General features: G+C 39.3%; 3 protein-coding genes across 4 annotated transcripts; 1 reads left to right on the forward strand and 2 right to left on the reverse strand.

The window, feature by feature from the left end:
* The first annotated feature begins 19509 nt into the window (after positions 1-19509).
* Positions 19510-30635, forward strand: LOC135471217 (thyrotropin-releasing hormone receptor-like). The gene is made up of 6 exons (XM_064750341.1): positions 19510-19697; positions 20797-20929; positions 23531-23649; positions 28266-28331; positions 28657-28681; positions 29727-30635. The coding sequence occupies exons 1-6, from the start codon at positions 19628-19630 to the stop codon at positions 29770-29772; spliced, it is 459 nt and encodes a 152-aa protein (XP_064606411.1). The 5' UTR covers positions 19510-19627; the 3' UTR covers positions 29773-30635.
* Positions 30636-40648: 10013 nt separating this feature from the next.
* On the reverse strand, positions 40649-56151 carry LOC135471759 (uridine phosphorylase 1-like). Its single transcript, XM_064751087.1, has 8 exons — positions 55769-56151; positions 51608-51722; positions 49853-50014; positions 49109-49223; positions 45447-45517; positions 42611-42752; positions 41522-41668; positions 40649-40868 (listed from the first exon to the last, which is right to left on the reverse strand). The coding sequence occupies exons 1-8, from the start codon at positions 55807-55809 to the stop codon at positions 40732-40734; spliced, it is 930 nt and encodes a 309-aa protein (XP_064607157.1). The 5' UTR covers positions 55810-56151; the 3' UTR covers positions 40649-40731.
* A 14251-nt stretch (positions 56152-70402) lies between these two features.
* On the reverse strand, positions 70403-107101 carry LOC135471611 (orexin/Hypocretin receptor type 1-like). 2 transcript variants are annotated; one of them, XM_064750902.1, is made up of 6 exons: positions 106792-107101; positions 82207-82567; positions 80918-81050; positions 77751-77869; positions 74927-74992; positions 70403-72290 (listed from the first exon to the last, which is right to left on the reverse strand). In XM_064750902.1, exons 1-6 carry the CDS (start codon positions 106972-106974, stop codon positions 72238-72240), a joined length of 915 nt encoding a protein of 304 aa, XP_064606972.1. In that variant the 5' UTR covers positions 106975-107101; the 3' UTR covers positions 70403-72237. The 2 variants fall into 2 exon arrangements, with proteins under 2 accessions (XP_064606972.1, XP_064606971.1); XM_064750901.1 differs by lacking the exon at positions 70403-72290 and having other exon boundaries at positions 74817-74992.
* Between the last annotated feature and the right edge of the window lie 37078 nt (positions 107102-144179).

The raw sequence follows: 144179 nt of genomic DNA on the forward strand, positions 1-144179 counted from the left end.
AAGGTGTATAACCTTCAAGGGTGCTGAATGGATTTACTTCACATCGCACGTTCTTGACTTTGTTCATCCATACATGGCCACAAATCTGAGGTGTTGGAATAAATGATATGGTGATAAGTTCGTAAGAGCTTGATGGCTATCAAAATAATCCCGACCAACATACTTTGTGTAGATATTTCAGGATGCTGGTGAAATTGACAATCCAGATTTCCTATAACACGGCTGAGTGCGGTGGTAATACGGGCAATTGTCGCTTAGAGCCCGTGCGACTGTTTGTGTGCCAGTCCCTTTGATTTCAGCAGTGGTGTGGACAGCAGTTAAGCACCTAATCTGAGGGAAACAACTGATTATCATCGTCGTAAACTAGGACTAACAAAGAGATGCCGAGGACTGATATATGTTGCTGGTGCGATGGCTAAATGATAATCTTAATTGCTGTACCTGACCACAGGCTATATGTGCGTGGAAGATTGGGATATGTATGGAGTAATTAGGCTAATAACTATCATACCAGCCAGCCGATGAACAGGGCAGCAGCATACTAGTGAGCTGTGGGAGTCGTAAACTGTCCTGGGCAGACACATTCGGCCATACACTGATGATGGGTTCTAACCATTATTAAGAACGTCACAAGAGATACAATATGGAAGGTTTGAATAACGGTATATAGTATACGATAAGGATACAACTTGGAAAACATTACATATAACGGCATTCTTGTCCTTTTTTGTCATTCAGGTCCATCTGAATTAATGGCTCTATGGAATCCGTGCTGGCATTTTGTATTAATAGAACCATTCGAGTTGATATGCATCATGTTTGTGGCGTTCTTAAAGAAAACCAGGCCGTATTCAAAAGCCAGTTTGTTTCCCACCATATTGTAAGATTAATGTTTTAATAAACTTTCGGTTTGTAAGTCTTGTCAAAGCAGTGACCGTCTTTTGCACAACCTCAAATAATCCTTACCAGAATTCAACGCACCCTCAACTCTGCCGAATTTTTGCGTCGAATTCTTGCAAACTAAAGGCCTATTAAAACTCGGTGCTGTGGTTTAAAATGGTGCCTTAACATGTAAGTTTGGGGGTTGATACAAGTGTTTTTTAAAACACATCATAGATGCCTGTGTTCACATTGCGCGGGAAAAAAAGCTGTGCTATTTTGCCGCAAATGTGTCATAAGAAGCCGTCAAAGAACCTGCTACCTGTGTTAGCATTGGCTGAAATGCGCACAAGCGAGCCCAACTTAAGCGAGCGTAGTATTAATTGTTATCAAATGGCAACTTCCAGTGCTCTCTGCTACACAGGGCTTGCTGTGATTGGTATATAGGGTGCTCACGGCGGTAATTCGGATGGAATGGTAATATTTAGTCTTGTGACTGGCAAGACTGGTGAGTCGGTCCAGTATATGCATATTGATGGAGGAGTCATTAACTAATCCCATAAGTGCTCTTCTCGCCGACGAAGAGATATTCCTGTCGTAAAATCCTTCGTGTTAGTTAGTATCCCTTAGAGATCACACACATATGCTTTTTCCAACGCTATCGTATTTCTGTGAACCTACCCAATGCTAATACGTTCCACCACGAGGAGCATCAACTCCTTCTAGTGACCAACTATCACAAGCTGTCCAGCATAAGAATCCCCTGATACTTTGATCAGGGTTAATTTAATTCCGTTCTGTATGCACCTCAGAGATCGTTTGGCCATTTTCCTTGTAGGGCAACGAGCCCAATCAATAAAGACCGAAAGATTAATTTCTTCGTTATTCTTTTCATTAACATGGCATTTCGTGTGTCTTCTGAAACTTCACATTATATTTATTTCCCAACAGCCCTTCGTTAAACCAGGATAGCAATACATTAAACTTGTCACCCACATGTATCATCTGTTCATCTGCAAAGGTGTCGGCAGTTCCTGAAAATAACCATTGCCTTCTACCCTTAGCACATTGCAGCCGCCTGAGCCGAGCGGATAAAATCCACTTTGAAATTGGCAGATCTGCCATCTGTCTGCCAGTGCCCAGAAATGCCTTATATACCATGCTGTGCATCATGCCATACATGCCAAAACTGTGACCTGGCGTGAAGTGCTTCAATGGGACAACCCCTAGTGCTAAATTTTATTGCGTTACAGATGGCAATATTTTGCTATAAAGGGCCAAAAGACTGAAATATTTGAGACCGATGTTTCAGCTTCAAGGCTGAATTAACAATTAACATGAAACATTTTCCATTCGGTATGATATTGCACTATGAAGTTCTCCAGTGGAATGCAGTTGAACCAAGCAGTCAAGCGACCAGTAGATAACTGGCGCACAGTAGACATCGTTGTGTTTCATGAACCTTTGCTCAAACATCGCGCACAGAGCATCTTTGTACAGACATACGTGTAATTAACATGCCAAAGCTAGTGCGCTAACCGAAATGGATGATAGAATCCTGAGCACAGATATGCATGTTCCCAGGAACGGTAAAAATTCATAGACGCTCTCCGTGAGAAAAATTCCAGTTTAAGCGCACCTTGAAAAGATGACTTCATAATGCTTTCTACGAAATGATGTAATATTAAAGATCACTTGCTAATCCTTTACACGAAACGATATCATATTTCTGTGAACTTTATATGATATTGATAAGTTCATGAACGAATCAAACATATAATTTTCTTCAAGTTCGCACATTAACGAGTCCTTATCACCCTTACACGCATTTGCATACCCTGGAGCTTTCCAAAGGTTAATTTAATTCTGTTCTGTCCGTATCAGTGCGATTGTTTTACGGCTGTCGTGTTAAGGTGACGGTAAATAGCTGTACGGACCAAACAGATTGATTACCCTCTTGTTGATCCGTCACTGGAACTTCCCTTTTTGGGAGTTCTCAGCAAAGAACTGGAGGAATTTTCTTTCCTAAATAGCCCTTGGCTACACTCTGATACCAATACGGATATTACGAAAGCCCCCAAAGAAGAAAAAAAGAAAGAAAAAAAAAACATCGGGCTTGTCACTCAACAGTAGTTTTTTCCACTACCGTCAAACTGTCAAAGCTTCTTGTGTTAATAAAGTCCTCTTTTAGAGAGGGTTCTCTATATTTACCTTAAACAAGAAGGCCTCGACGACAAGTATTCACCAGCTGTGCTCATATAATGTAACGGACGTAACCACTCGAGCAACATCGCAAACTGCCATTTTCTAATCATGTGACTCCATTTTTTACAGGGTGGACTGGACGGTTTTTCCCAAAAGTCACTATTAACAATAGTTGCTAATAGTTACTTACGTTTAGTTAAAACAATAATTAAAACTAAGACTGTCAGACACGCTGTCTATAGCCCTTTTAAGCTACATATCTATTATTTTCAGTCCAAACAATCAGAGTTCATTTTTTCATGGACTATGTCTAATCCGGTGGAGTTGATTCGAAAATGGCAGTTACGAAAACTCCGAAGGGTGTTAATACGCCAATCACATCCGTACTAACTATACACACACCGTGGTCTTAAGCATTTACGAGTAACTAAGTGATGGAAAGTCAGAATTACCTCAGGATTAAATGAAATTAAAGGAAGTTTTTGTAACATAAAGTTATAACATGTTGTGATCGGCATGCACAGTGCAAAAAACAGACCGATGTCCAGGTATGTGAAGTGAAAAAAACAAAAAACAAAAAAAAAACAAAACAAAAAACAGATGTGTTTCTCGCAAAGCTTAACTTGAAGAGAAACGGATTTCAGATGAGTACGAGTATGACATGTTCTGTCTTGCTTACTCTATACGCCTTACTTGTCTATGTGCCCCACGTTATATTTATTAGGCGTTCATAGGCGCGAGCCAGACCTGTCCAATGGTATACTGGCGGGATTTCTTCCCACAACGGGGGATAATCTGAACTGGGACTCGCACGTCACAAGTGTTTTATTGCGCGACGCCAAACATGTTGCGTGCTGTGGTTTCATCTGTGACGTATTTGGTCTACCCATTGTGGCATTGCGCTGTTGACGCTGCAGTGGAATGTCCAGCGTCATTGAAATGACGTAATACGTCCCAAATCGGTCTTCTGCCGGTATCCCATTGCAACAAGCTACTTATCGGTTCCATCCAGTATGGTGCATGGTGGTATCATAAGGCTTGACGAGTTCCGGTATGACAGATCCGACTGTGATGTAAATGGATGCCATACGTTTGCCATGGTATAGCATGTGTTGTGCTATTTCTGTGTGGCTGCATGTTGCTCGTAACACACATTTTATATCCGTAACTCTGAGCAGCAATGTTATTGTAACTCTACTTCTAAATACTACACTAAGGCGTAATTTATCACCTTGTACAAGTAACAGATTGTAACATTTGGCACCTGATGAGAGCATGTGAAGGAGATGGATCTCATCACTAATTTTTTTTAAAATGCAAAGGCTTTCTGAACAGAAATAAAATGGCACCTGTTGAGGGAACACATTTTTGTCTGCTTGGCTTGAGAAGCGCAACTTTGATCTGCTTTAGAAACACGGTTGATTTTGCTGTATAAGCTTCCCGTTTTATAGACAGAAGCCTTAGGCTATCGGAAGAGTGATTATCATTACGTCGCGATAAATCTTGGTATAATGCAACAGTTTTTTTTATTTATTTGTTTATTTTATTCGTGTTTTACGCTGTACTAAAAAGTATTTCACTTTTGCAACGGCGGCCAGCATTATGGTGGTAGGGAACCGGGCAGATCTCTTGTCAAACAGACAGAGTTAAATGCTGTCCAGTGTTTTGATTCTGTGTTGCCTTTATGGAATATATAAATAATATGTGTCGTCTATAATGAATCAACAAAATTTTTTGGCCCTAAAACATTTATTTAATATCAGATTTCCCCTTCCATTGACAGACACACATTAATTGAGTACACGTAGCCTGTAGTTTGTTCTAAACTGATCGTATAGATGTTGATAAAGTTTGCGTGAAACCAGAATAATCCCAGGTATGTACAGTTTTTTCTACGTGATCTTACATTTTCTTTAATATAAGGGATTCTATTACAGCATCAGAGCAGCAATGGCAGTGTGACAGGAGGCAAACGGAAACGCGTAACGTTGAATAAATAAATAACGTGTAACCGGTGAAATCCGGACTCATGTCAACTTACATCGCGGCTAATGTTTGAATTTTAACTGTTCCTGCTAAGCCGTATCAGCTTACAACCTCCCTCTAGCACCATCTGGGTTAAGCAGACTTATGTTAAAATATGCATTGATGTTAATAGCAATGTATAACAAGCATTAATAATAGTACTAATCAAAATGGTAAGGCTGAAGATTCTATAAATGATACGCCCATATTTGTGGACAAGTTGAGAATACATTCCTTAACGTGTGGAGGAGAAAACCATGGAATCCAGAGAAAAATTAAATCCTCAGCAAATTGATTCCTATAACCGCGGAAAGTAAGATCTGGTAAAACTAACGTGGTTATTCTGTTCTAAACTTGATTTTTACTAGCATTTTAATACAGTTTTGAACCTTGACCGGAACTTGCGTCACTTGGATGATAACGGTAAATGCCGAGAGAAACTGACGCTTGTGATATGATGTTATTACTGACTGAGCCTATGTTGCCTTTTTTATCATTATTGACTTTCTGACTTTTTCATTGTGTATAACTTAGATGAAAATGACAACGCATTTAAGTAATTTGAATTTTTGATTAATTTTAATTAATTTATCTGTGCGTTTCTTTTTGTTGGCGCGCTATATGTATATTCATATCAAACAAAAGCATTATGTAAAAAAATTGTGAACGTCGTTTTTAAATCTTGTTACTCATTGTTTGTCCTGTTGCTGTGTAAGTAGCCTATAGCCAATTTTTAACAAGCCGTAACCAATCAACAATATATATGTTTCGTGGAAGTTTTAGTTTGAAGTTACGGGTTGAACCTTTAACTTTTAGTTTAAAGTGTCTAATAATAATTTAAAAAAGCTTTGAGCAACTAAAGTTCTCTAGAAAAGTGTGTACACTAATAAAGCTAAGGAATAATGAATCAGCCTTAGTATGCTTTACTACTGATCTATAGTTTCTTAATTCGCTTTTCACATATTGCAATATAACTCCTTTATAACCTCTGTTTCTCTTTTAAGTTTATTGGCCGAAAACATTTATACATAAATTAGAAATTAGTTTCTTTTCTTTGTTGCAATTTCGAATACAGAACTTTGTGCGATGCATACACTTGTACCACGTGCATTACCGAACATTACGATTCCCCATCATCAGCAAGCTGTCATGCATGAAGTCCTTGCCAGCAACACTATCAACCGAGCACTAAACAGCTGGATACAGGCTGCATTAAACATTGCGTAAAACACGGAAATAGAATGTTGTCTGTGTCAAAGCGATGTCTTGTGTCTACTTTCCGTGATTATTGCAAGGTTTCCTTCATCTTTAACAATAAACGGGCTCTCCTTAGGTGGCTGATCAACTTCAAAAAGGCAAGATAATAGTACGATGCCCTGCACGTAGACCAATCAACCTCAAGGGACGACTACCGGTAAAACCGTTAAAAAGTTTCAAAGACACAAATGGTGGTTTAAAACGATTGAGTAGGATCTGTATGGCTGATTGCTGCAGACACGCGACTAGCCTAGTTTACCCTGGAACACATCAGTGCGCAGGTCATGTCTGTGATGTATGTTGTTGTATTGAGAGATTACTGTTCCCTTATAATAGGACTGTGCTCTTGACAAAAGGTAGCTTATGATAAATGTAATACGAAGGTTTGCAGGACTTCCCAGGTTATCTTTTTTCTTTTCATACATACCTACAAATTATATATGAAACACCAGAAATGATAAAACAATCAAGTTTAATACGCTGACTGCAAAAAACCTGGTGGCATAGGACCTGGTACGGTAAGGTGGGGAATCAATCCGAGTAAGGTACGATAAGAAACTCAAAATACCAGCACAATTGTGTACATTTCCCAATCAGAAGAAAACAATTTGGTCGAAGCGCACAGAAAAGTTACATGGCTGTGAAAGAAATGGTGGCTTAGTATCCCGAAACAAATGCATTTTTGAACAAAAACGCAACATTTTGGCTCACACGAGGCACTGTGTTGTAATGTACTGTGAATTTTTGATTGGTGTTTTACGCCGCTGTGAAGATAAACATTAATCAGACATATATTTTTATGAAACTTTCTCAAATTAATTTTTGAGTGCTTTCGATGTTTTGTTTTGGGTTAACGTTTTCTCTTTATATGTAAATATAAGCGTCATGTCCGACATTCATATACAATTCGTAGTCCGTAAAGGGCGTTCCAATTTGATAATCACAAGATCCATTTCCAAAATAACGTTTAACACTAGCTCCCAAAGACAAAGGTATGTAAGAAATTATACAAATAGGAAATAAAGCCGGTAACACACAAGAGAGAAGCGGTCATCAATTTTCAATGATGCCGGGCAGACAGTGGATATTCCAGGCATGAATTCCATATCAAAGTTCAAATTCGTAGTCCATGAATGAGTTCCAGGTCAAATAAAAATTAAACAAGGTATCTCAGTAGCGCTTTGATTGCAACTGTTCATAAAGGCATCATGCAGATGTAATGAGCATGGCTGCCTTTAACGCCCCTCGCCCCAGGTTAAGAGGTATTAGATACACTTCGAAAAAAAACGAGCGTTACAATTTATTTATTGATTTATTTGATTGGTGTTTTACACCGTACTCAAGAATATTTCACTTATACGACGGCGAGCCACGGAGGTTTGCGCCATCTATGTTGTTACATACCATGTACGCGATAGATATGTACATAAGGATAACAGCGCCGTCTATTGATTACAATGCAGACCACCAGAAATTCTGAACGCTCTGCCATACCTGCCAACGAGAGTGTTATACTCATTGTAAAATTTGAGAAACTTGGAATGAAGGCGTTTGATGGAGTATCCTTGACAAACTAGTTTTGAAACTAAGAACTTGTAACGCAGATTGAAGTCATGACAATTTACGCAAGATCTGACAAATGCTACAAGGCGAGACATGTATACACCATATGCAGGACCCTTTGGTATATTGCTATCCAAATGAGGATAATTTACAATATCAAAATTGAAATTATCCCTTTTGTCGTAAAGGCGGCGTGAAAGGAGACCTTGTTCGTCTTTGTACAGATAGAGATCCAAATAAGATGTACCACCAGGGCTATCTGTTGTCTCTAAATCCAATGAAGGCGGATAGATTTCCTTCACCGCTTCAGCAATATGGGGGTTATTTAACGCCAGTAGATCGTCAATATACCGCTTGGTAAATGAAAAGGATCGAGCTCTAAAGATATTACTTTTAAGTAATTTCTGCATATAGTCGTATTCATATGAAAACAGGTATAGGTCTGCCAAAGGAGGCGCACAATTGGTACCCATTGGAATACCTATGCACTGTTAGTAAACGGTATCCCCGAATTTCACAGGGATGTTATTAATGAGAAATTCAAGTAATTCAATAAATAATGTAACATCTCATGAGTGGTAACCTTTATAAATAGTAGAACTAAAGAAAGCCTTAATGCATCTGACGTTAATGTAACAGTGACCTGTTTTAGTAAATACCGAGACAATTAACGACGATATTCCTTCAATAAGATCTTTGTGAGGAATTGTAGTATAGAGAGTAGAGAAATCCCACGTGGATACGTCTTTGTACGGTATATGCATATGAACATCCAGTTCTTCTGTAAGACGTTTGGAATTGTTAAGAATCCACATGCACCCGAATTTTTTGTTATGGCACAACAATACTTATTCCAAAATGACTTTACTTCTTGTAACGCTCTCGTAAGTAAGGTTGACAAGAGTTTGGTGGTACAACTTCTTGAACCCGCAATAAATCAAACCGTGTATGGGGATTTATGCATTATATGACTCCAGTAAAGTAGTGGTATTTCTGTATGACGGGTAGGTATATTTAGGCGCCTTTCTTTAAGAAAGGTTTTTGTTTATTAAATAGTTCCTCCAGAGTACATGTAGTAGCAGAATACGTGGATGTTGTTGTAAATGTACATAGCTCTTGAACAAGGATTCGATAATAATAATTCTTGCAAATAAAGATGACATTATTAGGAACCTTGTCTGCTACAGTGATGACAAATTCACTGTGACGGTCAGCGAGTGTTTTTTGCAGACTGAGATCCTTCAGAACCTGTTTAACTTTAGGTAGAGCATCAATGTCAATACGGTGTATAGCTAAACTAACCTTCTATTTGACAATCTCAAGCCAATCATTAAGTACCGAAGAGTCCACTTTCTCCAGCTTTGACCATTTTTTAACATATTTAAAACATAAATTTTGTAAGATGATCAGGTTTGTTATGGTTTGACAAGTTTAAAATCCGTATTTCTGTAAGGCATAATTCATAGTACAGTGAACAAAGCAAATTAAAGTGGTGAATAGGTATCACCCGGAGAAAGAGTTCAAGTTTTTGCTTAAAAAACATAATGTTGTGTGAGCAAAGATGTGATCTACCTTGCATTAAATAACTGTTAAAATGAATTAAAATCGATAATAGTTCAGGTATGGTTGTAACACATGACAACTATACCCGAAGCATGCGTGAATTCTGCTTGATATCAAAATGCCCACGTCTGTCATTAACTTATCATGCTACATGCAGTATGTATCTGAATTATAAGGCTGAAAGTTCCATTTGTTACATAGTATTTATATAATTTATTGGTGTTTAACGTCGTGCTGAAATTTATTTTAGAAAATGACTTTGGTGATCAGTGATTTTATCTGGTCTGCTTTTTCTTTTCTGGAATAAAGGATGACTACAGTTATCTGCATCCAGATTACGCTTATTGGTGAATATAAAGAAAAATAAGAAGAAGTGTTTCTTAAACACCTGAAATATAGTCCATAGATTTAGACGTCAAAATAGACATGCATAAACCAAACCAGATGTTCAAGAACAACCAAGAAGCACCAGTTTCTAACACAACGTTAAACAAAATCAACAAAGAACTAAGAAAGTTTATAAGGCAAGAAATTAAGACGGAATGCAAACAGTTTTCACCCACGATGGAAAGACGCCAGGAATGCTCTGAGCGAAAGAATTAAATCAGTATCGTAGTCGTGCACCATGCAAGATTATAAGTTGAAGACAATCCGTATGATCTAATTCAACACGATGAATATGGAGCACCTTATTGACGGGTTAACCGGAATTCGACACAATTTTAAAACAGGGTGGGAGAGATCCTGAACACTCCATTCACATCTACTCACAAGACTTCTGCACTCTGCTCACAAGACTTCTGCACTCGGTGTAAAATTAAGAGCGAAGGCGTTTGATGGAATATCCTTGACAGACTAGTTTTTGCAGTGATGATTTGTGATGTTGATTGAAATAGTAAAACCGTAACACAACATGACCGAACAAACGCTAAAAGTCGATATATGCAGGATATGTAAGGATAATCTACAAGGTCAAAACTGAAACTATCCCTCTTGTCGTAAAGTCTGCTTAACAGAAAACTGTGATAGTACATACGCACAGCCCATGTAAGATATTATACACCTGAAAAATCTGAAAAATTTCCCATAAATCCTTAAATACCGTTTTGTGAATGAGACAGCAAGCCTGAAAGCCGGGCCAATACGCATACACTGTTGATAAACTGCTCCCAAAACTGCTCCCAAAATTGCAAAAATTTGAAGGCATTTAAATCCCTTAAAGAGTAGAAAATTATATAAAAGTATTTTACATATAACTGTAGTGAACATCTGTACGCCCCATGAACCATACATACAATTCTTTGCCTGATATTTGTTTTTAACATACAACAAATTCACTGATAAGTTTCAGGTAATATAGAAGTAGTGAAAGTTCGGAAAATGAAAGCTTCATTGCGACTCGATATATTATCATTTTATGATGTATTCTCACTCTTATTGTTGGAGTTTTACTTTAACAGTATCGTCTTTGTCTTCCTTTTCGAGAAAAGGACTTTGAGATAAACTCATAAATAAAGCCGAGTGACGTACAGCCAAAACTTGTGAGTCTGTAAGAAAGTAATACCAAGCTGAGATTGTACTAGAGAGGCCAACTGCCTTATTCAATTCAACGTGATGCACTCAATAGGAGCTCTCGAGCTGTCACTTTGAGCGAGTCCCCCTCCCCTCCCCCCACAGGTAACCTCATAGCGAACACCACGTGGTTTATAACTGTTAGCTGTTATTTGAGTCTAAGTGGACCATTAACTAAATGCTTTAAACATTTAGCGGTCGCGTGCCATCTGCTGAGCCGGGTATACGCTGGGATAGATTTAGCTCTTTGTAAAAGGCATTGGTGATGTTGTGTCTACGCGTAGAAGGTTATAATGGTCGAATGTCTGTGTGTTTTCAAACACCAAAAACTTTTACCAGTAGCCATTACATTAATCTTTCTACGGAACATTAGTTTTTTTTTGCCAACAGCTTTAAACACTCCATTGTTGGCTATTTCCACCGTAGCAAACAACATTTAAAAGATAGTACGTCCATATTTCTAACCAGTCCGTCGGGGAATGTAAATGTTCTTAACGAGCTCATCCTCATTTGTTGTTAACAGGTAATGTGATCTTAATACAAATGTTTACAGCAACATTTTATCTCCAAATCTCTCTTTCACCGTTAAGCCATTCAGGGTTGTCAATATTCGCTTTACCCACCCTGTAACATTTTTATGTAGGTATAAGAGCTTTCCTCTTTTTGCACTAATTTTCCCCTCTTATATGGTATGTTAAGTGTTACAAAATTATGAGATGTGTGCAATTTTTACCTCTGTTTTCATTCCGTTGTCTTTCAAACAACCGTTTATGCGTTTATTCAGGGAATGAGTGTGTTTATCCCAAACTCCCTCTACCACACATAGTTTCAACCTTCGTGGTGACAATGCAACATTTTGAATACAGATAAATTTGTCCAAGAGATTCAAGCAGAAAATAGCCATGGCCGTGACTAAAGGCTTGTTCATTTAGAGCTACTCATTCTGCACGGGGTCGGTTGGTACGCATCACAGGAATTATCTAATATCTAAATTGTGCATTCTCTAAGATTCAGGTTTTTTTTTGGGGGGGGGGGGGCGGTATTTGTTTATTTATTTCGTTTAACGTCGCCTATTACATCAGAAGTAGTGGAACGCTGTGTAAGCAGTTGGCTTATTAGAGGCGCATTATTCTTTAGTTCTGCTGAATGTTTACTGCTTCATTTAGCACAAAGAAGTTTTTGAAAGTGAAATTCCAGGTTCTCAGCAGACTGGAAGTACGATATAACATATACAGACTGTGAATGGTGTGCCTGTTCATCACTTGATGCCAGCTTGGCGATGCCCAGATGTCTTATCGTAGCAATTTACCTGTTGGGTTAACGAGGTTTCCGTAAACCCGCGCTCTGAAGTTTCCAGTGGTTGTCTTTCTTTCTCAAAACCTGTAATAAAATCTGCACACAGCGCAACAAAAGAACGCTGTTCTGCATGGACCAAGTAAACTTTACACGTGTTTTAGCTATTTGTTGACCCAAAAATGTCTATATGCTCAAGTGCTTATAAAGGTCATATAGTAAATTGGCTCTGTGTTTAATATAAGAAGTCAGTTGTTTGGCAACTCATCTGAGCAACCGTCTTGAAAACGGAGTTATGAATTCCAGAATATTATGTTCATGAGATCACAGGCGTGAACCGTTTGCAGTCACTGTTGATAATACTTCAGCGTGATGGCTATTTCCCTGATACAGATATTTGCACCGTTATAGATGAATTGCCAGAAAACTTTTCCGGTACAGACTGCTTACTTTTGTGAAGCTTGCTTATTACAGACCCTGGTCACATTCCTTGAGCTCACATTCCATACCAGGAACGCAACTCTGGATTTGTTATCACCAAGTGAAAGATACAAGATTCCGGAACAAATGGTTTCTTCCATTAACTGGGCATGTATATTGCGGCCGTCAATGTCTGAAAATGTTTCTTGGCCAAATAAAGAGACAACAGGTGTGGTTGACAAATTGTGTTGCTTTTTAATTGCACCTGGTCTATAGCTTTATGCCTCATTACCAGTCGTTTACCTAGAAGGATAAAACGGTCCGTTACGCCGATTTCACGATTATTTCAGGTCCGTTGATATTGAACGTGTCCCGACTGGGCCTGTTTTGTTTCTTCTCCAGGGATCATGTTAGACCTAGTAAATAAACCGCAGTTCGTAGAGACACAGATTTCAAGATGTTTATCTAGGGGAATGGCCACTACAGTTAGTCTTAGTGGTAAACTAGATACAAGTCAAAAGCCACAGACTTACTTCATCATAGGGGTTTTGATTGAAAGCTCTGTGTGTTCTGCTTACCAATGATTACTCACATAAGTGCATCTGTATCCTTATAATACGCAATATAATCATCCACCGACATGATAAGCACTTCGTATATAGAAATCAGTGTAGGTAGTAAAATTGATTGTGCATGTCTGGAAAGACATGCAGCAAGAATTGAATTATGTAGAAACGAATATTTACACAAATACGTCGCAGATATACTGAATATTATGAAAAATTGGGTAAAGATAGCACAATTGCTGTCCTATGACCTTTACTGGCTTATCCACCCCAGCGGTAGTCGCTTTAAGTGACTGTTTCCATATTATTGTTTTAAACACTTGCTGACAACACAACATTTTCCTTACATAAGTACATCTGTATTCAGGAGTTCTAGATCTAAAAGTTGCTCTTTACATTATTGAACTTTCTGAACCTACTTCTGTTTACGTTGAGCCGTCAGGAAGCGTAAGCTGCCAAAAATGTAGTCTGTTTTCCATTTTTACATGTAGTCCAATTTGACAAATTTCCTGGTCATAGTCTAACGAATGAATGGAGTAAAATGTTTATTATTTTGTCATTTTCTGTACTACTGTATGTATGAACATACACCTTTAGGCCCAGTTATTGTGGTGGAGGTAAAAATTTCGGCATCTGGTAATAAGCTTATTCTAATAATAGGAATAATTTTTCAGGTGTCGTAAAATCTCTGTTTTTGGACTCCTGAAAAATCCAATATCCTAAAGTGCTAGGCATAAAAACTGTATAATAACCTTAGCTTCCGGCGTGTATACACCCTGAAGACGAAAGGTTCCTCTCGTGGGCGAATGGGCTATTATCCAAAAGAAGGAATGATTCGAAAATGATCAGAGTCAAGTAGATCTGCGAAACACCTACCATCATGGTGGCTCTCACGCTATCGACAGGAGAGGGATCTTGCAAATATAGCTAAGTGGAAGTTTGCGGCTGTTAGGTCCTCGAGGATCTCATCAAAGGAAAGTAAGACTCGACATTTTAGTTCCTGGCGACGTTCTGACGTGCAAGGTTTTTCGAAATGACTCTTCCTGCCTTGAAGAAATTCGAAGACTAAAGATGTCAACAGATAGTCTGTAGGCGATGCTGTACTTGTAATTTAGTTTAAGCGCTGTGGTATTTCCATTGTACCATCTCCCCACAGCACACCGCCCCAACCCCACGCACAGGAAAAGTCATTAGATGAATAAATTCCCAAAGCAAAGCTAATATTCAGACACAGTGAATAGTTATACGTCTGTTGTACGTTGTTTTAAATGTCTGATGTGGAATGTAGCCTTATCTTGCCTAGTTGCTCTTGGCAGGGCGTGTAAGTCACTAACATGAACGATTATAACCTACACCCATAGAACGTTGCTATTAAACCTTCTTGGCCCAGGCCATACAATCAATCGCCTCTGCTGAAAATTTCTAAAATGGTTCCAAACTAACCAGCCATTTATGACAACCTACAACAAAAGCATAGGGAATCTAAGGCGTTATGTGCTCTGTAAGAATAGTCTAACTCCGCTTAACCCGTGTCGTGGGGCTTTATAATCATGACCCAGTTTTAATATCACCGCTGTATTTATGGAAACTGTTGGAAAAAAGCATAACTTAGAAGTCTTTGTGCCCTTTACAGGATAGCATTGTGTATGATGACCCTTTCAATGTTTAAAGATTTGTGAGCTGTATTTGAAGTTGGAAGCTGTTGTCCATTTCTGCTTCCAGGTAACTATTTTCCATCAGTATCCCATATTTTAAAAGATGGTAAGTGTGTTAATAAAATTTTTTTGGAAATTTCACTTTGGCTATAGTTAACATCGGTTGAAAACTTGAATTTTGATGTAGACACTACACCTACTGTTGTAAATCATTGACTCATGACACCACCGGTGTCAAAGTTCCAGGTTTTCACAGGACTGCGGGTCCGTCAGTTAAGAATTTAAGCTGACCGGACAGCACGATGTGAAGATTTGGGATCGGACGGATAGTGATTATATCGTTTTCTTGTCGCGAAATGACGATAGAATATCCGTGGTCGGTGAAATGGAATGGTAGCTTGTATGAAGGAGGCAATTTTTTAAATCATACAGCCATATCCCACAATGCAGCACCAATCAGTGAAATGAACAATGGCCTTTCAGATCACTGATCACGAGCCATAATGTATAAACACTCATAAACCTGGGACATGTAACATGGAAAAGCGAGCACTGATTAGTTTTCAGTAATGTGAAGAGCTAGTGAAACCTCACTATTAGTCCAGAAAAAATCGTAAATGATTAGGAGAATATACTTACGGCCGTACGGGACCTGTTCGTCGTCCATTACCAGAACTGAGCTCGTGCCTTGTAATTACCAGAGCTTGATACTAGGCCACCACCTACAGAGCTTGGAATGCATACTTTTAGGTGACTGACCAAAAAATATGCATTCCAAGTTCTTTAACATTTTTACCACCAGTTTGACTCTGCTGGAAGTACACATGTAGAACGTTCAAAATATATAGCCATTTTTTTTAAATAACTGACGCTTATAGCACTTATTAGACACGCTGTGGGGTCTTTATCAGGGTCAATGTTTTCACAGTAATAAGTCAAATTGTTGTTTGGAGAGAGAAGGAGACTTCCAGATGCTCCTATCCTGAAGAATTCTAGCAGTAGCCTGTCACACCCAATTCAGCAAAGTTTGTGCAGTTCAAGCGAGTTACCGTGGCACCATAAACTTTAAGATGGAATGGGTCAGTTTCAAGCAAATAAATAACAACAGAAACAAGAACAACAAGAACTGACGACAAAACATGTACTATTGCAGCATAAGTAAAAAGGACCACGTGCTTTTGCTTGTCCACTGTAACACCGACAGTTTGGCTTATTCGTTATTTAAAACGTGATGGTTGATATCATCACGTAATTCATAATCTGTTAAAGACAACTAGGTCTCCACACTTTGTTCGATCTGTTGCTGTCTAACTTAATTTCTATGACAAAGCTGAAAACATCTGAGTTATACTTTCGTTCCACTTCAGCAAAGCTGAGTAAAGGTCCTTTGTCTTCACGGCAATGAAGATATGTTTATTTATTTATTTGATTTTTTGTTTCACGCCGTGCTCAATGGCAAATGAATATAATATTCGGAGCCCTCAGCTGGTAATGCCGTAAGATCAGCGAATATAGAGGAATCTGTTAGATCGTGCTTAGGCCTAGACAGGTTAATCGTGTCTTTCCAGTCTGCCACAGTGTTGTCCAGTACGACAAAACTTTATATGCTTTCCTTTTCCCTAAAGGGTACTCCAGAGTGAATTACCCTGGTAGTTACTTCATAAATTCATTTGGGACAGCATCTTCAAGTTAAAGTCTAAGTATATAACAAATAAACTGAAATCCCCCAGATGCGTGTACTCATTCAAGTCTACAAAAAGCCACTATAGCTAACGTAATGACGACATGTCGGCTGTTCATGAATTTTCTTGTCAGAATATGTAGCTACAGTTTACGAAGAAGTATTTTTTCTTCAGGTCCAGGATACTGAAAAAAAAATTTCTTACCCAATCTCGGGCGTTCGAACATTGTGTGCTTAACATACACTCAGACATTTGTTAAGCACACGTGGCTTACGTGAAAGGAACTATAAGATACATTCATCGTTCACTGAACCAAAACTGTTCCACCAGGACACATTATTTTGCGAAATGCTTAGGAAGTTCCCATATTTTATTGCCTTTCACTTTTATCACAGCATTGTTTTATGAGGCGTCTTCGTGGGTTGTCTAGTATTGAACACACTGGGGTTACTACCGACAAGACTTGTTTAATGGGCTTCTGGGAATTACGAGGACTGAAATACAGTGGACTCCACTAACCAAATTGATCTTAGTGTCAAGAAGTTGTGAATTGAGGGAATGGCTTCCGGCCATTAAACATTGATCACTACCGTCCCTATATTACACCAGTAAATTAGGCTATGCGGAATACCAAACAAACATTCTACAAGCAGTCCCATAGCCTGTCCCGAATAGTCAAATATCGATGCTTTGGCATTTCATTTCCAATTCCGAGATAAGAAGCTGTGAACGTCGTTTAACCTTGGCGCCATGTGGTAAAAAGTCAATTTTTCTGGATCCTGTTGTCTAATGGATATTGTTTCATCTCACCGCGCATTTCACATTTATTTCAGTGTAGAAGAGCTTTTTGCGTTGCTAGTACTGCACAGTACAGAGAGACAAATTGTTTACATCTTTTAACAGATTGTTAACCCAGGTCGTGCCATAAATTGTGAATTTCTTAGAATGTTGACCTCTTAATTCTCTGAATCGGGATCAGTTTCAAGTCTGGCCAGTTCTAACACTTTGTGTTTGTACTGACAACCCAGCATGAGAGGGCTTTCAAATTGGTAGTATACTGTGAGTGAGTTGGAAGTGGTGTTTAGCAGATTCGACATGGTGCCCCAGTGAGATAGCAATATGTAGATAACTATGCCATATCACCACAAGCGGCATGCCTAATTCTCTTTAAACCATGGGGCCAGGGGGCGTGTGAATTGCTACTATTTATGCACTTACATGAACAGTTAGAATAAAACCCTGACTGAGGTAAATTAACAAGAGGCCGTATTTCAGCGGTGACGAGTGACGATTTGCTGGCTATCACACTGTCGTCGCTGCGCTGGTCTTGCTCTCTATGCTGTGTGCCTTTAATTATAATCTTTCTATACATATATAAAATAAAATAATCATCCCAACAAGATCACCAAAATTTTTTAATGTTGCCGTTGAAAATTTATTTAAAATTTAAAATTTCTGTTACCATGGTGAATCACAAAGCTGAAGGTTGTGGAGGGAGGTATAGGTAGTAACCTTCGACCAAAAAAAAAAAAAAGAAATAGCCTTTTCAGCCATATCTAAATGTGATGTATTATAATGAAGACATAATCAAGCTTTATACTCAGAGACAACGCACAATGTTATGTATTAATGTGAGTTATATAAATTGGATCTTCACTCAGTTCCAAATTAGCATAATATATCTTAATGCTTTTTGGTCTCTACTCTTATTCATTCCACTAAGTGAAAACATCGCCGCTTATTTATTCTAATAAATGAAAACTTGGCTTTCATATATACATTTTGTGAAATAGCAGTATTTTTAGCACAGAGGACATTGTTGAATTTCAATATATTGAAGAGGTGAAATCTGGCTGACCCTAATTTTGATTTATTTACTTGATTGGTGTTTTACGCCTTACTCAAGAATATTTCACTTATACGACGGCGGCCAACACTATGGTGAGAAGAAACCGGGCAGAGCCTGGCGGAATCCCACGACCATCCGCAGGTTACTGCAGACCTTCCCACGTACCCTAAATTTGAAGAGGTGGGAGGTACCTGTAGATATCTGGTGTTCCCTAAATTGTTTCCTCATCCAAATCACTTACATGGTGAAAAAAAAATGTGGGAAGACAAAATCTTTTTCTTTAAGCCTCCGACTTAATTAGTCAACTAGAGGCTGTGTTGCCTCAAACAGCCAATACGGCAGCCATAGAAGAGCATCTCTCACTGATAGCTACAGGTTTTGAAAAGGGTCTTACCCTGAGATAAATGACTTGTATTTTAAATTAAGAACAAGGGATACAATGGGCAATCTGTTTAAAAACACATAATCTCAGCTCGCCACGCTGAAGTGCTTTTGAACTTCATGTACATGTACGACTTTGATTGACGGGCACAACTAGGTCTGCGCAGAAACAGTGACATACTGAAATAATAAAAGAGTAGGCCTATACCGCTTTAGACTGATTTGTTTTAAGCGCGCAATGCATTTCCCTATACGAACAAGGCAGCTGATTAATAAACAGATGTCAAAGGGACATATATGAAGTAAATAAAAATAAAATATAAAATGCAGCGTGCAGCCCCACCCTTATATAGCCTAGTGAAATTATTTCTCGTCAATATGGTTTAAATCCTGTGAAATATATTATTTATCTTTTATGTTTTTCAGAGGATATCCCCCATGGTGTCCATTCTGACGCTCACGTCTATATCTATTGAGAGACTATACGCTGTCTGTGACCCGCTAAAGTTCGAAGCCACCAAGAAGCGCGCATGTGCTATGATTCTGGCCATCTGGATTATTTCCCTCGCATCCTCGATTCCTGACATAATTTACTCTGAGGTCATACGCTATTTCCCGGCAAACATAACGCAACTGCTGTCAAACTGCACAGCAAACCATTCAAATGCGTTTTACTATTTTTATACCTTTACGTTTTTCGTTTTGCCTTGTTTGATTATGGGTGTGGCTTACTTCAAGATTGCTCGCTGTCTTTGGATGAATCCCATAGATAAGCTGTCTTCAGGAGGTAAGTTTGCCTCTTTACCGAACTCGACTATGTAACAAAATTTAAATCGTGGGTAAATACTTTATTCCATTGGCTAATTGCTGAAGCGTTAAAAAACAACTATTGGCGTCTCAAATTAGGAACATTTATCTGAATTTGGGAACGAAACATCCCAGGCATGCTGCGGTCTGCTTTGGCTATAACAGTCACTAAACATTGCATCAACTATTAGTCAGTGACTAAAATGGCCCTCCTCGAATAACGCATCGACCATCTTCTTCCCGATCCACGTCAAGATTTGGACCGGTGGAGCCAGGTGATTGATTGGTTTGGCACGGTGTTAAATTAGGAGATTTATCTTTACCCTAGTGGAGAAAAGTTGATTTACTAGGTCAGAAAAACAAGCAACTGGAACCTAATGCACAAGACGCATATTTTCGCGAGAGCAAAGATTGGTCTTCTACCATTTAAATGTTAGACATCTTATAGAATAGAAGTACAATAAGTGGAAAAATTATAATTTCTAATTTAATTTATAATTTCAAGCCAGTTTTTACAGTGAATGTTCTTGAAGAATCTATTGCTTTTGAAACCGATTGGTCCCTACCTAATTACCTCCCTTCACCTGACTCTACAATTTAGATGGCGCTTTGATAGGAGGAAACTGTGGTTCCTATGTGTGGCGTTTGAAAATCTAGCTCAATGCCTTCCTTCAAAATAGATACCCATTTTTTAAACTGATTTGAAAAGGCCAGGATAAAGGTTATGTATTATGATATATATGTAAATATGAGAATAAATGCTAATGTAGAGACAGCTTCTATGAGCTGTTTTTACTTAGAGGGAATAATACTGGCTGCTTTCTAGAATTCTCTGCATGCATTTCTGACACTCTTTATTAATGATTTTGTACATTATCTTGCCTTTAAAATAACTGACATTGTCGTGACATACAACCGACATTTACATGCTGCATACTTCCATAGACTTCCATAGAGATCCGATTTCTGGTAGTTTCACGCTCCAAAAACTAACCTGGCGTTACGTCATAGCAAGGGAATTATTTCAGAGGAGGCCTCTTCGGCTTATATGTCACGTTACTATGGTTTTGTTGTTTCAGAATCCAGCGGACTGACGGCAGGTGGCGTTGAAGCTCAGCTTGTCCAGAGACGGAAGATCGCTAAGATGTTATTCGCTGTTGTTGTTTGCTTCTTCTGCTGTTTTTCTGTGCACCACATAATCTTGATTTTGCAGTAAGTATTTTAAAATCCCGCCTTGAATTCATAAGATGACGTAGAAGCCTCTTTCCAAAGCGAACGCTTTTAAGCCCAGTACATGCCGGCTTTCTCCGTGAGAAGATCTGTTGGTTTTCCAGAACTGACTGCGTTTAAGTAAGTTTATGCTGTTTCTGGAAATGTAATGAAGTATAGTGGGTTAGGGACTGCTTCCAACAAAGATGGATATTACTTAGGTGAGAATTTGAAATCGGAACCAGATTTTCAACCCCCTATTAAATATTATGCCTAGCAAATGAAAGACAACGTCTTTGAATTTTCAGATATGATGAAAATGGTGTTTTGTGAAGACTTCAAAGTCAAACAAAAAAGGAAATAATCTTGTGATTTCTCAACTGTAACATGAAAATCTCCATGAACAAATAAAATCCTGCTCAAAATCGTTCGGTAAAAAAAGCAGAAGAAAACAAAACACCACCTTTTTAATTAACCCCGTTAAGATAACTTGTTGGAAGAAGATCACTGACAATTGATGGGGTGTTACTTCATAACAGAACACAAGACGTAGAGCTGACAAACGGCTAGTGGAGCTGAAAGGTATTTATTATTAACGGAAAACCGATTTATCAGAAGAATGTTGTCTTCACCACTCATAAGTATTATGATTGTCTCCATATTTTTGTTTTTGTCTTAGTCATATAAAACTGTCATATACGTTTGTCGTTAAAGTATATACGCGTTATCGTTGTAGCAGCCAAAACTGCTACAATCTGGGAACATTGTCGAGTAGAATAGACCTTCTCTTTGTGCAAAAGCCACGTATTAGGTGGGCAAATAAATATTCATGTGTCAAATAACGTAAGAATACATGAGCATAACCATTGCTGGTTCCCACGCAAAATAGGCCTTTTTTAAAAATTTAAAAAACAATGTCTTTGATCCCAGGCATTTTTATGGCGATTTGTGACCAATCAATCAGGCTATACTGGGGCTGCAGATAGAATAATGGAACTAGCTAGTCTCACCATTAATTGTCGTTTACTAGCGTTGTATGCCGATGCTTTTAGTTCTAGCACTACAGTATTTTCTTTTGCTAATGTAATATGATATGGCGTATGTTTGGAATACCACGATTGTATATTTGAAAGGCAAAGAAAACACGAAAGTAAGGTGTATGGCAGATGAAAGACAATTCAGTACAAGTCTAGCCCACGTTTGCTTTCTCTTCGGCCGTAAGTAACAAGCGGATGGTAATGGGATTCGAGCACGGTTTTGTCTCACCATAATGCTGTCGTATAAATAAAATACTTTTGAGTATGGCGTAAAACAGCAATGATATAAATAAATAGATAATTCAATACCGTCCAGAAAAATAGTTTGATTGCTGTTTTTTAAGCTTTTGCAACCGATTAACATGGTTTTAAAATTTCAGACTGAATAGTAATCTGTTAGCATTCATTAACTACGATGACATCACTTTCGTTTTTTTGTGTGCCACAAATAGTTCCTTAATGATCCATTCGGCAACAGCACCTTGATTTGTTTACATATAAACTGACGGCCAAAACAAACTTTTTTCATTGAGTTGAAAGAGTTCAACTCAGTTTATTTTGCCAAAGCAACAAAGTAGTTGTTGACAGCCGAACATCGTCGCCAGCGGCTGCGCTGGGCTCGAATTGTACGCTGTTGGCAGCAACGTGATTGGCAACGTGTTGTTTTCACGGATGAAAGTCGCTTCTGCCTGTGCCGAGCCGATGGCAGACGACGAGTTTAAAGTCGAAGAGGCGAACAAACGGCTGCATCATGCGTCCAGGAGGTGGTACCATTTGGTGGCGGGAGTGGGATGATATGGGGTGGGATTTGTGGAGAGGAACGGACGTAGAACTGCCCTCTGAATGGTCGAAAGGCCCTAACTCCGTGAGCCATGAGTCTCCTGGACACGATCTGCCGACTGACCCGGTGACCTAAGGCATTGATTGACGATGACGTCACTGTCAGGAAGTGGTTCCTCAGGTGTAAGCTGCGCAGGTGCCCGCCTTCTCTGCGCGTAGTTACCCTGTCCGATGTCTGCCCTGCCTATATGTAACGTGGCATCAAGTTTAACAGTTACATGGCAGCAGCTTAATACAAATTCGTGTGGGCGTATATGACGCTTGTTTTCCTACAATAATTTGGTATTAATTCGCTGAAAAGGCTGGTTAAATTTAACTCACGGAGTTGTAAAGTATCTTTTTGGCTGTCAGTTTTATATACATGCATTTTGAAAGTCTAGAAGCCTGCACTGTGTTAAGGGGCAAAAACCTGATGTGAAGTCACTGGTCATAATGTGGCCAGAAAAGCACTGTATAATGTTTCAACAAATTTTACTTGCTGGCTGTCTCTTTAGTTCTACATATAAAAGCCTTCCAGCAATCTGCGGATGATCGTAGGTTTCCACCGGGCATTGTTCATAATGCTGTACATCGTCGTATGAATATTCTTGGAATATTCTTAAGTACAGCGTAAATCAAAAAATAAATAAATAAATAAATAAATCTCATTGTTATTTGGTTTTTGCTGTACATTTCCCACACTTGTTATTATGTTTTGCAAGAATAGTACATTGGTATTTCTTTACAGCTTGCATTTACCAAGAGAAAACTGGAATGTCAAAGCCAAGATTACCCTCGTCATAATTGGTCACCTTCTGGTTTATGTCAATAGTGCTCTCAACCCTATAATATACAACTTTATGAGTGGTAAGTATCCCAGCATACAATTCTGCCGCCATCAATTTCAACATACAACAGCATATAAGTTTAAGTTTAATATATAGTTGAAAAGAGACACAGTGTTCACGTTTAAGGTAACAAGGGACTAATATATATGTGCAGAAGGATCCAAACATTTTTGTACTTACATTTAAGTGAATTTATTCATGCGGGCCCACTTACACGAAAGCGTCCTTAGTTAAGTGCATTTAACTACTGTGGCAACCAACACTATAGGCGTTGCTTCATCATTGCAGTTACGAGCTGATACGTAATACATTCTGAAAGTTAGCGCCAGTGTCAGCATTTCTGTCTGTGCTGTGCTTCGCATATCCAGATGTTATTTTTTGACTCGCGCATGCACAGCTTTCCCACTGAGATCAACCTTCTTTCTGTAACGACCTGTTTTGCGTTCTGGTCTCATCTATTGAATAAGCTGGTACAGTATGCTTCGTGAAAGTTGGCCTTAGTATCAGCATTTCGGTCTGCTGTGCACGGCATTTTTTATGGACAGATCTTACGTTTTTTGACTCTTGCATATACAGTTTTGAAGATCTGTCTCCTTTCTTGTCACCGCTGATGAACCAGCTGTTACTACATGTCTACATACCATTACTTTCCTCACCTTTGATGTTTTGTTATACACTATAAAGGGACATGGCACTTTTACTACTTTTGTCGCGTTAGTATTACGTGGATGTGCTTCCGGTGTGATGGTTTGAATTACTTTCACTCATTCAGAACCTCGCGTGGCGCTAGTTGATATTTCTAATCCCCTCTCGTATTCTCCAACCGCGGTTTATTAAAAGAACTCTAGCGGCCACACCCTTCTTCTGTTTTTGACCGAACCACAGTTACTCTGGTCGCTGCTTGACTAGCAGGGTTGTGGATGCGACTTGATGGTTTGTAGCGGTTATGTACAAGTGCTAGAAGTGTTACCAAGGCTATGGGTTTGGTCCGATATTTGCTCTCTGTTGGTATTGCTTTAATTGAACCATGACTGGTGTAGTTGATACTTGCTATTCCCAGGGCTGTGGGTCTGTCTGATAGTTTGTATTCGCTCTTGTTGTCTTTGATTGATTTATTTCATTTAATTTATTTGAGTGTGTTTTACTCAGACGTAATTATTTCGCCTGGGGAAGGAATGGTATTCGACCTTGCTTGCCTAACAAGCTTCTAATCACAGAATGGTCTAGAGGATATACCAGGAAAGAAGAAAATAGAGAATTCCCTTCACCATAGACCAATTTTCCACCCGCTTTTCTGGTGGCTCAACAAAGTTTTCCGCGGTAAGACTAATAAAATGGCCTTCACTTGTCAGACTGAAGTCATTTAGCAACGAAATACAAGGCGTGTAACTGACAAGCCTATTGTTATGCTGTCTCGGCACGACAGACGGGTGACAGTAAATTACTGACCTGTCACAGTGTTGCCAAGCTAGGCAGTTTAACGAATCCGAAATTTCCCACAATTGAGTGTGCCATATCTGTGGAAAACCAAGTTCGAGTTTTCAGCTGTTTCTTTCATTGTTGACAAAATTAAGACCTTTTGTTATGTCGTTGACTGTGATTTTACTTTTTTTCTAAAGTTTCAAGTCAGTAAGTCCAGGACGGACATGGACGAAATTTGTTGTCTAACACAAAATCCTCGAAATGTACTCCTGTGCGGGAATATCAAAACATCAAAAATTCTGAAAAGTCTTCCAAAGATGAGTCGAATGGTTTAGTTTGTTTGTTTTATCGGATGAAAAAATCCAGAAACATGTGAGGCTGGCATATTCGAAATGTCTTCCAGCAACGTGCGGATGGTTGTGGTTTCCTCTCGGGCTCTGCCCAGTTTCCTCCCACCATTGTGCAGTCCACCGTCGTACAAGTGAAATATTCTTGAGTACTCCGTAAAACACCAATCAAGCAAATAAATAACATCCAAAGTGGCCAGGGGTGAGTCAGACAGTGGAGATTGAATTGTAGTTGTGAAATCCTGATTCGGCACCCAGAATTATGCTCTCTGCAGTGGCTTAATGAGTACTACTTAGGCTTCTTCCTTTTCAGAATTAAGTATATCTTCTTGTTTACTCATCACAAAAGATTCATCACTTTTGAACCATTGTTTCAATGAATCAAGCAACCTCTTACACGAAATCTTTTTAACCCGATGTCTTGGGCGAGATGAACCATGCCACTTAATCTGTTTTGTCGTTAAGTTGAAGGTGTAAACAACTTGCAGCACCCGGTTTTATTTAGAATGAACCGTCACGTTACAAAATCGCGATATAATAAGATGATGATAAGTTCATTTTGTGCTCCTGAGTGAAGGTGATCAGCGCAGTCATAAAACTTGATAAATATCCTGTGGTGCATGTCTAATCAACTGGGAGAGGGAGGCTGCGTGGACTGGTATTGAGAGGTTGTGAAGATAGTGTCACTACTATCTGTCGTGACTGTCCAATCAAAAGGAGGAGCTGCGTGGACTGATATTGAGAGATGGTGAAGATAGTGTCACTACTATCTGTCGTGACTGTCTAATCAAAACGAGGAGCTGCGTGGACTGATATTGACAGATTGTGAAAATAGTGTCACTACAATCTGTCGTGAAAAAGTATAGCGTGATCTCCTGGCGTGAATGCGTATTGAGGTTATGACCATAGTTATTGTCTGTATTAGCTTAGCAATGACAGGTCTCCAACGTCCTTTGGGCGACAGGTAGGTTTCAACTGAAATTGTCACTTTACCCGTCGGTAGCTTGGATTCAGTTACGGCTCTTCCTGTGTATTCTTCTAATCTCGATCCCATCACAGAAAAGCGTGAGATATATAATCATAGCAGGAACACCAGAGTGCACCAAATGTCGTTCAAATACAGCTCGTTCCATTCCCTTTTCAGGTCATTTTCTAATCAGGGTGGATATTCGTTGTGAGGCGCCAGATTCTACCAAGAGAATGCACATGCGCTATGCCTTTTTTCCCTTTATAAGTGAAGTATTTCTGAGCAAGAAACCAACCAGACTTGCCGGCGGTTTCACGATTCCCAAACAGACCTCATGAATGGGCAGGCTAAGCAAAGCTCACATTCCCAGTATGTTCATCGATATCGCCATTTCCGAATATTGCCGGTCATTGGCCCAAACTATGCAAAGATATTAAGAAATATAAAATAAAAAAATGATTTCTTTTGGGGGGGGGGGGGAGGGAATATCTTTATTTTTCCTAAAACCATACTCTTTACTATATAGTATATGTACCTATTCATATATCCCTTAAACAATTGTAGCGAGAAAACTGCTGATCACAGCTTAACTTGGCTCAATCCCCACGAAAATAACATGTTTTGAGTTGCATTTCGGTATAAATTACAAATGTGTTAGCCTTCATGCATAGTTGCTTTAAAGACTCTTAAACTTATGTAGCGAGAATAATTTTTTTATTACATCTCAAACCTAATAAATACACCGTTTCTAGAGAAAAGACAAAAACATTGCACGAAAAGAATGACCAACAAAATTTTAATCAAAAACAGCAGGAATGGTTTGCAATAACAGAATATGACGGTAACTCTTAAAACAAATTCCACTTGTGTGTTGGATTTATTTGCTCCGGCTAGCTGAGAAAAACCTGGTCAAATGACTGGCTGACACGCGTCAATAAATGGATTAGCGTTCCACATTTAACGTTCATGCGTTTTTATGCTGTCAAGTTTCGAACACACCGGATATTAATTAAAGGAAAAAGATAAAGGTGGGCTGTGTATAACAAATACACAAATGAAGCTTTTAGATATGGACAGTAATTTGAAATAAATTGCAGTATTGCTGATCTTCCATCATCAGCACTGCCAGAATGCTTGTTTACATTGATGTTTAAGGCCGCACTGAATTGTTTTAGTGTTCCAGTCATTCGGGATTATGTAGCAGACTGACACAGTCTGAAGCATACTTTCTTATCGACAACTGATATGATAACATATTTTGATCACATAATATGATAACATATTTTGTTATCGACAACTGATGTTTTAGCATGGTGTTGGTGCATGGTACACAATTTATATACTAAGTTCACTTAGTCGCCCAGAACATACCTTGCCTCTTTCCTACACCATTGAAAACTGTTGACTGCATTTCTTTGCTGCATGATTCCATCCCATTTTCGTACTTTATACACTTTCTTAGTTCTTTGGCGGTTTGTGTTATACGTCGTTTTTGGGAATTGGCCTTGTGATTATTGACATGGAACGTCCTTATTGGTTGACGTCTGGTATACGAATGTCTATTTCGGCGAAAAGATTCCCTTCTAATGTCATGACGTTATGCTAATGAAATATTAAGTTATGACCATTCAAAGTGGAATAATATGTGCGAATTACATTCTTAATGATGCTACAAATTAAGGTACTAGTTTTGCTCTCAAACTTGAAAGTCTTGGCTCACGCCAGTCCTTACTTACAACATCTGTGACATTAAAGGGCATCTTTTTCCTTAAGAAAACAATTTGTCCATTGTCGTTGTGAAGGAATTATGCAACGCGCAGACCGTTCGTTGCGTTCTAATCAATGGCTTGCTTTACATTGTATTTTGCCTAAAAGCTTTGTTTTACTTCGTGTTTTCAGAGAAATTTAGAATGTCATTTCTTCAAACGTGTAAATGTTGCATCAGAAGAGGGAGTTCTCCGTCTGGTGAGTGTTTACCTGAGTAGTCAATTGTCCTGTTCATGACTACATGTACGAAAGACAACCAAATTATTGGAACTTAATAACTCATACCAATTTAGAGCATATACAATAGGGTCATCGCTGGCCTAGCGGTGGTTGCACCATGACCAGGCTGACTCGCTTGTGTTACGCAAAATCTGGGCGGCATTTGTGTTTGATTGTTGTTATTCTATCACCTCTTGAAAAGCCTAACCCTACTTTTATTTCGTTTATATTCATCATTCTAAAACTGTGCCACAGGTAATGTTTGTCTCTTTTACAACTCACTATTTGTTTTGTTCGTTTTCAGAACAAATTAAATTGAGGTCATCAAAGTACGTATAGTTATTAATTGTTTTTGCCTTTTCTTGTCATGTGGACAAACAGGGACATTTGGCCTGTTTCAAAAGAATATTTTCTAGAACAGCGGCTTTGATGAAAATGTCAGACAAAGTACTTCGATACTTCGTCAGTCTGAATTCGTATTGTGTTCCGCATGATGATTTTTGATAAATTTGTTGCACTTATGTGGTAAGGTTTGCTTGGTATAATTTTACTTTTAAATGAGAGATGGTGGAGGAAGATACCAGATAGGAGCTGTGCCCGTCTGCCTGCTTATTTCGCCCCATGGCTTTCTCTCCGCCTGTCTGTTTGCTTACCTGTCCGCCTGTCTCTCTGTACATCTGTCCAATACCTGTCTGTCCGCCTGTCTGTATGCCTATCTGTCCGTCTGTCAGTCTGCCTATATGTGCACATGTCTACCTGCCCATCCGACTCTCTACCTGTCTGTCAACATGTCTGTCTCTCTGGTTATCTATCCACATCTCTGCCACTCCACCTGTCTGTCCGCCTGTCTGGCAACATAGCTGTATGTGGATCTGTCGCCTGTTTGCCTGCTTGCTTTTCTGTCTCTACGCCTGTCTGTTCACGTCTGTATGGACTAAAATAACAATATCCGTTTTTTCTTGTCATCACTGTACTAGTAATTCTAATTGTTACGAGGACGTGCACATAGCGTCACTTTTATCAAACGACATCTGAAGTTTTACGATTAAGACGAAAACTTTTGGCTAAAATGTATTCCACAAGTATCAATTATTTCTCCCAGGTAGGTTTTACCAACCAAATACGTTAAAAACAAAGAATAAATGTTATAAGAGTCCTAGGAATTAAACATTGATAAACACAGGTTCGAGATCTGATTACTTGCTTTACAAAACAACTTTAAGGTAAAGTACATTAACTTACATTTTCCATTTCCTTTGTAGCTAAATGCTTTCAATCGTAGTAAAAGGATAGTTTAACTTGATGTGATCTGATGTTTAAATACCTATGTGTTCATAATCTTTATTTAACGTTTCTTTATTTCTTTGTTTACAGAAATAGTCAGAGCTATCAGGATGAGACTAAAGTTTCTGAAATATGATAACTGACGGAAAGAATGTCCTTCAATCGTCCAAAGATATCCAAATGATGACCGCGTGCATAACGCGATCAAATGACTCGAGATAAAAACTAGTGACAAAATGACGGAATCTGAGAACACCTAAGATGCATCGTTTGTGAAGGGATGTTCGTTTCCGGATTCAGAAAGAAAAAAAACTAGTTCGTTTTAATGCACACTCTGGACTACATATGAAAATTCAGCTTGATTCGAAAGTTTGTTTGAACCAAGTGTCCTCTAGGAAGACCCTTGTGCTAACAGCTCGGGTGTTCTTCATACTCATATATGATGTTCTAGTTCATGTGCTGCACGCTAAGCATGTCCTTCTCAAAAACAAACAAAAAAAAATGTTCTCTTACTGGAATTAAGAGCTCGTCATTCATTTGTTCCATCGCTATTATCATACTTTAACCCACTTCATTCATAAAAGGGCATATTCAATCTTTTGGTCACACCAGTTCGCTGTCCTTTTGTTCAGTACACTGGCGTTACATTTGTTTCGTACGATCCTTGTGCAGTGAAGTAAAACTTGAAATAGTGTCCCTTTGTTCTGTCTACGTGTACGAGAGCTTCAGTAGATGTTCAAACGACACACTCTGCATACATGAACCATACTCCTTACAGCGCATGCGTCGGTCTCCACCTTTTCTTTACTTGACTGCCACCACTAATAAATTTATGTGCAGAAATCTTGAACAACGCCGAGCTCATTGAGGTCACGGTGATTGAGGCATGAAATAATGTCAGAAAACACAAACAATATGTCTCAACCTTTGACTCCATGTAAGACCGGCCCCGATAGCACAATCGGTAGAGCGTCCGCTTCGGGAGCCGTGGATCCATGATCAGTCACTGGGTCACACTAAGACCTTATATCTTGTTGTAAGTTGTAACTTACTGGCTTGACGTGCAGCATGAAGGTAATAGTGCAACGACTGGCTGACTCGTATCAGTATATTGGCTCGGGCGGTGCGGCTTACTTTACCTTTGGTAAGGCGTCTCAATAAAGCAGCACTAGATAAAAGAGCGGTGGATATCCGTCCTGCATCAAGAAGGCACAATACATGCACTCTAAGAATTCCTTCGTCGTCATATGACTGAAGTACGACGTTAAATCCAAGCGCTCACTCACTGACTTACTAAAGCATGTAAAACATGATTCTAACCAAGACCTAATACAATTTTATTAATGAATGTTGATTATATTGTTCTGCGGGAGGACACGCGTGATGTGGTTAAGTCTAAACAAGCCTACGCGCTCCAAAGGTCCAGCTTGAGGCAGTGATGTAAAGGGAGAGGCAGACAGCGACGCATACGCTGTAAGGAGTATGTGCGTGAACATGTATTACATGCGGAAATATAACGTCAAGTTTGAGGACTTTAAGTCTACTGAAAAAAGCACGATGTACTTATACTTAACTTTTGTACTGATACATTATTACATAATTATGTATGCGACTTATAGATTTTAAAGACCTTATAATTCTAGTAGAGTCACGTTCATTGTGGATGTGTGTTAAAACCACCATGCTTTTGACCAGTTCCTAGGCTTCAATTGACCTAAATATCAAAGAAGGGAACTAGTCTTAGCTCTGCTAACTCAATGGCTCACCTGATTTCTGCAGTTTACAACACAAATATCTGATACCTTCGGTTTACACCTAGTTTAGGACACCTAATTACAATGTTTAATATGAATGAAAGTAGTAATAGCATTTAGTGTATTTTCGTCATCGTTATACGCTTTTGGTGTACCCTCCTTCAGCTTTGAAAAAATAACTATTTCGTACAGTCTTTTGCAACGATACATTCATTATACATCCATGTATGATAAATTGCTGGTATTATACTTTTATTGTTTTGGGGTTACTGATGTTACAAGTGGTAAAATGGGCCAAAGTCTTAGATCAAAGAATTTATTGTGATATTTTTGTTAATGTTGTTGTTGATGTGATTACAATGACACTGCTATTGCTCTTTATTGACCTTCATCAGACAAACGTCAATAAGCGCCTAATACCATGGATAAATGGCGAAAGCTTGATTTATTTATTTATTTGATTGGTGTTTTATGCCGTACTCAAGAATATTTCACTTATACGACGGCGGCCAGCATTATGGTGGGAGGAAACCGGGCAGAGCCCAGGGGAAACCCACGACCATCCGCAGGCTGCTGTCAGACCCTCACGAATGCTTAAAACTAGCGAAAAGTTGTGCAGAATGGCCTGATCATATGAAAACTGTACACGAAAGGATTAATATTTTGAAGTATAATTCTTCCCAGTGAAAGATGCAAGTTTCAGCCTACAACACTTTATGTCGCTTTAATCCCACAATAACCTGCATGGGTTCCAAATCGCTGTTATCTCACAATGAAGTTATTGCCTGAGTGTCCACGTATTTATTATCTCACAATGACCTCTGTCAGCTCGTGACAATGAGATCGCAGGTTCCAGTCGACATGGTGGTGGTCATTTTGGCAATGTGTGATCAGTGTGCTGCTTGAACCTTCTTATAGAAGTGAAATTATCATTTCACCTATATCATTTTGCATAAAGAAAACAAGAAATAAAGAACACAGAGCTGCGTGTTGCTAGCATCCAAGCTGAGCGTATTTATATGATGACTGCTCTTGGCGAATCCTTACAAAGCATAAGGTTTCAGATTTATGCTTGTTTATTATATAGTTTCATTGTTCAGAAATATCTGCGTCCCTTACTCGTGATATATTACGTTACTATAACATCAATACTGAAAGGCCAAAGGGAGCCCCAATGGAACTTGCTACATTGCAGTGTATAAGTATAAAATATGATTTTCATGAAGTTTTGGGAAGCGGGAAAATGTATTTTGCACATGGAAACAGTACTTAGTCCATTGTTACCACGTCATCTAAATGAGTACAGCCATTAAATAACAGGGATATCTAGATACTGGAAATCAGTTGCATACCTAATGTTCTAAGCAAGGGATTCTATATTATATGCAGTTGAATTTCCTGTGAAGAGGCAAGGTGGCTGAAATATGACTCTGGATCGATTCATCCCGTGCTTTTATACGATTAAATGTTAAATTTAATGAGTAATAAATTCATAGTGTCATGCAATGTTCAGAATAAAGCTGAAAACGCTGCTATTGTGATGTGTTAAAGATTTACTTTTAAAGCTTACAAGAGTATACGTGTATAGTGATGTCTTGACGGAAGTTGATTTTAAAAGGAAGAATGTGTTACGATGCAACAAATGTCAGTATAATCATTTGTAAGTATTGTTTTTTTTGGTAAATAAAGCAAAAAAATATCCGAGTACTTCATCAAATCTTGTTCGTTTATAGTCCAGATTTGTTTGCAGTATGTTAACCATGTGAACATACTGTATGTTAACCATGTGAACATACTGTATGTTAACCATGTGAACATACTGTATGTTAACCATACTCTTCATTATTTAATCACAGTAATAGAAAGGTATTTTGCTGGGGTATGAGCTACGAACACGTTACGTGTATGTGTGTTATAAATTAAGCGATCAAAAAAAAACAAAAAAAAAAACAAGGGGTGAGACGACGCAGTGAATGATGCCACAAACTACATGTACACGGACAACACACATATGTGTGTCTTACAAATTTCGAACATTAGTTCTTTCATGAATTAATAAATATTTTATGCCATTTGATTCGTGATTAACCTAACTCTCAAGATTTTTTCACTTTTACAATGGCGGTCAGTTTTGTGAGTGCAAGAACCAGATTGTCCTGCGTAAACTACCGATCTTTGGTAAGTCACTGAGCAATCCTACGTGCGACGTACATATATACACACTTATCTTGGTGATAGTGAAACTGGTCTTCAATGAATGTTAGACTGTGCCTGCGGCCAAACCAGCGTCGTGGATCGCGTAATATCACCAAGGCCCCACGTGCAATGATTGCAATGACACTTCCCAAAGAAGAAAAATGAACTGATCTGCGGATCTCTTCTTTTCAAGTTTCGGGTCCTAATCCAGCCTTCCTTTATGGTTTCTTGTAGTCGCGATAAGGCACCTTTAATGGTCTGATCCAACAATGATCATAACATAAAAGGTTTTGGCGAGGTTTTTATTTTGTAATTCGCATTATATGATGTGTCCTGACACATAAAGCTAAAGAAAGCTTATAAACTTTCTTCTTGGGGCGTAAAATGGCGTGAATGGCGTTTTGGTAAGGTTGTGATGAGCCAACTTCGATGGGGAGTGAGAATTCGGGGCACTGGTCCGGCGTGTTCTCAGAATGTTCATCGATGACGTGATTTCCGAATATTTCCGTCCACTGACGGAAAATAGAGGGCTTATTAAGAAATTTAAAATGTGCCTCAAACAAAGACAATTTGTCCTGATTTTTGTCATATCTTTTCCTAGTGTCACTTGAAGTTATTGTCCTCGTTTATAATGCATTTTTATGTATCCATTAATGCTAAAGCGTAGAGATTGAATGAAGGTGTGTGGGTGAGGGGCCGATCTGGATTACAATATGAGACCCTCCCCCACCCCCCCCTTTTTTATCACGGGTTGGGTAACTCCTATAAAGCCATTAACCCTGTTGATCAGCATTCTGTCGATGACATAAACTATGTTATTGTACATGATGTGTCCTGGCTGATGGGTTAGCGCGGCTGACGTATAGACAAGACCATAAACGCTGTGTGGGCCTACATATGTATGGGCCAAAAGGCTTCATCCGCATTGGATTTTCCCAGTGGAAATGCTGGTTTACATGTACCTCGCCCTCTGACGGTCACAGCGCTATTGAGGACGTATTTACATTACCTATAGCCCTAATCTGGCATTATACCAATCAGGTGTACACACTCATGTGAAGCAAATGAGACACACGTTGATCATTAAGAGATATACCGTGTTGCAATACAACATATGTCTCATCCGTTTTCCGTGTAACAATATATTTATTGCAATTAAAGTAGGGGTTACTGTACGGAGGAATTATTGTTTTGTGGTAAATGAGAATTTACAGTTGGTGTCTCACAATGGTTTCTGAGTTGTTTATCCGATTCACAAGACCTATTCGGTTAGATATTGTGTTTTCCGATCATTAATTGCGTTTTATGATGTTATTTGAGGAAACCGGGTATCATATAACACAAAACTGATGGTCAGGTTTCGTTATGTTAAAAGAAGGCAAAAATGGACTAGCCAACTCATTTTAAATGAATTTCATGGAATACCTAGTAATGAATAGATTACCTACCACAATGTTCATTTTCAGCTGTGCAGGGTACAATCAATTAAATTTATATAAGAATTTGTTTTGTTTTTGTTTCATATAGGTTTGAGGTTGCTTTCAACATTACTTATTGCTTGTCGGACGCAATGCCGACTTAATTATTTAGATATTTGTTTGACTGGTATTTTACGCCACACTTTGGAATATTTCACTTATACGACGTTGGCCAACATTATGGTGGAAAGAAACCCGGTAGAGCCCGAGGGAAACCCACGATCAACCGCAGGTTTTTGACTGACCTTCCCCCGTGGGCCTGGAGAGGAAGCCAGCATGAGCTACACTTGAACTCACATCGTCCGCATTCGTGAGAGGTTTCTGAGTCATTGCATCGCGCTGGTACGTTAACGTAACCCGACATAATTACTGTGTTGCTTCACTGAAACACCATGTTAGAGACACCAGACACGACATTCAAGTCCCAGTTTACTGACACTGGGCCATCCTGTACTTGAGTGATTCCTTTTATGCTAAGTGCAAGCAAGACATTAGAAAAAATTACTAATTTTAAACAACAGAGGATTGAACCCCGGATCTATCGTATGCCATGTAGAAGTTTCTAGCAGTTCGACTCTGTCGATGACATATTCGTACGGGGAACACAACCTATCTAAAGGGGTTGATACTATTGGCCTAGTATTGTGTTCATTTCTGTAATACGTAATTTCATTTCGTAAACCTCCGTAGATATAATAATGCATTCTCCTCGCTCCGAGCCTACAATCAAGCCATTTCAAAGCCTCGCGATATCTTACGAGATTCGCCCTTCTCCAAAATGGCTCCATGAATACCAATAAGAAATAATGAGGATTACATACCGATTAGTTAGTGTATTTAGCAAGGACATCCAGGATACATATTCGCCTTATGGATGCGGTGGTGGGCGAGACGAGTGTTTAAAACCGTGAGGCAGGCGTAACTAAAGCCAACACGCCGTCAACAGCATGTCTTGGGGCCGCAGATATAGCATGCACGGCCGAGAACAGAGTGTAAGCCGAGAGGCTCAGAGTCGACGTAAGTCAAGGGATAAAAGTAGAAGTAGCAGGAAATCCAGTCGAAGGAGTAAATTTATATGTCTGGACAGTGAATCAGACATCCATGATGAGCAGAGCAACTCGGACGGCTCGTCCGGACTGTGTAGCAGTAATAGCTCTAGCTCAAATTCCTCTACCTCCAGTTCGGGTCATGATCGACCTAGAAAACTTAACAGGAAGCGAAAGCACACAAGATCTAGTTCAAGTGCAAGCTCATCTTGAGATTCTGAGATTGGGGACAACAACAATTCCTTTCTATAGAAAACTGGATAGATAGAAAAAGTTCAAAAGACAAGCAGAGGCTTTCTTTGTTTTTTTTTTTTAGCTCAGAGACGACAATGCAACAGGTATAAACAGCAGCCCTTTCCACAGAGGCCCTTGGAATGAGGCAGCGTTGGACGAACCAGATAAACCTTCATATTAAGACGAGGCGGCAGGGGTCAAAGATTTATTTATTTATGTGATTGGTGTTTTAAGCCTTACTCAAGAATATTTCCTTATACGACGGCGGCCAACATTATGGTGGGAGGAAACCGCGCAGAGCCCGGGGAATACCCCGACCATCCGCAGGCTGCTGGCAGACCTTCCCACGTACTGCCAGAGAGGAAGCCAGCATGAGCTGGACTTGAACTCACAGCGACCGCATTGGCGAGCGGCTTCTGTCTATCCAACTAGCGCGCCACCATCTGAGCGACGAAGGCCCCAGGGGTCAAAGAAGGCCTAGTTATGACAAACAATGGTATGTATGTAAACAAAGTAGAAAGAGATGGGGCCCATAAAACTCACACATCACTGCCTGCAAATCCCCAGTATATTATGGAGGAAAATGGGGAGGTAACTCAGGTGCACACTCTAAGCCAAATCGATGCAGAGATCAAAAGCTCGCTTTTTGTAAAAGGAAAGACGAATCTTCGAATAGCCGGAAGATTAAGGTTTTTTCGGGAAAACTGTGAAAAGGTTACCAAATACCAAAAATTCGGACAACCATAAGCGGACTCCCTTTAGAATTCATCCCTGTTCAAACTCAAAACATTTGTCCTCATCCACTAAAGCTGTCGCCGCAAGAAGCAAAGTTTGTAGACGAAGAAATAGAGAAAATGATAACAAAAGATGCCATAGCAGAAGTTCAGCTAGTGAGGGGTCGGTTTTTGAGCCAAATCTTTTTGAGGGCCAAAAAGGTGGAACAAACCGTCCGGTTTTCGATTTAAAGAAACTGAATCAGTATGTTCCATATCAGCATTTCAAGATGGAAGGGATACAGATGCTATCCAGTGTTCTTCAAAGAACGGCTGGATGATAAAAATAGACATCAAGGATCCATATTTTTGCATTCCGATTCAGAAAGACCACCAGAAATTCTTAAGATTTCCAGTGAAACACAAGGCTGTTCCAGTTCCAATGTCTACCGTTCGGGTATAGACCCGGACAGAGAGAATTCACGTCATTAATGAAACGATTGACTCTTGTGAGACGAATAAGCATAAGGGTCATTATTTATCTGTAAGATATAATGTTAATGAACCAGAATCCCAAATCTTTAGAGACAGATCAAAACACACTGCTTCATCTGTCTTTTGTTCGTAGTGAATCTAGAGAAGTCAGTTTTAATACCAACCCAGAGTGGCTGGTGTAAGCCAAGGCAAATCAATCCGTTTCAGGCCACTCTGGCAAATGTAGTAGACTTTCTTGCTGATATGCATAGGGAAACGTATCAGTGTAATACTAATAATGGATTCAGGTCTGCTATTTCAGATGGACATCCTAGAATTCAGGGTGTCAGAGTAGGACAGCATGACATCGTGAAGCAGATTATGTCAGCTACTTTTAACGAGAGACCTCCTGTACCCTGGGAAGAAGATAAAATTCTACGATATATTGAGAACAAGGGGGATAACTCTATGTTTTCACTGAAGGACTTGTGACGTAAGCTGGCAATGCTCTTGGCATTAACAAGCACAGGCAGAGCGTCGGAAATACAAAAGTTAAACATCGAATATGTGAAGGATTATAGCAATAGAATCGAGTTCCAAATTACAGACTAAACAGACTAAACAATTGCTGATAAGATATCAAATTGGTTAAAATGTGTCATGAAAAAGTCTGGTGTGGACATTACAACATTTAAGGCACATTCAACAAGAAGTGCAGCCACATCGAAGACAAAACTTCAGGATCTATCAGTTCGTGACATTATTGAGAGAGAGCTAATAGGTAGGTCAAGGGCAGCTACTTTTAGTAGTTCCAAACTTAGGTTATTATTTAGGCTGTTTAGGTGAGATATTCCAACTGGAATCTCACTGGAAGACCATAGCCATCTGTCAAGAAGAGTGAATACTATCAGAATACTAACCAATCTACCGGGCTTAGGGCGGGAAAGCACAAAATACGAAGCATACAGAGGGAATGTCCTCCATTAACTAGTCAAATTGTTCAGTGCCTCATGAAAATGTGTTTACAAATGCATTTCAAAAAAGCAGTTACATTTTATAAAAGGTTTTAATCAGGAAAGCTGTCGGACACAACTCCATTAAATGTGTCAGCTTGAATACATGGCAATAGTTCACACCACTATCCTTTCTTGGCTTTTATGTGCGTATGTATTTTAGTGTCTTAAAATAATGGTGGGGGAAGTAGAAGATGGCGTAGGGTGTATGCCATCTCTGGGGTCTTTACCAGATTACAAAAGCGTTGATAGCAACTTTCCAAGGCGTGGAGAGCTTCACCATGCTATGCTATCAATTGCGCGGTACGAGTATTTCCCCCTGATAGTGCTCTGATTGTTTGAATCGTAGCTCTAACCTCAAACACAGAGGACTGGGAGTGTTGTGGGACACTTTTTATATCATTCAACACGACAAGAGAAGACTGGTTTGTCGAATGGGGCCTCGTTGGGGGAGGTGGGGGATTATTACTTCACTTTTGACTTGTATGCACTCTTTCTACGCAATGTGTTGTAAAGAAAGAAAAAAAAAAAGGACCCCAAAAGCTAGATTTCAATCAAAGTGATCCAGTAAAAAAGTCACATCTGGCCGCATAAACGTTGTATCAGTTTCTTCCGCTGAAGACCTAATTTTATATGACATTCTTAGTTCAAATAAGGATATTGCTGATCTTTCCCCAGCACCAAGGTTGATCGTTTTAAAGGACACACACACAAGTTGGTCTACAAAGGAGCTGAGGCTAAACATCAAAGGGGGTAAGTCACTTAATGAGTGACTCTCATTTTGAGACAAATACGTACTTCACAGGACAATGTTACCCAATGGGGAAAGTTTCCCTCCCCACATATAAAGCCGTGTCTTTAGCTGTGCAAAATACACCTTCCTCTGTTGCTGCGCTTCATTGTCTATCTGACCTGCTTTACAGGCGCAACTCTACAGAAACTGTAGCATTACAGAATAGAACGAACGAGTTCGAGGGCATGTATCAGAATGCCCTACATTCTCTATGAAACATTTTTGTTAAGATCAAAAAATTTAAAGTATATGCAAAACTTACTTAAATTTGATACCATAGTGTGGCTATGGCAGCCTATGGACTTCCATAACGATTCTCCTTAATAAAAAGATCGCTTCGGTGGCCTGGTGATTATAGCGGGAAGTCGATAAACCACGGATCAAACCCGGGTGGGGGCATACTAAAGACTTTAAAAATGGCACTTGCTGCTGCCTCGCTTGAGGCTCAGCGCTGAGAAGTTAGAGCAAGGAAGCCTGACTGACTGGCCCGTTGACAGTATAATTCGACTCTGGTGTCTGGTGTCTTTGGCATAATACTTCAGTGGCGGCACCACTTTGGTGGCATGGACTCGACCTGACACAAGAACACACGCCTAATGACTCCTAGTCGTCATATGACTGGAAAATTGTTAAGAACGATGGTAAACCCCACGCATATATACATATTCTTTTATCAAACTGAAATGGTTTTTGACAAGTTTTATGTTATTTCATCCTGATGCATGGATATTTCTAATTTTAGACCCCAAAGCTGTCCTCCAAACGAAGTTCATAACAGTTACATTTTTCCAGACTAAAGTCTTAATTACAGACAACCGTGGTAATAAATAACTGCGAAGTGATAAATCTTTAATGAGTTTTTCATATTATTTTGTTCTTTAGTTCTTTACATATCATTTTTAACATATGCGAATATAGATGTATTTTCTTTGTATTATAAGCAGCATCTTTAAGTCATCTGTAGATGATACCAGTACATGTAAAAAGCACATTCAGCCCTGTGGGAGTAAGATTTGATAGAGTATTTTCTTTGGTTAAAACCAGTCTAGATTATTCAACCAATAGAAGCCTGTTACATGTTGCTATTTAAGAAGTAAAGAACTTTAACAAACATTAACAAAGCAGTCTAAACAATTTTGCTAAAATACAATTTATTCACATTCATTTGACCCACAGCTTTTCCTCTGCTGTACACACAGTAAGTAATGACATACTATATATCACAATATACTATCACGGTGATGATATGAATGAATGGTCGGTTCTTTGACTCTCCAGTGCTGTTTAACAATTCTATATCCAGTAGTACTGTATAAGGTAGATTTAGTATTGATGGGTTTCACACCTGTAAATCTTGAAGATGCGTCATTAGATCGTGAGTAACGGACATACCGTCACAGACCGAGTTTGTGTTTAATGTAACCGGTCACGAGTGTTAAGGGCCTGGACTGCCATTCCACCATGGTTTCTCGTGAATTTGTAAGCTGGTCTTCTTCTAGGCGATCCACGAGGGTAACACAAACTGTGGCACCTGAAACACACGATTGCGCTTGGAAATCACCATTTCAGTAACTGAGTTAACGTGTTGTCTGTATACCGTAGTAGACAATTAGCCTAAGGTATATATGTTTTTAGCAGACACTTAATGACTTTTGAAGCTGACAACTAAAATCATGCTTTGAGTGCACCATGAAGGGATAAAACGCAGAATTGGCCGTTTTGGCCACGGCTTTCTGAAGAATGATCAGGAACTGCTTCAGTAGTTTACTCCCGGAATATTATTTCACTCTCAAACCTTGCCACCGCCATGAAGTGAAGCATTCTTAACGACGGTAGAAGACTTCAATCACAAGAATAAAAAGCCCAAATGGTTGTGTATACCCAACTACATGTTTATACGCCACCCATCGGAGTGAACCCCACAAGCGAAAGGCGTTGAAAATTGCTTATGTTGGAGGATAGCCTATTTCGTTTGACAATTTCTCTGCACTGGAATAGCAAACCTTACTGAGGAAGAATTGCGATAGAAAAGATGAAGAAAGTAAAGAATACACTTTGACACAGATCGCACTGGGGCCGAGACGAGTAGGCTCAGCAAAGCGCACCTGTACTCAAAATTTTGACTACAAAGCAGAAACTCCCGACACAACTGGAGCACTCAGCGAATTCATCGCCCAGACTTACAACTTATTCCAGCTTTGTGACACAATGCAGTCAGCAGAAGAGATTCCATCTCTATATTAACCACTCCGATCCCACTGAGTCGCTTCAGGAAAGCCGTCTTCTCGTCTTGTGTGTAATCACAAATAGCGCCGTCCAGACGACCTTGACCTTGATAAAAGGTGCATAAGTATGTAAACGAGCGAAAAGCCTGAATTCATGATTTTGCATGCCTTTATTTTACTTTTTCCGGATAGCGCAAATACATTTATTAATTTACTCGATTTAATCTGACATGTAGAAGCCAAATGTGATAGAGGATAGCCCAAAATGACTAACCTGAGATTGCTGCTGTAATTTTACTGCTATATATTTTAGTACCGGTGATAAAGTGCAATTTTTGTTTAATTATACTGAAGCATTGATGATTGGTTGCGGGTAGATTGCTGGTATTGAAAAATTTACACGAACCTATCATATTGTCGTAGTTGCTCTGATTTTACTTTCAATGCTGTACTCATTAAACTTACATTAAATTTCAGTAGTCTTTCTTGTCACACTTACTTTATGTTCCCAAGTTTTGACTCTATGCTTTCTCTACACCAAATCATTTATCTTTGTTTTTGTTTTATTAAAATCGTGACACAATGGCCTACTCTCATTTTCTTCACGTTTTAACTATAAAAATACATTCAAAGTATAATTCACACGATGGGTGACCACATCAAGTGTTTACTTGACCGGCCCGGATAGCACAGTTTGTAGAGCGTCCGCTTCGCCACCGGTAGATCCAGGATCAATCCTTGATCGAGTCACACCTAAGACCTTAAAAGAGGAAGTTGTAACTTCCTCGCTTGGCGTTCAGCATGAAGGGGATAGTGCGACGACTGGTTGACCGGTATCAGTATAATGGCTCGGGCGGGGCGGCTTACTTACCTTCGGTAAGTCGTCTCAGTGAAGCAACACTAAATAAAAGAGAGGTGGAAATCCGTCCTGCAACAAGGAGGCAGTTTACACGTACATGCACCCTAAGGATTTCTTCGTCGTCATATGACTGAAAAATTGTTGAGTACGTTAAACCTCAAGCACTCACTCACTCACTCAAGTGTTTACCTTCGTAGAAATCTTCAACTGATAAAGTTTTGCCTGTGACGGTTGGAAAACTGCAGCACATTTTGTCTGCAAACCTCTTCAGATCGTTCACAAAATCGACGTCAGGTACAGCTTGTCGTCGCACGAGCTTCCCCAAGACAGGCTGAGCAAACAGAGAAATAAATCAATATGTTAGCTGGAAGACACTTCCAGAGACCTGAAGCCACCACCCTAAATTAAGGTAGAAATTCACCCGCTACACATAGAAAGACACAGTACTCAAAGATGTGTCCAAATGTGCTTTTGTATCCAAAATGTATCTCACAATGGTGATGAATTGGATTCTTTGATCCCGTTGGAGATTGCCAGACATCATTGCAGAAATTAATGGATTGGCGGTAAGTTTTCCATACAAATTGCTGATAGGCACACAGAGGGCAAAAGGTAAGAAATAAGAGCGTTTGGATCCATGCAATGCACTGCGACAATGGCTATACAAGGTCATGTGTGTAAAACGCCACGGGTGGACTAAGCATGCATGAGGCCTGGTCCCTTTGCATTGTTTAAATGTGATTGCATGTTAAATGTGATGACGACATATCATTTCAAGTAATTCTAGACCAATGACGTCTTATAAATTGTAATTAACATGACTGTAATTTTTTTTTACCTAATTAAGCCATGGCGCTAGGGGGCGAGTAATTTCCTACCATTTACGCATTTAAATGAACAGTTAGAAGAAATCCATAAATGTGGTAGGCCTAAATTGACAACGGTCTGTATTTCATCGAATAAGTAAAACCATTTTCCAGCTATCACACTGTGGTCCCTGCTCTGGTTTTACTCTCTATGCTGTACGTCTTATATTTACAGAAATACGAACAATAACAGAAGAAAATATATACATATATACCTTATATACTAGTATCAAAGAAAACTCAAAACGTTATGAAAGACGAAAGTCTGATTGAAAAAAGCGTGTTTTAAGTATTTTAACAACATTGGTTAATTTATATTGGATTCATGTACTCACATGTTACTCAGGTTTCCTGTACACCATAAACCTTAAATACATTTGTCTAAATAAGGAGAGTGTATAAACTGTTGGTGTCAGCGGCGCCACCGATTACATGATTTTAATTTGTGTGCTATACTTATACACAAAAATATGTGGATGTGCATTTTTGACACAACATTTAGTAACCCTTGCTCTCCTCGGATCGTGTCCGGTTTCCTCCCACCATAATGCTGGCCGCCATCGTATAAGTGAAATATTCTTGAGTACGGCGTAAAACACCAATCAAATAAATAAATAAATAGTAGCCCTTGCACAATTAAAGTAGCTCATAAAGAATACTTGGCCATAAATGCCAGTAAATTCATCAACAAATGACTGTATACAATGACAATGAATACCAGTATAGATAGTTTTATGTCAAGATGTAAGTTATAGTCGATATGTGAAATGTAGGTCTAATATACGTTGACCTGCACATGTCTTTAATATATACCATTATTTTGTCAGGAAAAATATTTCTTTATTAGTAAGATACTGAAGGAACCTGTTGAAGTCCCCTAAACTTAAACATACGCCTATACTGCTCAATAAACATACTCCTGGTTAGCACCGTCAATACGTGTAGGCCTACTTTGCCTGTCTGTGTACAGAGCACTAAAATGCGGATTGACAAAAATTGACAAACATTACATTAAATACATTTTAAATTTAAACATGAACCAGAGGACTTAAGTATTCCGTGTTACAAGGTAAATTTCAACAATACACTCTCATATGACGCTACTGATTAATATTTCAGTTATAAACACAGGGTATAGGCTTATATGGTTACGTATGAGTAGTATTAATGCGCATAGTATAATATACTTAACTCTCTTTCTCGTCTTAGCTAATATATTTATCTTACAGATTGATAAATTGTTCAGCTTCTACGTATTTCCCAAAAGCCCTATAGTATATAAACTGCAGAAATTCGAGGAATTTGATTGTGTAACACAAGCAACATTGTTTACAACTTCCAATCGTATAACTTGTAACGGGTTTAAATAAGGTGTATGACATGTTAACTCATACAAGCAGAATTGTATCAGCATACAATCATAACCGGAGTATAAATAGTTTAGGGGCTTACTACAGACTCTATATATAATTATCACTAGGATGACCCTGGAATAGATAGCATAGATTTATATGAAGGCCTACGTCCGTCAACTTTTGTAAAATAGGTCAGGGTCTTTCATCACTAATAAAGCCACAGTTTGACACCAGTGCGCCATCAAAACGCTCAGCTGCAGCACACAAATGCATGGAAACCTCCCCCTGCAAACCCCCCCTCCCCCGCCCTCCAAGTCCATAAAGTATTTTAAATATGCCACAATTAAGATTCACCTCAACAGTGAGTAATACACTCTTATGAAATGAATTATATATTTTACGGTACCTAGTACGAACAGAGGAAATCAGCTACGGGACATTCCGCTCGTACCATTGTCGTACACGAATTTAAAACGTGAGCTCATTACATGTAGCACATTTTTAGACACCGCACTTAACATTCACCTTAACATTGAATAGAACAGGATAATGAAGATTCATTGTTGTATTACTGTTCTGCTTTATTAAGCAAACATAGCAAAATACATTTATACTTTAATCACTGGATTTATCTGTTAACGAGCATCGCCTTGTGAAATACAATGCACGGTGGAGACCGTTATATTGGGACATGTGTGCTATAAGTTCTACTTGTGTCAACTGGAAGGCGTCATCATCGATGGTTTGTTCATGCTTCAGGGTGTTTCTTATACGTACATCGTATACAGACAGCGATATACTCACCATTTCGTAATAATTGTTCAACATCCCATTGACGCACTCCTTCGTGATCACCACAGTCCCTGGCTTTATACCTGGAATTAAGAAGGATATCGTAACACCACTATAATTAGACTTCGATTCCGCGAAGTAGTTCCCGTCCAAAGCATTATGACGTCGCTTGTTGACATCCAGCCTTTCCGAGAATTCGCACAAAGAAATTTAACACCAGTCAAATAAACAATCAATACATTTTATGCTGAGTGTAGAGACAAAAGAGATCAATCGTTTTCTGTGCATCGTTTAATGTCTCAGAAAACGGTACATAACTAAAAATATGTCCTCACTAAAACCAATCTCTTCAGCAAGTCCTTCGTACATGCAATAGATTCTCCCGATACTAATGTCTCTATGCATCTGAAGAAATATCGAATCTTATTCTCTATAAGTTCACTACAACCTAATGTCTAGAACCTCAAATCGGTAGTGGAGAAGTGACGAGCAACAATTGATTCTTTAAAAAATCACCAAGTCGCGGAGCCCTGTGTCGATTCTTTTTTCAAGAATCAATAGTTGCGAGTTTTTTCTCCTACTTAAACGTGTTTGTAATAATGAAACAACTATTGATTCTTTTTTCAAGAATCTCTCGGTGTTATTTCAAACAAATTAATTTTAAAAAACGTTACATCACAATTAGCGTCAACGAATGCTCTTTCGTGCCGGCTGAGCCGCATTATTTGCATAGATGAAAATAATACATAGCATGGTTGATCTTTCGAGACGGTGTTTCATGAAGTTGTAGTGCGCGAGCGTTAGCGCTTTTAGTCAATGGAAGTCCAGTCCGTTTTACTCTATATAGGTTATTACATGAGCATACTCTGGGTGTGTGAGATAATGGACAGTGACTCGGTCTATGATTAGTTATGCGGGAAGTAAATCTGGTTTGATTGAAGCATACATATTATCGGGGAAGTCTGATATATGATAAAACATTTTCTGTCACATTGTCATAACTAAGCATTGAGACATCCAAAATGTCCGTAATCAGAATGCCACGAATTAGACCCACCAGTTCACATTAGTACAAACTATGGTGTGCTGATCATATCTGTGCCTAACATAATTGATGACGTCACACTGCCTTTTCTCACACTGGCAAAATCTGGTGTGTTTGAAATGAAGGAGAACAAAACTGTTAGAAAATTAATTTCACATTGATCACAAACGAATAAACCCTTCATATATAACATTTGTTAATAACACTATGTGTAAACATTGTATTATATTTTTTTATTTTTTTTATTTGTCAGTGTCTGACTAACATTTTTCTCTCTGTTTACTTAAAAGCCTGCACTATAATTCAGTTGAGTGTTCTCGAGGCTTCGGTGTTCATGGTCTATGAGTTTAGTATCATTGTAAATAGAGTGTACATTCTGGATATATGTATTGGTGTTGTAAACATGTTTACGATCAAACCGTCTAGAATTTTTCTTTACGTTAGTCTATAAATACGAGCGACGGAGTTGTGAATCTCGCGGTCATTCATTTGTAAGCACTCATTTATTCAAGTTCATTCTTTCAATTAAGCTCACTTGCGAGCAATTATTTACTCAAGTCCATTTGAGAGAAATCACATTTACTGTCACTATGAAGGGTTTATGCTAGATTTGGAGATATCGGCTTTCATGCCATTCAACATTCATCACTTGTACTACATTTTCTGTACAGAGCATTTTGAAAGCTTGTGTTGCATTACTTGCTATTTTTTGAAGACGTTGTTTTCCAGTTTGTATGTGAAAGTGACTTTATTTCCGAGGAAAACATACACCAACAGCTCGGCATCCCGGAAGCCGCTGTCAACCTGTCCACCCTAAGAAGCTACAGATTCACAGGCAGTTGGAAAATAAACCACTTATCAGACTGTAATCTGTATATTGAGGAATTCATATTAACTGTGGATATCTACATTCACGTGGACTGACTCGTCTTTTCCGCCGGAATATTCCATCCGGATTTGGACGCTGTAAGATACTATATATAGTATAACGTAAGTAACATATATGTGTTATATATATATATATATATATATATATATATATATATATATATATATATATATATATATATATATATATATATATATATATATATATATATATATATATATATATATATATTTGTAACTATTTGTATGGATTTGTATACTATTGTCAGTTGTATTATTTGTCTGTGTTGTTCAGGTGTCTTCGTGTTTCTTTGTTTGATCTTGTGTAAAGGCTATCGCTGATCTGAGAGTTAAACAAGGCAGTTGTTTCTCATCTTTACTCTCAGACAATGGTACCTTTACAAATTCTTATGATCGGTTGCAGAAAGGATTAACGTTACAACAAACGTTACAAGTTGTCTAAAAGGAGGACGTTTATGGTCTTCGCGGATAGCTTAGTGGGATAATGTTTTAAAGCCTTATGCCCGTGGGTTCGAATACCGTTTGCCATTCGAAGGCGCACCCAGGTGGTACAAGTCGTAACCCATCACCACTCAACCCATATACTCGCAAGTGTGCATTCTTGAAAATAACGTGACGTCACAGCAAACGTTTAAAAATGAGTAGTCATTTACAACATACAAAACCTGTGATTTTAAATCTGAACAATTTATAGCAACAGGCCAGTATCGAATGCGTCAACTGCATGGCTGTTGAGAATAGTCTACACTCAGTTCTCAATTAGTTAGCAGTAGTCAGGATGGGAAGGGTGGGGGGCGGTGGGGGGTAGCTGGGGGCAACTGGATCGGAAGAAATATCCATATTCAGATTTTAACCAGTTAGCTACAGATCAGCATCGAGAGAGGCAACTTGCACCGAAGGGACTATTCTCAGCGCTCAGAAAGTTACATATAGTTACGGGCCAGCATCAAGAGCGGCAACTTGCACCGAAGGGACTATTCTCAGCGCTCTGAAAGTTACATATAGTTACAGGTCAGCATCAAGAGCGGCAACTTACACAGAAGAAAACAACTATTCTCAGTGTTCAGTAAGTTACATATGGCTAATAGCCAGCATCAAGAGCGGCAACTCTATTTGACCTGATTTATTTACTTATTTATTTATTTATTTGATGGGTGTTTTACGCCGTACTCCAGATTACTTCACTTATGCAACGACGGCCAGAATCATGGTGAGAGGAAACCAGGCAGAGCCCGGGGGAAACCCACGACCATCCGCAGGTTGCTGTGGGACATCTCCACGTATGACCGGAGAGGAAGCCAGCAGGAGCTGGATTTGAACTCACAGCGACCACATGTGTATATTGACTTGAGTGAGGCTGAATACCTCTTACGTTAGCTGCAACCGAGCGTCTAGAGCTGCAAATGGGACTGAAAAAATACCTATAGCTCTGTTAGCTCTGAACAAGTCCGATGTAGGCTACCATTGAGAAAGGTAACTCCATCTAAGAAACACCTGTTGTCGTCGTCGAACACGCTAAATACAGACCAACGTCGAGAGATGACTGGATCTGGAGAAACAACTATTCTCAGCTGTTAATAAGTTACATGTGGCTACAGCGGTAACAGTGGAAAGTGGAAAGTGGTAACTGGCTTTGACATGAGTGACAAAAAGATCTGCCTACTGCAGTGAGATAAAAACGGAACAGACGTTGACATTGTGGTCAGCAAACCCCACTTACCTAGGCCTCCGGACGTTCCAACCCGGATTATTTTCACATCTTTGCACCTTGAGTGATATAACAGCTTGAATATCTCGTGTAGAATTACCGACAAAGATGCAAAGCCAATACCATGCTAGAAAAAAAAAAACATCCAACAAAATGTAGTTTTTGCATTGCCTAGAACATCGATCAATCGTACAAAACTAGAGAACAATTCCATCGCCTTTTCCATTTCTCGTCGTTTCTTTTTCATTTCTTATCGCCCATTTTCCATTTTAAATCTACAAACACACAAAAGCAGTGTTCCGCATAATAGACCTTAGAAAGAGTTAAGAAACTGTCATGTCAAATTACTCTGTTTATGACAGAACGTATATTTTTACACACATGGGCCCGGTTGCTCAAAACTGATTTAAGACTTATTACCAGATTAAGGTTTAAGTCAAGTCTTCAATTTTGTACTTATCCTTAAAACAATTGTGAAACATTATATTATTTGACTTTGGAGCACGGCATTGGCTGCTGAGTTTGGCTAAAAATTTAAACATGATATATGACTTAATATTAGGATCAGCTAATACAATTTGGAACAACCGGGCCCTGGCGGCTATTATCAACTAGAATTTTAGCTGGTCTTCCCCTTTTTCAGAAAAATAGGCACAGATACCAACTTTTTCACGTCATATATTCGTGTTGTGAAATAGAGTGTGGAAGATAGTTTATACCATTGAGTATGTAATTCCAGTCGCTATGGTAACTTACACTGACGGCTAGAACAGGTCCTGTCTTATAAATGGCGTATCTATCTGTGCCCGCGGCGTAATTTTGTGGAGTTTGACCTTCAGGCAAGGGGTCACCCAGCTCACGTGACACCATGGCAGCGAACCTGGACATACGGGACGGCTGTCCACCGATGCAAACAAACTGAAACACAAATATCCAGCAATTTAAATGTTTCAGTATGTTTTTTTCTTCATTTAACGTTTTACTCTGTAAGGCAATGAATGGTTAAAAACAGAAACAATTGTTTGATTGAGTTTAAGGTCCTAAAGCCTTAAACATCCACAACTTTTGATTGTGGTTGACACTTCCTGGACAAGTTGATAAATACTCAGCTAGGCAAAATATGAATGCCTACGTGTTTGCGTGTATGGACTTACAGAAGGTCTGTAGGCGTTTTATTTTACTTTGCAATATACTGGGAGCTTGGATGGTTTAATGCCATAATCAAGAATTCGTCACTTTTGCGATGAATAGCAGCCTTATGGGATCAACTGATCTATTACAACCGTACAATCCTCAATCTGCCTTGGCACCGAGTTGCCGCTGCGCCGGGAAGGTCGCCTCATTCCAGTTATTTGGCGTCTTTTTGAGCTCCTTGACGTATTAATAGTCTCCTGTTTGAATTGCCGCTAACAAATTGATATATAATAGTTTACCTTCGGGCTGCATGGAGTTAAAGTCGAAATGAAATGTCATCGTGTTGGACATTTGCACGTTGCATCCCAACATGCACTTCCAGATCCATATAAAAGACTAAACAGGCCCTACTGGATATTGATCAAAGATATGGGAATAGTCAGATTTGTGAAATTCAATCGTGTGTACATTTTACGTCCGTGCACCACATTGCTGATGAACATTTGTAGGTCGCACAAAACCGTAACACTGATCGCTTTATAACATTTAACACAACTGTATTGTCATTTTAAAGCAGGAAATCTTACAGAGCGAACAGGGATATTTTCTAATTACGGATGTTTGGTCTTTTCCTGAAGAAGAGAAAATTCTACTTGACTAGCGCGTAAAATGTTCGATACAGTATAATAAAAAATAGAGAAAGACAAAACACTTCAAACACTTCACACTCCATTTGCTATTGAGTACTTATACGAAATATTTTATATTTCGATTTCTAAATCCTGAAAAGGGATATATTGAAAAAACCATCGTATTTTGTCGCTAGAAAAAGCACCTTATGTTGATGTATGTGAAATGGCGACTCGAACAACTTACCTTGACGTATCCAAACATGTAACACCACGGTCTCACTTAGAGAAACATCTTACCGTGGTATCTCCGAACATGTAACACCATTGTGTCACTCAGACAAACATCTTACCTTGACATCGCCGAACACGTAGCACAACTGTACCACTTAAACAATTACCTTATCCTGACATCTCCAAACAAGTGACACCATTTTGTCAACGAGATAAACTCCTTACTTTCACATCTGCTGACAGGTAACGCCACCTTTAGTCATTCTAATAGTCCCCTAATTTAACATCTCAAAACAGATGTATCCACGTTGTTTCTCGGACAGGTCCAAAGAGGCTTAGTAACCACGCTTAATCACGTTTATAGATTTGACATTGTCACGCAAAGTGGCGGCAAGTTAGAATTATTCGTTCATTTATCCACTCACTCGTTCTGAATAGCTGACACCACCCTATAGCTCTGCTACTCGTGATTAACATTGGCGACACCATTTTATTGCTCAGACGATCACATTACCTTTACATCTCCAAACAGGGAAGGCAAATCGTGTGTGTTCGTTGCTATGGCGATGTGATATAGTATATCCGTCTCCATCTGAACAAGGTGTGGGTTTGGCAATGGCATGACGTCGCTGACAAGAAGAAAGAAGAAAAACATTCTTAACCTTAATCAATACAACGCCAAAGATGGTCATAGTTCTATCAGTATATACATATTGGTCAGTGGCAGGATGGACACGCCAAATATCTTTATAATCACAATTATAAGCCTTACCGAGAAGCGGGGTTGTGGCCGTGGATTTTCGATCGCAAGTACTCAAGATACCTCGTGTTCTCAACTTTTGACAGAGATTTCTGGGAATGTCCCGCTCTCAGGGCTCACGTGGCTCACGACGGCGCCCGTAAAGCCTAGGTCGATAGGGAGAGCTTCTTGCCCACCAGTATATAGTGCACGGGCGGGTGTGACTGCTTTCGAGGGCAGTGAGAGCCAGATGGGCGGGACAGAGGTGGGAGCCGCTTACAGATGTCAGTGTCATTAAGGCTGACACGTTTTCTCTTGTTAAAAGGGCAGAATATATGAATGTTAAGGCATCCATATAATGAACTATTTTCCACCTCCTTCAATGCACACAAAAAGCATACTACAAAAAATACCATTGTCCCAAAATTAAGGTTACATAACCAACATTACAATGCTATATTCCTATATTATCTCTGCTTTTATCGCCGTCAAAATATTCCTGAGTATGGCGTGAAACTCCAACGAAATAAAATAAATGTAGGTACTCTTACTGCCTAGTGACAAATTAGGGATGTATTTGTCTATCAATCGCAAGGATACACGTTATGGAAATTTATAGGATGGTTAATTTTATTTTATTGCTTTTATTACTCGTAATGGCTTGGTGACCGATAGAACTTGAATGGGCGCTCGTCCGTAGGAGGGTCTGCACACAACCTGCGCATGGCCGAGGGCCTCAACGGGTTGTGTTTAGTTTCCTCCCGCCATAATACTGACCGCCGTCGTATAGGTGAAATATTCTTGATTACACGGCGTAAAACACCAATCAAACAAATAAACCGTACTTACGACAATTTTATACCTTTACTGATTTTACTAACATACATGTACATTTACATATACACCTACTTACATCAAACTGTTATACACCTACCTCGTTTACTTATACCACAGTGTTATACGCCTACCAGGTGTGCTTAAATCACATTGTTATACCCCTACCACGTGTACTTACATAAAACTGTTACACACCTACTCTGTGTACTTACATCACACTGTTATACACCTACCACGTGTACTTACACTGTTACACACATGCCACGTGTCACACATTACACGATTATACACCTGCTCTGTGTAGTTACCTCACACTGTTACTCACTTACAACGTGCACTTACATCATTCTGTCACACATCTACCCCTCGCATTTATATCACACTGTTACACACCTACCACGTGCACTTACATCACACTGATACACAACAACCACGTGGACTTTCATCAAACTGTTACACACCTGTCACGTGGACTTACATCAACTGTTACACACCTACCACCTGCACTACATCACACTGTTACACACCTACCACCTGCACTTAGATCACACTGTTACACACCTACCACTTGTACTTATATCACACTGTTACACACTACCACCTGCACTTACATCACACTGTTACACACCTACCACGTGCATTTACATCACACTGTTACACACCTACCACGTGCACTTACATTACACTGTTACACAGATACCCCCTGCACTTACATCACACTGTTACACACCTACCACCTGCACTTACATCACACTGTTACACACCAAGCCCGTGCATTTACATCACACTGTTACACAACCACCACGTACACTTATATCACACTGTCATACATTGATCATAGGTTTTCACAGGGTTTTACTCTGTTTTGTCCCAACACAATGCTGGTCGCCATCGTGTAAGCGAAATATTCTTTAGAACGACGTAAAGCAATAATCAAATAAATAACAAAAAATACACCGTGCTATTATACCTCTGTCATAATCACTCATTCATTATGTCTTTGGTACATGTACTTACACCATATTCTTCATTGTGTTCCCCCTTTTACATGTAGATACACCGAATTCGTATACCTCCACTTCGTGTACTTGTATTTACAACGAACTGCTATATCAACTGTTCTTAAACCATACATTTATAGTTCTGCCACATACACTGGCACCAAACTGTTATATACCTACTACAAATATTTATACAAAACTGCAATGTCCTTACTACTAAGACATGTACCAGTACTTACACCAAACTGTAATGTCCCCCCTACTGTCCTTGATTGTCCAGTTAAACATATATGTACAGTCACATCAGAGTTAGGCACAGAATAAATTGTAGGCGCCATTATTCTATGTGCAATGTGTAACTGTTGAACAGCCTCTATACGGGAATAATTAAAGCAATATGCATAAATCTGACAGAGAAATATTTCCATCGCTTCATATGCCATTTCCTTTATACCTATGCCAAATATTGAGACTTTTATATTGAAATACACACATATATTTACTTAGCTGTTTATTTATTTGATTGGTGTTTTACGCTGTACTCCACAAATATACGGTGGTGTCACCCACTACCCGTGTTCAAAACAGTTACTGTATACATGTATAATTGAGTGGTAGATCAGGGTTCGATACCGACACTAGCAAAACCTGAGACATTCAAATAACATGTGCTGAACACAAGACAAACCTGTTTTTATTTATTACCGTGATTGCTGTTGACTTCCACACTCAAGAACTTTTCACTTATACCATGGCAATCAGTATAATGCACGGAGAAAACGGGTGTGCCCGTAGAATACCACCGACCTTTGGCAAGCGTGATGTACTTTAGACAAGCGTGAAGGTCTTAACGAACGTTAGACCTCGCAGACGACCGAAAGATGAATAATGTGAGGACAAGAAAAAAATCAACTTTTCACCTGAAAACTGAACAGGTTTGTCGGCACAAATGTATGCATAAAATCAGGAGATTCAGGCAAATTGCATGCAACTGCTAGTTAAGTTATTCGGCGTTGATATCAAGTCTCCTTAAGTGTATTAATTGTGTTTAAAAACATCCTGATAAATTTTTTGTAACTGCGGTCAGTTTTACAAGAGGAGGAAACCAAAATATCGGAAGTAGACTACCGACTTTTCTTAAATGATTGTCATGTTGTCCTTGTTTACACGCAACCTCAAGATATAAACCACATTGGCTGATGGCAAGTGGTTGTACAAAGAAATTCGTGTAAGACAAAATGGAATACATTAAGCGTTTGATGACCGCTCGCGACCGCATATTCGGTCCGCAGGACGGCCAGTGAAAACTAGTCATTAAATTGAGAACGAATTGTTGACTTTAATTCTGTAGCGGGGATGATTAATATGTCAGACTTCAAGCGATTTGTTGCCTAAAGTTTTGTGGTGTGCAAGCGTGAATTCCAATCTAAACTACTAAAAATGTGTACTCGGGGAAATCCTATCCGCGACCCCCCATGAGTCCACACACCGTGGGCGTATTCGAATCGCTGTATCCGTATAGTTTCCACACGAGAATGAGGTTTCAAATGTCATATTAAGAGTAACACGAGACAACTGTTCCCGATGGATATTTTCACTCCCAATTTCTCCGGGCTTGAAATTGGGCGCAGTCAGAACGATATTGAAAGAAAGAGCATTCTACGCTATTTTTGCACATAAGCACTCGCGTATTAGTGTGTATTTATATATGGTCTCATAAGCATAAGTCATTATATAATCTTGATTATTCATTACGGCCTGTTAATATTGCATATATAATGTGCTTCGTCCACTATATACGTAATTGCTCTACTATCGACTTTAAATAGAGAATACTACATTAAAGCAAAATATTTCATTCGTTTAAAGAAAAATGCGTACCGGGACTTCATTAATACGTTTCCACATACGTACATGTTACAACCCATGACATATGACACAAAATTACATAAACACTTGGAGAGCCAGACCTCCCAATAAGGGTGTACAGGATCTAATACTTAAAAAAATGCCATCTTATTTCTCAGAAAAATGATCAAGAAACTATTTTTAAAAAGTTAATAATAACAGTTGTATATGACCTAACTTTTCCACTTACCTACTAAACTTGTGACCGTTTTGAATAGCCCTCGTCTCCATATCCGCTGAAATTCGAACCTTCTTTCTTGAGTGTCGACTGAGGTTTGTAGCGTGTACACAACATAAGCCGCCGTGCAATCTCTCTGTGATATATATAGGCCTCCAAGGAAAAGCGTCATACTCTCTTAGGGAAGAGAGTAGTAAATCGTAGTGACCGCTACTTTGGTACGCGTACCCGCCCTAGATTTTGCTTACTGGTCTGCATTCGCACACAGAGTATATGCATATGACGTTTTGATTCAATGTGTATTCGCTGTCCACTGTGTCCTTTGTTACCTCACTCTCACATAGACCGCTGTGTTTATGTCTGCTATAGTCGTGCACTGTGTGGATGGATCTGGCAGTTACATGCACACGTGGAATTTTTATCTAGTGCAAACACACATACATTGTCATTAAATCGCGTCGTTGTACGCTGAAGTTTCATCCGCTGCAACCACTTTGTGATTCCGTCACGTCGTTGCACGTTTTTGGGGTACGTATCCACTACATGTGTAAGTGCACACGATGTATAGCCATAATGTGTATACGTGTATTGTGATTAAATCGCTTCATTTGCGTACGCAATATTGTCTACATGTACATGTATTATATTCGATCCTTTTGTTGTCTCTGTCTGACAAATAGCACAAAACTATATAAACACCTCGTGAGCCTTAAGTCTCAATTTCAAAAAAGAAAGAAAAACGTAAAACAGCAAGAGGTCCAGACACGTGCAGTAGTCGTGTGCTATGACGACTCACGTCAGACTACAATAGTATTGAGTAGGCCAACCGTGTCCACTTCCTTATTCATATGCATTATATTCGATCCTTTTGTTGTCTCTGTCTGACAAATAGCACAAAACTATATAAACACCTCGTGAGCCTTAAGTCTCAATTTCAAAAAACTCACTCACTGTTGTACCGGATACACCAAATGGCATATAGTTCATATACCCTTAAGCATGTATGCTATTAGTTCAGGCCTTTTCCAACGCTTTGCAATCTACCGTGTCATATTATCTAGAAACTTTACCTGATACCAAGTGACCCAGGGTGTAAATACTTGTGATCAGATTGGCGTCGATTGGCAAGATAATTTACATCTTAACGGACAGCCTACGATTCCGGTGTGGTTTACTTCCTGTTTGAAAAGTCGCCTTAATTTCACACCCGTGCGTGGTAAAGTCCGCCAGCTACCTATGGATGGCCGAAGGTTTTTACCGCGGCTCTACACCTTGTCCCCCACCGTTTATCCGCCCTCATCTAAGTAAAATATTCTTGAGTATAGAGTAAAACAATAATCACGTAGATGAATGATATTCACTCTTCTTACTTGGATTTAATAGGAATGTCGGGAAATTGCTGGGTGTGTTAGCACGCACTTGCTCGGGCATGAGGATTAAGAGTGCTATCTCACGTATCTGTCATCTTTCAGCATTCTGCGCATCCTTGGAAGTTCATGCATGAGAAAATTTCGTAACCGTTGGTACCTGTACATAAAGCCCCCAGCTAACTGTTAATCCTGTTCATCAGAGATTAGTGCGGAGTGGTTATAGGCCTAACGACGGAAACATTCGGGAGGGCAACATTCCATTGACGTCCCCATGGCCTGTTTATGTTTGCGAATTATATCAGCTGTCGTGTTAACAGGCAAGAACAGTACAGTAGGGCTCTGCCCTGGATGTAGAATCGCGGACACGCTTTTATCGTGAGAAAGGTTGGCCAGGGAGTTCAAGGACGATGATCGACATCTGCCAGTCCACTCCTGACCGACTTATACGATTCAAAAACGCACAAGAATAACGTATATAGGGTATGTTATCAAACTTTCACACGGTACTCTGCGGCCTTCAGTAAGGTGTGGGTCTATCTACGCTTCTCTGTGCACAATAGGCCTACATATAAAATATCATTTCACGCACGTTATTGAACTATTACTGCTGGAATTAAGTGGCCGAAGGGATTAGCAGGCCAGCTTGGCGCAATGGCCCAGACGCCTCCCAGCAATGCGGTAGCTTTGAGTTCAAGACCAGCTCATGCTGGCTTTCTCTCCCGTCGTACGTTTGAAGGTCTGCAGCAACCTGCGGATGGTGGTGGATTTCTTCCTGGCTCTATCCGGTTTCCTCCAACCATATAATGCTGGCCGCCGTCGTACAAGTGAAATATTCTTGAGTACGGCGTATAACACCAATCAAATAAATAAAATGCTGGAATTAAAGCGCCCATATATGTTCACTTATTTCTACATATAAGTACATTTTCAGTCCTTGATATCTTAAAGTGAAGTCAGTACAAGGTGATGCTTAGAATATAAAATACTACATCAGTCATCACTTGCATTTCAGACATACATGTAGACATGCTGATGTCAAAGGTGGAAAGTTTGATATATAGCAGGTATGTTAGCTTTGAGAGTGTTTTTTTGTTCTAGTTTCTTTGGTAAGCCTAATGTGTATTTGTCTCCAGTTTTAACACGTGGCACTTCAGAGGCTTTATAGGTTCTTAGCAGAATAACAATGGTCTCTTCCTTAAGAGTTTCACTTATACACGTCCATGACCATAATTGGGGTGATGAACTAAATCGTGATTATGATGATATCGTAAGAACCGTACGGTAGAGGAATGGTAATTTTCTTGCAAAATTTACAAGCAAGGAATTCATCAGCGCTTTCGTAACTCTGAACTAGTGGCTAACTTTGTTGTTCAATATACGAGATTTAAATATTTATTTTCAGTGTAGCAGTGCTCAATAATTTTTGTGCTTTAACAATACTCACTTATTTCCCAATACCCGTAGCAGGCATGGTTAAATAAGCTGTCATCAGGCTTCCTACCAGTACTTACATTTTCCCCACACCCACAGTAGGCATGGTAAATATCACCAGACTCCTTAGCAATATTCGCTTATTTCTCTATATCCGCGGTAGGATTGGTGACTATCATCAGACTTCTTAGCTATACTCGCTTATTGCTCAATATCAGCAGTAGGCATGATGACTATCATTAGACTTCTTGGCTATACTCACTTACTGTCCTATGCCGCCAGTAGACACGTCGGCTATCATCAGACTTTTAGGCTATACTGACTTATTTTCCTGTATCCGCAGAAAGCATGGTGACTATCATCAGACTTCTTAGCTATACTCACTTATTGCCCTATATCCGCAGTAGGTATGGTGATTATAGTCATCTTGGCTATAGTCTCTTACTGCCCTATACCGGCAGTACGAATGGTGACTATCATCAGACTTTTTAGCTATACTCGCTTATTGCCCTGTATCCGCGGTAGGCATGTTGACTGTTATCAGACTTCTTGGCTATACTCACTTACTGTCCTATACCGGCAGTAGACATGTCGGTTATCATCAGACTTTTAGGCTATATTCACTCACTGCCCTGTACCCGCTGTGGGCATGGTGACTATCATCAGACTTTTAGGCTATACTGACTTATTGCCCTGTATCTGCAGTAGGCATGGTGACTATCATCAGACTTCTTAGCTATACTTACTTATTGCCCTATATCCGCAGTAGGTATGGTGACTATAGTCATCTTGGCTATAGTCACTTATACCGGCAGTACGCATGGTGACTATCATTAGACTTCTTAGCTATACTCGCTTATTGCCCTCTATCCGCAGTGGGCATGTTGACTATCATCAGACTTCTTGGCTATACTCACTTACTGCCCTATCACAGCTGTGGGCATGGTTACTATCATCAGATTTCTTAGCTATACTCACTTTTTGCCTGTATCCGCAGTAGGCATGATGACTATCATCAGACTTCTTGGCTATACTGACTTAAAGTCCTATACTGGCATAAGATATATCGGCTAACATCAGACTTTTAGGCAATACTGACTTATTGCCCTTTATCCGCAGTAGGCATGGTGACTATCATCAGGCTTCTTAGCTATACTCACTTATTGAGCTATATCCGCAGTAGGTATGGTGACTATAGTCATCTTGGCTATAGTCTCTTACGGCCCTATACCGGCAGTACGCATGGTGACTATCATCAGACTTCTTAGCTATACTCGCTTATTGCCCTATATCCGCAGTAGGCATGGTGACTATCATCAGATTTCTTGGCTACACTGACTTAAAGTCCTATACGGGCAGTAGACATGTCAGCTATCATCAGACTTTTAGGCTATACTAACTTATTGCCCTGTATTCGCAGTAGGCATGGTGACTATCATCAGACTTCTTAGCTATACTTACTTATTGCCCTATATCTGCAGTAGGCATGGTGACTATCATCAGACTTTTTAGCTATACTCGCTTATTGTCCTGTATCCGCAGTAGGCATGTTGACTATTATCAGACTTCTTAGCTATACTCGCTTATTGCCCTATATCCGCGGTAGGCATGGTGACTATCATCAGACTTCTTAGCTATACTCGCTTATTGCCCTGTATCCGCAGTAGGCATGATGACTATCATCAGACTTCTTGGATATACTCATTTGCTGTCCTATACCGCCAGTAGACACATCGGCAATCATCATATTTTTGGGCTATACTGACTTATTTCCCTGTATCCGCAGTACACATGGTGACTATCATCAGACTTCTTAGCTATACTCACTTATTGCCCTGTATCCGCAGTAAGCATGGTGACTATCATCAGATTTCTTGGCTATACTGACTTAAAGTCCTATACCGCCAGTAGACACGTCGGCAATCATCATATTTTTGGGCTATACTGACTTTTTTCCCTGTATCCGCAGTACACATGGTGACTATCATCAGACTTCTTAGCTATACTCACTTAATGCCCTATATCCTCAGTGGGCATGGTGACTATCATCAGACTTCTTAGCTATATTCGCCCATTGCCCTGTATCCACAGGAGGCATGGAGACTATCATCAGACTTCTTATCTATTCTCGCTTATTGCACGCATTGTGAGTATCATCAGACTTCTTAGCTATACTCGCTTATTGCCCTGTATCCGCAGTAGGTATGGTGACTATAGTCATCTTGGCTATAGTCTCTTTCTGTCCTATACCGGCAGTACCCATGGTGACTATCATCAGACTTCATAGCTATACTCGCTTGTTGCCCTGTATCCGCAGTAGGCATGTTGATTATCATCAGACTTCTTGGCTATACTCACTTACTGCCCTATACTGGCAGTAGACATGTCGGCTATCATCAGACTTTTAGGCTATATTCACTTACTGCCCTTTACCCGCTGTGGGCATGGTGATTATCATCAGACTTCTTAGCTATAATCAGTTATTGCCCTGTATCCGCAGTAGGCATGGTGACTATCATCATACTTCTTGGCTATACTGACTTACTGTCCTATACTGGCATTAGACATGTCGGCTATCTTCAGACTTTTAGGCTATACTGACTTATTGCCCTGTATCCGCAGTAGGCATGGTGAGTATTATTAGACTTCTTAGCTATACTCACTTATTGCCCTATATCCGCAGTAAGTATGGATACTATAGTCATCTTGGCTATAGTCACTTATTGTCCTTTACCGGCAGTACGCATGGTGACTATCATCAGACTTCTTAGCTATACTTACTTATTGCCATATACCTGCAGTAGGTATGGTGACTATTATCAGACTTCTTAGCTATACTCGCTTATTGCCCTGTATCCGCAGTAGGCATGCTGACTATTATCAGACTTCTTAGCTATACTCGCTTATTTCCCTATATCCGCAGTAGGCATGGTGACTATCATCAGACTTCTTAGCTATACTCGCTTATTGCCCAATATCCGCAGTGGGCATGGTGACTATCATCAGACTTTTAGGCTATACTGACTTATTGCCCTATACCCGCACTAGACATGTAGACTATCACCAGACTTTTAGGCTATACTCACTTACTGCCCTATACCCCCACTGGGCATGGTCATTATCATCAGACTTCTTAGCTATACTCGCCGACCTTTATAGCACTGTTGGTAGAGCGTCCGCTTTTGGGGTGGTAGATCCAGGATCAATCCTAGGTCGTGTCACTCCTAAGTCCTTTAAAGAGAAGTTGTAACTTCCACACTCTGCGTTCAGCTAAGTGGGGTGGTTGACCTGTATCAGTATTTGGGTCACAGTATAATGGCTCGGGCGGGGTGTTTACTTGCCTTCGGTCTCAGTGAATCAGCACTTGATAACACAGGGGTGAAAATCCGTCCTGCAACAAAAAGGCACATTGCATACACCCAGAAGGATTCCTTCGTCCTCATATGACTGAAAAATTGTTGTCGTGCGACGTTAAACCCCAAGCACTCACTTCAATCTTTCTGGCTTTATTCACGTATTGCCCAATATCCGCTGCAAGCATGGTGACTATCACCAGACTTCTTAGCTATACTCATTCGTTGCCCTATACTCGCAGTAGGTATGGTGAGTATCATCAAACTTCTTAGAGATCGAACGTTTTGTAAATTATTGTTTGCGCCAGCCCATTTTAAATCTGTCCACACATAAATCTGCATATCAATTAGCATAATTTGCACAGCAATCCCATCTTTTACTATCGTGATATCTGTGTCCTTTTGCAGCGACGGTCGTTATGACCCAATGATGTGTCCCTTGGCCACTTTAAATTTTTCTTTACATTAATGTGCATATTAACGTGAATGTTTTTGTTAAATGTTAAATGTTTTGAAGTATTGTGATTTTGTATCTGCAATCTGTCATTGCTGGGCTGAAAGTAAAAAGGCGAGTAGATGCTGTTACCCGACCAACCCATTAAAATGCATTAACCCAATTTATTGTTGTCACACTTTCTGGAATCACACCCCTCAAACCCTTTCAAACACTTAACAAAACGTGATCGAGAACAATTGGCCATTGCTTGCAGACAAAAAGTACATGTTAAATCCAGTTAATCACGGTACCTCCGTTCAGTGGAAAAATGGGACCGGAAAACTAGGCTGTTAGACTGTTAATGACATCAGGGTACGAAGTTAACCATATTACTTTTCCTTGGTATGAGTAAAGGCACGACAAGGGACCAGCGGCCACATCATGGAAGGTCAATCTACCTGGTAATCGCATAAAATGTAGGGCAAAGTGGGAAGTTTTTATCGAGACAAAATTTGACATGACCACGGCATGAATAACTACACTCAGACGTAAGATTTATTGTCACTTTAAAACTAGCTGCAGGTCACAACTTTGCTTTCTCTTTTCAAATGAAACTTCCACTTATACTGCTGATGAGTGGTGTGCTGAGAATATCCGTATACAGGAATGGTGGAATTCGATTGTAGATTGACAAACTGATATAGATTAAACTCCTCTGAGGGAAACGCAAAGAAGGATAAGGGATGATGTTCATAGCATATTATAAATTCTGTTTATTAAGGAAGTATGAAATGAAGAAACAGGCCTTATGGACAATGTGTTTAACGAATTAGATCTTATAATGGGTGTTCGCGCTTCAGTACTTGTCAAATCCCCAGTGATGTCGTCCTGATTGAAACTGTGGGGTAGTTGGCATATAGAATATAGCATCTCTCCATCGCCATGCTTGACGATGCTGACAGTGCGGGCGAGATCAGTTCTGTGGATGCGGCAGTGAGGTGTGTCCGTGTAAATCATGGCGATTGAGGACAAGGTACGTAAAGAATATGTGAAATTCACCCAATGGATGTTACCTTATAAAGCATGGATTTTTATACTGGTTTTCTTTTCATTACAAAAAGCTAATTCATACATTACACACCTTAACTATTACGGAAAAAGCATACTAAAATACATAATGGTAGCCTGCATTGAAGCCCCTTTGCCGATTTACGTGCCGAGTTTGTTGCCAACATTACTTGGCATAACTCCTCATAAAAATCGGGTAGAAATTCGGTATTACTCGGTATAACTCGGAAAAAAGAAAGGAAGAAGCACTGCATTACTCGATGTAATTGGTGAAAATCGGAGAGAAAATCGACGTTACTCGGCACGACTCGGTGTGCCTCGTGTGGACCCGAGGACATGTCCAAAACATTCGCGAGGGCAAGATACTTCGATATAACTCGGCCACGTGAAGAAATGGTGTCAACTTGCCCAGTTGTTCAGGCTGCCGAGGACTTTTATCGTTGCTCCTTGGCAATGATTTCAAACCCTGCAGCATATCTGGCACAGTTAGACCAGCGTGTTTCATTGACTTTATGGGAAGAGTTTCTTTGTAATAAATCATTTCCACAGTTCTCAGGTGGATAGTTATTAGCAGTTTGTTTTCTTCACTTTACAGTCTGTTCACTTGGGACGTATGGACCGGACTGTGAGGAGAGATGCGGGGATTGTGTTGAGGGACAATCTGTCTGTAACACAACATCAGCGCACTACCCAGAAAGAACACCTATATGCATGCTCGGATACTTGGGCTCCAAATGCGATACAGTGTGTAGCGAGGTTTAATTTATCAGATGTGAGACGCCGTCAATACTATGGATAATAGTTTTGGATGTTGGCCTGTTTTATCACTAATGAGCGCCTACATTATTGACGAAGCAATCTCAGAGGTAAGGGTTGAACTGGTCCATTTTTTGTGTGACAAGGCTGGTTAGGCAAGATATAAGCATGACATAAAAAGTACTCAAAAGTTTAAAAGTTGTTAATTTCTTAGCTCCGTCATGTAAGTGAAATATAAATGAAAATGTGTCTATTTAACAAATCTCTGAATTAAATGAAAGCTGGAATCCCCTTCGAATGCGTTCGTCTTAATCTCGCAAGGTTATATTTTTGCAGTACTGTTGAGTGCACTGTACAGGCTCTGTACCGCAGCCCTTTGTTCCTAATTTGGTACAATAATACATACTGGCAATAGTCAAGGTTGTACTTAAATATCACGTAAAAATGCTCATCTTATGATCACAAATACTTTGTATCTTTTTGTGTTCTTCGTAAAAACATACCTTAATTCTTAATAATTTACATTTTAACATCACTTTGCCTAACTGACATATCATGGCAACACGGAAAATTTTGGCACAATTCTGATCTGGTTCCCCGTGATTGTGCTGGGGCTGTAATATTGTTATATATATAATTAGCCTAATATCGTTATATACTTTTCATATTTGTCAGCCAGTTTAACGACGCAAAATAATATGGGTGTTTTTGAAGGCAGTGCAGCTGGAGACGCTGTTATACTGGTTTTTATCGTGTTTGTCATTGTTATAGTCTGGTAAGTTGGAATTTTACACACATTTCTGTCATACTTTGATACATTTCGATTTTTCAACTTATTAAAAAATCTTGGTTCAATATTCAGTAGTATGGCTTAAATGACTATTCAGAGTATAGGCAATGTAACATCCAGATAACATCACCATTCTAACATCACACCGTTGTTGAAATACTATCAGCGAGTTAAACGCAGTCATGAAGTTTAATAAAGTAATAAACAACTTCGAAATGTCACCGTAATTTTACAACGACCCACTCTGTGCAGAAACTATTTGAGTCCGTTCTCAAAGAAAGCAGTTTGCCTGATTCCAAGAATAAACAAAGCTCACTTTATTGCGGGATCAAGAAGCTGCACCACAAAAGGTTTATCTCTCAACGAAGGTACTGTAAGAAGTAAGGTCCTTTTGGATAAAGTAATCTACTGTGTAACTGCAAAAAGTCAGGCCTCCACTGTTTGTGGATCCTAAAAAACTTACAACGTCTCGGCTTGAGATTTCTGTACTCTCTATAGTACTGTTCCTCACAAAGACTTAATTGATAGAATTTGCATTTTGCTTAAAATTTACGAATGTAACATCGTAATCATATCCCTTTTTTTGTTTAAGCAGAGTTTTGGAACTTTTTCTTTCAGGAGGCGATATAAGCGAAATGCACAGAATCAAGGTGTTTCGGCGTCAGGACCATTCTGTACTCCAAACCAAGAGAGGTCCGCCTCTTCAGAAGCTACTGTTGGAAACGAGGCACACTTATATACGGTGCATACCGCAAACAGCTGGGAAGATAACCCTTGTGAAGTAATTTCTGATAAAACATTGGCGATTCGCCTAGTTAATACGATATCTCTGGGTTTGCTTTGACAGTAAACTAATTCGGCAACAAAGCATGGCAAACAGTACCAATATATTAGGTGTACACCAAACGTAATAAACAGCGGTATTATCACAAATGAAGCTAATATACACACTGGCACTTGTATCCAACCAATATAGCAAAATAAAATACTACAATAAATGGTGCCCTTGGGCAGTATAATGAGCTAAAGGTCTCTCACTTGCCATCTTGACAGTAACGAAAGCTGCGTACCTGCCTCTCGCTCATCATTGATATTTCACCGAATTGTTCAAATCCAACATCACTATACATCTAGACGGCTCGTTAAATATTTATTCTTACTTCTTGACCATCCTTGGCCCCAAACACTCCTGGTATAAGCGTTTATCATTCCTGAACGAACCGGACACTGATCACACAAGGCCGTCTAACCTTACCTCATAATATTATCCGCCGAAACTAGGCAACACTCTATTACGCCACAAGGGCTATGTATTCCACGTGATGAACAGTATAGTGAATATTTGATGGGTCAGACAGGTGTGAGATAATTGGGAAGATTATCCCCACGTTTTATTTTCTTTATATCGGTACGGTTTTAAAACTTTTATTGAAAAATAAGGTAAATGGCCTTACATTTCCGAGGACATTGAACGGGGATTACAGATGTAGGCCTATATACTTACCTTTATATTTTTGTATGCTGACGATACTAGCGTTCTGGTTGAATCTGAAATTGATGTTTCTGATGCATTTAAGGCATTTAAAAATCAGTGTAATCACTGTAATCATTGTAACCAATGGATTATGATACTTAGAAAAACGCAAAGATCACACGTACACTTTGATAAATTTAGAGGGTGTAAATTGAAATTTTCGATACTATGGCTTTGGGAGTGTTGAAGTGAAGTTTAATCAACCAAATTTAATCTAACCAATCAACCAACACACTGTTGGTTATATCACGTAAAGTCAATATTTGTCTTTACCTGTGGACTATACCCTTTCTTTTTATAATCAAATGATGCACCAAATTTGGTTATATCCTTGTGAGTTTTGGGGGTATCAGAAAGTTATAATTATTTTAATTGTTATCTTATATTTAGTAGGGGCCTCCGTGGCTCAGTAAAGAAAATTATGTTCTTTGTGGCGAGGGGAGTGTTTTCCAGGTATATCCTTGTTGGTAAGCGTATTATACCATATTGGTTAAGAATAATGAAACCATATTGGTTAAGAATAATGAAACCCTATTAGTTAAGAATAATGAAACCATATTGGTTAGGAATAATGAAACCATATTGGTTAAGAATAATGAAACCATATTGGTTAAGAATAATGAAACCACATTGTTAAGAATAATGAAAGGTCTCAAAACGATGTTACTCAAGTTTATTATTGAAGAAACGTTCATCCATAATGTGTAACATTTGCTTTGTGTTCCGTCATCAATAAACACGCAGTTCATCAACTCTGCTGCCATTGTGGACAGCAAAGAGCGTAGTACTAAGATAAACTAACGAAGGAATGTATTAGTAAATACACGACTTTCATAGACCGGAGTTTACGGCGCGCTGTACATCACTGAATTAGACTATCTGTCTTTTATGCACGTTTACCTTTAAAGAAAGCTTAACGTTACAAAGACAAGAATAGTTGTTCAAAGTCTTATATCACTAATACGGCAAACAAATCAAAGCACATACCTTTTACCAACAGGCAACGGTTATCGCACAGAGTCGAAGTCGGTGCAAGGGGGGTAACTCTAAATACACTTTGGAATCAAAAATACATATTTGGCGAACAATGCTTTCAGTTCTTGATTGAAATTAAGTAGCGGTATATAATCTGAAATTACCAATAAAAGGTGACAGCAATTCAAGACAATGGAAAGGTGAACATGTAAGTTATTTCCAGGCATCACTAAGCACATTTCAAAAACAACCACCGTAAACAACAAGAACTGAATCTTTTGTTAATAAAGCTGAAAACTGATCTACAGCAGGATGTGACTTGTAAAAAAACAGGCAAACTTTCTTGACATTAAACTATTTACCACTTATCTCACACCCTTCCATTAAAAAGGTATCAAGTTCACAAATGTCGACCTCTTTAATTTTCTCCGCTGTATGTCTGCTCCAAACAACTTTTTGTGAATCACATTTTGCAGTAGAACTTTTACTTCTTGAAATATTCTTGAGTACGGCGTAAAATACCTATCAGTTAAATAAATAGGTCAATATCTTCTACTTTCATTGCGATAAAAATATTGTTTCATGAAAAACAGGTGCATGTTGTATTAAGTACTCCAAAACAATACGTGTACACAGCATGGTTCTTATGTTCTTTTTGTACACCTGCTGCGTTAACCTAATGACAAGAACACTTCACTGTACAATAAAAAAAAATTACCTTATCGATCGAAAGTGATTAACGGCTTCGATTACAGAAGTTTCCTCAACCGTGAGCAATTGGATCACCGCTTTTAATCCAGCGTAACTCTATGTAACTGTCAGACGTCAGGTTTTTTTAGAGCTTCCGAAACAAGAAAGCATTTCATTTTGGTACGGAGCTGGCTCAGACTGGGAAGTGATAAAGCAATTGCTAGAATACGACCTTAAACTTGTATGGTCGTAGCATAGTGAAAATGAGTACAGTGACAAAAGCTATCACTTCCCGATTGCTCGTGTAAAATTATGGATACATATAGGTATTCAGCTGTACCGAGCGGTTTATCGAAAGCTCGTGTTAATACAACGATGTTAATAACTACATCGAAATGTCGCGTTAATAAACCAAGAAGTTGTATATCCATAAGAATGCTTTGTTTAGCGCACTTTTATCTCAATTTCTAAATGCCACTCAAACATGTCATGCTGACATTTGTTGCATCGTAACAATTTTCACAGGCATTCGTTTTTAAACTTTTTAACGCTCACTAAATATGGAGGCACCATCAACACCAATCATCATCATCGATATCACTTTACAGTAATCAGTTATAAAGCAGAAGATAAACCAATACCACATAATAAGTGTCAGTTGCCCACCCGTCACTTGGTGGTATGTCTCAGGTTCACATTGTACTGATTCCATGTACAAACTTGATTTTACTGGTCCCAAAAACATCACGAAAGTCATATTTTATACTGAAATGCTAGTTCAATTGGATTTCCCCTACAGCATTGCCGTTATAGTCATCAAAGGTGAACGACACAGGAATTTGAGAACAATAAAAGTATATATTTAAAAAGCATAAAAATGAAACCATTCAGTTGTGAAAGTCATTAATTAAGATTTATTTATTTATTAATTTGATTGGTGTTTAACAACGTATTCAGGAATATTTCACTTATACGTCAGCATTTATGGTAAGAAGAAACCGAGGAAAACTCCACGTCAATCCGCAGGTTGTTTTCAGGTGAGAGGCACCTGGGTCATTGCATCGCGGTGGCAAGCTAACCCTGCAATAAGTAAGAAAATTAACATATTGAATAGAACCTACGGAATAGACCTAAGCCAATCATGAAATAATTGGTCATTTGTAACGCTGTGTAATCATAATTCAAATAACATCGACTTCGGACAGTCGGGCAGTGTGTAATAACATCGACCTCGGACAGTCAGGCAGCATCGTCCGTGTCTAAAAACATGGACATCGGACAGTCAGGCAGTATCGTCCGTGTCTAAAAACATTGAGCCTCAGACAGTCAGGCAGTATCGTCCATGTCTAATAACATCGACCTAGGACATTCAGGCAGTAACGCCCGTGTCTAAAAACACTGACCTCGGACATTCAGGCAGTATCGTCCGTGTGTAATAACATCGAACTTGGACAGTCAGGCAATATCGTCCGTGTCTAAAAACATTGACCTCGGACAGTCAGGCAGTATCGTCCGTGTGTAATAACATCGAACTTGGACAGTCAGGCAACATCGTCCGTGTCTAAAAACATTGACCTCGGACAGTCAGGCAAAATCGTGCGTGTGTAATAACATGGACAATGGACAGTCAGGCAGTATTGTCCGTGTGTAAAAACATCGACCTCGGACAGTCAAACAATATCGACCGTGTCTAATAACATCGACCTCGGACAGTCAGGTAGTATCGTCCGTGTCTAATAACATCGACCTCTGACAGTAAGGCACCATCGTCCGTGTGTAATATCATCAACCTTGGACAGTCAGGCAGTATCGTCCGTTCAGTAACATCTACCTCGGACAGTTAGGCAGTTTCGTCCGTGTATAAAAACATCGACCTCGGATTGTCAGGCAGCTTTGTTCGTGTCTAAAAACATCGACCTCGGATAGTTAGGCAGTATCATCCGTGTATAATAACATCGACCTCGGACAGTCAGGCAGTTTCGTCCGTATATAATAACATCGACATCGGACAGTCGGGCAATTTTGTCCGTGTCTAAAAACATCGACCTCGGACAGTCAGGCGGCTTTGTCCGTGTGTAATAACATCGACCTTGAACAGTCAGGCAGTATCGTCCGTGTATAATAACATCGACCTTGGACAGTCAGGCAGTATCGTCCCTGTGTAATAACATCGACCTTTCACAGTCCTCGTCCTTGAAGATCATGACAGCAAAGGGGCCTCCGTTGGTTAGCGCGCTAGCGCGGCGTAATGACCCAGGAGCCTCTCACCAATGCGGCCGCTGTGAGTTCAAGTTTAGCTCATGCTGGTTTCCTCTCCGGCCGTTAGTGGGAAGGTCTGGTAGTAACCTGCGGATGGTCGTGTGTTTCACCCGGGCTGTGCCTGGCTCCACCCACCATAATGCTGGCCGTCGTCGTATAAGTGAAATATTCTTGAGTACGGCGTAAAACACCAATCAAATAAATAAATAAATAAATCATGACATTCTGGATATTCAAGCTGTGAGATAATACGGATTGTTTTCCACCAAACATTATTTTATTCACTGGGAAAATTTTGAGTCACAACATTTCCCTAATCTACGGTTTTTTGCATGAATTGACAAATCTGAACAACATATCCCTATCGCTTGTGGCATTACATGTTGGAGTTTTTGACGATTACCTAATAAAGATCCACCAAGAGCAGCAATAATATCATTATCAACAACAACAAAAATATTGCAATAAATCTTTGATGTGTGATTTTGGCAAATATTACCACACGTATCGCCAGTAAACCATAAACAATAAAAATCTAATACAGCAACTTAACATACGCTATACATATTATGCATCTTTGTAAGATACATAAAATATACGCAACAATAGCACTGGAACAGGAGAATGGGGTCCCTTTATAAGTCCGGTAAGAGAACACTTTCTCGATCAGGACCAGCTTAGGGTGTGCAATAGCGCTGGGATTTCAGAACACTTCGTCCAGCTTAATGTGTGACACACGCGCTGAACATCAGCACTGGGAGCTCAAGGTCCCTTGAGGAAAAACTTTACCCAGCTTGGAGTGTGACACGCGATGAACATCAGAGCTGTGACGTCAAAGGTCCTTATGGAGAACACTTTGTCCAGCGAGTGTGACACACGGGCTAGAACATCAGAAATGTCAGCTCACGGGTCCGTATGAAGAACATTAGTCTTTCCTAGAGTGTGACACGCGTAAAACATCAATCAAATAAATAAATAAATAAATCAAATAGACTGTCGCACATACGTTAAAACATCTGGACAGTGAGACCAAATGTCCGGATGGAGAACACTTTGTCCATCTTACAGTGTAGCACACGCACATGAACAGCGGGAGTGTGGTCATTTTGCCCAGCTTAGAGTGTAACGCACGCACTGAAACGTTAGAGCTGTGAGATCAAGGGTCCGGGACATTTTTCTCCAGTTCAGTGTATGACGCACCAACTGGAAAATCACAGCTGGGAGCAAGAAGACATTTTTTACAACTACGGTCGTTCTAAGTGACTCATTGGCACTGGGGTATCAAGGTAACCAGTCCGGCTGGAGAAGAGTTTTCAAACAGGGCAGCTTAAGCGTTCCCTTGTCCGCTGGGACATCAGAACCGAGAGCCGACAAAATAACTTGAACACTGGACAGTCAATAATACCTGAAGACAAACTTCTGAGTCCAACACAATTTTCAGATACAGTCCAGAGAGTGCCTAGAACACGCCTTGTGTCTTTACCAACATCACTGAAAACTGTTGACTGCTTCCGTCCTATTTTCGTACTTTATATACTTTCGTAGTTCTTTGGTGGTTTGTGTTCTGCGTCGTTTTTGGAGATTGAACGATTATTGACCTGGAACGTCCTTACTGGTTGATGTTCAGCAACGGTATATGAATGTCTGTTTCGACGCATAGATTAAAACGAACAGGTATTTCGTAAAGGAACATCCCTTTAGGAACCAGGCGTTCTGACCATAGATTCTGTCAATTTGTCACCAGTATTTTTCTCGAGTCATTTGACCGCATGATGCCCGCGGTTATCACTTGGAACACAATTTAATGACACTCTTGTTATCAGTCCTCACAAGCTGGCAACTTTAACCTCATCCTGACAGCTTGGACTATCTCTGTAAGAAAAGCAATTGACAAACGTTACATACTGATTATAAACATGTGTTTATTTGTAAATCCGGTCACATCAACGTTTCCTTATCTTTTCGTATGTATGTAAATTAGTTGACGATTATAAGTACTTAGTTACAAAAGAAATGGAAAGTTTATGAAAGTTAATGTGCCTCAATTTAATACATGATTTGACAAAACAAGTAGTCATATCTCGAATTGTATGTGTCAATGTTTAATACCTAGGATTCTTATAATATTAACCTTCGCAAAACCCACCTGAAAGAAACAACTAATGTTTGTGGAATATATTTCAGCCAAAACTTATATTCTTAATCGTTCAAGTTAGATTGTAGTTTGATATTAGTAAGGCCGTGTGCACGTCATCGAAGCAATTAGAATTACTAATAAGGTCCATACGTTATCGATAGCTATGATGGTCTATCTAGAGGTGAACGGACAGGCAGGCACATATTCTACAGATTCACGTACAACTATGTGCACAGATAAACAGAGAGAGAAGCGGAGAGTCAGACATGTGAACAGATTCGCAGACAGGCGGAGGGACACTGAGGTCGTCGACAAGTGGAGGGCGGACAGACAGATATGTGAAAAAAAACAGATACAATTAGGCAACGGCTAGGATTACTTCGGAGAATTCGATTATTTTTAACCGCTGGCAATACAACTATACTACAGTGTTGTGATATCTACTTTTGACTAATGTGATACTGTGTATAGTACCTGTCCTACTATACACATTTAGAGAAACTACACCGATTGCAAAACAGAGCTGGTAAAACAATTCTTCCGATACCGTTTGATAGTTAATATTTTTCACTTTTTTAATGAATTCAGGTGGCTTATATTAACAGTAAAACTTTATTTTCATTCTACAGTTTTAATGTTTAAGTGCGTTAATAATGTTGCACATAAATACCTGTCACAGAATTTGAATACTGTAATTAATGCGTATAATACGAGATTAGCAGAGAGAAAGTTTTCACAAGATCCAAAATTCGTTTTGAAAGCTGATCTTAATTTTAAAAAATTCATCCAGACTAAATATTTTTAAAGAGAATTTAAAAGACATTATGAAAAGGACTGTAAATATGTTGTAATTCATTTATGTATTTCTTATTACCTATTTTTTATCAATTTCCATGTATGCATTTTTATTATACACGTTGTTCTTGATTTATATACTCTTCATGGTGCAATAATTAAAAGCCTTATATTTACCATGTGAGCAAGAATTCTTACTATATTATACATAAGTTAGTCATTATTGTTAATTTATATAAATATATGCCTTAATATTGTTTTCGTTTCCCCGGGCTCTGTCCGGTTTCCTCTCACCATAATGCTGGCCGCCGTCGTATAAGTGAAATATTTTTGAGTACGGCGTAAAACATCAATCAAATAAATAAATAAATAAATAATATTGTTTTCCTCGTCAGGGCCTCTGGAAATCAGCTCTACACTAAAAGAGTAACCCTGGTTAAATGAAGGTAGTCCACAGTCATGTGGACAACACATGGACTAACACACAGTCGTGTGGACAACACATGGACTAACACACAGTCATGTGGACAACACATGGACTAACACACAGTCATGTGGACAACACATGGACTAACACACAGTCATGTGGACAACACATGGACTAACACACAGTCATGTGGACAACACATGGACTAACACATAGTCATGTGGACAACACATGGACTAACACACAATCATGTGGACAACAGACGGACATACAGACAGGCAAAAAAAACAGAAACACTGACAGACAAATACTTAGGCAGACAGATAAACAAGCCTCATAAGCTGTCTTATATACTCGAAGGGCAATTAAATCGACCTTGAAAACAATGCAATTAGACTGGCTACGATTCTATGTGCTATGTTTTTCCGCCATCCCTTCTTTGCCAGTAACATTGTATTGTGCATAGCAACACGCATGTAAATGCAATAAACTTATCAGAGGTTTCCTTTCCAAAAGTAACATATCATCATGCTAAACACAATGGCAATTCACACTGACAAAGTACCGAAGTATTATTCTGACATTGCTCATATATATATATATATATATATATATATATATATATATATATATATATATATATATATATATATATATATATATATATATATATATATATATATATATATATATATATATATATATTCTCTAGAAACAAATCTGGGTGCCAAACGTCGACGTAGTCGACATGGCCTTGAAACGCAAAAATAAATAATGTGTTCACATACTTTGATGACCTCAACTTAATTTGTTCCGAAAACAAAAAAGGAATGATGAGCTGTACAAAACATAAACAGTTTTGGAATGATGTTTTTGGAATCTATTTTGCATGATTGAACAGCTGTCAACAATAACTTCTTCACGCAATAACAATACTATTGAAAATACCAGGAGATGATCCAGCTTATGCTGATAAACATGAACCAATTAAAAGTAGGATTAGGCTGTTCAACACGTGCGCTAAACCAGCGACGCCACTGTTTTATATGTTATAAAATGGTATGGATTATTATGTCCAGTTAGTTGTCTTTCGTACATATAAGCATGAACAGAATAACTGGCTGAGAAGCTTTGTCCGGATAAACTCACTAGACGAAGAATTCCCTCTTCTGACACAACAGCAACAGGTTTCCAGAAATGACATTCTAAATCTCTCTGAAAAGCAAGAAACAAAACTTACAACGTAAAACAAGACACTGAAAAGAACACAGAGAACGGCTTGCGTGTTAACTAATTCCCTCTCGACAAAAAAATGGATAGAATATTTTCTTAAGGGAAAAGATGCATGAAATTATGCTGTAACTGCCGCAGATGTTGTAGGTGTGAGCCAGGACCTTCGGGATTCAGAACAAACATTTAATCATAGCTAGTAACAACTTTCTGTTTTGTGTTTAGAAATATTTTTCTTATAAAGTTGAGTGGAATGTAATTAGGACTTCCAACATAGAGAGAAAAACCAGACCAACGACGACAGTGTGATAGCTGGCAAATGGCCATACATAAACGATGAAATACGGCTTCTTGTCAGTTTACCTTAATTAGGGTTTTATTCTCACTGTTCATGTAAATGCATTAATGGCAGCAAATCACACGGAGCAGAGCGAACGTGCAGATCATACTGTTGCCTCTCGTTCTCGCTCTACAATCTGACACCTCACAACACAGAGAGAATAACCACTCCGATTAGAAAATTACATGAATCTACGGTGGAAGGAGCTGTACTTTGAGCGCGTAAAGAGAGATTTGACCAAACGAGCATTGAACTAAACACTCCAGTGTCGTGGTTAAGATACTTCTCTTTAATTTGCCGATATCTTCAATAAATACCTTTGGTCATACCTTAGATTCGTGTCTTGCAATCCCCGACCACAGGACACAATGCTTTTGTTGAATCTCAGGATGTAATATCGAGCCTTCTAAGCTGCTCCACATCAAATGTTACCCGGCACTTTATGACAATTTGCGGGTGGCTAAGTTCGTAGTTCATTTTCGGTGGTCTTAGGTGAAGTATAGCTAAGATAATATGTTTTTCGCTGATATGACACACTCATCTAGATCACGTCGATTTGATGATATGTTTCCCAAGCGGTAGCTTTACTCCCCACATTCGGATTGTCTAAACCCATAAAACTGTTTGCCCTCGCATATTAAGTGAAATATTCCTGACGTTGGAGTTAAACATCAGTCTATCAATAAGTTAACTCAAATTACACCCGCTTTTTTGTAATCCGTTCTCGTAATACATACAAACATTCTTCGTATACAGATAAACAAATTTCACGAGAGTGGACATCAATATACAGACGGGTCCTGCATATGGCGGGTACATGTCTCGCTTTGGAGCATTTTTTTTCAGATCATGTGTGTTATATGACGATTTCAATTAACGTCACAAGTTATTACTGCAAAAAATAGTGTGTCAAGGTTATTCCATCAAACGCCTTCTCTCTAAGTTCCTTACGTTTTACAGTGATAATCGTTTCCTTATAAGTAAATAATGACACAGTGATTCTCAGCGAAACTGAGATACAAATGAATTAACCTATAAAGACTTATTTCACTCAGTCTCCTAGAACATACCTTACGGCTTTCTAACATCACTTAAAACTGTTGACTGCTTCTCTTTGCATGATTCTGTTCTAATTTCGTAGCTTTGTATACTTTTTTTAGTTCTTTGGTGGGTTGAGTTAAACTTCGTTTTGGGAAATGGCCTTCATATTATCGACCATAATACGCCTGATGTACAAATGTTTGTTTCCACACATAGATTCTAGTACTTCACTGTCTCTCAAGCATCATAATTATAACTTCACTTTTCTACCTATACGTGATCACGCAATGCGTAATGACTATGTTTCCATTGACTTTCTGCTCTTAGCATCTTTTTTAACGCTTCAGCATCGGATTCGTCCTTCGCAGAAGCCTATTCGAATCTAACGGTTCCCATATAGTACGGTTTCTGTGAAATGATACGCTTTATCTTAAAGTCACGGTTTTGTTGTTAAAGATATGATTAGTAAAAGTGCAAAATGAATCCCAGGACATCAATCTAAAACATATACGTAGTCTGAAAAGGCAGATGCTTCTATTTAACGGGTATCCTGGGGTGACAATAGAACTGAGCATTATGCAAGAGATACCGGGAAAAATACCGGGTAATAACCCCGGGTGTGGAAAGTACGGGGTTGAGATTAACCAAAACTGCTCTGTGGCCGACTAACCTTTCCTCAATCACGCTAATTAAACCCCAGACATAGCAACTAGTCCTGGGTCTGTAAACGCAATCCAAACCATCAGACCAGACCCATATACATGGTAATACCAACTAGTGAAGAAAATAGTAAAACTGGTACGTCAGTTTTGTGTATAATGAGAAGGTGATAAAATGTTTATATGCACATGAAGTGCCTGCTAATTCATCAGAAGAGACAAGAACGCAAAACAAGTCAGTAAAGAAAGAACACTGGAAGGTTGATCTCGGTGGGAAAGGTGTACATGCGCAAGTCAAAAAGGTAACATCTCCTCATATAGATATGTAGAGCATGGCACAGACAGAAATGCTGATACTTTAACCAACTTTCACGAAATATTACGTATCAGTTCGTAACTACCATGTTGAAGCAACGCCTATAGTGTTGGTTGCTATAATAGTTATGTGCACGTAAATAAAGATCTTCGTGTAAGTTGGTCCTAATGTCGACTTCACTTAGTTGTAGCTACAAATACTATACCAAAATCCATCCGTAAACACATTTGCTTATTTCCACAACTTGTCGGTTGGACAGAGTGAAAGATCTTAATGGTGCGTTAAACATGAAGAACGTGTATTTTTTCAACAACATAATGTTTTCGGATGTAATTAAATTATTCGCCGTTGTAGATTATAACTGATGGTAAAACCTGAGGTACTTACCACTCATGAAGTTGTATATTATAGGGTTGAGAGCGCTGTTGACATAAATCAGAAGGTGACCAATTATGACGAGCTTTACTTTTACGTCAGAATCCCAGCTTTCTTTTGGTAAATGCAAGCTGCAAAGAAATATAAGCATATTGTTCCTACAACACATAAAATGTGGAAAATGTACAGCAAAAATCAAATCGTAGTAAAAAAGGAAATGCATTTCAAGGCAAAGAAACACTAATTCGAAGTATAATTGTGTAGGCATACATGTATTTGTCAGATGAAAGGTCATTTAGCACTTTACAGGAAATACAATCTGTTTTAACCAAGTAAACTTTAGTTATAACATTGTACACTATACACAGGTCTTTTTTTGTCACACTGTGACCAGTGACATAACATTAGGTTTTTCACAATTAACACAATACATTCGCCGAATGGACCTTGAATGAACCATTTCCGGTACAAAAAAATAATGCGAATGTGACGCCATTATAACTAATGGATTATAACAGAATACTATTCAGTCTGAATTTTAAAAGGATGTTAACCGGATGAAAAAGCTCTTAAGAAACATAAATCTGCCACAAACATTATCTTAGTGTTTTCGTTGCCTCTCAAATCTATAATCCTGATATTTCAAACATATACCCGAACTGTTTACATTTACAAAACAACATATAGTTCTGCTAGAACTGAATGGATCGAAAAACAGTTCTTTGTAATAACAGACATCACTGTATCGTTATATTACAACGGTTGTGTTTATGGGGAAGGGAATCTGAATAGAACTCAGATATCTACATGCATATGAAAAGCCTGATGACGTAGAGTGGCTATAAAACTAGCCGAAGCTAATTTCGAACATATGGCTTTCGTTTCGATCACAGGCTCGGAATTTCGGACAGCATCCGTTAGTTCCCTTGACCATCAGGGCCTTGGGGAAAATACAGTGCTGAAACTTACTTGTGTGGCAATTTGCACAAAATAACTACGGATATGGATAAAATAAAACGCTAATAAAAAATCTTGAGTATATGTAATAGAAGCTGCCCTCTTATTTAGGTTGTATTCTTTCGGTGTAGAAAGGACATGGTACGTTTAGGTGAAGAATCAGCCATATACAGAGGTACGATGAGAAAATGCAAATTTCAAAATCTGAGCACATTTCTGTAAATTTCCACATCAGAAGTATAAAACTTGGTCGAAGCATTCATAAAAATTGCATGCTGGTAATATAATAGCAATTGATCGAGAGTACATGTTGGGCGGTTTACTGCTAACTAGCCATCTATTTTATGGCCGTATCACTTTTATGGGTGATTCGACCAAGTTTGTACTTCTGATTTGGAAACTTACAGAACTGTGCTGGATTTTGAAATTTGCACTTTCTTATTGTACCTGTCTGGAGTCGATTCTCCGCCTTACCATACAAGGTCCATTGGTATTGCTTCCTGTCAAAAGACCTTTTCTGAGGTGATCGGTGTGAACCATCCATCATTGTCTCCGTGCACTGTTCACCACTCGGGTGAATGGAGCACATATATATTCCTCATTCTGGTCGAAATACGTGACCTTTGTGCAAAGAAAACCTGTTTTACACGCCACTTATCAGATACTCCTGTTACCTCACCTGTTTTAACAGCATACCATCGGGTACTCTGTTTCATTGGCTGTGATATCTCGAGACAGAGGCGCTATATTCAAAAATTGTTATCTGCTAGAGAGAGCGTATTACTCTGCTATGACACCACCTGTGCTAGGAGAGTGAAAACATGCCGTTTATATTTTTAACACAGGTAAAGGGTATGTAGGTCGATGTGGACATGACGGACAAAACACCTATGACAACACCACGAAATGTAATTGAGGCAGTTTTTCCTTCTTCACGTAGGGAATAATTTCCAAAATAAGAAATTTTCTATATTCTATATAGAAAATTAGACAACTATATCCAAACACACACTCAAGCAATTCGCCTATTTAGGTCGAACGTTTCTTACTTTGGTAATGCGCGACAGGCAAAGTTAGGTCACGAACGGATGAATGTTAAAATAATGATACTTGTGGCTGTACGCTATACGGTCATGTTAGTGAGAGATTCCCCAAATCCGTGATCCATAAATAGCCGACCTTCCTGCGAAAACGAGACTGTCATGATTTAAAGAGAAATCTGCCAACACTAACTTAGAAAGGTACAATAGGGAAACATTGGTGTTGACGTTGTCAAGCGTCTGGGCTTGACTATCAGACAGCAACAGTATTTTCTATTTGCTCGTGGAGATTCGCACTGTTCAAAGATAATTATTGACAAGCTAATTTGGTTTCTTATTTGACTGTGTAAAGTCTTCACCCAACACCATTTTGGTGTTGGAACTCATTAGAAAGGGACATTTTTTCCTAAATGTAGCCATTAATCCTACATACATGTACATACAAGTAAGCAATGTACGAACATGTATCTGCTCCACGTTCATGCAGCTACTGGACAAGCAATATGACGCAGTATTGAAAAACCTTGTTGATAAATCCAAGGAAACTTTTTCGAGTGTACCCGGTATTTCAATAAGAAAGCGAGGCCTGGATTCCTACACAGCATTTCATACACAGATGGCCCTGATCTCGAACGACAGGATCCGATTCCTAAAAAAGATCTGTGACGTAATGCACAGTTCACACGTTCAATATAATGTATACCTAGTATATATATATAAATAACCAAAAGCTGAAATTGTGGGAGCTTTACTTTATCTTAACGCTTGATAGGCGTGCCCAATATCAGCTCTTAAGGCACATCAATAAGTGTTAACTTCAGATTTCAAATTTTGACTTAGGTAAAATCCAGGAAACGGTCCGTGGTCCATTAGATTACACGTCCATGAACAGCACAGACGGCAGATTTAGATCTTCTTCACTCAAACACAATCAGTTTTGGGATTATGTATACAATTTGATTGACAGGTGCTTGATGACGTACTAAAGTATATTTTACTTATATGACGGCTGCCAGCATTATGGTGGAAATGAACCGTGTAGCGTCCTGGGAAAACACACGACCATCTGCAGATTACTGATAGACCTTCCCACGCACATCGTGTGTTGGACTTGAAGTCATGGCTATCGCTTTAGTGGGATGCTTCTGTGTCATTTTAAATATTTCAGCGAAAAATACTCACTGCAAATGCAAGATTATGTGGTGCACAGAGAAACAGCAGAAGAAGCAAACAACAACAGCGAATAACATCTTAGCGGTCTTCCGTCTCTGGGTAAGCTGGGCCTCGAAGCCACCTGTTGTCAGACCGCTGGGTTCTGCAAAAACAAGGGCATAATAACACGACAATTAGGCCAAGGGGATATCCTCTGAATCACCTCTCTTATCACACAAAAACAGCTATGACTTAACACGAGGTTATCTTTTGGGGCTTTAAGCTGCGAGAGGTGGGGCTTCGTCTTTTGAAGTGTGCAGCATGAACAAGTAGTTTGTATGTCACAACAATGGCAATTATTTTCGAGGCAACATATGCATTAAAACATTCGCTGAGAGTGGCGGTGATGCATGTTGAGAGAAATGCAGTCAACGTTATTCACCCAAAGCAGATGAAGCTCACTGAAGCTGTCCGTACAGAGTACATTCAGGCTTACATTTACATGTACATACATTTCATCTGAGTATTTTCAAGTTTTCTTTCCCTGGTTTAAAAATAATATGCAACATTTATCCTGGGCTTTCCAAATCAGTTTACAGAATGAAAATCTCTCATAACAGTATGTCTTCTACTATATTTTCAAAAGCCAAACCATGTAACCCAGAGCCTTCTACTAAAAACTCGCCATCTAAAGTGGGGAGTCACATGGAGTTAGGTAGTTGTATAGTTGTCTATTACCTATTTGCTTTTCACTCTATTTATTTACATGATATGTGTTATTTTTGCCGTACTCAAGAAAATTCACCTTAGAAACTGGCTCGAATTAAGCACTAAAGAAATCACATTGTTTTTACTTATGGTATATGTACTCTATATGATGCCTAACAAATAAGTGATAGAAGACGAATATTTGCTCTAGCGATAATATGCGTCTTGTACATTAGTTTACAGTTACTTGTTCTTCTGACCTACTAAAACCACCTTTCTCCGTCAGGATAAAGACAAAACTAATCAATAACCTGGCATAACTGATCAAAATCTAGACGTTGCTCAAGGGAAGTTGACAGATGTTTTGATCTACCAGGGCAATTTTCGTCACCGTTGATGCAGTGTTTAATGACTATAACAGTCAAAGTAGACTGCAGCTTGCCTGGGATGTTTGGATGTTAAAATCAGATAGATGTTCCTAGATAGATCGATATGCTAATAGTTGTTTTAGAATAATGTTGGACTAGAATAAATTATTTACTCTAACCTACGACTTTAATTTCCTATGACGATTGTTTACACTGGGGAGTTCCGTGAAGATGTAAACTTACCTCCTGGAGACAGATTGTTTATGGGACTTGTCCACAGACAACGAGCAATCTTGAAGTATGCCACACCCATAATCAAACACGGCAAAACGAAAAACGTGAAGGTGTAAAAATAATGAAATGCATTGGAATGTTCCACTGTGCAGTTTGACAATAGATCTGTGATGTTTGCCGGGAATTTGCGTAGGATCTTCGAGTAAAGTAGGTCCGGAATCGCGGATGCAAGGGAAATGATCCAGATGGACAGGATCATAGCGCATGCGCGCTTCCTGGTGGCTTCAAACTTAAGCGGTTCACACACGGCGTATAGTCTCTCAATGGATATGAAGGTTAGCGTGAGAATGGACACCATGGGGGATACCCTCTGAAAGACAAAATATAAATAATTTATTTTCGCTGGATTTAAACCATGTTCAAGCTTAGTTTCACTACAAACGGATAACAGGTGACCTGGGTGAGGAAACAATGTAGAACTCCATCGAACTCTGTACCTCCTCCCTATTCAATATTAGGATCAAAATATAGAAATTCAACAGTGAGCTGTCTCTGCAAGTGGTATTTCTATTACAAAACAGTGGAGGTTTGTGGTGAATCCTCGCTACACATAACGAAATCATTTCAATTTTCTAATGAAATGGCACTGTCGCCCCTGAGCATGTTTTGACGGTGGGCGACACCAGTGATCTAAACTGCTACGGACTTTACTGTAGACCCTGTGTCCAAAACTGCTAAATTTGAAACTGTCTACTCGTTTTAGTATATCTTATCTCTTGTAGTATATGATCTCACGGTAATACGATTTTAGAGATGGATGTTACACAAAGTACTCACCACGTCCATTGCCCTGCATTGTATTTGCTTTTAAACTATTATGACGTCACCCGAGGCAATGAGTTCTTGGTGTCGAAACAAAGCTTATGGATTTTAGCGGCAGTCTAGCAAACCAAGAGAGGAGCGGCGTGGAGTGTCCCGGGGTGGGGGAGTTATTATGTCGAATCTACCAAACACGATCTCTGTCTCAGTTACAGTATATTGCCACTTTGACAACACTCTCTTGCTTGGTGACAGTTCTGAATCAAGGTTTTGAAACAGGTCATTGCTCTAGTTCCCGGGTGTTTTAATTACGAAGCCAACTCTCTAACCTTTCCACTATCTTCGAACGTTCTGAATCTGTTTGCCCCCTCTGCGATATGCATGTACGTATTAGCAAGGATAAAACAAACTAGGTATTTGGATGGTGACATGGAACAATATCCATTACGCAAAGTAACGAAGTTCTCAGTTTTTTATATTATAATTGGAAAGGAAATGTCCAAGCAACGACATTAGACTATAATTCTGGGACAGGCGATGAGGCTGGCCGTACATGTAGAAAGTTTATTTGGTATTCCGCTCAATCTAATTAACGGATGTATTATGTACGGGTGCAGTTAATGGCCTAGAACTATTCCTCCATTTCACATTTGACGCCAAAATGAATTTATCACCGATTTTTAACGCAGTTCAATGCATTTTAGTCCTCTTAATTACCGGATGTTCATTAAATAAGTCTACTCGTCTACTCGGTAATAACCAAATTGCGCTCAATACAAGACAACCCACATGGACGCTTCATAAATCAAGGATGTGATAAAAGAGATAGGTATTAAAACACTTTTTAAGCATTCCGCAAACTAATGTGTCCTGAGTTGGCAGTTTTGGTTCAGTGTACAGTGAATGTACCTCATGGTTCCTTTACAGACCAGTGACAAGTGTTGGGCGTCGTGTATATCTAGCCAGAGAATAAATATAAGCGTCATGTCCGACATTCGTATACCATTCGTAGTCCGTAAAGGGCGTTCCAAGTCGATAATCGCAAGATCCATTTCCAAAACAACGTCTAAAACTAATTCCCACAGACAAAGGTATGTAAGAAATTATACAATTAGGAAATAAAGCCGGTAACACACAAGACAGAGGCGGTCGTCAGTTTTGAATGATGCCGCGCAGACATTCATGACCACGATTATACATTGAGATGCCTTGGTATTTAAAATGCTCCAAGACTCATTGTATTTTTTTCCGCTAACGTTTGCTATTTCACTGACTAGAAATGTTTTAAGGGCGAATGTTTGTTGCATTACTTATTATAATAAGTGTCTCCTAGACGATCTTTCTGACATACCCAGTTAGCATCTGAATCTATCAAATTATCCCATTCAACACCAAGAGTTCTACGTTGGACGCCTAGTATGACTAGTTGTCTCGGGTAACTAGTAACTCTTGACAAATGAGGTCTTGAGTTTAAATCCAGCTCTTGGTGCCTCTTCATGAGTGTTATTTTGAGAAGCGTAAATGAAAATCTTGATATTCGGGTATAAGACGCAGAAACATTTTTAAGGCTTCGTGTAAATTGCAATTAAAACTGGTATATGTGAGTTTATCATTCGGGGCTAGGTGACCGGAAACTTTTGCTGCTGTGAAGCTAAAACTTCCTCTCCAAAACCTCTGCTCCGATTGATATGTATGTGCAAGACTACTGGGGTATTAAGTTTGTATTTTTGTCCAAATCGGCCGAAAAGTGTATAAGCTCGCTACAAAATCCTTTAAATAATCTTGTCACCTGTTTTCGGATATTGAAAAATACAATATAACAGATGTAGTTTTCTTTCCTATAGTTTTCTTGTTAACTGCAATTAACTGCAATTGCTCGCAGATGAGAGTTGTCATTTTCGGAGGTGACGTGAGCGGAAACCTTTACTGCTGTGAAGCTAACAAATGTTCCGTAGATAGATCAACTTCTGTCCTTCATGTTTGAACAATATCGCTACAAGTGATAGTTTTGTGGTAAAATGTGTTTAAACACTCTTTATTTTCAGTGCGTTTGACAAATGCATTTGTGCGTAACTCGTCCAAGTGACATAAGCGAGCTTATCCCTTGCGAAAATAACCCAAGTTTTTTTTAATGTCTGAAATAGTGATGATTGGGTTTAACTATACTCTCAACCATCTCTTATATAGGACAAATGTACGTAGCCTTTGCACTGTGAGCTGCAGTGGTGTAATTACATAGCCGACATACAGGCCGTTCAGTCTGTAGCACTTCGTGCTGGCGCCAGATATATAGGGCTGTCTGTCTTAAGGTACCAACGAAGGTACATTGCTTGTCGACTGTTATAGTGGCATGCTCTAAAACTCGTAGCTTCCTTCTACCTCCACTGCTGAAAGAGCTCACAAATCTGATACACATGTTTGAATTATCTCACGGATTTAAACTATACCTGAATATGAAGAAGAAGTGTCCCTTTTGTAGCATGCATAAGCAAGAAGATCGGATAGAGTGTATAGCTCATTGAGATGCAAGTTTGTTGAATCAATCTGTGATAAAGACACGATTAGTCTGTATCGGCCAAACAGGTTCTGATAGATTCTACTGTAGTCAGTGAACTTTAGTGGATTTATTTCACTGCAGTACCAGCTGAAGGCTCCGAATATCACATTAATTCTTCTCTTATTTGCAGAAAAAATTCTTACAATAATACATGTACGACTATGGACAAACAATGCTTACCGTGTACAATCGTTAACTATAAAGCTTATAGCTTTGCGGTTTATTTATTTAGTTGATTGGTGTTATACGCCGCTCTTAAGAATATTTCACTTATACGACGGCAGCCAGCATTATGCTGGGAGGGAACCGGGCAGAGCCCGGGGCAAACCCACGACCATCCGCAGGTTGCTCTCAAACCTTCCCACGGACGGCCGAAGAAGAAGCCAGCCTGAACTGGACTTGAACTCACAACGACCGCATTGGTGAGCAGCTCCTTGGTCATTACGCTACGCTAGCGCGCTAATCAAATGAGCCGCGGAGGCACCCGCTTTGCGGGATGTGGTCGTGAAGGAAGCACATCTTTACACATGAAGTTACACGTTTTCAGTCTTGTCATTGCAATGTTGGATAGTAACGGATTGAGCAAAGCGTAGAAGCCTCGTTGTGTTTGCCGCACACCCTATAATGCGGTGGCATCAAACTACATCTCAAGTTTTAGATAACGAATAAGCGAACCTGTCGGTGTTACGGTGGACAAACAAGCACATGACCATCTTTCCTTATGCTGTAATAGTACAGACGTGATCGTCAGCTCTTGTTACTACTCGCTTATAGTATTTTTCTGTTTTTTTTTTTCTTTTCTTATTTTGTTGGTTTGTCTGAGACTGCTCCATTCAATGTAAAATTTATGGTGCCACAATGATTCGCCTAAATTGTACGAAAATGGCTGAATTGTCTGTGACAGCCTAGTGTTACAATGCTTCAGGATTTGGGCATCCAGAAGCCTCCTCCTCTCTCTAAACAATAGTTTGGCTTATTGCCCTTGATACCTTCAGCAAAAAGCAGACTTTCCAAGTTCTTTACACTTTTACCACCAGTTTCATCCTTCTGGAGGTAGACACAGAGAACGTTCAAAATATATGGACGTCTTTCATAAATAGCCGAGGCTTACAGCACTTCCATAAGACGCCGTGAAGTATTTATCAGCATCAATGTTTTTACACTTATATGCACAGCACTGAAACGAAGTGCTCCAATACTGCATCTAGTTTTAAAAGATAAGGGGTTGCGACTGGGCAGGATGGCGCCCTACTACCAATCTCTGGCAATTACAAGCTGCGAGTTCAATCCTGGCCTTCGACAGAGAATTTGTTGGCTGGGTCCTTTGTGAAAATGGGCGGCTGACAGATCTAGTACGGCCATACGGGCAATCTCATGAGCGTTTATGATCATTTGTCGTCCGCAAATACATCGTGCAATTTTGTTCATTATACACACGTGACGTTGCTCAATAACAAATCTCAGATCAGAAAAAAATTAAACAAATAAATAAAAACTAATGGCCTTTATCAATGGTTTTGAACTATGGTCTGAAAAACTGCAACTGTGACACCCGCTGTGACATGTCTCAATGATTTACAATAGTATTTATTTATTTATTTATTTATTTATTTGATTGGAGATTTATGCCGTACTCAAGAATATTTCACTCATACTCATTCCCAAAGACCAGTTTCATTAATACACATCTCATAAAATACGTAACACTGATTCAATACGTAATATCCGATGCTTCAAATCCGGTAAGCAGGCCACAACCCTTGTTTAGACATTTAAAAGTCCTCATTTGTATCAATGTATGTTAAACGTAATGACAACACAGCATTTTGAGTAATTCTAGGCCGGTGGCGTCTAATAAATAGCTATTACCATCACTCTATTTTTTTGACCTAATTGTTCTTAAGCCATGGTGCTAGAATGAATGATTATGGCTTAATGCTGCATCGGCAATATCTCAGCCATATCGTGTCGCTAGAGGACGTGTAAATTGCTACTATTTATGCATTTACATGAACAGTTAGAATAAAACCCTAGCTGAGGTAAATGAGTAAGAAGCCGTACGTCACAGGTTACGTGTGTATCCACACTGTGGTCGCTGCTCTGGTCTTACTCTCCATGTTGTACGTTTTTAATTATATTATAAACAATATGCTTCTAAAGGGGAAGAAAAGGCACAGTCATCTTTTTGTGCTTTTACTGGAGATAAAGTGGAATTATAATACCGGTGCATACAACGGAAATAGAGTCTTAGATTTGCCATGCTTGGATGTACATGTAGATTGTAATGAATGGCTTGTATACTTGGTAATCCTTAAGAAATTTTAAATGAAAACGCATGGTAGTAAAGACTTGGCCAACAAATTTTAGCAGCACAGTTTTATCTATTCGTCGAAACATACATTCTTATTCAAGCGCTCAACCTATGTGGACATTCCAGGTCAATATACTCAAGATGAAACTCCTAAAACGACGTCCAACAGAAACCGCCAAAGAACTAAGAAAGTATTAAAGTACGAAAATACGACGAACTCATGCAAAGATAAACAGTTTCAGTCATGTTCGAAAAGCGCAAGGCATGTTCTATGTGAATGAGTAAAATCAGTATTCAACTCGTGTACCACACTGGTATTTGAAATGTGAATCTCAGTGGCGCTTTGATTGCAACTGTTCATATATCCAATGTGGCTATCTAATTCAACAGGATGAATATACCGCCCTAAGCTCCAGGTTAAAGAAAATTGGCATGGAAGTTGGCATCACTAAATAGATCACTTAAAATTATGTATTTTAAGGCCATGATGTCACATAAGGTTTTTCCAACTCTAATCACGACACTGACCCTTGTTGTTTTTACAAACGAGCAAAAGATTACTAAAAAATGTTCTCAAAATTTCTTTCTTCTGTTGAACATCAGGAAAAAACGTGATGTAACGTCGAAGTTCTTATATACCGTCGGTGTGGTTCATAAAGCCCACGATATATGAAATGAGTATTTGAAAGCCTTTCAACACTCCTAAAAAAATCTGAAAAAATAAATGAAAGTTGTCTGTAGGATGAACCTTACTTCATATTTTAGCTGCCTTTCACTTTAGGCGGAATAGACACATTCATGAAGAAGAGTGTCGGAGTTTCTGGAGGCTCTGTTAATATTTACGGACAAAAGACTTATATTCATTGTAAAACTTAAGGAACTTAGAGTGAAGGCATCTAATGGGATAGCCTTAACACACTAGTGTTTGCACTAATAACTTGTGATGTTGATTGAAATTGTCACATCGCGTAGATTGCAATTCTGTATGTTAATGGCGTACAAGCTGTATCGTGAGGAACTAAACGAGATAAGGATCGTTGATTTATGTAACTCCATTTCACAGTAGATATTATAAAACGCCACGTGACAGTTGTCTGGCCTCGGTTGTAAAACTATTCACCAAATCTCAGTAATTCGTTTGGTTTAGGAATGCTATTCACCTAATGGCATTTCCTTCGTGTGACATTATGGGTAGGAGTTGGCGAAATGTGCTACCATGGAAACATCCCATCTGTTAAACTAAATTACAAGCACAATACCGACTACAGATTATCTATTGACAGCATCGGTTTCAAACTCCACCAAGTGGAAAAATCTCGCAAAACGTCGTCACAAACCTCCGCTTTACCATATTCGTGATGACCTTTTCCTGCCGATGGTATAAAGTCCACGGAGGTGATAGGCGTTTCTCAAACCTGCATGACGCTGTTTATTTTCGAATCATTCCTTCGTTTAGGTCATAATTCATCTGTTCACGAGAGCATCCTTTATTGTTCTGAATGTATAAATGCCGGAAGATGAGGTAATTATACATTTATATGTCTATGACTTTAGAATTTTGGATTTCTTTGGGAGTTCTATAAACATAGTTCTTACACCACCTGAAAAGGTGCTCTTATCATTGATATAAAGTTATTACCAGATACCGAAGTTTTCACCTTACCTTAACACCTGGGCTAGCAAAACTTCACCGGACAGGCATTTAACAAATTACCCTATTCATTGGTTAAGCTATGACCAAAAAATTTGTCAAACTCTTTGTAGACATGGACATCTTGACACCTCGATTTGAGTTGAATCAGATGCAGTAAAGAACAACTCTTTAAATCTATGATAAAATGCTATGTTATAAAATAACGTACTTGTCGTACCTGTGAAGGCCTTCCAGCAACCTTCGGATGTAGTGTGTTTCCCGCAGCCCGGTTACTCCCACCACAATGCTGGGCCGCCGTTATATAAAGTGAAATATTCTTGAGTACGGCGTAAAACACCAATCAAAGCAATAAATACATCAACAGTCCTAGAACCGGAGGCGGTTTCCCACTGTAATTGTAATTGTACACGTTATCTCCAATATCTCGAAATGTGTTACTTTATTACATGTATGTGTGGTTTATTAACCAAGTCGAGCATGACTCACGGAAAGAAACAAAACACACCCACTCTCGACGTGCTCGATAGCGATCGACGAGAAAATGCTTAACGGACAATTTTTATAATTCTGGGACCTCCTCGGTGGCCTAATTGTAAGAGTGCCAGTCTGGAATTCGGGAGATCTGTTTTAAGAAGACCTTAAAATAGGTACTTTTTGCTGCCTCGCTTAGTACCTAGCACTGAGAGCTTAGAGCAATGAAAAGTGAATTGGTTGGCCCGATGTCAGTATAATGTGACTCACTGGGTGTCATGTCTGGTGTCTTCCGCATGATACCTCAGTGGAGGCAGCACTTTGACGGCATGGGCTCACCTTGCCTCAAGAAGATACTGTATATGTACGCACACTTTATGACTCCTCTTTATCATATGACTCCAAACCCCAAGCATACATGTACATAAATACATACACATATTCTGGGTAATAAACGACTCGTAATGAGACATACAGCTGTTGACCACTCGCGATTAAAAATAAAAAACAAAATTTATCAATCGCACCTGCTGCCGCTTTTGCTTGGCCAAGAAACCTTTCCAGTTATTGACTGTCACAATATATATACCGACTATAATAAAGGACGGCAATAACTTCAGGAATCTTGTATCTTTCACTTGGTGATAACAAATACAGAGTTTGCGTTTATGGTATGGAATGTGAGCTTAGGGAATGTGACCACGGTCTGTAATAGGCAAGCTGTACCGAAGTAAGCAGCCTGAACCGGACAAATTGACCGCAATTCAGCTATATTGATGCAAATACCTGCATCAGGGGAATAGCCATCACACTGAAGTATTATCAACAGTGACTGCAAACGGTTAACCCCTGTGATGTCATGAACATAATATCCAGGAATTCAGATGATTACTGGTTTCTCTTTTCATCTTTTTTGCCACTTGGTGGACTTGAACCAAAACCTGATGTAGCGTTTTCAAAGATCAGTAGATGTAAAGAAAAACGAATGGTTCCAGAAGCCTTTGTCAAACAAATAACTTTTTATATTAAAACAGAGCGAATTTACTACATGGCCTTTATAGGCACTTGGGTACATAGACATTCTGAGGTGAACAAATGTCGTGTGAAGTTTACTTGGTCCAAGCAGAACAGAGTTTTTTTGTTGTGTTGTGTGTAGATTTTATTACAATTTTGAGAAAAAAAGACGACCACTTGAAACTTCAGAGCACGAGATTAACGGGAAGCTCGTTAACCCAACAGGTAAAATGCTACGATAAGTCATCTGGGTGTGACCAAGCTGGCATCAAGTGATGAACAGGTGCACCTTATCACAGTTTTCATATGTTATATCGAGTTTCCAGTCTGCTGGGAATCTGGAATTTCATTTCAAAAAAACTTCTTCATTCTAAATAAAGCAGTAAATATTCAGCAGAACTAAACACATAATGCACCTCTAATAAGCCAACTGCTTACACAGGATTCTACTGCTCCCGTTGTAATAAACAATGTTAATGTCGATTAATTGCAATTCCAGGGCGTCTGCAGCATTTGTTTTCCAGCACGTCGAATGTACCTTCATATGCGGTGGTCTCTAATTAAACACATTTTTCTGAAGGCACTTTTCACACCGTGGCAAGTAGCAGACGGTCTAGAATGGCACTGAATGTAAGAGCTACTGAAACTTGGAGAAGGTATATTTGATAGCAGGTAGATGCAGTGTGTATATAAATAAAGGTCGCATTTAACTTAAATTTCAGTGAATGTCGTTTATGGGACGTTTTTTTACACGTTCAGTATAAGTTCATTGCCCATTAGAATGTTGTGTCGGAATATCATGCCCGCTTTACCATGCCAGGTAAAAAGTGGAATTGGCACAAGATTCCAACACAACATTCACATCCATATTCGCAGCTGCACGAGCTGCATTCTGGCGAATATGGTGTGGAATATTGTGTTGGAATTGTGTGCCAACTTCACCGAGCTAGCTGTACAGAAGTAAGCAGTCCAAACCGGGAACATTCACCGTAATTCATCTATAGCGATGCATATATCTGTATCAGGGGAATAGTCATCACATTGAAGTACTATCAACAGTGACAAGACGGCGAGCGGTTAATCTCGGTAATGCCATGAATACAACACAGAGCGATTCTTTATTGCGTTTTGAATTCAGTCCCCCAGATGATTACTAGGTTCTATTCATCATTTTTGCTACTTTGTGCACTTTATTCACAGATCATCAGGTGCATTTAAGGAAAATCATTAGTCACAGGAGCCTTCACGAAACAAAAAACCATGTAAATGTTTGCAAACACACTTCATGGCCTTCATATAAGTACATGGTACGTGTATGAAGGCAATTATTAATGAACAAATAGCCACAAGTAAAATTTAGCTGCTCAATGCAAAAGAAAAGCGTTCTTTTGTGCACATGTTTGTAGATTTTTGTGAGATAAAAGACCTGCCCTGAAAACTCCAAAGCACAAGGTTAATGGAAACCTCGCTAACCTAACAGGGAAAAGGTTTTTTGAAGACTACTGGGTGTTTGGCAAGCTGCCAACAAAGGTCTTAACACAGTCTGGATATAATATCGTGCTTCCAGCTTGCTGGAAATCTGACACACGTTTGCTGACTGTAAATATCTTTTAAAAACAACACACCTCGTAAATAATCAGCTATACCAAAATACACCAAGCGCGTTTGTGACGCCAACTACTTACACCTATGTACATGTAGCTCCTCTTGCCACCAGTTTAGACGTAGGATAAATCAATCTTTTGACGTTCTTCAGTGGCTGTAACGGAGAGGAAATAGGCCAGAAAACGGTCTAACCAATGTCAGAATGCTGCGAATCGGTGCTTTCAATATAGAGGTGAACTTGGAATTGAATCGCCTATTATGACAAACTGGAGGGGTGGGGGTGGGGGGGGGGATGTTTGGTGGGGGTGTTGGGCTGATTGGCTACTCCACTTATAAAAATGTTCCACTACGTCTGTTGTGGTGATCAGTTTTGAAGGTGACCTTAAAAGCATGAATATACAAATATAGAAAAAATTGAATCATAGCCAGTGCATAACTTAAGCCTTCGGCAAATTGAATAATGATATGTAACACACTAGCAGACAATTTACAGCGCGCAGATATGTGTAGCTCTGAATAAACTATAGATCACGAGCACTACTATTCACTACTGTTTGGGTCTTCTGGACCTATTTATTTGTATTCAAAATATTGCACTGTCAAGTGTTTAAACCTGCACTGTCAAGTGACGAAACCGTTTGGCGTACACTATTTCATTCCCAGAATGAACGCATAAACAACACGTGTTCAGCTTTCTAATCTTGCTTCCTGTGGCAAAAAATGATCAATAATAAATTGGTTTAAGCTGTTCACAAAAACTCTAATGCCGTACAGAAAGATAAATGTAGCAAACAGGAGTAAACGTTTTCATGTTTAGAAACACACGGACATTTGGCCATTGTAACCTTCTGTGTGTAGGCACAACGATGTCAAGGCTAAAACTATCCCATCCTATACCTGGTTCAGCATGTGGCACGAGTCTGCTAAATGTTCAACGCGTTTCGTTAATGGTCTATTAAGACTCAAATACCAGCCACCAGTTATAAATCAGGTGGTGCTAGTTATGAGTTTACCCGAGAAAGCTCTCAAAGTGACAGCTTGAAGGCGGCTTTTGAGTGCATCAGACGGCAATTAAAAGGAGCAATTAACCTTTCTAGCACCAGCTCGATCAGAGTTTGGCAGAGCTGTGGTCCGCAGCAACCAGTCAAAGAAAGAAAGAAAGAAATTGCGCCTAATTGTAAGGTGAAAGGCAACTAATTATTTATTTATTTACTTATTTGATTGGTGTTTTACGCCTCAGTCAAGAATATTTCACTTATGCGTCGGCGGCCAACATTATGGTGGGAGGAAACCGGCCAGAGCACGTTGCTGGTAGACCTTCCCACTTACGGCCGGAGAGGAAACCAGCAGGAGCTGAACTTGAACTCACAGCGACCGCATTGGTGAGAGACTCCTGGGTCATTACGCTGCGCTAGCGCGCTAACCAACTGAGCCACGGAGGCCCCGGCAACTAAATAACAAATTATGTATCGTTCACCAGACGTGCAACTAAAAATTTTATGTAAAATATTTTCGTATAGTTTTTAGGTTATTTAATTAAATGCGTGTAATGTTTTTTATTTATTTTATTGTCAGCTTTTCTCTGTGTGAAGTTCGGGGAGCAGCTTATCAACAGTATATAGGTACTATCCTCGCTTCCACATTCGATCTCTCTCATTCACCAAACGGTATATTGATGATCTGCTAGTTTTATACAACATGTATACAACAACATCTGTGAAAGATACATACCCACTGTCGCTGCACTTAAAGGAGAAGAAAACACAGAAATGATGCCAAAACAGATGAAATAGCGTTAAGACTTATTTGCAAATATGATCTTTAATATATTTTGGGATTTTTTTTTCAAGATAAAAGGGTGTTTGAAATTTAAATAATGATGTGACGTTTGTCTGATAAATTTATTTGAATGTAAATTTGTTGCTTATTTCGAAATTTGACCTAAATTATGATAATATTGATGAACATTAAAAATTTAAATATGATCCAAATTGAGGTTCAATACATTTGTTAGCTGAAAAGAACAAATTCTAGTGCAAAAATATTTATTAAACCTGTGCTACATCCGCATTTATGACATTATCAAGCATGACTATAAATACCAAAAGGTGGTCCCAAATACCCACGATACAAAAATTATTTTCACGGTGTCTTTTTCTCCTTAAGGAAAAAACCGGAAAAAATATTGAAGAGCACATCTGGGAATAAATTTTCGCACTCTTTCATCTGAACTTTGCCATTTTTATGTTTTCTCCACCTTTAAAGGAAACTACAGATTCTTCAGATGCAATATCTCACCTCGATTTGCATTTCCTACCATAACAGTTTCCAGTTAAGCAGGCTTTACGATAAGGGGAATAGTTTCAAGTTTGACATTATATATTATCCGTACACAGAGAGTAATTTACCGAATGGTTCTGCATATATCGTCAGTACATATCTCGCCTTTTAGCCTGTGTTAGGTTGTGTTGTGTTTCGACTTAACGTACAAGTAGATGAGGACCTGTCTCTGTGTAAGCTGTCGTCAGTTGTATATGCGATACTAGTATTTGACGTCAGTGAGTAGCATTCAGTAGTTTTAAGTAGGGTCATAATAACACCACTGTTCAGAGATAAGGACATAACGTGTGTTTCAGGTAGCATGTAGCAACACAGAAATAACACATGGAACATCATGGCTAAGAGCAATCTTATTCAAATCAGAATAAAACAAACACGAATAAGAATAACCCGTTATGTGTAATGCTCCCTGGGTTAAATGATTACAGTAGACATGTACATGTATACGCATGTTCTGTTGGTAGGTTGTACCAACGATAGATACTATTTTGTACTGAATCTCATGGGACGCCCTTAACGATGGTTAATGTAAGTGGCCGTATGAGTGTGCCTAGGGCAGTTTTCGGTTCTCACGGCTCACTAGTATGCTGCTATCCTGTTCATCAGCTGGTTGACATGATAGTTATTAGGCTGATTACTCTATTCTCCACGCATACAGGTCGGGTGCAACAATTAAAAAAATCATTAGTTTACAGCGATGATAATTAATTCTTTCCTCAGATTCCGTGCACATGTACAATCATCCGTGTTATCTCAATTCTGAATTGTGAATCTCACCAGCGTCCTGTGGTATCTACTCAAAATATGTTGGTCGGGATCGTTTATGTCATAGTCGTCTAGCATTCATGAACTTTTCGAAATACCATTATATGCCAACACATCAGATTTTTTGGACACAAAGTCAAGAACGTGTGATGTGAAGGTTATACACCATTGACGTCGCACATCGCATATCAGTCTGCATTCTGTGGTTTACATTCTGGCTTATATAAAAGCTTTGAACCAATAGATGTGCATCCATTGTACAACCACCCAATACAAGACTGACAAATCAAAACGATACAAATCGCCGGTTGTTTATCAACAGATATATCGCCACCATATGGCTGAAACACTGCCGATGTGGCGTTAAGACACAATCATTCATTCCTTCATTCACAGATATAGACATGCACATATGCAATCTCGTATGATAAACATGGAAGCCTAACTTAATGGATGGTAGACTGCTAGTTGACGCTTTCAATCATTAATCTGGGTGCCAAGATTTGCAATGTTAATAGTGCAAATAACAGTAAATGTTAATAGTGTAAATAACTATAAATGTTATTAGTGTGAATAGAAGAAAAGCTAATAGATAACAGTAAATGTTAAGAGTGTAAATAACAATAAATGTTAGTAGGTCTTCAGCAACCTGCGGATGGTCGTGGGTTTCCCCCGGTCTCTGCTCGGTTTTCTCCTGCCATAATGCTGGCTGCAGTCGTATAAGTGAAATATTCTTTTATACAGCCTAAAACACCAAGCAAATAAATAAATAAATAAAATAATTCATAATAGTGTAAATGACAATTATTACTGAGAGTGTAAATAACAGTAATCACACTGCTGTTAAATTGATTTACTTAATAGATTTGTGTTTTACGCCGTACACAAGAATATTTCATTTATACGACGGCGGCCAACATTATGGTGGGAGGAAACAGGAAACAGAGAGGAAGCCACCATGACCTGGACTTGAACTCACAGCGATCGCATTGGTGAGAGACTCCTTTGTCATTGCGTTGTGCTAGCGCGCTAACCAACTGAGCCACGGAGGCCCTCTGCTGTTGAATTGGGTTTGAATAAAATTAACGTATATGTACATACTGATAACTTCAAAAAGGACTCCTCAGTCATTGTATGTCGGTCATAGATCAGTATAACATAGCCATCTCTTATGATTGATGAAAACAGGGGAATATTTACATGGCGCTGGAAAATCAAATCATCGACTGTAGTGCCGATATAACCCATATAGTCTTTATTTTAATCTAACCTCAAATGCAATGCCTTTACTTGTATATGTGTTGTATATATTCTTAATTCATGGCTCAGAACTGGGTGACCATCAATCAGTCTCCCGTCCTAGCTCCTTGTGTGATTACCCTACGTCAGCGGGTGAGGATTTCCCTGTCCTGGTATAGACGTAACAATCCTTGCGTCGAAACAGACATTCGTATATCAGCCGTCAACCAATGTGGAAGTTCCAGGTCAATCAATGCCAGGCAAATTTCTAACACGACGTCCAGTACGAACTACCAAAGAAATGTTTATTTATTTATTTATTTGATTGGTGTTTTTGCGTCGTACTCAAGAATATTTCACTCATACAACGGCGGCCAGCATGGGATGGGAAGAAACCGGGCAGAACCCAGGGGAAACCCACGACCATCCCCAGGCTGCTGGAAGACCTTCCCATTTACGGAACGGAATCACGCAAAGAGAAGCAGTCAACTGTTTTCATTGATGTTGGACAGACGCAAGGTATGTTCTAGGCAAATGAGTGAAGTCAGTGTTTAAACCGTGTACCACGCTAATATAAAAGTTGTCGATAATAAATTGTCTATCTCAGTTGCGCTTTAATACCCCCAACGTGGCGATCTGATTCAACACGATGGATATATAAGTTCTTGGGCCTTAGGAATTGGTGCAGGGACATTACAGAGTGGTAGTTAAATAGTGTCTAATAGTGTCTAAGGAATTAATAGGTTTGCTTACTACATCTTTTGTGTTGTGTTTCTATAAAAAAAAAACAATATTTTGTCAAATCACAGTTACAGATTTAAGCTGCAGACATTAACAAGGTTTAACATTACATATGGGTGCAGGTAACTTACAGACCAGTTAGTTTAGGCTACCTTAAAATGCAGGCCTTCAAATTTGTTTGACTTGTTCAGTAGTTTAGATAAGTTGGAACCTGGGTTTTACAAAGCACTTCCTAACAGAGACTGGCGCAGCCTGAAAACTGCTCACACTTAATTCGATATGCAGTGTCCTATAGACCAGTCAGTCATGGGATATATATCATAATTATACTTCTCTCTTGAAGTAATTTGGCCACAAGAATTTAATTATATTATCACAATATGTATTGCTTCCTATTTCCGGACAAAACTGACATCGTTCTAGCTTTTTTTTTGTACCAATCTGAGATTTTCTTAGACTGTACAATTGCCGACAACAGAGTGACATCCCAGAGTGAAAATGACGTCACCGCTTTACTAGACTATTAATCGATATGCCAGCATTCCTCTTTAGCTAAAACTGCCAACAGAACATTATTATTATTTGACACCCAGACAAACAACATAGCATTTTGCTAGTAAATCCTTTAAAATCCGTTTACTAAAACCTATGTACAGGTTAAACTTGGCTGATTGACAGTATACAATGCTGAACAGAGACATCGATGGGATTCTTTTCAATGCACTGCTCTGAAAAGCACGATTTAGGGATTCACCAAGTGATAGGGGAGTCAACGGCCTTGACATTATCAAAGAGATGTCTGCAGTAAGTGGATGATTTCTTTCTTTCTTTATTTATTTCGTACCCCGCATTCAAGAATATTTCACTTATCACTTATGGTGGGAGAAAATCGAGGACAGAGCCAGGGGGAACCCCAAGATCATCAGCAGGTTGCTGGCACACCCCTTACACCCGTACAAAAGAAGCCAATACGAGTTAAATGACCAGGTGGGAAATGATGATGTTCCTTTGGGCTGTACCAGAGCGCTGTGTTTGAAGGGTCCAAGTTCTTGACTTTTCGTTTCTCCAAATAGATCATTAATGGTTTATTCCTCCAGTCTGTATTGATTCCCAGTGCAGTATAAGACTGACTTAAACGAATATTTTGTTGGGTTTCGAATCACAAATGTACAGGGTGCATCCATGTGGACGGAATCAGGTCGTTCTCGGTGCACCATATGCGGCTGGGCATTCCTGATAGAACAATCTCATCAGAGTAATTTACTTCTTGACAGAACTTTATTCACGCCAAAATAAAGTTCTTCTGTATTTGCGTGTCGAGAAATCTGTAACTTTTTACCCGCTTCTGCCATCTAGGACTTATCCCCAGTACGATGACACTGACTGCTGCATTCATAGCTCACGCTGACATGCCAGTAAGACTACCAGATGACTTAGGGCTCAACTAATTCAAAACGACAGCTAAACGGTTAAGGTTATAGATTTAAGTATAACTACACGATTGTGTTTTTCGACTGTGATTCGTCATTCGATGCGTTGGGTGGTAACGGAAGACTACAGTTTAATTCGACACACTAAAGATAGTCTTGGCCAGGCATGGTGAGTCAACTTCCAAAAAGCACCAGTGTATCTTAGGTGATCGATAGGTCCTTAAAGAGCGAACGTTAAGAGGATAAGTGTAGACCAGAGTGCTTAAGTAAATTTTTTTGTTTTTCTAAAGAACGGCGAGGTGTATTGATTCTTAACCCAGACCTTCCCAATAACACCACAAGCTATCACAAATCGTTGTAGTCGTCTGACACAAAGCTTGAATCTTGATTTGATGCATGGTAAACTATGACGTGATTGTGCCTCCGCCAAAGAAGGCCATTGTAAATCAGGAAATGATAATTAAATCTGCTAAAAATGCATAAATCCGTACAAAATAGTAATGATATGTTAGTCAAATTGTCTTTCTCTTGTGTTCTTACATGAAGTTCGCTAAAAAGTGTTTAAATATCTCATAAGTGAAAAAGTTCGCCAGCTAACTCACCAAAGATTGGTGTTTATTTTCTACCACCCCAGCGTCCTTCACACGGAATATTTGGACAGATAGGATATGAGTAAACAGTTCTGGAATATGGCGTAAAAAAGCAGTCAGAAAAATCAATACGTTTCCATTGTACGTCGGAAATACTTTCTGCATACAGTTAACTAGTTCATTTTTTGCATTTCCCTTTTTGTTTTTACAATGTGTGCATAATATTACAATACGCCCATTTATTTCTCTATCTCTTTATCTCTCTACAATAAAACAACGTGCTTCTCAGTAACTATATTTAATGATATAACAAATACCTTGAACACATCTAGAATCTTAGCTAGAAAGATGTATTTGTATAGAACATCAGCTTCTCGTGTATATCACTATCCTACATTCTCTATTACCATGGCCTGTTGCATAGACGCAAAAATATTTTATTTATTATCTGATTGGCGTTTCACGCACTACTCAAGAATATTTCACTTATACGACGGCTGCCAGTATTATGGTGGAAAGAAATCTAAACGCGCAAAACGTATAACATGAAAGTAGCTAGCACATATATACATGTATTAAACAAACTAACTTATCAGAGGACATATATATCGTCAGTTGAGTGTGGCGCAGTGTGATAATCTGAGAAATACGCTTATGTAGATACATAGGTGCTACATATATCTTGACACGTGTTTCCCTGATGAGAGACTTATTCAAGTCTTCCGGCTAAAACTGGTGTGAGTGTGATAAGTAATAGTATGCTTTGATCTTTATTCGTACTTGTCATATGTACCAGTCACATGACGATGAAGAGTCATTACGAGTGTGTACATATAATGCGTCTACTTCTAGCACGCAGCCAATCTATCGCTGCCACCGAAGTATCATGCCGACGACACTAAGACTGACACACCATCCAGTTCATATTATACTGACATCGGGCCAGCCAGTCCTGTTTCCTTGCTCTAACCTCTCAGTGCTGAGCGCTGAGACAGAAAAAAACCTCCATTTATAATGTTTTTGATATGACCAGAGCCGGGTTTGATCCCTGGGTCCCCCGACTTAAAGGCAGACGCTATAATCATTAGACCCGATTCAGTCGGCAACATGAGGTCGGTCACATGTCAAGAACAACCTGTAAGAAACCCAATAGTACACCGCTGTGGGAAGGCAGGATCTGTTTGTTCCAAACACTTTATCCTTTTTGAGATATAAATTTTGAGTGTGTAAATTATCGAATATCTTATGTAGACTGCGGGATGAGTCTTTATTGATAAGGTGGGATTAATACGCCAGCACGGTGCAATTACTCAGGAACCTCCCACAAATGTCGTCGCTATGAGTTTAAGTCAAGTTCATGCTGGTTTCCTATCCGGTCGTACGTGGGAAGGCCTGTCAGCAACCTGCGGATGGTCGTGGGTTTCCCGGCGCTCTGCCCGGTTTTCTCCCAACCTAATGCTGTCCGCCGTTGTATGAGTGAAATTTTCTCGAGCACAGCGTAAAATACAAATCAAATAAATAAATAAATAAACCATTGATTAAGTATTTAAATCAAGAAATAATGATATTTAAGCTGGAATAAAATGCATGTTAAACTGAAAAAAAAGATGACGTGTCAAAACAGTTTCCTTAAAGTTTCGTACAGTGATCATGATTGTCAGATTTTATAGTCATAAATTACAATTACGCAGTTATGTTGGTACCGTTTTGCGTTTAAGTTATCTTTGACCATAAAAGAGACTGCAAGAAGTAAAGACGACCTCTAACAACAAACGCGGCAGACGGTAAAAATAACGTCGTAAGAAACGATTCCAAGAACAACATGTGTCTACAAAAAACTTGGCGAACCCGTTTGAAATATGTGTGGAAATTCTAAGAGGCGTAATCAGTTGTATAATGTTGGACAAAGTCAGACAGACTGAAGTGCTAAATCGGCGAGCTGAGGTTTTAATCGCTGTGTAGTTTTGTTTTGTATCGTAAATTTTGGGATAACTAATAATTCATGTGAGAGTTAGTGATCAAGATATAGGCGTTGTATTTTTGGCCAAAAATATGCATGGTTTATTTTTGTAATAAACTAACTAAACACAACTCAACCCTTCGCACTATCCCCTCTCTCTTTCACGGAACATCTGCAAAGGAAATGTTAGACTGAATAATTTATTTACTTTTTTTGGAAAGGTGTTTCAACTCGTACTAGAGAATATTTTACTTATACGACGCCATGCAGCTGGGAGGAAACAGGGCAGAGCCCACAGGAAACCAATGATGGCTGGTGTTGATGCCTGACCGTCCTACGTACGTCCTGAGAGGGTGCCAGCACGAGCTGAACTTGAACGCTCAGCGTCCGCATTGTTGAGACACTCCTGAGCCATTGAGCTACGCAAGCACACCAAGCCCTCGCCCACTGATATCCTAAATTGAAATTTAGAAGCACATGAAAAGACGTCCAGTCTCATTTCCTTGCTAAAATGAGTTTTATAAATGCTTACTGACTACTTCAAACAAACGACATATGACTAACTTATCTGGCAAATACTTGTTGCGTTGTTTTCCGGACTGAGGACGCTATGTCTGTTGATGACAACTGACGTAGTTCATGTTTTGCAAGGGTTACACCACTGAGTAAGCGTGCCTGACCCTCTTGTCCTTGCAAATTGTATATATGCAAATTACCTAAAATTTCTTTAGCGGAAGAAGCAACATAAAGAAGTTTTCGTGGGGATTGTTTTTTGGGAGGGTAAATGAGGGATAGCGGTCCTTAATCCATACTCACCTTTGTTTCACCTCGTATACGGTGATCCGGTGGAGTTAAAAAAGGACTTACAACAAATTTCATAAGGTTAATAGTCGAACCAGCAAGAACTAGATTCGAACTTGCGGTTAACAAGTCTTAGTCAGCAAGACATGTCCAACACCCTCAACCCCAACCCACCCCTCCCAGCTCGTCCTCGTCTAACACAAACAATTGGATGGGATCTGAATGGGACTGAATCACGTCAAAACACTAGTACAAGAGAAAAAATAACATCTTCAGGAGTACACAACAAACTCTGAAACTGCCTGAAGAATTCTGATCCCGTTCTTCTCTGGAGTAAGCAAACCGTGCATTGTAAGGTGCTTAACACAAAGTCAGACTAGCCGCTGTTATAGTTTAAAACGAAATTGTCTAAATTTATAACATCTAAGAAAAAAGGGGCCAAAAGATTCTTCCACTTGACAATAATCACATGGTCCTGCTACGAGTAAATTTAATCTGTGCAGACGTGCATGTAAAGCCTTCCCGACATATTCCCGAAAGAATCCTAGAAGGAGAATATCAGCTTAGTTCAATAAATGCATTACTGAAAACGTTTGTAAGTCACAATAAAATCCATCATGACTGGCTACACCCCAGCTCTAAAGTCATAAAGTAACACAGTTATTTTTAGTGCAGTTGGCTATGTTCGTAATCTGCAGTTTAACTGGAACAGACACATCAGGGAGCAACAACCCCTCTTTAGCCAACCGGTCATCATCGTCGTTGGCTGGAAGCCTGACCTGAGCCGGAACCCAGCCAAAACAAAACAACTGCTACTGAAAACAAACTGGATATCAGTAAAAGATGTTCATATAGAATTGGTGACGCACTCTACTACACAAAATTCTTGATTGACTGAAGAGCACTCAGTGAATCAGAAAAAAATATTGCTCCAAGGGGTCGAAAATCGACCAAAAACTGTAAGCAAAGGAGAACAGCTACGAGTTCACATGTAAAGACAGATAAATTATCAGACAGTCGAAAGTGTCTGGAATATCTCCATTCAGGCGGAATCATAAACTCCAATTGGGATGTTGGGTTGATTCCGTCACCGTGCAAAATAGACATCTAGTTATCTCAGTTAAGGTATAATTCTGTATACTGTGTATTCCCCAGTACGTAGTAGTAGCAGAACCCATGCTGTGCCCAAGATTACCCACCTGAATCTCCACCTTACCACACTATTATTTCTGACATCGTAAGTAACTCTGGTAAAATAGATACATCATAATAAATCTAATTTTTTTTATATAAACTTATCATTTAGAGTGAACTGGGTGTTCAGGAAAACGCCGGGTTATTTATCGACACTAGTGTCAATTGAGCTATCTCTCTAAACATAAGGTGCCAGTAAAACACATCCGTTTTACGGGTGAAAGTTGACAGCCCGCCAAACAGCATTAGTATCCGCCAAGCCCGCACCTAGAGCTCTAAGTATTTCTGTTTAGACTAGGTATACACGCAGGACTTCTTTTCTGTATGCTGCTGTTCCTTCAGTCATAATACTGATGCCATCATATTAGAGAGAAATTCTTCACCGTAACCCCAAGTAACAAAGTAATTAAAACTTGTATATGAGTATATTCCATGAAAAGTGCAAGCATACAAGGGAGAACTGAGTTGGCATAAGGGTAAGGTGGGACAGGGCTGGGGTCAGAGGGGTACAGGGGATTTATTTGAACACAGCAACTACAAGCATGTATGTTAACGTTAACGGCTTACAGGTACATCATGTATTCTGGGTTTAAAGGACAATTGAGATCATGAGTGTCGCCGATACTGAAGGTGGGTCTCTTGGATAAATATTAAAAAGGAACGGTGTGGTGTCCTGAGGGCTCTATGAAAATGGGTTACGCATACTATGACCATGAAAACCACGACGATTATGAATGATGATGATGACGATGCTAATAACGATGATGATTTTGATGAAGATTAGCTTGATTGACAGCTCCATTTAACTAAAGTGGGTGCGAAACAAGTGGAATCTCAATGGCAAGTTTCAGTCCACAGAAATACAAAGTTGCTCGTGAATACCTCAATTAAATGACAACAATGACATCTAGGTGACGCTCAGTCGTACTCAGGGCACGCCAACGAATCCAGCCCCATTGCGAGTCACAGATTCTACCCATGGTGCATGCAACTGGACAGTGGTAAAGTTCCAAGTGTACGCAGTGCGCTAAGAATACCCAGCTCTCTGGTTCTTACACAAAGTGGCCTCCATAGCAACGTCTCCACCAGAGGAATCGAAATAAAATTACATCACAGCACAAAGAGACGATGAACAATAAATTATCAGCACAGAAGTCTCGAACACGAGAACAATGGTGGACGATACGTTCACTCCAAGCGTCAGCCTACTCTTATTCCTTATTTTGCAAAAAATGGACCAACAGCAAAGCTGCCGTTGTGGACTGTTCAATATAGACAAGCTGAGCTATATACACGCTCGAACAGCATATTAGAATTCTCTAGCTTTAATGAACATAAATAATAAATATGTTTACAATAATTCATAGTTGATTCTCGAAATGGCGGCCAATTTATTACACAGAAAAAGCAAGTACACTGACACTGAGCACTCAGGAAAATATCTCGAGCTAGGTGTACTTGAACTCAGAGGAAGGCTTTAAACTCTGAACAACCCCAGATCAAAGTCAAATGCCGACTCGGTTAGCTTCAAACCGGCCGAGTTTATTCATAAAAGATAACAATAAATTAAACACAATGTATTAGTCATGAGGTCATAGCATTAGTTACAGAAAACAGCACATTTAGGGTGTATAGCTATAGACAGATTACCTGCAACATCAAACAATGATATGTTCAAATGTTTACCGTTATCCGTGTCAAGTAAACTATCGTTGACCAAAACTGTGGTTTTGCCATGAGATCATAGCAATTCATATTTAGAATACAAATATGTTGGCTATGCTGGATATAATAACATACAACTATGTAAAAGAACATACTGTTATCATCATGCCGTTAATCACATACATCAAATAAGCAAAGACAGCAAAAGGTTCAATTCATCATGACCTTGTTTGCCGGTTAACCATAGACGTTTACTAAAGTATAGCACAACAGATAAACTCTTGCGTAGATTCTTTTTTCTTCCTCTTTTTCTGTAATGTTGATGAGTCGGGGGGAATGAAGCTGTCTTTTTATGGCATATCGCGTATATTTATTTCTAAGCACACCACATGGGGTAGAGAAGAAGAGTATCTGTACCGGCTATGACCCAGAGATCTTCGCGAGAAGCCCTGGTATAGCTTAGTGTCGTAGAAATTAGGGTACTCCCACAGTCTATATAAGCTAATAACTTATATATCAAGTCTTTGCTATTCGGTTCTGCAGTCAGTAATATACAACAGTTGTTTTGTAAATTATATAGACAAAGTTTGTATCGTTTTACTATTTACCACTATTTACAATGTCACCTGTTTATACAAACGTAGCGGGGGCAGCCGCAGCTCAGGGGTGGGGGGTGGGGGGTGGGGGTGGGGGGTGGGAGGTGGGGGGGTGGTAGGATGGGAGGGCAGTGCGGCGAGATGACCCAGAAGTCTCTCACCATTACGTTCGCTGTGAGTTCAAGTCCAGTTCATGCTGACCTCAGTCCTATATGCAAACTTGGGGTAAAAGGCGACTAACCTAGAACTTTCCCGTGTGGGCCTGGTGAAGAGAACGTCCACATCCGATCTGGTCTTAAGGTGAATCTTTTAAACATGTTTAACAACGCCACACTATGACTGCAATATTGCCGAAGTGGCGATAAATCATAACCATTCGCTCAAAATGCCTAGTCAATGTTATAGACTATGGACAACAGTATAGGAAAGGAGTTTTACGTGCTTATATCGTGCATCAGGAGACAGAAGTTTGCAAAGGTTACTTGCCGACGATCATACAGTTTCGCTGCTTAAAATTCGGTCTGCTAACGAGGTATGTACACTAAACTTACCGCGACACCCAGCAGACCGAATCAGGACATGCCATTGTACTTTATACATTATTACTGAAAGACGTGACCTAGAAACAATCAGACGCAAGAAACAAATGCAAGCTTGCAATAGCTGCGATATCTTGCTTTCAAGCCCTTCGTTTTGTGAACGGCTCATTTCAAAATACTGACGGAAAGACAGAGTGAGTAACAGAACTGCTTGCGGCAGCTGAAAACTGGTCTTGTTATTTTCCTCAACCAGCGTTGAAAATTGAATTTAAACAAGGAAAGATAAAAGAATTAACATCTTACTTGCAAGTAGTTCGCCATCGGACAGATGGCATCGCCGAAGAGCCAAGACTTAAAAATGTCCTGTATCATGGTGGGGATGAGGACGATGAAGAGCACCAGTAAATCCGACACGGCGAGATTGAGGATGAAGATGTTGGTGATGGAGCGCATGTGGGAGTAGCTTAAAACAACGACACACACCATAATGTTACCGACGGTTCCGAAAACGAACACCACCACAAATAGGACAATAAACACCCATCCCTCCCATTTTGGTAATAAGTATATGTTGACATCGTGCAAGACTTTTTCCCATGTCTCGCATCCGTCGTCCGATATGTAACCGTCACATGTCGAAGAGTTAGAGGTATTCATGTTTATCGCGTTGCTTTCCTTCTGCAACTGGCTGACTATCCCTGGGTGTCGCTACAGGTCGACCGTCGATGGGGGTACCTATATCTCTCTGTCTTGGTGTAGACGAGATGCACACTTATAGGTTAGGCGGGTGGGCGCACGCTAGCCGGGGCCGCTGGCAGAGTGAATCTAGCAAACAGGCTCCCGGGGAGCTTTCAGGAACGATCAACACATATATCGTCTGTTTCTTGTAGCGCTTATCACAGAGTGCAGCCACTAGCTTAAGACTTCCTTTACACCCTCATCTGACATCAAGTGTGGGCCTATCGTCTATCGAATACAACAGTTAGGTATGGAAGCCGGATACCGCCATTATCGTACCATACGATGGCACAACGGCACGAAGAGATAACACGATGACACAAAGCGATAATACGATGACAGGAAGCGAATGTATGATGCTAGCATCATTATAGGCCCATGAGCATACATGATAATGGCTTAACTTAAATCTGTATAATTAAGTGACAGTCCGCCAGTGTAGTGTAGTTACTGCAGATCATTTGGGAGAGAACCGAATTTGTCTTCTTGTCTTCTTCTGTATGAGCCACAGGGAGTTACTTTGTGTTTTGCTTTGATGGAGGATTGCATCGATAGTAGATACACTTCTATGAATGCATCGAGGAAAGGCCTGGCTGAAAAATTAAGCTAACATTCAGTACTAATACTGCGTCAGAAGTGAACTGGGTCAAAATACCAGTTTACCAGCTCAATGTAGGAGTGTACCAGTTGCACGGCGCTACAGAAATTACGATATACGTTGAGGCTGAAAATGGCACAATTAACAATTAGCATCGCCTATATAGATAGGAACTTACAAAGACTCAGTGAATAACATGCTTTTTACCGAGAAGAGGGAATAGGCAAAGGTTAGATAAATGTTTTATTTTGAGGTAAAGTGACCTTTGAAACAGCTTATTATTTTTGTAATTAGGACAATGGCCTTAATCTGGATACTTATGTTAATCAAGGTAATTTTTTGCCGTATGTATTATTGCATTACTCTTGTGCGTATCGCGGTAATCAGGTTAGTTTCAACTTAGCCATCTCATACTGTTGATACTTTCTTTAATTGGTTGATAAAATTCATCCCATTGATTAATATAATCGATTAGAATCCGGATGCCCAAAATACCCACCTTCCATCTCTCATTTCGAAAATAAAAAGACAGAAAAGTAAGAAAAAATGGGCCATTCGTGGTGTCCATTGATTGCACTGCTGGTACACCCGGATTGAATGGAAAAATCAGTACAGAACGCAGTATATATGAAAATTCATTGTTGCACTAAGTACCTGAATGGCAGTAAATATGCCAATAAATACCCGACTGTAAATACACTTAAGCGTGCACAAGGTTTATATGGAAGATGCATGCTAAGTTTTATGGAAATAAATTCAATACTTCGGGAAGTGTTGCATGGACAAAATCTGAATACATGGAAATGCAAGCAAAAAAATATGAAAATACATACCCGATTGCAACAAAAATTGAATCATGCCCACGTTCAGATAAAAGGCAATATGTACGGTAAGTGTCATTGAAATCGGCGGAGTAGTTTGGGAGAAGATGCATGGGCGAAATCTGAACACATGGAAAGCACTATTGCGCAAAATCCAATATGGAGGAAATTATGAAAATAAATACGCCAGTGCTATTAAACTTAAGCATGCTCAAGTTTAGGTGACAAGCAAGTGCATAGTAAGTTTAATCGAAATCGACACAGTAGTTTCGGAGGAAATGCAAAGTCAAAATCGTGTCCACAGACAGACGGATAGAGTGATTCCAGTATCCCTCCATCATTTAACTTCGTTGAGGGGGCTATAAAAAATCAACTTACCCTGAGCTCTCCCTTAAGTACTGTTTACATCAAGTGTTACTTGATCGTGAAAAATGGTTTAAAGTGCCGCTTTCTTCATATCCCAGTACAAAATGGCTAATTTTACACAATTTTGTGGAACTCTTGACCAATTCTAATAAATAAATAAATTGCAATTAACATCACTGCATTTTTTTACCTAATTCAACATGAGGCTTGGTGCTAAGGGACGTGTAATGTGCTACTATTTATACATTCATATGAACAGTTGGAATAAAACGCTGAGGTAACTCGACAAGAGGCTGTATTTCATCGGTTACGTGTAACCATTTGTCAGGTATCACACTGTCGTCGCTGCTTTGGTTTTATTCTATATGCTATGTGTCTTAATTGTATTGTAGTCCTGCATAAGCCAGGATTTTGCTGTTGGACCTGGCCCCTTTGCATTGTTTTAATGTTACAGTAGGTTAAAGGTGGTGATAACACAGCATTTTGAGTAATTCTAGACGTCCAACAAATTGCAATTAACATCACTTCATTTTATAACTTTTCTCTATGATGTACGTCTTTGAATTATACTGTGTACATATATAATATAGGGCGAGACCATGCCACCAAAGTTCTGCCGGGAATAAAATATTATGCGGAAGACACCAGATATGCCACTTCAGCCAGTCACATCACACTGACAAACGGGCGAACCAGTCAGGTTTCCTTGATTTAACAACTTAGTGCTGAGCGCAAAGGGAGTTTTAAACATGCATTATCCTTCATATCTTTGGTATGACCCGACCTGGGTTTGATCCTGGTTTTTCTGACGTTGAAGCAGACCCTGTAACCATTGTCTTTTTAGAAATTGTTACAATATATGCATTTGCATGAACAATTTGAATAGAACCCTAACTGAATTCACTAGGGGCATCGTTTACGTAACACCTCATCCAGTCACATGATACTGACACTGGGCCAACTAGTCATGTTTCCTTGCTCTAAACACTCAGTGCTGAGGGTCAAGCGAGTTAGAAACATGTACCATTTCTTTGGGATGATTCGACCCGAGTTTGATCGCAACCAGGAAATAAAGTCAAAACAGAACGCTGCTTGTGGTTTCAGACATATTGAGCCCTGTCGGTTTGAACAACTCGTTGCCGTTCATCCGTTCATCTGTCATAGAAGGGAAAAGCTGGAAACTAGAATTGTTCCTGAGGCATTATCGAACAACTGCCCACATCACAACTGGTCAATCTACTTCATACCACATGTTCGGTTGATCAACCCACACCAAGTTACGAGATATCCGAAATCTGCAACGAACGCTGCAGTTCGAATTAAAAACCAGGCCGCGAAACACAGAATGAAAGAATATGGTTATCAGCGTCGTTCTATCAGGCCGTCAGGTATCCAGCGACTATGTGCTAGTTTAGCAGAACAAGGTGAACAAGTTTTCAAGTTGTTCTAAATCTACACATTTAGTTGTTACAAAGGTCAAAGGTTTCTTGATATCAGCATGATCTTGACGGTCTCTGAAAATACTCCACAGTCTTTCTTCAAATGTTTTTAGCCTCAATACGACAGAAACGTTAATGACGATGATGGTGATAATGATACTGACTGTATGGGCTTTCCGATTCATCGCAGAAATGCTGAGCAACCTCAAACTCGACCACTGTATCCACGACGAGACAGAAGCCCAACCCGATTTCTTATTAATGAAATTCGTACGGCATTATATTGTTCCGTCTCTCAGCGATATCATGTGAAATCTAATCATGCATCAGTTAGACCTGAACCAGGGTTGAACGTATTGGCTTTAAAGCATCGGATGGGTACGTTTGTCAGAAAATATTTCTTCACGTAGAATCCAAAGCAGGGTATTTCAGTAAGGTTGGAAGTAATGTTTGTGTATGTTTTAATGCCTGATTGTCTATGCACACAGTTCTTTCTTTGAATATAAGTACATCAGTATAAGCGTAATGCTAACATCTAAAAGAAAGAGGGAGATGTACTACATGTATCTTCGTAGTCCATTCCGAGGTATTTGTAAATCCTAGTTTTAGGACGTACCATATCTCCACGTCTTTGTCTAGTTGGTGCCGACTTCCATCTACACGTCTCGTTCTTAGGCTGAGCAATCTCCAACACAGCAGGGTATTTTTACGTCATTTTACACCATATTTAAAAACTGAAAATATTACAGCTTTCTCGGGTTTAAAGTCTACATAGAAATACAATTATCAAGCCTCGCTGCGTAAAGAGACACACCGTTACATGCAATATAAACTTCATGATTTAAGGAAGGCGAGAAACACAATGGGCAATCTACGACTTAGTCACAGTCTGAACAACTGGACGCAGCAGTGAATGTCAGGAGTTTATCATGTGATAAAAAGAAGACAGCGAGATTATGTCAACGGGGTCGGACTTTTTGGAAATACACGTAGTTGCCACACGGGAAATTGTGGTACAAAGCTTCTCTGTAGTGATCCATCATTCGTATGTGATAATTAGGCAAAACGACTATAGCGCACATGTAACGGTTCATCTGTTTGAAAAGCATCATTAAGGGAAGGTGAGAATATTGGCTATGCAGAACTGAGCATATCTGACATGCAAGGAAACTATGTGTACGCAGGCGTGGTACGCAGTGGACTTTACCACTGAGCTGGGCATAGTGCGGAGTTAATGAATTGCTTACCTAGTAAAGTGAATACATTCTTGGATATATTTGTTCGCTAATTCAATGTTCCATGAGATAAACCAGATTGTCAGACAGCCACCGATTAGTGAAGGCCTTAGCCCAGGATCCACCTCAGATGGCGGATTATTGATGATCGTGTTAAACAGTTAGGAAGATATGATACTCCCTTGAGCTGTTCCACCCTCAACAGCTACATGACGACAGTACGTTTTGAATAAGGTGATGGATCGGATATCATGTCTGGTGTCTTTGGTAAGACACTTTATTGGCGGCAGCACTTTGGCGGCATGGATTCGCCCCGCCACATGGAGGCACAGTATATGTACATACACCTACATGTAATTACTTCTCGTCGTCATAAGATTGACAAATTGTGACAAATAAAGTCCGAGCACATATACATAAACACAAACATACCAATACTCAAAGTTTTATTTAATAAGTAAACCCTGTTTTAAAATAATATCGCGGGCCTCTTCAGTTGTTAGAAACAGTCAACACGGACTTCTCATAAGCAGATATATAAAAGACACTAATAACACAGCATGTCCACATGTATGTCTTATTTGGATCTGTATTTGTACAAAGACGAACAAGGTCTCCTTTCACGCCGCCTATGGGACAAAAGGGATAATTTCGATTTTGATATTGTAAATTATCCTTATTTAGATAGCAATATACCGAAGGGTCCTGCATATGGTGTATACCTATCTTGCCTTACCGCATTTGCCAGATCTTGCGTTAATTGTGATGACTTTAATCTGCGTCACAAGTTGCTAGTTCAAAAACTAGTTTGTCAAGGATACTCCATCAAACGCCATCATTCTAAGTTTCTTAAATTTTACAATGAGTATAACACTCTCGTTGGCAGGTATGGACAGAGCGTTCAGAATCTCTGGCGATCTACATTGTAATCATCCACATAAACGGCGCTGTTATCCCTATGTACATATCTATCACCTACATGGTATTTAACAACATAGATGGCACTGGTTGCCCAGTGTAACCGTCTATCTTGTATGTCACGTGTAACATCATAGATGACGCCTCTTGTAGCATGAGATCTTTACATATTAACGGGAAAGACGTAATCGTCCGTTACTTTTGAATCACAATCTGATCGGTTAGGGCCTGTAACGCTCGTCATTTTCAAACTGTATCTTATACCGCTTAACCTGGGGCTAGGGGCCGTAAAGGTAGCCATGTTCATTACATCAGCATGATGCCTTTATGAACAGTTGCAATTAAAGCGCGACTGAGATACTTGTTTAATTGTTATTTGACCTGGAACTCATTTACGCACTAAGAATTTGAACTTTAATATGGTATTCATTCCTCGAATATTCATTGTCTGCCTGGCATCATTGAAAACTGATGACCGCTTCTCTCTTGTGTGTTACCGGCTTTATTTCTTGCATACCATTGCCATTGGGAGTTAGTGTTACACGTTGTTTTGGAAATGGATCTTGCGATTATCGACTCTAGTCGATGAACGCCTTTTACGGACTGCGAATGGTATATGAATGTCGGACTTGACGCTTATATTTGACTACTAAAATCGCTCTGCAGAGATTTGAACAATTTGATTTTGTTAGGAAACCATATCAGTCAAGAATGAACAGTACCAGATAAGACCTTACAGATCACAGACCTTAAGACAGCTGTCTCTATCACATCTACATGGATGCGTCTTTTCAATGGTATTTAGTTTGGGGTATAACTGCCTATCCTTTGTCAGGATTGGGAGAGATACGTTTTGCTTCAAAGGCAAGCTGTTTGTGCATAATCAATGTTCTCTCCAGCTGTTCCTACGTGTAACTTTAATGGTGCGTTGAGCAACAGCCTTTCACTTTTAACACTTTTTCACTGGGTCGTGTAAAGGATGGTTGATTGTTTCACCCGTTTCCTAACACATCAAAGCATCAGAAACATTATGAAATAAAATTAGGCCAGCAAGAATTTGGCAATTTCAATGGGTTTACATGCATGCGTCGAAACAGATATTCGTATACCAGGGGTCAACCCATAATCGCAAGGCCAATTCCCAAAACGACGAATAACACAAACCACTAAGAAAGTATATAAAGTACGAAAACAGGACGGAGTCAAGCAAAAGAGAAGCAGTCAACAGTTTTCAATGACGTTACAATGACGCAAGGTATGTTCTAGGCGACTGATTGAAATCAGTATTCAAGTGGTGTAGAACATCAACTGTCTATAACAAATTATGTATCTCAGATGCTCTTTGATTGCAACTGTTTATATATCCAACGAGGCGATCTAATTCGAAGGTATGAGGATAAGGCCCCTAGCATCGGGTTAAGCGGATTTAGACACAATCGTGGAGCAGAGCACCAGAGATTTTGAACATTCTGTCTATCACTTTAGAAATTTACGAGGAACTGTTGATTTACTTATTTCTGTGAACTGAGACTCCCCATTTAGACTCCATCTGTTTCTTCTCCGGAAGAAACAATATTTTGCTGTTGTTTACATTGGTTTGGATACTGCATGTATGTTGTATCATTTAGAATATGTATTGTGTGTTTCTTTGTTTGATCTTGTGTGAGGGATATCATTGTCTGAGAGTTCAACAAGCAACTTCTTTACAGCTGTACTTCTCTGGTAGCAATACCTTTACATAAACATGGAGCGGTGCGTCACTGCCTTTTCCACATGGTCTGCCTGCTTTACCAGCCTCGGTTTGTTTTGCCCTTGGTCAATGTCAGCTAAACCTTGCTTTCTCATGTGGCGAAAGTTTTGACGATATCCTTGGTCCTGGTTTCAAAATGCAACTCTTGACACATCGTTATCATGCCAATTGGCCGCAACAACTTTAAAACAGTTATTAACGTTAACTTTGTATATCTAGGCCTCTCTGACTTTTCATTGGTATAATGATCAAATCTGTTAAACTCTGAGCATTTCTGTTGTAAATAATTGCTCTCAAACGCTTGACTCTATTCAGTTTTGTTTACAACTTTCTCGTCCACATTCCTTCAACAGCACAAGGACGTCCGGCTGGAGACCGAAAAGGGACAGGGCTGGGGGACGGTATATTTATCGTACGTGTTGAATTCCATCGCCACATTGATTATATATATATAGTTGCAGTGAAAGCTCAACTTTGATACTTGTTTCATTTTGACAACTTATATACTAGCTTGGCAAATAAAAATTTGCATAGGAATTACTGACCTACACTGTCCATATCGATTACTGGCTGGTATACGAATATCTGCTTCGACGCATGCATTCTAAGCACATAAAGATGCATGTCATTGCGTTATATTTTTTTTTACTTTTTGTTTCAGAAGAAAAGTGTGTCTGAAAATATTTTTGTATGGCTGGTACTTGTATTTGAGAACACCTTATAGTAAACATAAGATGTGATTTATGTCTAATAAATTTGCTCAAATGTAAATTTGTTCTTTAGATCTTATCAAGTGCATTTAATGTGAAGTATGATAGCATTTATGCAGATAAAAAAAATATAAATATGATCAAAGTCCAGGTTGAACACATTTGTCCGCTGAATACACCAAATTCTACCAAGAATAAACAAAGCATTGGTTAAAATAGGATGTTTGGAAACTCGCACGTCATATGTGGTGCCAAGTTCTATCCCTTCTCAGAGCATTGGAATAATAACATACGGGTTAGCATGGAGTCTTAGCATGTTAGCATGTATTTTACATATGGCCGTGTTAACTGGCGCTATGTCTGGAGTCATAACGCCAGATAGCTGTTACGGCTTTCAAATCATATGGTAGCACGAAATTGTTCACTACCTGCGTAAGCTGGTGAAAATGCTCCGGTGTAATCTAAAAATAACAAAGCTGTTCTCTACAGATTCCGTCTAAAAATTTACGGACAGCTGTTGTTAATAAACAGAAAAGGGAGAACCCTAATAAAGAAGAAAATGTAGAGATATAACGACCTAGAGGTACAAACCTTAACATCAGTGAGTTCAACGTCTCACTTCCCTTGCAGTCGTTTTTGTACATGTGCATAACGTGACAGTTGTGCACAAAACACCAACGATGGTTGGTCAATGTGCCTTTTTTGAGGCGACTGTATTGATCCCCATGGACCATCGTCACCATCGTATGAGAGCAGAATGCTCTATTTTCAGTTACAGCTACCTTCCAATCTATGAGACAAATCGCAAACGTAATATAAAAGTGGCTTAGAGCATTTATATTTTTTAAATATTTGATCCGCATTACGATGTTTTCATGAATAGTGTTAATCGATATCGTCTGAGAGATCCTTTCATATCTAGTAAGACCCATCGTCCTGATTTACATGGTAAACAGTCCTGTGATGTATACAAAACTGTGAAGTGCGGTGAGTTACCCTGGAGCACACAGTAAATTACACTGTTGTCTTACTCATTTTCGTATCCAATGCATGTCTCCTATGTACATGCCTTCCATGTATGGTAACATATTTATAAAGTAACCAGTAGGTTAGATCTGAAATGACAAAGGGCAAAACAAATGAACGACAGGGCGAAGCGAACGAACAAAAGAAGAAAACGACTTTTTGCCACCAAACAGTTTCATGCTTTCGGCCCTTTGTGTTTTTGTGTCCAGACCTTCATATTTAGATCAGGAAAGTCCACATTCTACCAAACCTCGTACTTTTGTAACTCTGCCTTCTGCTTTTAATTGGCAGATCGCATGGCAAACCGGAAATCAGAAAACCTCGGGGATTCCACCAAAGTTCGCCCTTTCGTACTTTTGGCTTCCGCTTTTTAACTCACAGAGCTCAAGACAAATATGAAGACGAAAGTGTGAAAGGGCAAGATTCAACTAAACATCGCATTTTCACACTTTGGAGTTTTCCTTCATATTACAAAATACAAACTAGCGAGACCACGAAAAGGAAAGATTCCATCTATTATCGCTGTTTCGTGGTCTCGCTCTGTCGTATGTTTTATATTCAGAAATACAGGAAAGTACAAAATTGAGAATTAAAAGTACTAAATAGCGAGGAAAAGATACTTTCGTACTTTCGCCTCGGCCTTTCGTACTTTTGTGTCGTGGTTTGAAAAAGGCAATGAACAATATCAATAATTCTTCAGTTGAGTGATATGAAGGAAAACTCCAAAGTGCGAAAGTGCGATGTTTAGTGATTAGGATTTAACGTTGTACCTAACAATATTTCAGTCATATAACGACGAAGGAGTTCTAAGAGTGCATGAAATGTGCCTCCTTTTTGTAGGATGAATTTCCCCCGCTCTATTATCTAGTGCTGCTTAACTGAGAAAATTTACCGAAGGCAAGTAAGCCGCCCCACTAGAGTCATTAGTCTGATACTGGTCAACCAGTCGTTGCACTTCCCCTCAATGCTGTACGCCAAGAGAGGAAGCCACAACTTCATCTTTAAAAGGTTTTAGGTAATAATTCTTCATTTGCTCATAATTACGGGTAGAGAAAATTATTTTATTTCATTTTGGAGGGGGGAGTGGTCCGGGGGATGGGGTGGGGGACACCTGTAAAGCAGGCGAGCGTGATTCGCTTTTACAATTGATCAGTCTCATGTTGAAGCAAACGACAATGCTCTTTCATAAGATTAGAATAAAAGTCAAATTTGGAACAAATGCGTGTTGGATGCAGTGGTGCCCCTTTTCAGTAAAAGAACAGTCTCATCTTGACTACAAATCAGTGAGGCGTTGTGTTTTTACTTTATCACCTCAGAGCAAACCCACAATGTATGTTACACGATAATACTGGGGCAAATGTAGAAGATAACTATTAAAATCTTCGAATAAAAGACGTCTCTACATCTAGGTTTATTGCAGAGTCTGTTGCCTACGAATAAAGGCGCTTGCAACAAAATGCTTTGCCAACGGCGTCCAAGCAGCATCTGTGCATGCAGCAATTATTATACGCTACAAGTAGATCTGTTTAAAGCAAGACCACCGGTCCGGTAGGTGGAGCAAAGTTTTGATTGGCAGGGAATGCAAAATGAGACTTTTTTTGCTTCAGAATATTTTCGGAAACTTAAGTTAATGAGTATTTCCGGCAGCCAAGTGAAATTCTCATATTCTCATACTCTCATATTTTTTTCCACTCATACTGCCTTAAATCGCCTCAAGGTAAACCTTCTAAATAACTCATTCTACTCGGCGGGTGATCAAACATTAGGAATTGATAAAATAGTATGTAACACCGGGAGGAGTCAAAGACAGAAGTCCGAAAAGAAACCTGTGCCATGGAAACAAGTGTCATCATATCAGACAACTGTACGGTGTTCAGAGCCATGGTGAAAATGTTTGATTCACATGCAGCTTTTTTTAGTCCAATTTGTCTGCCTCGCTTGAACGAGCAGAAAACATTAAAATCATGTCAAAGTATTGTGTTTAGTTGTTTTTACCCTTTTGTTTCAGGAGAAAAGTATTTGAAAATATGTTTGTGTGTCGTGTACATTTATTTGGGAAAACTTTATGGTGCATATCGTCTTTTCATAACACTATTCTTAGTAAGGAAGTGTCTATCTCTTCCTTAAACATGAGAGTAACAAAGTACGAGTTGGCATGGAGCTTGAGCACAAATGTGATCCGACCTGCGGTATACTCTATGCATAGAGTACCTGGGCTCTCAAGCGTGGTCTGATGCTATTGCTTATCCCTTCTTAGAACAAGGGAATAAACGTACGAGTCAGCATAGAGCCAGTATACTACCCCTAGGTAGATTTACCGGTGTCATCCTCTAACTCCTCCTAGCCTCTCATGTCAATGTCACAGCATGGATTTCTACCCGGATGGCCACAGACCCCTATTAATTTTCCATAAGCGACAATGTTAACATTTAGCGCTGTAGCTCAGCCCCAAACATTCCGTGGCCAACAAGTTTGGTGCATACCTGACCCAGCTTGTGAGAAAGAAGCCACTAAAATCTTGACATAGGATGACCGTCAAAATCTGGACCTTTCTATGCTGGCAGCTGGGAGGGGTGCCTAGCAACGTCAAGGGGACGTCATTCGCAGGATCATCACCACCTATCTCCTTGTGTCCTCTCGCCCAGAATTTCAAACTTTCATCAGTAAAACTCATACCTGCCCAAAGCTTAGACAATTTCCAGCATTTTGATACCAAGCATACACCTGTACACCAAAAACGGCAGGCTGGTAGTCAAAAAAGGCTTTACACTCTAAAATACACAGAATTATATTCGTAAATCCTGAAAAACAGAAGTTATAATGGGGGTCTGTGTTCGGATGGGTCTACTGTTACCCATTTGCTCGAATTATACTTTGAACTCATGCCATTATTTGATAAAGGGAAAAATTCCAAAGCGTTCGAAACACCTTGATCTTATCGCAAAACTGCAGCTCTGTGGTATTAATAGAAAACTACTGAATGGGTTCCTCAATTACCTGGAACAAGAGAACAAGGAGTTGTAAGTCAGGGACAACAGCCTGACCTACTTAAGGTTTCGTTTGGGGTACCACAGGGCTCCGTGTTGGTACGTCTCCTAATCCTGATATACAGTCATGTAAATAAGAAATATCGCCTTAGCTACAAAAACTTGCAAAGAGTGCGGTTTCTTCTCGAACTACGTCAAAGTCGTCAAATTTACCGTGTGCTCATCTTTCATAAAATTATCCATGATCAGTCAAATACTTATCTTCACGAAATCCTGCCCAAGTCAACTTCTGAAGATGTACTCAAAAATGAAACCCCCAACCTGGTATTATAAAGGCAGTATAGTCTTTCGAACATATGTATATGTCGCTAACTAAAGTCTAAATGTGTAGTCTAATGATGAGTTTGAAATGAACACTTTTGTTTGATTTTTCTCGATGTAGCTGGGGCGCATGTAAACGAAAAATTAAATAAACCGATAACAAATGCTGTATGTCAGTTCATTCAATCTCAATGCTTTATGTTAAACTGAATTTCCAATTTCCAATTTCCAGTCAAAGTTTATGTAAGTAACAAGAAGAGCAACAACAATATGAGCAATAATTAAAGCAATACCTATTTCACCTACTTCCATTTCTTTTTTGGAGTTTGGTTTTTCTCTCCTCGATCGGAACTATCTGAAATTAGACTACTGGGCCTTTACCATGGGTACATTTAATTAAATCATCAAGGTACCCCACGCTTCATGCCACAAGTAATTAAGCCATTAGAGTACCACACAACACGCTTCTGTATTTAGTGCGCATCTGGATCTTTTACTCGGCTTTTAGTAATTGGTTTTCTCAACATTCTCACATGTTTGAGTTTTTCCGCCAACATACAACTGTATGGTAGCGATGGCATACAAGAGTTAACATTCTCATAAAATTTAGAACCATGCTCTCTTACAGAAAATTCTTCCTCTCGGGCCATAAATAGGATGGTCTGACAGCAACCTTCAATTTGTCGCGGGTTTCCCTCGGGCTTTGTCCGGTTTCCTCCCACCATAATGATGGCCGCCGTCCTATAAGTGAACTATTCTTGAGCATGGTGTAAAACACCGATCAAATAAATAAATAAATAAATGAGGAGAATTCTTAACGGTCACTGATACTAGACTAGATACTGATCAGTGTGATCCCAAGCTCAAGTAAAACTCCTGCTGGTTCGGAATTGGTTTTTAATCAAAAGACTTTGATGTTATCAGATAACTGGCGAAAAACTTAGAAACCGAGCCGTCATAAAATCAAATCATCCCCAGCTGTTTCCAAACCTTATAATTCTGCTTCGGTGCCTACGTTTTAGAGCGTTGACTTCAAAGTCGGGGAACCTGGAATCAAACATGGGTCGGTTCATACTAAAGGCATTCATCATGGAACTTGCTGCTGCCTCGCTTGGCGATCAGCACTGAGAAGTTGGAGCAAAACTGGTTAGCCCGATGTGTATATGACGTGAGTGGTTTCGGTGTCTTGTCTGGTGCGTTCGGCATAATAGGCCTACCTGTTTCTACAGTTTGGATAGCAAGAACCGGCAATGTAATTTAATTCTCTTTCAATTAACTCTTCAAGAAGAGGAAAAGATACCATATGCATGGCCTTTTTAAAAAATATCTTGTGTTTGAATCCAAGTATTCCATTTGTATTCTGACTGGCCCCGATAGTACAGCTGCCACCCACCAAAACATGTTACTGAAGAATTGATTAAACACGACCTACATGTAGAGGTATATTAATTACTGAGATATGTAAGTAAGGGAAATGAGCATACCTATACAATTTAATGAATATCCGTTATTATTATGTTGTAATTAGTCTCCGTAAGACGGAGGACATGTCTGAATGAATGAATAATTGTAGCTTAGCGCCACATCTGCAATATTTCAGCCATATCGAACATGTTTAAAACAAGACGCAGTGAATGGTATTTAATATGACGATGACAACATTTAAAAAAGAAGTTAAAAACAACCAATCCTTAATTGAAACCTGAAGACCACAATACGTTCATCTTAATCGTTACGTTCATACGTTCATATAATCAAGAAAAACGTATATATAAATGTATATATGGCTTTAGCATATACCTATGGCCTTTACCCACGTGATATAGAGGCATCCTATATTATTCCGTATAGGATGGTTCGTATATGCATCCTCTGAAAACAGAAACTGTTTTCAATGTTTACATTCAAAGCGCCCTCTACCGGGGAATCCCCTGAACTAACATCGGTACAACAACAAGTTGTAAGAAAAGCATATTTAGTGGATTCATGGTGCAACATGGTTCATACAGAGAATTATATCCTTATGCTGATAAATCATATACAGTCGGCGAACTGATCTCCGTCGTTTTACTCAAGGTCGATGGTTGTGAAAGCAATCCAAAATCAAGCCTTTCCATGAAGCTAGCCCCCGAAATCCCTTTTATTAAATGTAAACAGTATAAAGAGGAAACATATCGGGCACTCACACATATGCAGCAGTCGTCAGAAGTTTCACCAGTGCACGATGATGATCATGATTATCAGTTCTCGTTTCGAAAATTCCCCGCACCGGACAGTCCATCAGTCAGTAGTTACACATCCGCACGAGGGTGCAAACTTTGCAACACTGTTAAAGAGCCAAATTCCTACTCCAGTCATTATGATGGTCTATTCAAAGATCTGATTTTAAACTACACCGCACGTTGAAAATTTGCTTACGTACCCATTATGTCTCTTTGCATAAAGTGAGGCGATTCCCTTGGCGTAACAAATTACCATAAACCATATTGATTTATTTCACGTAGTTCACAAATGAAACTATTGAAATAGAAATTTAAAGAACAAAATCATATTCGACCTGAAAAAAATCGTGCTCATTTATAGGTGAATTACATTTTGTCTTCACGGGTTTTCTAATTCTAGCAAGACAGTCTACTGATTGACGCACAACCGTGTGTGTTTTGACCATTTGTTACGTGAAAATAAAGGTATACTAGTATGATCTCGGCTCGGATTATACAACAGGTCGACCTCAGATAACTCGAGTTAATACACCATTGCGGATCATGCACTGTTGTGACAATCTCTACAAATTATACATCGAACAATTAGACCAATGACCTTTAAATATTTGATGATAGCTTTGCCAGCAATGCCATCAACTAAGGAAAACGATAATTTGTAATTGTACATGCTTATCATTTGCGTGGAATTGGATTGCATGTGAAGACTTTTGATGTAGACGAAAAACGTTTGATAATTTACAAATTAGATTTATGTCCACAATAATAACTTTCTTAATCCAATGAGACAAGCGGATCGATCAAAACTCCTGGTCACGTATCCAGTATGCGATATGTGGCTATTTCATCTGGCAAGACATCAAACATATCGTTGCTTTATCACCTCACAGTAGTTACTCAGTCCGCAGATTTTAAGAGCCTGATGAATCTTGGTCGACAGACCAGAGTATCTGTCTGCAGAATGTAACATCTGTCTGCAGATGTCTGAAGAAGAATCAAGAATTATATCGCCATGTATTTTATGAGTCATTTGTTACGGTGACCTGTACAGAGTTCATGAATAATCATCAAACATCGAACATATGTCAGTGATAAGAAGATTCAGCCGTGTTTTCCTCCTGCATATTACATAATGAAGAAAGCACATGAGATAGGTCTTTCTTTTTCATAGAAACATTCCATAATCCTCTCAGTGTAATGAATAGATTGACTTGTCTGCCGGGATGCCGACTGAGGCCGAAAGTGGATCCCGACATGGGAAACTAGTGAGCTCCAAGGCAATATACAATAATACTTCGCTCCATGTTTTTTGACAGCTAGTTGATATCAACGTTCGCGCGCTCCCCATGGTAACGAGCTCCCAAAAAAAAACGCATCGGATGTGTGAGACACTCGACACAAGAGCTGACCAGAGGATGATTCACCAATCACATAACAGAGAAACTAGGGATAATTATTTCTTAGTTGTTGGACATATGTCTATGGGCAACCGCACGCAGCAGTGATATTCTCCATAAATGATTATGGCTCGCTAAACAGGCAAAACTGGCAAGTTAACAAAAATCATTAATTAGCCACCAAAAATGGTTTGCATCCACCAGACATTATAATTTGTCACGCATAATAAATCATCCATTATAAAGCGTTGTAGATAACTTTATGTTTGATTTTAGTTCCTGAAAACTGATGCAATTATAAGCTTGCTCGCGTGACCATGATCATGAAGTTATTACCAGAATCAGAATCTTGTGTTAGAATTTGTAACAGTGTTTACAAACAATCAAGTCTCAGTCTCATTGTATAAGGTGTAACATGTGCTTCGTAACAAAACCAATTTGCCACAAAACTGTCACCAGATGTTGCGTTAAAAGCGGATTATTTACCGACTTCTCGTTGATTTATTAATTTTTTTCTAAAAACAAACAGTTACGTGACAAAAGCGTTCTTCACTTACTTTGGCATCAAACAATGCATAATGGATTTTAAAGCAAAGGCGCTGCTGTTATTTTATAGCTTATCATTCAAAATTTTCTGGAGAAAAAAACCCTGTTTGTGCATCCAGCTTTAACTGTAACCACATTACCACAAAAACAAGCTGTAACAATATAACATTGATTTTGATTGATTTGATTGGTGTTTTACGCCGTACTCAAGAATATTTCACTTATACGACGGCGGCCTGCATTATGGTGGGTGGAAACCGGGCACAGCCCGGAGGAAACCCACGACCATCCGCAGGTTGCTGACAGACCTTCTCACTTACAGCCGGAGAGGAAGCCAGCATGAGCTGGACTTGAACTCATAGCGACCACATTGGTGAGAGGCTTCTGGGTCATTACGCTGCGCTAGTGCGCTAACCAACTGAGCCACGGAGGCCCCCGTAACAATATAACAAGTAATTAATTCTTTGACACCAGTGGAATGAGTTTAGAAAGCCGGATGAGGACATCTCGTCACGCGGCACGCGGCACGAGGGCGGTGCAAATCGAGTGTGAATGGTACCGTTCTCGCGCGAACATGCAGCGTGCCGCAGGGCGAGATGTCCTCATCTGGTTTCATTAGGTTAGTCAAAATCTATGTGTTCTACCAATAGACATCGTCAATGATAAAAATTACATCACTTCAACGAAGTCCACTTAAATCTTGTAGAATAAATGTTACACGGTGTGGTTCAGAGAACCGTGTTATATTATTACAGTTACAACGAGAAGCAGTGCGTACTGCTTTTCCTAATTTGGGTTTTACATACACTAAACAGTGTTATATTACATGAAATAGTAGTCTCTTGCTAACTTTGGACCGTTCTATGCGCTGAACTTATTTTCAGAGATGTACTAATTTCAGCTGAAAATAAGGTGGAGCAATGACCTCCACTCTAGCTCAGCCCATTCGGATAGTCTTATCGATGGGTTGGGATAGGCCACCCGGTTTAACCTTTTCTAGTAAAACTGATTTAACTTGGCACTGAATATCACATTTTGTTCACAGCATTTTTCGACAAAGTTATCGATCTTAGCTATGTTCAAAAGACATGAAGAAACAACTAATCTTAGCAAGAACAATTGGCTTTCGCTTTTAGCTTCGAAATCTAGTAAACATTATTGTTATAATTCATAGCGAGCGCATTAGTGACTGGCTCCTTGGTCACTGTGTCGCGCTAGCACGCTAATGATCTTGACCACAGACGCTCTCAGTGAAACTATTAATCCGAGTTCATGTGATCTGTGCAAATGTCTTTAAGCTCCAGAAACAAGTGCATTGATCCATTAAAAATCCGAAGTCATTTTTTGGTGGTGGTGGTGGGGGGGGGGGGGGGGGGGGGGGTAGGGGGTAGGGGGTAATCGACTTCGTCATTTATAAAGTTAAATTCTATGATTACGGATTGACCGAGTGACATATGAACGAACTAACATAAATCGTGACAAACGGTTGACGTTCCCTGGGTAGATCTTGAAGGGAGGCATCTGGGATTTGGCAAGTTGAGACAGTGGTATAACCATCAGCATGTACATAAAGCTCGATGGAGTCATGTATAATATCTATTAAAAAATACGCACATTATAATTGCATAATGAATTCCATTATCTTGATCCGTAACCATGTAACGATTTTATTCTGCAGCAGACCCATCAGTTCAGTGCAAAAAAACCCGATGTATAGGCGAATCGCTCTGTGATGGCGACCATTGTCTTAACGACTTAAGAAAAGGAGATATAATTGCACAATATGTGAACATAAACGTCATCCAGGTGACCGATGTTGTTCAATGAAAATCGAGGTATTTGTTTATGCTGGGTAGTATTTGTCCGCTGATGATTTGGTAATATTTGTCCTTTAATGATGTGGTAAAAAAAATTCGCCTGCATTTTTATATATGGATACAACCCTACAGCTGACGATCAGACTGGCGACAAAAATCGCGAAATCTCAGTGAGAAAACTGGATTCGAACACGTGATCTTAAAGCTCCCGGACTTACTCTCATGCCAATCACTATAAAAATTGAAACTGAACAAAGAATGAAGACATTTTCCCGTCATTTCCTTTCTAATTGTTTCTTCTTGTGAAACCACCAATTATTATGAGAGAATTGGCAGTATTAGTGACAGTGAGTTCTTACAAAGAAATTCTTGAATGAATAATCCATAGCCTATCTTTCTTCATAAAAAGTTTAAATGTTCCGTTCCAAAGATGTCTTTAGATTGGCTTGTGATAGAAACCAATTGTTAATATAATCAAATGTGCAAAAAAGTTCTACACTGATGGACATAGTAAAACCATTTACTTGGAAACTCCTCGTGTGGAAGACATAAGGTTGAGAATAACTGTCTTCTTATGAAGATTTGGAACACAAAAAAATGGTCGACATGATTGAGATGATGTCAGAATAACAGAGAAAAAAGTAATCGTCACAAGTACACTAGGCTTCCAGCTTTCAACTTGGAGGCCTGATAAAAATTGTTACTCCAGGAATTCTAATGTAACACTGTGATTTATTAAGTAACCTTTAATAAGTAATGTAATTTTAGCAACTGTCTGTTTGTTCGTGAAATTCCAACTAATTTAAATGAACTTAATCATTTCAGAGGGCGAATGACATAAAGTAATTTAACTTGACTACTTACAGTTTTGTCACAGTGTCATTTATATGTTAAAATTCTATGATTACCCTGCACTAATGCTATGGATTGAATGGGTGTCTGCTGGACGACGAAAATATTAATTCTGGCAAACTGTTGACGTCGCGTGAGTTGATGTTGACGGGAGCATCTGGGATGTGGCGGTAAAATAACCACCGTTATAAGCATGTACATATTGCTCGACAGAGTCTCGCGTAATATCTACAAAAAAATTATCACTTTATCCAACGACTGGCCAGATTCTTTGTGTTATTCAACGACTGGCCAGATTTTCTGTGTTACTGTGGTAACCAATACAATATCCGTTTCAGAGTATACTCTACAGCATATCCAGGTGTTACAGAATGTGTGAGATGAAATAAGAGAAAATAAGATTTATTATCATCACCTTTAGCGAATGTCTGCTAGGCTCTTCTTGCTGCATCTATTTTTGCTAAGATCAAGAAGCTCTCTCGCATCCCCTGTATGCGTGTGTTTGCCATCCAAGATGTACATCTTATAACGTGTGACAATTATATTACTAGTCATTTGCTATTTTTTTCAAAACAATCCGCTAGAAGGTTCACAGAGTGAAGAAACCCGACAGCCGGAAACCTATTTCGTTTGGATTGCGATCTGATTAGTCACAAGACTTTGTCTCCCAAGCTAAACATTGCAAACTCGCTGTTGTGTTGTTAACCATGACAATTTTTAGTTTCCGTCTAAATCTCTTGTCTCGTTACATTTTCAACCAAACAAATTGCTATTAAAATATCTCACAGTCTGCTCAAAATGTGGCAGAGATTTCCCAGTGGTGTGACAAAGAACTAGATATAAAACTCTATAGGTTGTGGCTAAAATCTCTGCTTACATATTTCGGCATTAGCATTGTTCAGAGATAAATTGCCGAACATTTTAAACGTATACGTATAGTAAAATGACAATACTAAATAATTGCCCTGGAGGGGAAATGATGGTTTGCCACACTTAACAAGGCTGTTTTCACACAAAAGGTTTAAGGACAATCGGTTTCAAGTATCAGTCTTTAATAAATAAAAGTCCTAGATCATGATTTTTTTTGGTTTATGTTTATCAAAAGCAAAGCGTACACGAAACTACGAATCCCTGCTGACTGATCATACCTCCTCAGTTGCCCTGCTTATGGACGGAACAAATGCATGGGAAATGGACAAACACTTATTGTGATAGATCGATTTCTTAAATCATTTGCACGGCTTAAGTCAATGTACCTAACTTTACTTCACCGACAGTCTATGGGTTGTAAAGAAAGCGGTTTATAGCCTTCCAAAAAAGTCTTTTTTTCTGTTCTGTTTCTTGATAACAAGACAGTATTCCGGTCTAGTAAATCGATGCACATTTAATAATAAAGTTTTCGTGTGAATAGCAATAATTATTGGAAGTTTTGCAGGCTAAGACTTCTTGTCGCATGTGTTTTGCATTCCAGAGTGTGGACTGAACTGGAAATGTCGTATAATGCAACATAACATCATTGAAAATTCAACATAAATAAGCAAAATATCGGATACAAGTTAGCGGGTTTTGGCTTTTTAGGGACCTTTACTGTTGTAAACATTTATGTAGTAATTTGCCGTAATATGTACTAGTTTAACACAAAGGACCTGAACATGTGATAACCTTTAGGTTTGGCGGTATGATTGTGCCAGTCGGACGTTCTTTAACTACTGGTTAAAAATACCCGTGGTCCAAAACCTATCATTATTGTCTTATTGTCTTATATAGCTGGTGGTATTTTTCGAGATGTCTGTATAGTTCTCGGGCCACTTTCACAAAACCACAGAGGGCGATGAAGGAGGGCACTCCATCCGGTACGTCACCGCAGCCGGTAACGGATAAAGGTGATGAAACAGATGGGCAAAAATGTCATAAAGAAGGACCAGAGCCAGTTGCGAAACATACGATATCCTGCATTAGTAACTCACAAAGCCAGACAAAAACCAGACACTGTGACGAATCTCCTATTAAATGGCCCCATATCAGTTGAACTGGACTCAGATATTGATTCTCACGGTTGATTTGATAATAAACCCAGCAAAACAAGAAGAAAAAAAACAACGGTTCGCTTTCCATTTTCTATGGATTTGTACACGGCAATATACTGAATGTCAGAAAACACACAGTGTTCTGTGGTAGATTGGCGTGGATCGCGTATAATAGGCACAAAGGGCTTAAGTCCCCTTTAGTTCAGTCCAGTAAGAACGTTGATGTATTTTTGTCTGTTGTCAGGAACCGACTGGGGGCGAACAGCAGGTGCTGTCATTGCCAGTGTACAATATAAAGTAGTCTGTGTAACTCCCCTCACGTTACCAATACAACACATGTTAATTCCGGAACCCTATGTATGCATTACTCAGCATTAATCACGCCTAATTAATCAGCGTAATTGCCATACAAACAAGCTCAGCAGGTGTGTTGTAATTACATTACGCCACACCATTCAGTCATATGGACATCTTCGGTCATACACCCATCTTCAGTTCGAGATAATGAGTCAACAGGTTTGCCTCATTGAAATATCTGACCTAGATGGTAAAGCGCTGGTTCGCTGCAAATATCAGACCCCTGGAACGCATATGTCGATGTTTTGTCTTCGGTTTAGCTACCCCAGGCAACCAGGTATCCTCTGTTCATAATCCTGACAGCCGCCATATACGAGAAAAATTCTTAAGCACAGCATTGAATACCAATCAACCGAAAGACATTTACCCCTTACCTAGTCATATTATACTGACAACGGGCCAACCATTACCATCTGCGATCCATGAGCAAACGTAGCACCGTGATAATCTCTACACTACCTCATTTTCATGTTGTCTCGTCGGGCGGACCGTTTAGACCAGTGACGGATTTCCCCTTATAATTCTCCTAACGGACAATTTTCAGAAAATATAGGCCAATGCAGAAAGTTTAGTTATAGGTTAAATGCAACTCATTTTTACATTTAGGAGAACAAATTCACAAATGTCCTTTTAAGCTCGGCTCTTCCCCCAACGATGTGTGTGTACTATCCTGTCGATTATTGCTGTAGAATCATCCTCGGTCTGATTGGGCAACAGGATCGTAGGCAAATAACTGCAACTACCTTGACAAGGTATGTCTCAAGAGTATGTTGACATAGTAGTTACAATCAACTTAGCCTACCATAGCTTTGTATAACACGGTCCTGAGCCAACTTACATCAAGAGATTATACTGTAAGCTTCACGTTCGACTTTACAATCAACTGTAAACATAGTTTGTTAATTCTTACAAAAGACATGTAGCGATTAGCAACTTTTTTCTGTCAGTTTGAAAGTGTGCTGTACCTCACACTACTGTGACTCAGCACAGAAAAACAGCAACCCGTAATAAATTCTTACACAATTAACTTGCTTATCCTTTCAAAAAGACTCGAAACTTTTCGACTGGTTAGCAGTCCACATACTTAATGAAAACTATGGGTTTTAATTGTAAATATTTGCAATGGTCTCTAGCTGATTGTAATTTTTTTATTGTAAATTACAACGATCGTTGCTACATGTAACAATTCGTTTGGCAAAGACATTGTAAGTTAGGGTATCATTCGCTATCTTAGTGATTTACAATTAACTTACCCTTACCCTTGATGCTAGTCCCCACGGTAACTGGCGCATTGAGATACCCGCCTTCAAAACCTGTGACACCATGTTTCACCCATTCGCCTAAAACATACGCCTTTCCAACAACATTGAACACTGTTTATTGGTTCTCTTTGCACGATTCCGTTCTTATTTCGTACCTTATATACATTCTTAGTTCTTTGGTGGTTTTTGTTAAGCGTCGTTTTGGGAATTGGTCTGGCGATTATTGACATGAAATGTTCACTTTTGTTGATGGCTGTTAAACGAACGCCTGTTTCGACGCGTAGATGAACTAATCTTGTGCTAGTCATCGTCGATATATTGCGTTTGTGTATTTGTCGTCACTTGACACATACCAGCGCGGCGCAATGACCCACGAGCCTGTCCTTGGAGTTCAAGTCCAGCTCATGCTGGATTCGCCTCCAGCTGTACGTGAGACGGCCTGCCTGCAACCCGCGGATGGCCGTGGATTTGCTTGGTTTCCTCACTCCATAATGATGGTAGCCGTCGTGCAAGTGGATTATTCTTGAGAACGATGAAAACACTAATCAAATAAAAAATAAAGCGAACGTAGTAAGCGGAACCTGCATTATAAGAGTATGCCCCGGGACCTGCCTACTTCAATGAGACATGAAGCAAAATAATGTTAAAGCCGAATTCAATCGCCAAACAAAAAGAAGTCTACATATCTGAGTAAGGCAATCACTGGGTAAATTACTCTGCAATCGCTCTGACAGAAAGTTTAATGAATGTTGCGAATTTCTCCAACTCCACAACGCAATAAACAGTTGCAAAGACGAAGGCAACGCGTGGGTATACCTACAGGTGAATTACAATTTTATAGGCCTAGGCTGACATTTAACATTATTGACATTATTGAGGGTATATAAAGGATTTACTTGTGTACTAGACTTCCTTCAGTTAGTTATTCTATGAGATATTTAATGTGTCACTAAAACTGTTTAAATCTGTAAACCATATGCATGAAGAATGGTTGAATTACACCAGTAAAAATGAGTGAGCAATTATATCATTGACTATTTATACATATAGGTTGTTTGCTAAAGTGAAAGTTTGGATCATACATGTATTTACCAATATTTACTTTTGAAGAGAACTCCAGAGCAAAATTTCGCCATGAGTTTAGAAACTCTACACTACAAAAATGTTTCCTTTCAAACTGTAACTGTATTTGCAAAACCCCTTGTATGTCAAATGAAAAGCACGTTGATATCGTGCTCACGTAAGCCTGAAGGTCACAAATATAACCAAAATGATGATGTCACGTCTGTCAGCAATCTGCAGATGGTCGTGGGTTTTCCCCGGCTCAGCCCGGTTTCCTCCCACCATAATGCTGGCCGCCGTCGCATAAGTGAAATATTCTTGAGTACGGCGTAAAACACCAATTAAATAAATAAATAAATGAAGTCATGCCATCACAGCCGACATGTAACTTCTGAAACAGCTTTTGTAGCCACTAATTATAAAGAAGTGTTTGTTTATGCGATTGAGGAATACTAAAAACCCCTTTTAGCCTTACACAGAGGAACCTCCCACAGAGGAAACTCCAACTAAGTTTATAAGAATGAGTAAGAGAAAATATATTATGCTTCACAAACCCTAATATAGTACTTTTCAATCTTTCTAGCTAAAACTCTGGTTAAGACTGTTGTTTTATTACTTAGAATTCTTGAGTCGCCGGAAACCTGTGTTATAAATAATAAATCTGAGAGCAAATCAGGGATTGTTTTTGGTGATATTCATTCCTTGGTTTGTGATGTAAGAAAAAGATATAACAAATCCATCAGCACTACATGAAATTAATTTATTTTTTATTTATTTGAATGGTGTTTTACGCCGTACTGAAGAATATTTCACGGCGGCCAGTGTTATGGTAGTAGGAAACCGGGTAGGCTCCGGGGGAAACCCGCGACCATCCGCAGGATGCTGTGAGACCTTCTTGAGTACGGCCGGAGAGGAAGCTGGCATGTATGTGAAATGTATACTTGGCATCAATTACCAGAAGAGTGAGCATCACATATTACTACTCCTCCGTAAAACCCTTACATCTGGGGCAATGTCGTAACACTCTCCAGAGCAGCCCGATCAGATTTCCAACTGATTTATTACTCTGGCGTTATTTTCCGCTATTCCAGTGAGATCGCTTACTTCTGACTTCATTAACTACACTGCGGTTATTGATCCTGGCTGCAGCAGACATTTCGCGGCCAAAAAATTCCCCCCAAATCAATCGGATAACTTAAAGCAGCATGAATTTTTACATCGTTTAATAGATTCATTCGCTACCGGTTTCATTAAACTGACAGCTATAATCGTGAAACATTGCGACTTCTCTTAACGGACTGAACCTTTATGCATTCTTCTTGGTTCTGGAAAAATGGATAATGGGCAGTCAAAACATGATGGCCTATTCCCGTACGCAGGCTTTTTTTAAACTGTCGATCTTCCGAGGAATTCAGGATGGGAAGAGCCAGGTATCCAATAGGTGGCAAAGGATTTGGACTTATCCTGAAAAAAAAGCTTCATCACATTTTCTGCTGATGACATTTAACCATTAACCTCCTGATAATGTAAAACTGTCACACATACACACTTTATATTCTTGCTAATGTTACTGTTGACACAAACCTTCTAATCTTTTGCGAATGTGATTATTGACACATGCAATCTATCCTCATGCAAATGACACTGTTCACACTAACAGGTCAGTTGTTTGTATGGATGTTGGGAATCCCTCACTGACTTGAGCTTGCAGCAATCAGTAATAATCGTTAACATAATCATCCACTCGTGACCTAACATTTGTCCTTAAAATCAAATCAAGTGGGTTGTGCATCAAAAAGGTACAAAACGTAAATTTAATTTCCTTCAACCCAAACAGTTGGATTGTTCCATAGTTCATGTGTTTGGGTAATAATGCTGTATCAGTAACAGAATACGGAAAATCTCTCATTTTCGAAATTAATGCCTACCTGAAGAAGGAAAATACCGCTTCAGTTACATTTCGTGCGTTTGCCATGGTTCTATTGCCCGTCCGGTTCACGTGGAGTGACTTATCCCCACCTATCAAACGTAAAAGGGATTCCCTCACTGCGTAAACGAGAAGCACTCTCCGTGCATATGTTCTATCAAAGCGAAGCATCTGACAGGAGTATTCTCAAGCGATTGCGCTTTCCCCAGCAGTTTATACTTCTGAAATCACCACTACTGCCATGGGAACATCTTAGCAAAATCAGAACAGGGCCTTATGTAGTTACAACAGGGGAGGTAACAAAGGTCCATGTACTGAACTAAAATACATGTAACAGTACAAAGCCTCACGCTGAACGATTTGCATAGTATAGAGTCCACCTTAATATCCCTGCTGTTATACAGTGTTGGATCCTTGCATAGCCTCGAGGTAAGTTTCTACAAAACTACTTAATCTTATGAAAACTGGACACTGACACAATATCCGGGCACTGAACACCCAGGTGCATGCCGGAATATTTCGATGTAAAATGCGACATAGGTCAGCTTTGCAGGCTGCCGTAAACCTGGTGAGACATACTGTGCTCTATTACTGTGTATCTGAATAGGTTTCCAGACAGCATAATTACCAAGTACATGATGCATAAGAGTACACAGTAAACGATCGTCTGATCATTGGTTTCTGTGTTGTCCAGAACGATTCATCCAAATGTGACCGGCATGAAAGTAAATTACCTGACTTAAAAACTACTGAAATATAAGTAAGTGAAATGAATACTCAGGTTTAAGAAATGAAATGACATCTCTAATCCGTTAGATTAAATCTAGATTCATACACTGACCTGTAAAGACAGGTGACATAAAACCGTGTTTCCTGAGTACATTTCCATTTTGTATCGCCACCAGTTTATTAGACAAACATCCCAAATACATCTCAAGACATGTTTTTAATATTAAAATGTTTTATGGCCGCAGTCAATCGGCCCCAAACCAATCAAGTCACAGATTCATCTGTGGCCTTCAGTCAGTGTTCTGGTGGCTTCTTTTACGCGTTCATCTTTACCCCATCTGTAATCTGTCACCCCTCATATGTGTCAAAAACTCTCCAAATAGGTTACATAAATTGAATAAGGTTTTGAATAACTATATTTTCTGTAGTTTTGTAATCACCACTTTGTAGCTTAAGGAGCTACGGGACTGATTGTGTGAGGAGGTGTGGACATTGTACGGGTGACCAAACATCCCATAACACCGAATCCAGAAATTGTGGGATCGCAATACTCAGGTGCATTGATATTCTCTTCTGAATCGTGATGAAGGTTTGTCTTCTTCTATCTGTGTGACACGCATACTTAACACAAGGTCCCTCGTAAAGGCGAAGCGTTCAAGCTTACAACCGTGAGTCTCGTTAGATAATATGTACAGTTGTATGCCAGTAAATGAACACAGTATAGTTCTCCGCCCTTGTTTACACTCCCTAGCAAGTGAAATAGTTTCGACAGACTCAACGTCATCGTGAAACACGTTCCACGACGCAATTTTATTTCATTCTCCCTATGAAAAGGCCTACTTACGAAACACCATGCGTCCAAATTCCACCTACACCAGTACATAATTCGAGCAAGGTTTTAAACAATTTACAGACGAGCCTACCCTGGATCGGTAATGTTCGTTTCTTTTCAGTGTTGTTGAGTACCTACGCCGCTTTTTTCCCTCTGAATATACAAAATTTTCCGCGAAAATATTCCCACTTTCAAAAAAGATCCAAGCACGAAGCTACAACTTGATTGCACGTACGCAGAGAAAAATCTTAAGTTTTAAATTAAGTTTTTAGTCTCTCACTTTCTCCACCATTTAGAGATAGGCGCTTGGATATGTGGACTAGTGACACCACTGGCTGTCAGCCAGCCAATCACGTAACACTTAAGCGGGAAACTCCACTGTTTTATGCATATCTTTGCTAGTGATACTTTTATGGCTGACTACTGTGTGTGTTTATTCACTGATTGCTTGGTCACGTAGTGTAAGTCCGGCAGAGTTTTTAGGCGGTGCTTAAAGCCAAGGTAAGGCAGTCCTTATAAGAACAACAACAGAAATGTTTCTGTTCATGAGTATGTCAAAGCAAAGTAGATGGATGATCTAAATGAGAAATACAACAGTTTACGTGCGGGACAAAAAATTTAAAGAAAAAAAAGTAGACCTGCCTACTACAAGAAAATTTATAACAATTGTAGATAGGGTATTATATTTGATTGCATTGTAAACAGAAACACATGTGATCAGCAGATCATTGTGCCTGGCCAAAAGGTTTAAAATTGAGAAAAAACTCTGAGATTTTAATTGCAAATCAGAAAGGTTTTTGAGTATAACAAAGAAGGCAAACGTTTTCGGTTTGCATTTAAGAAGCTAAGTGTGACTAAAATACTAAGCAGATTTCAGTTATAAAAGGAAAATGATTATCATCACGGAAGAAAAAGTATTCAAGGTGAATTAGTACATGGATAAATTGAAAAATTTGGTTATTTTCTGAATTATTTGGCGTAAATATTCCACCCAATATTCCAACATGATTTTAGGCTGAAGGAAAAGCTATAATGTCTCAACTTTGGAATTTTAATGACAATGTATTATTTTACTTTAATTTCTCTTTCTGTCATTTTGGCTGAAGAAAAATACGTTTTCTTAATTAAGAAATTTTAACGATGAATGGAAATGACTACGAACACATTCGTCTATTAGGTAGATCAGAATTTCAGGTTGTAGGCGGACTGTTTATATTCCATCAAACACCTTTCACCATAATGATGGCTATAGTCGCGTAAGTCATACACTCTCGAAGCGACGTAAAAGACCAATCAAATGTATAAATTCCATCAAACACAATTCCTATCAGTCCAAATAAATTTCAAAGTGTTGAGAATTGGAGAATGAAAGTGAAAATCACTGAGAGATGATCTTAGCTTCTATGTATAACCATAAGCTCACAGAAGGTTTAACACATTTTTTAATAATCAAAGCATAATACAAAATAAAATAACCGAGAATAATCATGAAACCTGATTGGTATCTCAATTAATTAAAGGCCGTCTGGTGCAAATTCTGCAGATGAAAAGTCTTCCACTGATTTTAATGTCTTGAGATATTTATGTACATATATTATTTATCATACTAGGAGCGGGTTATTGCTGGTTGGTTAGGTCGCTTGTCTTTCAATTGCTAGAATACATGAGGTGAGGGTTCAAGGTCAGCCTTTAAATGCCTTGAACCCAGCAAGCTAAAGGTCAGCCTTTAACTGGCCTTTAACTTGCTGGCGAAAAGCGATCGACACAGTCCAACGTTTGTTGAAGATCTTGGTGTTGTGTGTATATGTGCACATCACTCTTGGGAATCAACATTTGTTAGTAGCTTGTCATATGGCGGTGGTTAACATAAGGCACTCATATTTCATCCATCCAAACAACTGACTTAGATGAAACACTCGCCTGTAAATGTCTCCTGATGTGATATTTATGCAAATTCATACTCAACTATATCTCGTTTATACTGAACCTTATGGAGCTTAAAATAATTCTTATCCTGCCCACAATATAATTATATTGTCGAAGTATAACAAAGATATATCCATTAAAATACTAAGACAACAGCTTCGACTAAAGTACTGGGTAGATCTCTTTCCATTTTCATATACAGGTATAAATTAAAAGGTAGAGCGTTCCTCTCCAGCCGAACTTGGAAAAGTCTGCTAGATACCTGCGCAAGGCCGTGGGCTCCTCGGGATCTACACGGTTTCCTCCCCAAATAATGCTGGCTGCCGTTGTATAAGTGAAATATACTTTATTACGGCCTGAGACACAAATCAAATAAATCAATAACTAAATAGAATCATAGTAATATATAGTCTATTGAATTAGTCGTTGTGTCGTTATCACAGGCCGTCTAGAATTCATTAGGCTAAGTAATCTACTGCGTTCACACCTAGGATTTCATAAATTCTCTATCTTCAGAACTGTCACTTACATGTAGGATAATATCAAAGGTCGTGTTAGTGGCGTACATATTCTAAGCGATCGGTCGCTACCAATCACAGTGTTACAACATAGGTTCGCTTTACCAGTGTTCATTTCCTAAGGCAGAGTACAACCTTAAATAATCCGCAAAAAGCCGCACAAAGGGTTCGTAACATCTCGATCGCTGAATGTCTTAGCCTACAATCGACACCATCTTGCACGAAGGGGCTATAAACTAAGATAGTTTTAATTTAAAGTTAGTTATTACAATTGTAAATATTTACAACGACATCGCCCTAAAATTAAGGTAGGTAGAAATACTCGCTTTGCGAAGACGTGCAAATTAATTGTCTTAAGACATGTTACAAGCATTTTTTATTGTGTCAGCTGTTGAATCATTATGATGTGGTACTCTTTGGAAAATGAAGGTAAAAAATGTTGTTGACCGATTCTTTGTCCATTTGCAATGGCATTTATGAACTTCAAAAATTCACAATCGCCTTACAATTCCTTTGTGAAAGCGCAACTTCTATTTACAGTCAGTTGTAAACTCAGTTGTGGGGTCTATAATAGATTACGATCTCTTTGTGCAAGCGGATCCGTGCCCTAGTATAAGTATAGTATTTGAGCACAGTGTAACAACGCAGTAAATCGTTGACAAATCTCATTCGCTTAGCTTGTTACGACATTTACGGTCGGGGAGACCGTGCTGAGGGACGATCTGATCGTGACGCTGTATCCAGGGACTGCCCAGAGAGAACACCCGAGTGCATGCCTGGGTACACTGGTGTAACATGTAAGATAGGCCAGAGGTCAGCGCACTTCTATTGCTCTCAGTATTTTTATTTCCAACTTAAAAGTTCCCGTTTTCATTGCCAAAATTCTTGTTTCCGCCTTTATCCACACCAAACAACTCCATCCACTCCACCCAAAAGTAGAAATAAACACATGCCTTAATGTGGAAAGCCGATTTTCCTGTTGTATAATCTGTTGATTTATTTATTTGTGTTTTATGCTGTATCTGGATACTAGGCTTGAACTCACAGCGACTACAAGGATGGGACGTTCATGGGTCATTCTTCAGCGCTGGCATGCTAACCACTCGGACACGGAGGCACCGCCTTTTGTATTAGGAGACAGATATACCCCGACTGTATATAAAGTAGTCTAGAAAATGTCATGAAAGTAGATCTCATACAAAATACATATTGCGACTACACCTATTTTTACACATTTTACCAAAACACCAGACTAAAGAGACATCGCGACAACATTGTTTTAAATACATGTCCACACTACTCCCCGAATATATATATATATATATATATATATATATATATATATATATATATATATATATATATATATATACATGCGTTTGCTCTCTTGATCACGCCGTATGCTATATTTATGCGCACATCAAATTTACCCTTCACAAGATTGATAATAATAACATGAAACACTAAGTGAACCTGAGTGTTGTCTGTTCCCGACAGAAGTTCACACTTGATCATGGACAGAAGTCTGTATAATTCCAGTTTTTGTAAAGGGTGAGCTTCAACTGTAAACATGAAGTGTCGCTGCTGTCGAAGGACTCCTGACAAATGAGGTCAAAAGTTCGAAACCATATCTCTCCAGCCTTGATTCGTGAGGTTTGTGAGGTACTTGACAACGTTCTGAAGTTTAGTCTGGATTTCTCCGGGTTACCGTCTCCACGCGCCCACACTTCACTGCCAACGTCTAGGTAGGGGCATACCAAACTGAAGATTAAAAATGGTAGGCCCACCTACTGCTTGCTCGCTTGGCATTCAGCAGTGAGAGGATAGAGCAAAAAACCAGGACTGGCTGGCCCGATGTCATTCTAATGTAACTGAATGGGATGTCATAGTGCTCAAGTGCTGGCAGCACATTAGCGGCATGAACTCTTGCCTAAAATAGACACAGGACATAAACATAATGACTCCTCGTACCCATATGACTGAAAAATTGTCAGGTACATCGTAAAAACCAAAGCATACATACGTACCCTGCCTAAGGATGGATAATTATTTTTCTGCAAAAACAGTTCTAATGGGGACGTGTTTATTGATCACTTTCTTTGCTGCCCGATATGCAGTTCAAAGCTATTTATTCATCATTATTGAACGCCGTACAAAAGAAGTATTTGATTTATAGGACGGAGGACCGTTTATCTGACAGGTTACTGACAAACTTCCCAGCGGTTGGCAAACATATACAGTAGGATTTTGCCACACCTCAGAAAAAAGCCATACACCAGAATTCTGTCACACCTCAGCAGCAAGTCATATCCCAGGAATCTGTCATACCTCAGTCACAAGCCATACCCCAGGATGTTGTCATACCTCAGTCAAAAGCCATACCTCAGGATGTTGTCATACCTCAGTCAAAAGCCATACCATAGGATGTTGTCATACTTCAGTCAAAAGCCATACCCCAGGATGTTGTCATACCTCAGTCAAAAGCCAGGATGTTGCCATACTTCAGTCACAAGCAATACACCAGGATGTTGTCATACCTCAGTCAAAAGCCATACCTCAGGATGTTGTCATACCTCAGTCAAAAGCCATACCATAGGATGTTGTCATACTTCAGTCAAAAGCCATACCCCAGGATGTTGTCATACCTCAGTCAAAAGCCAGGATGTTGCCATACTTCAGTCACAAGCAATACACCAGGATGTTAGCATACCTCAGCCACAAGCTATACACAAGGATGTTGTCATACCTCAGTCACAAGCCATACCCCAGGATGTTGTCATACCTCAGTCACAAGCCATACCTCAGGATGTTGTCATACCTCAGTCACAACCCATGCCCAGGGTGTTGTCATACTTCAGTCACAAGCTATACACAAGGATGTTGTCATACCTCAGTTACAAACCATACCCTAGATTGTTGTCATACCTAAGTCACAAGCCATACCCCAGGATGTTGTCATACCTCAGTCACAACCCATGCCCAGGATGTTGTCATACTTCAGTCACAAGCTATACACAAGGATGTTGTCATACCTCAGTTACAAACCATACCCTAGATTGTTGTCATACCTAAGTCACAAGACATACCCCACGATATTGTCAAACATCAGTCACAACCATACCCCAGGATGTTGTCATACCTCAGTCACAACCATACCCCAGGATGTTGTCATACCTCAGTCTCAAGGTTTACACCAGGGTGTTGTTATACCTCAGTCACAAGCTTTACACCAGGTTTTCATGCATCTCGGTACATGTATCTCAGGATTTTGTCATACATGTAACCCAATCAAAATAAGATGGTTATAGACAGATAATGACACCAGAGCAGCGATGACACATGTAACTGTGTGAAGTACAGCTGTTTTTAATTTGCTTCAGGGTTGTATTCTAACTGTTATCCGTTATCGAAAATTAACAGGTCATGAATGACCTGTATATGTTTTTTTACACGTACAAGGGCAGTAATGATTTGGGACTATATTCAGCAGTGTTTACAAAAGACGATATTACATTTAATGAACCTTTTCATGGTATATATATTGCGGATAAGTAGGTAATTTTGCATATTTAATTAAATTTAAGAATTTTAATTGTCAGTAAAAATTTGCCGTTTAAATATAACAATAAACATAACAAGTGTACTTTTCAATTTCCCTTCAAAGTTACGCGAGATGAAGTCTTCGGGGAACTAGCGGTATGTGTAGTCCACGAGTCGTGCCATCAAGTAACCAGGTTTTCAGAGCAAACCCATCTCAAATTGCGACGCAAGTCCACACGTACCATTTACTCATCAGATCGATCAAGCGTGACAAGTGTGAAGACCAGACAAAAGGTTAATACTATGTTCCCGTGCAGTATGATTCTTACTCAGGGATAAGCCAGTTTAGTCGGAAAACTGCTTACAGAAGTTAAGACATCTCCTTATGCTGGGAGAACATCTGCCAGCAAAAAAAGGTAGGAATCAGTCTGTTATTGTTGAATTACGGGCTTATAATGTGGATGTTTGACAAGTACGTTATTCGCTATCTTAATTAAGGCAACCGTCTTACTTGTGTGTCCAGTTTAGTGTGTACAAGTATACCACATACATGTATGTGTTGTTATCATTGTAGAAGATTTTATTTTCTCCATTTACACCATAAACGACGTTTTGTCATCTGCGAACTTGTGACTTTTGTGTCTAATTTGTCGTCTCGGTGTAAACTGTGAAGTCGTGACTTATGTCTGCAGTTTGCCACCTCAGTCACTGCGAAGTTGTAATTTTTGTGTGTAATTCGTCGTCTCAGTGTAAACTGTGAAGCCGTTGGCATTGTATGTTAGTACACTCACAAACTGAATTTATTCGTTTCTGATTTCCATTTACACCCTGAACTGCAAACTGCAAAGTTGTGGCTGTTGTTTATAATTTCTTTTCTCAATGTAACCTGCAACTTTTGTTTGCAGTCTATCGCCTCAGTGTAAACTACGAAGTTGTGACTTATGTGTGTAATTTGTCGTCTCATTGTAATCTGCGACGTTGTGATTTTTGTGTGTGCTTTGCCGAATCAGTGTAAACTGCGACGTTGTGACGTTTGTGTGCCGTTTGTCGCGTCAGTATAAACTGCGACGCCGTAACGTTAGTGCGTACCTTACCGCCTCAGTGTAAACTGCTATGTTTTGTGGACTTGTGTTTGTACTTCTTCGTCTCAATGTAACCTGTGAAGTGGTGACTATCCTGTGCTTTATCGTACACACGTATACAGCGCCCAAATGCTTCTAGGTTGAGTGAGGATGCAGTCTTGCTCCTGCGAATTTACATGTCTTTAAAGTGCCAGTGAGGTATATGTATATGCTTTTCAAGATGAATGGGTCAAAAAAAAAAAAAAAAAAAAAAAAAACGTTTCCGGTTATCTGCTACTTTCTTGCTTTATCCCCAAAGCCATTGACCCCCCAGTAAATTCCCGTTGCCACTTTGTGAATGATGTAGAACCTAATGACATCTGCGGCCATTAGGTTAACTGTTAACAATGGAGACAAGGAAAGCATGTGCCGAAAAAACGACGGAGAGAAGTCATTTTTCAATGTTATGACCAAGTGTTCGGACATGTGGTACCTACTGCTGTTGTCCATGACGGATGAGGTTAAGACATCAGAAAAAGGCGATGTTATTGGCTGATTTTGAGCAAACCAAGCGCGCCCTCTAGACAACACATTACCCGCATGTATACACAGGATGGCCATAAGTCTTGCCGGAATGAGTTTTGAGACAGTAGGCCTATATATATCACCTCATATGGCCTCAAATGCTATAGAAACTATTTCTATTAATGTAACTGTCCAACCATTTGAAAAAACTGACGACATCTATGTGATTGAACGGGCGGCTCTCTTTCTCTACCGACAATTGCGAACCTGGTAGAAAGCACCATGGGCCCTGTCTCGTATTTACACACCATCAGTATCACTTTACTTCAGTTTACAAAAATAAAATGCATATATATTTTATATGAGCTGAATTAAAACTCCCCACATGAATAAATTCAGTGAAAAAATGTATTGCAATCAAAAGAATTAAATTTTCATTTTGGTCACTTTATTCTTTCTCCTCGTACGACATACCCCAAGTGGATCCATAAAGGATTATTTAGATCTTTATGCAGATCTTTTCAAATTTTGATCAAATAATACTTGAAATGACGTGTACGTTACAATAACATCTTTGGATTACAGATGATGGATAGCAGACCACTGAAAGCCTATATTTCACCCCAAGTTTAAGTCACATCCGGCCCTCAGTCGGTCGATAGATCGATTTTTTGTCAGTACACGCTTCTTCAAAAGGTATGAAGTAATTCTCAGGTGAGAATTACACTTTTTACAATATGTTTTCCTGCAACACAATCCTTCAATATACAGGGATATTATAGACGTTTTAATTACTAGAGGCCAAGTTTTACCAAAACCCATAGGTGTCACCAGTATGCGCTCCATTCTTTCATGTAAAGTACTATAGACTCCATCCATCTGTCTACTTATGACGTCATGCCATCCTATTCACGCTTTCGAAGTCACTTCGACTTCGTTCGGCCCAAATGCAAAACGCGTTTACAAATACAGCTCGTATTTAGTTTTTACATTCCTGTTATGAATAGGTGTAGAAAAAAAAACTGACAGATAGGCAGACCTCGTCTACTATGACGATTGCAGATTCTTTTGATTGCAATACTATGACGATCTATGTCCGACACATCTGCATGATCTCGGTTACTTTATACTGGCGCAGATCTCGATAGGCCTGCTCTCAAAAAATAATCTGTTACATTTAACAGACGTTATAGTGTCTGAATATACTTTATTATAGCATCAGATTGTTCCGTTAAATATAACACAAATGCTGTATTATTTCAACATAAAGAATACATTATATTAATACATTATTACATTAAATGTGACGCTGCATTATGTACTAACAGCTAATACTGCACTTACTTATCCCTGGGTCCCACATTATCCAGAGATAGCAAATTCGAATAAAGTTTTTAATTTGTTCATAAGTGGTTCTTAAATGTTCTTATCACCGAGCTACTGATAAAATATATGAAAGTGGATGGGTGTATCTGTGTGCAGTATTGGGGGAAATGAGCGAGGTGCTGGGTGCACGGCGTGGGGCTGGAGGCTTGGGGCGTGGTGGTTTACAATCTGTGACTCACAATGTAGCTGTCAGTTGTCGCATTAACGGTGAAGGGAGTTCAATGTAACACATATATCGACATAAATAGAATTGCAACTGTATATAATAAGTATTGTAACAGTTTCCTGTCTAACTAGAATCATCAGCTGTCTTCAGATGGAATTTAGACGGGGTTAAATCCCAGGAATAGTCGTAAACACAAATGACAGGGTATGATTAGTCAAATTAATTCACTGCATTAACAAGACTGCAGGTGCAGGGGACGCCGGCTTTCGTAGCGTTGTCGAAAGGTCATTCTTATTCGGACAATGTCTCCGCTATAACTGTGCATTCATTACCATATGAGTGCCGGGCGGACAGCTGGTGTGTTTGAGCTCTATCTCATAGCAGTGTGGGCAGATATATACATTCTGTATGACACACAGAAATCGCTGTCACATATATCTGCATAAAATCGCCTTAATAGCTACACTTAGACTGCACTATAAAGGGAAGCATCAACGTATTATGCGATCAGTTCGACGATAAAAAAAGCCGTGCGTTAATTTCAATTTCAGAGCGTCGGGTTATAAAGAATAGGCCACTGTATATAGCGTCTCCGTCGTTAAGCGTGCATATCATTCCACACTACGTGTG

The sequence above is a fragment of the Liolophura sinensis genome, chromosome 7 (genome assembly GCF_032854445.1).
Source record: "Liolophura sinensis isolate JHLJ2023 chromosome 7, CUHK_Ljap_v2, whole genome shotgun sequence".
NCBI lineage: Eukaryota > Metazoa > Mollusca > Polyplacophora > Chitonida > Chitonidae > Liolophura > Liolophura sinensis.

Excerpts from the sequence above, each read along its gene's own strand:
- LOC135471611 (XM_064750901.1), bottom strand. The coding sequence starts at position 106,974 with ATGGTGTGTGTCGTTGTTTTAAGCTACTCCCACATGCGCTCCATCACC. Across the intron at positions 82,568-106,791 it reads CGATGGCGAACTACTTGCAA|AGGGTATCCCCCATGGTGTC; the intron begins GTAAGATGTTAA and ends TTTGTCTTTCAG. Across the intron at positions 77,870-80,917 it reads CACATAATCTTGCATTTGCA|CTTGCATTTACCAAAAGAAA; the intron begins GTGAGTATTTTT and ends ATTTCTTTGCAG.
- LOC135471759 (XM_064751087.1), bottom strand. The coding sequence starts at position 55,809 with ATGGAGACGAGGGCTATTCAAAACGGTCACAAGTTTAGTAG. Across the intron at positions 50,015-51,607 it reads CCCTGTTTGGAGATGTAAAG|TTTGTTTGCATCGGTGGACA; the intron begins GTAATGTGATCG and ends TTTGTGTTTCAG. Across the intron at positions 41,669-42,610 it reads AGTTGAAGATTTCTACGAAG|GTCAAGGTCGTCTGGACGGC; the intron begins GTAAACACTTGA and ends CCTTTTATCAAG.
- LOC135471217 (XM_064750341.1), top strand. The coding sequence starts at position 19,628 with ATGGGTGTGGCTTACTTCAAGATTGCTCGCTGTCTTTGGATGAATCCC. Across the intron at positions 19,698-20,796 it reads AGATAAGCTGTCTTCAGGAG|AATCCAGCGGACTGACGGCA; the intron begins GTAAGTTTGCCT and ends TTGTTGTTTCAG. Across the intron at positions 28,682-29,726 it reads ATTAAATTGAGGTCATCAAA|AAATAGTCAGAGCTATCAGG; the intron begins GTACGTATAGTT and ends CTTTGTTTACAG.